General features: G+C 41.8%; 1 protein-coding gene and 1 long non-coding RNA gene across 3 annotated transcripts; one reads left to right on the plus strand and one right to left on the minus strand.

The window, feature by feature from the left end:
- Positions 1–46809: 46809 nt before the first annotated feature.
- Positions 46810–93748, minus strand: C22H12orf75 (chromosome 22 C12orf75 homolog). 2 transcript variants are annotated; one of them, XM_043882050.1, is made up of 6 exons: positions 93405–93748; positions 76698–76722; positions 56976–57011; positions 56085–56164; positions 55061–55095; positions 46810–46846 (listed from the first exon to the last, which is right to left on the minus strand). In XM_043882050.1, the coding sequence occupies exons 1-5, from the start codon at positions 93448–93450 to the stop codon at positions 55091–55093; spliced, it is 192 nt and encodes a 63-aa protein (XP_043737985.1). In that variant the 5' UTR covers positions 93451–93748; the 3' UTR covers positions 46810–46846; positions 55061–55090. The 2 variants fall into 2 exon arrangements, with proteins under 2 accessions (XP_043737985.1, XP_043737984.1); XM_043882049.1 differs by lacking the exon at positions 46810–46846 and adding an exon at positions 48944–49806 and having other exon boundaries at positions 93405–93738.
- A 47184-nt stretch (positions 93749–140932) lies between these two features.
- Positions 140933–143942, plus strand: LOC122680189. Its single transcript, XR_006336652.1, has 3 exons — positions 140933–140964; positions 141608–141761; positions 143890–143942. It is a non-coding gene; the product is annotated as an uncharacterized LOC122680189 (long non-coding RNA).
- Positions 143943–144179: the final 237 nt, after the last annotated feature.

The raw sequence follows: 144179 nt of genomic DNA on the forward strand, positions 1-144179 counted from the left end.
TTGCAAAGAGTTGGACACGACTGAGCGACTGAACGACAAGCCTGACCACCATGGGGCTGAGGTAGGACTGAAAGACAGCCACCCCTCAGCCGGTTCGCCCAACCCTCCCACCCCTTCCCCACCACCCTGGGTGAGGCTGTGCAGCCGAGATGGGATTTAAAGGTCACATGTCTCCTGACATAAAGTGTTTCAGTTGGAAGCCATAGGGAAGGGCAATTTCATGCTGAGCCCACAGTCAGCATGTTTTCCACGAGTCCACACTCCTGACTACAACACAGACAAATAAATGCTCATAACCACCTCACTCCTTCTAGGGCTGACTCTTGATGGAGCAAGCTTTGCACCTGGGAAGTGGTCACATTTGGGATAAATGAATAAATAAACCAAAGAAGGAATAAATGACAAAGTATCCCTAGATCCAGTTGGTTAGGAAATGAACTTCAACCAGTTATCATGGCCAAGTCTTAAGGAAATTCTACTGATATTTACAAAACGTTTGGTGTGAGGGAATCTCTTTTGAAAGCCAAGAGTTGGGGGAGAGTTGGGAGGGGGCTGTGTTTGGTCTCGTGGAGGTGACAAGTAAGAGAGAGACAGCCAATTTGGGTGCAAACCACAAGAGTTTATGTCCTCAAAACTGGTGAAAATCTTAATAAGAGCTGCCTATTCTCACAGATTGCTAAGGGGGCTGGGGCCAGGTAGGATGATGGGAATGGGGCAAGAGAGCAAGTGGCGAAATATAGTGCAAGCTCAGAGCAGCAAGAGGGCCTAGGCTACCTGGGACTCATCTTTCAGAAAAGCCATACTCTCCACAACTCCTTAGTTTCTCTGCAGCCTGACCTAGAAAAGCCGAATGGTCCCAAAGAGCTGGCGCCCAAGACCCTAGGAGAAGCAGGAACCAACCACCTGGCAGCTGACAAACAGGCTCAGCTGCTGGCAGAGGGCTAAGAGGGCCCCACTCTTCGGGAAGATGGCATGTACCGCGGGGGGCCGTTTAGTCTAGCGAGGCAGGACACGGGCAGTGATGTCAGGGAAACCCAGGGATCCTGGCAACAGTGGAGGTGCTTGGCACTCCAGTGGGTTGAAGTCATCGGGGTTTAAGACACTAGAGACAGCACTGGGACCATGCTTAGCCGAGGAGATGCTGAACCCTAGCTGTTCTAACCGGGGCACTTTTAACATGGGAAGTTCTTCCTGAGGCTTTGGAGGGACTGTGCTATGATAGTCAGTTTCCTAAGGAAGGCTATGAGACCCAGAGCAAGCCAGGAGTGGGTTGTTGATTATGTGACAGGTGGAGCAGATCCCAAGGGCTCAATCCCTGGTCGTGGGTTGGACCTCTCTAGTCAAACACTAGTCTACATGTTGCTGAAAAGGTATTTGCAGCTGTGATTAACACTTACAGTCAACTGACTTTAAGGACTTACCTTCGACGGTGTGGGTTCAGTTCAGTTCAGTCGCTCAGCTGTGTCCAACTCTATGCGACCCCATGGACTGCAGCACGCCAGGCGTCCCTGTCCATCACCAACTCCTAGAGCTTACTCAAAGTCATGTCCATCAAGTCGGTGATGCCATCCAACCATCTCATCCTCTGTAGTCCCCTTCTCCTCTGGCCTTCAATCTTTCCCAGCATCAGGGTCTTTTCAAATGAAGTTCTTCGCATCAGGTGACCAAAGTATTGGAGTTTCAGCTTCAGCATCAGTCCTTCCAATGAGTATTCAGGACTCATTTCCTTTAGGATGGACTGGTGTGGGCCTTGTCTAATCAGTTGAAGACTCAAGCACAAAAAATGAGGTTCCTTGAAAAAAAGAATTCTGCCTCAAGACTCTAACATAGAAATCCTGCCTGAGGTTCCAGCTTGCCAAGCTGCCCCATGGACTTCGGATTTGCCAATTTCACAAACATGTAAACAAATTCCTTAAAATAACCTTAAGATTCCTTTAAAAAATGTCTTAGCATACACAAACATATTTTCTGTTGATTCTCTTTCTCTGGAGAACCTTGTCTGATACACAGGATATTTGCCAACATCTAGGGTGTGAGGTGAGCAGAGCAGCAGGTGTCAGATAAAAGGGCACAGCCGAGAATATGATGCTGTCACACACGTGCCCTAGGTGCTGGGCTGGGGCTGGAATTAGCCCATTTTACAGATGCACAAACTGACACCTGTCAGCCATTTGTCCCAAATCTCACATCTTACTGATGGTAGAGCAGAAACCTAGATCCTAGTCTTCCTTCTCCCAATGCCTTGCGCTCTTCCTGCTACATCTCAGAACCACTAATAACCAGCTGTCTCTTAGTTCCACCCTCTCTATTCAGAGCATGCCCTCGAGCCCCCTTGCACAGTGGAACACATAGTCACAGGCACCCTCCATCAGCCACACTCCAGGGCTGGCTCTAGGTATAGCACTCACTCACCCTCTCCATGTTAATGTTATGTCAGCCCCTGTACTGAATCACAAGGATGCTAGGCCGTCTTTTACTGCATCTTTTTCTCAGTCCCTACATCCAATCGCTTCAGTTTTAGAGAATCAGCCTCCAAGCTGTCTCACAAATCTGCCCTCTTTTCGAATCTTCCCACTGGGACCATGGGCTTTCCAGGTGGTGCAGTGGTAAAGAATCTGCCTGACACTGCAGGAATTTTTACACAGGAGATGTGGGTTCGATCCCTGGATCGGGAAGATCCCCTGGAGGAGGAAATGGCAACTCACTCCAGCAGTCTTGCCTGAAAAATTCCACAGACGGAGGAGCCTGGCGGGTTACAGTCCTTGGGGTCGCAAAGAGTCAGACACGGCCGAGCAACTGAGCACGCTCACACAGACACACAGACCACACGTGCTCACGCCCCAGGCCGCTTCTCACCCAGGAGCTGAACAGTGAAAGCAGGTTTTGAGAACAACTGAGCTCTTATGGGATGGAAGAAACCAGTGGAAGAAATTCCAGATGGTGATTTTTGTGACCAAAATCTTGGACTCCTTGGACATCTTTAAACGTCTTTGTGCCAACAATTCTCTTTCTTACTGTGAAGCAACCCAAGGCCACTTATCTACTATGTTTTAGACCCTAGGTGGGCTTGCTAGACATTTCGTAATGGGGAGCATATCTCACTCCCTGGAGAGTATTTAGGGAATCTGTAGGGGCATTTTTTGGTCACAGTATTGGGATTTGAGGGAATTCGCTGCTGGAAATTAGCAGGTGGGGCATAGGACAGTGCTGCACCATAAAAAAGAAAAAAGTTCCCCATCCCACACATCTTTCAAACGTCCTGCTGGAAAAACATGTAGATAAAAAGCTTGTTCATAAAGTTCTGAGTATAATTTTGTCTCACATATAAATATCAAGGTACTTGTACACATCTTTAATATATATCCATTATATGTTGTACACAAGGAATGCAACAAGTCAAATGGAGATAGCATTTATTTGTTGTTTGTGGAAAATCACCGATGTCAACACACTCAGGAATAGCATGGGTCTCATCACACCTGCACGCCGGTCTGTACTTGTGGATATGAGGTGCACATCTGACCACTGTGTTGTGTATCTCTGCAGTCCAGCCTCAGTGTTACATTCTGAAACACTACAAACTACTTAATTGCAAGTTACTTGCCTATTTTTCCTCCTTTATGAAACAGTTATGCCAGAATGGGGGAGGGGAGGTGGTAAAATGGTGCCTGCTATGGAAAATGGTATGGAGGGTCCTCAGAACATTCAACATAGAATTACCAGTGATTCAGCAATTCCACTTCTAGGTAGACACCGCAAAGAACTGAAAGTGGGGACTCAACCAAGTACTTGCACATCTGTGTTCACTGCAGCATGATTAACAATAGCCGAATGGTGGGAGCAACCCAGGTGCCCATCGCAGATGAATGGATGAACAAAACGTTGTCTAGAAGACATGCCACAGGATATCATTTAGCCTTTAAAAGGAAGGAAATTATGGCGCTGGCTACAACATGCATAAAACTTGAAGACTTTATGCTCGGTGAACTAAGTCAGTCACAAAAGACAAATACTGAAAGATCCACTGACATGGGGTCTGTATGTGCGCGTGCTAAGTCACTTCAGTCGTGTCCGGCTCTTTGTGACCCCATGGACTGTAGCCCACCAGACTCCTCTGTCCGTGGGATTCTTCAGGCAAGAATATTGGAGTGGGTTGCCATGCCCTCCTCCAGGGGATGTTCCCGACCCAGGGATCAAACCCACATCTCTTACGTCTCCTGCACTGGCAAGCAGGTTCTTTGCCACTAGCGCCACCTGGGAAGCTCCATATGAAGTCACTAGAGGAGTCACATTCAGAGACAGAAAGCAGATGGTGGTTGCTGGGGGCTGGGGGGCAGAGAGAGCAGGGGGTTCCTGTTTAATGGGTACAGAGTCACAGTTTGGGGAGACAGAAAGGTCTGGAGCTGGATGATGCTGATGGCCATAGAACAATGTGAGTGCACTTAATGCCATTGAACTGGATACCTCAAAATGGTGAAAATGGTAACTTTTACACGATGTATGCTTTCCTACAACTTTTTTTAAAAAAGAGTTGTGCATTTTATTGGGGTTTTTTTGCCTGTATCAGCAGGATAGTCAAGAAGGCATTTCAAAATATTTGTTTTGAAAAGGAAACATTACATGGAAAACAAGGTGTCTAGAGTTTTATGCCCTTAGCGGTTTACAGCACATTTTATGTCGTCTGGAGACTTTCTGGCACCCCTTTGAAATCTGTGGAGACACCTAGGCATCGCTAATGAAGGGCTGGGGATTGTTGGAGCACAGTGTGGAAGACCCCAGGGGACTAAGAAAATATGTATTTGAGCTTATGAGAATTAGGGCTGAGAGAAGAGCTACTCAGTCCCTTTGAGCTGGGTGTGAGCTAGCATGTCTGGGACTACAAACATTTTATAATATATTTATGGAGCTTCTCACGCTTCATGACACAAAAGCTCTGTACATGTAGAGTTCATTAACAGAGGTAGCTATGGCAGAGTGTAAGTCGGGGCTGCCCTGGCCATGTTAGAACTGTCCGTGTGATTTAGGACAAATGTCTTAACTTCTTTGAGTCCCATTTGCCACAATCTGTAGGGCAGGAATAATATTTACCCAACTTCTTATGAATACCTCCTATTTATAGATACCTGCTATGGGTCAGGTTCTTGGCGGACGTTGCATCATGTCATCAGTAATCATTTAATCTTCACAGCTGCCCCATGAATTAACATAGGAAACCCAAGCAGATGCATTCAGTCTCCCAACCAGTTCCTCCTGGCTCATTGGAGGGCATCAATGTGGCTTCCTGTGTCTCTCTGGCTGCTTGAGTTTCCTCTGCCCAAATACAGGCTACCTGGAAGGCCCAGTGGAGCTGACACCCCAGGAGCAACCCTCAGTCAACAAGGGATGGGAGCCAGTGGACAAGCAGTCAGCACGTCACCCAGCGGCAGAACAATCCCGGGATGTTCCCCACGCAGTCTCCGGGAGGTCCCTGTAGGACCGAGTTCTGCTATTGGTTTTACTCACTCCTCACACTCACCAAGCTATGCTTCCTGGAACCAGATCCCAAGTAAACCACTTCACTCAAATACTTGTCTCAGGATCCGCTTGGGGGGTTACCCAAAGGAAGACAGCAAGGGAGATTCAGAGAGTGAAGTTCCTTGATGGAGATGCCAGTTAAAAAGCTCAGCTGAGCCCCACTCCTGAATACAAAGTCCATCTGCCTTCCACCATCCCTGAGTGTTGGGACTGAGTGAGATGAAGCCAATGAAGAAGAGACGTCAGTGCACAGTAAATGATTATCACATTTTCACCTGATCTTCATTCTAGCCCTAGGAGGTGGATCAGCAGGTTCGTTTTATGCCCACTTTACAGGAAACGGAGACTCATTGAACAAAGTGACTAGCTCTTCAATGACAAATGGCAAGGTGATTCTGTTCCTCCTGGCCTGTTTTCTCCGTTTCTCTGCCTCTCTCTGTGACCACACACTGGACTTCATCCTTCAGGCCCCTCAACCTCTGGCTTCCAGCTGGGGTCAGCCAAGAGAAGGCATGAGCAGCAAGAGAGAGAAGGGATGTGTGACCACCCCCCTCCCTGAGAGGGTATAATTTTAACAGTGGCTGCATTTCTCTGTTGGAGTCACAACTCCTTTCCAACCACTTTAATTAAAAAAAAAAAAAAAAAAAAACTTGGATTTTCCCAGCTTTTATTAAAAATTAGGATTCTGAGAAAGAGGGAAGGAAATGGTGAAAGTTTGCTAAGACCCCAGGACCCTTTCCAGTCTGCCCTGATCCTGTATCACAGCTATAGCACTCAAACCTTTGACTTGCCCATCAGCAAAGGCTGTGGCTTCTGGCTCTTGCTGATCCCAGGGCATTTCTCATCCCTGCCCACACCTCCATCAATCTCAGCGGGAGTCTCAAACCTCCAGGATCTAATGCCTGATGATCTGAGATGGAATTGATGTAATAATAATAGGAATAAAGTGTACAATAAATGTAACTGTGCTTGAATCATCTCAAAACCACCCCCCCTCCCCAGATCTGTGGAAAAATCTTCCATGCAACAAGTCTCTGGCTCTAGAATGGTTGGGGACCACTGCTATACGTCATCTTCATTACACCCTCTTCAATGAACCCCTTTGAGGTTCATTCTTTTCCTTGCTGGGACTTTAACCCAAAGGGTTTAGCAACCCATAAGGGGTAGGGCAGGGGGAGGGCCGAGAATAAAATCCTTATGGAGCAAATACCGTTTTCCAGGCCCAAATGACCCTTTTCATTCATGACCCTCATGAGAAGGCTGCTGGTGGGTAGAATTATGACTCCCATTTCGCAGATGAACAAACTAACTTTCAGTCATACTACATGGACCAAAATCCAGGTTAGTTAGAAGTGACAGCCCATGTTCTTTTCCCTTTCCCACAAAGACCACAGTGTTCTCTAGCCTGACTTGCCTTTACTGTAGATAACTGTTGGGACCACAGCCCTCCAACGTGGCCCTGGGCATGTCAGGAAACCCGGGACACCCTGCCTGTGGCTAGGGTGTAGCATCTTTGTGGCCAGTGAGCATTCCATGAATGGAAACAGCTTTCCCTTCTGTGAGGAAAGGCAGGATTTCATGTGAATGTGTGATGGCTGGCAGAGGGCCAAGAATAAGAGCAGGAAATGGAAGCCCTAGTGAGATAACTACCATGAACATTGAGGGGAGGGGGCAGGATAAACAGAGGACTTTCAATTTTGCAAAGCATTGGAGAGCTCGTTGGATTAAGGAACGACCCTTGGGGAGAACCCGGGGAATATTAGGAAAAGGGGGAGACAGCCTTGGCAGGCAGCAGAGACTCAGTACTGGTGGAGCGATTAAAGGGTGGGGTGAATGACTGGGAAACCACAGAATCATGCAAAACCCAAAAGCAGGCATCTGAAATGTGCAGAAGGAAAAAAAAAATCAATTATAAGGCAAAACATAACCAACCGGAGTTTATGCTTAGTAGCTGAAAATATTCAAAACAACATTTTGGAATGAGAAACACATGGAACAAAAAGCAACTGTCATTTGATTTAGCAGCTTGAGAAATGTGACTTCTTCCCACAAGGGTTTGGAAGAGGGACTAGTCAGAAAGACAGAATTCAGAACTCTAAATAAAGATGTGGAGCTGAATGGGTCCAGAGGGGTTGCCCAACACTTGACAATTATGAATAAAATCAGAAATACCAGATTTCACAAAGTTTATTAGAATATACAAATTTTCTTTCTCCCTACCTCTACAGCAGTCTGCAACATACCCATTATAAAATAATGTCCGGCTATTTAGCACCTATATTGCAGACACTTTACGTACATTATCCCTAATTCTCCCTACAACCCTACAAGTAATAGTATTGTCCCATTATACAGATTTGGGAACTGAGGCACAGAGTGTTTAAATAACTTGGACTAGGTCACATGAGAAGTTGCTGAGAGACTCAAGAAAGAAGAAAATCCAGATCATTTTCTCCGGGTACATTCCATTACCACATGGAGAATCCTGAAACCTAGGTTTTCTAGATGGTCCAAATCTCTGTTTGCAGAAGGAAAAATCAAGAAACAGAGAGGAGACAAACATATTTATGGAAACGGCAGCCCTAGAATTTGAGTGGAGATCTATGGGGTCTGGGAAGAGAAATCTTAAGATCACCGAGCCCAAAGCCTCTATTTGATGCCAAGGTGATCCCTCCCAGAGCTTGAAGCAGGGGCAAGAGGAAAGTTCATTTCTCACACACGGTAGTACGTCCTACTATCCATGTATTCATTCAACAAACATTTTCAAGTGGCAGCCAAGTATGTGCTATGAAAAATATGAAAATATTTTTCCGATAAGCAACTGGAAGGTGCTTGGTTTACATTTTCTTTTGATTTGATCTTTCTTTTCCATTTGAGCACATTTCCACTTCAGTCTCTGCATCAGTTCCTCAAATGCTCCTCCAAAAACTGTATTCAATGAACAATCAACAGACTGCTATCTTTAGAACATTTATCATCAAACAGCAGTCCTTGGTTTTTTTCCAGTCGTGACTGTGTTTTCTGTTCTGCAACACTGGCAGCTCTGAAAGCATGCTTTTTTCTTAGCATATATGAATGGTAAAGGCCTCTTCTATTCCCTTGTCTGAGCTGAGAAGGGTAATTGAAAGGGTGCTTTGTAAAGGCTCTGAAAAGCATATGGATTTGGCTAGAGTTTTATTAGGAATCTAGAAACCTGGGAAAGGGAAATAAAACCATATTTGTTTGCCAAATCCCAAAACATTTTCCCCATTTGGTCAGATCAAGTGCCAGGTTCCTGCTACCCTAGTCATCAGTAAATTTTTTGCTGTGTAACAAATGACCCCTACAACTTAATGCCTGCAAGTAATAAACACTTATCATTTTCCCTGATCCTGTGGGTCTGCTAGGTGGTTCATGTGGGCCTCTGGCCTGGCCTGGATGGGCTAGGATGTCACATGTCTGGGACTTACCCGGGTTGAATAGGGCCTCTCTCCTCTCAGTGGGGCTGGCCTGGGCTTCTCCATATGCCAGTAGAAGGGCCCCCAACAGCAAAAGAACAAGCCCCAGTGGGCAAGCACTTTTCAAGACTCTTGTATCACATGTGATTCTGGTTCCATTGGCCAAAGCTTGTCCTGAAGCCAAGCCAGATTCAAGGGGTGGAAAACAGACTCCACTTCCTAATGGACGTATCTATAAAAATATTGTGGCCATTTTTTTTCATATTCCCTCCACTGCTGGGCGTTTTGTTGGCCGAGGTTCCTCAACTATCAGCCCTCTCAGAAACTGTTCCTTTTTTCCCGAAGAAAACCATCTCACTGAAGGATGATGCTCATTCCCAGGGGCAGCAGCCTGCTGTGGTAACTGGTTGCTGTGGGAATACAAAGGTTTGGTCTCTTGCCCACATTTGAGACCCAAAGTCTGACCAGTCGTCCCAGCTTCTCAGGTTCTTCAATGGTCAGCTGAGGCCTTTGTTGGTGTTCAGTCACTAAGTCATGTCCAACACTTTGTGACCCCATGGACTGCAGCATGCCAGGCTTCCCTGTCCTTCACTGTCTCCCAGAGTTTGCTCAGACTCACGTCCATTTAGTCAGGGATGCCATCCAACCACTTCATCCTCTGTCGAACTCCCCTCTCTGCTCAGTCCTGCGCCTTCCTTTCCACCAGAGGTGTCCCTCTTGAGCGCATCCCCCAGTAGACCTAACACAACCTAATCTCTGTGCCACTAGCTGCCCGCTGTGGACAGATGCTGCCAGGAGTAATCTGAGAAAACAGATGCCAAAATGGACTCTAGGGCTGGATCACCTGCCAGCTGGCAGGGAATGAGAGCCCAATTACCATGTTGTGGTGGTGGTTCCTTAGTCTCCAAGTTGTGTCTGGCTCTTTGCGACCCCATGGACTGTAGCCCACCAGGCTCCTCTATCCACGGGATTTTCCAGGCAAGAATACTAGAGTGGGTTACCATTTTCTTCTCCAGGGGATCTTTCAGACACAGGGATCGAACATGTGTCTCCTGCATTGGTAGGCAGATTCTTTACCACCGAGCCACCTGGGGAGTCCTTTACTGTTGATACAGAGAGCTAATTCAGCCCTATATGCGACATGGTGGTGAAACTGGTCAAACTTCCACCAGTGGTGAAATAGAATGGGATACTGGTGGAAGAAATGGTCCTAGAGTGTGTGACGTATTGGGCTTTTGCCAAAGATGGAGGAAAAAGTCATTAGGGACAATGGAATTGAATGTCTGTTATTGGAGAACAATGTATGCTTTGGGGGAAAAAAAGATAGTGAAAGACTGCAATGACTATTAGTCAATAAAGAAAACCAAGTAGAAAAATACAAGGGCCTCCTTAGCCCCTCCTTAGCCCCATATAAAGGAATTCTCATCCCCTGCAACCAGAGACTAAATTCTCAGCCAAAACATGGAAGGAGCTGGGCTCCTAATGGCCTTGTGAAGCAGAGCCACTGTCATGAGCTCAGATGCTTCCATGAAAGAGAAATCAATGTCTACCTAATTTAATATATTATTATTTGGGGTCTATTTCATATCTAGTCCAAGTTATACCCTGCTATAGGCTCAAAACCTGTGTCCCCTAAAATTCACATGTTGAAGCCAAATCGCCAGTGTGATGGTATTAGAAGGTGGGACTTCGGAGAAGTGGTTAGACCATGAGGATGAAGCCCTCAGGAATGCGACTAGTGCCCTTAAAAGAAGCCCCAGAGAGCTCCTTCCTTCCTTTTAAAGGTTTTTTAATTAACATTTTTTAAGTCAGCATCCCCAGAGACCTCCTTCCTTCTTTCCACCTTGTAAGGACACAATGAGTCTGCAACTCTGAAGCAGGGCCTTCAGTGTTAATGTTCCATCAGCACATCCCCACTGGGAGGTTCTCCAAGGCATCCCAATTTCTTTAAGAAATAAAAGGGAAACTAGAAAAGGAGACAAAAATCTGCTGATTTTATCAACAAACCACAATATGTTAACCTTATTTGAATGTTGACTCAAAAACTGTTAATAAAAAAAAAAACACTTAAAACATGTGTGAGATGACTGGATTATTTGATGAGATAAAGAAATCATTGTTAATATATTTAAGCAAGTTAACAGGCTTGTGATTATGTTAAAAACAAACCTAATATTTCAGAGATGTGCACTGAACTATTTATAAATTCAGTGATAACGATCTGAAATTTGGTACAAAATAATATTGAGGCAGATTAGGTGGAAGTATAAATAAAACAAGCTTGGCCATGATTTAATCATTGATGAGACCAGGTGATGGGTAACATGAAGATTTATCATATGAGGCTGCATGTTTTTGTGAATGTCTGAAATTTTCTACAGTGAAAGTTAAGAGAAAAACATGCAAAGGGACCTGATTTGTCGGATGGGTAGGTGGATGGATGGATGTGTGGCAGCAGGGGAATCTGTGATTCAGAGCCTTATGTTTAAATTAGGACAGGATCTCAGCTTGTGGTCGGGGGCCCAGGGAATGGGGAGGAAGTGGTGGGATGATCTGGGTTATTAAAGTACCATCCCAAGAACCAAGCAGGAATATCATCAGAAAGACCAAGCGAGAAGTTGGGGTGGGGGTGGGGGGCGGGCAACCAGCCTGGTAGACACATGGACCTAGCTGCTTATCACTGCCAAATTAATTTCCAGATCCCACCCACTGGCAGACACAGGGCACTCAATGTACTGCCAACACCATGTAGATTGATTCCAGGGCTGGGCAAGCCTGGGCTTTCCAGTGAATGGCCCCAGCGCCTAAAGCCCAGATCAGCGGGAAAAAGGCATACAGTAATACCTACGGTGACTTAACCCTCCAGAGGGAACACTGAGGCAATTTTAGGACTAAAATGTGAGTGTATAACAGAAGGGTTTGATATCCTACCTTCCCTTTCTGGAAAACATTCTGTCTCTATGTGGTCTAGACTGCCATGTTGGAACCACATGACTCCACCCCTCTGGCCACAACTGACTGATCCAAGAATGCACACCTAACCCAAGGGGAAAATATCCATAGGCTAAGCGAGGTCCATCACATTTCTCCTCAAGAATGTGAACTAGTAAATCAAGAAACCAAGTTTAAGAACTGTAAACCACATCACCAAAGAGTGGAGGCACTGGATTTAGAAGGTCATTGTCATGAACTGAATTTTTGCATCGCCCCTCTCCCCCCAAAAAGTATGTATGTTGAAACGTAATCCCTAATGTGATGGTGTTTGGAGGTGGAGTCTCTGGGAGGTAATTAGGTCATGAGGGTGGAGCCCTCATGAATGTGATTAGTGCCTGATAAGAGATACCCCAGAGAGTTCCCTAACATCTTTCTGCCATATGAGGATGTGATGATAAGTTGGCCGTCTGCAATCTGGAACCTGACCGTCCTGGGGCCCTGATCTGACTTTCATCCCCTAAAACTGTGAGAAATAAACTGTTGTTTATAAGCCACCCAGTCAGTGGCAAGTTGACATATCAGCCCCAAGAGACTAAGACAGTCATGTATTCCCACAACATGCATGCGGATTTTTGACTCCAACTTACTTGTGTGTCTTGGGGTGAGTTACTTGTTCTCCTCAAACCTCACTTCCCTTATCTATAGTGGGGAGATAATAAAAGTATAAGTATATATAAAGTATAAATGAATAAATATATAATAAAAATAAGTATAAATAAAAAATAAAGGCAACTATTTCAATTTGATTTCTCAAATACAATGAAAATACATATGAAATACATAGTAAAAGTTCAATAACTATGAGCTAGTCTGATTATTATTAGCAGTGTTACTACTATCCTTGGCTGTTGTTAACATACCCTTGGCCACACAAGAGCGAAAGAACCCAGTCACAAGAGACAACCACACTAACCTAGGCTGAGCACTGCCCAGCACTGGGTGCTGTGCTAAGTATTTGACAAGTGATAACCTACTGAAACCTCCAATGCTCACTTCACCAGCAAGGAAACGGGCACGCACTGATTTGCTGAAAGTTTAGGAGGTAGCAATGGTAGGGATGAACATCCAGCTTCCGCTTGCTGACCTATCCCCTCAACCACTCTGGGATTCTTAGGCAGATGAGGAAAAAGAGGCTCAATGGAAATCAAGAAGCCTCAAGAAATTGGAGGAGAAGGGAACCCCTGCACTGAAAGCCTGAAAGAATGGCTTGTGGCCCACAAGTCTAGTGCCCAGGTCCTCTGAGGACCCAGTACCTTTGTTTTCCAGTGAAATAACAGTTGGAGCCCTTGAATGAGCCCCCTCATTTTTTCCCCATTAAGTAAAATCTACACTTTATTCCAACTTCCTTTGTTTTTAAGTAATACCCTTTTTCTGTTCCTGGATCCCATCCAGAAGACCGCATACTTTTCGTTGTCATGTCTCCTTAGTCTCCTCTTGGCTATGATGGTCTCTCAGACTTGTACTGATTTGGATCATCTTTACAATTATGAGTACTAACCAGGTATTTGCAGAATGCCTGTCCATTGGGATCTGTCTGGTGTTCTCTTGGTTAAACTGGAGTTATGGTGGGGAGAGATCACAAGATAAAGTGCCACTTCATCACATCATATCAAGGTTACATGCTATTGATGGGATCTATGATCATTGATGTTGACCTGGATATGCTGCTTTTACTTATTATTTAATGTTGTTCTAGGGGTTTCCCAGGTGTCCCAGTGGTAAAGAATCTGCCCACCAGTGCAGGACACACAGGAGACTCTGGTTCAATCCCTGGGTCAGGAAGATCCCCTGGAGGAGGAAATGGCAGCCCACTCCAGGATTCTTGCCTGGAGAATCCCATGGACAGAGGAGACTGGTGGGCTACAGTTCATGTGGTCACAAAGAGCCGGACAGGACTGAGCAACTGAGCACGCAAACAGTGTTGTTCTAACTAAAGCTGAAATTTTTAACTACTAGCATAAATTACATAGTTCCATCTTTATATTGTACAATAGGTTTTAACCGCAATATGAGAGCATTTGACTCACATGCAGAGTCAGCAGAACTGCATAACTCATACTTTGTAGCTCATGCATGCACATGTATTTACTTCTCACCAGAACAGTAGAAACGCTGCTCAAAACTGACTCAACTATTTATATTTTACTTCTTGGTACATGCACACTTGGACATTCTTCACATGTAGAATGGAACTGGAACTGTGGCTTGTTCTATCTTTCCATCTTTGTCATCACTTTCAACATTAAGTGGTTGGCAAATACAGGGAAAGAGCACATGTCAGAAAGGATATGATTGGCTTTCTAGGTGGTTTGTGTTTCTTGGAATGTGACGATGTGTTTGGAAGTTCTGAGTGGAACCTAAGGCTGGCCTCTCCTGAGCCCCCCTCATCTGAGCGAAGTTTTGTGTTCTTTGTTCTGACTAAAACAACGGGAATTTTGATGTCTTTCAGCCACAGTAGAATCCTCTGTACAAATCCACTGCTTAAGTGGTGTTGGTGCCAGGAAAAACATTGTGTTGTGGGTATGACCGCTCAAATGTCTGGTTATTCTAAAGGAAGTTCATTCCGTCCCTACCCCATCTAACTCCTGCTCCTACATGGCATCCCTGTTCACCAGAATAAACCTCTGCTGCCCCGGACAGAGAGGGCTTTGACGGAGAAAGGGGGTGGTGCAACATGTAGTCAGAACAAGATGTGGTGTGGAGAATTCTCTTTTGAGAACACATCCCCTCAGGCACGAGTCACAAAATAAACAGAGACAGAGCAAAACCACTAACAAGAGAGAATTTGGAAAGCCAGAACGTTGAGGACAGGGCAAAGAGCTCTTTTAATGAGACCAGACTCAAAAATAGAAAGACTTTCTCCTTTGCCCTGCCTGTTTTTCCACCCATCACCTCCAGCCCTCCAATTTTATAAAAGCCATTTAAAAAAAAAACTATAAAATTTTCCATCTGAGGCAAAAGTTATTAAAGGAAGAGAGAAAATAACAGCAGAGAATACCAGCTGTCAAATATCTGAAGCCGACGGGTAAAACAGCCATCTCCAGTTTCATCTGAAGAGAAGCTGCCAGCCCCACAGCCGTCCCCGAGAATCAGCAGTGGGGAAACTATATAATTGCCCATAAAACTTGAAAAGCCAACATGGATTTTTAAAGACAAAAGAAAAGTGGATGATCCTCTTTCAATAAGGCTAAGAGTAACAAAGGCAGGCTGGTTGTGTGTAGAGAGAGAAACCACAGAAACTCCAAAATGAGAGTGCTCTGGGGCCTTATCTGGGCACGGCCACCAAGCATCTAGCGACCTTGAGCACATCCTTAGCCACTCAGCACCTCGGCCTCTCCATCTGTGTAAGGAGGATCATAAACATAGACCCTACCACAAGAGACTATCTGGAGAAGGAACCAGGAACCCACTCCAGTGTTCTTGCCTGAAGAATCCCATGGACAGAGAAGCATGGTAGACTAGAGTCCGTGGGGTCACACAGAGTCGGCCACGACTGAGTAACTAACACTTCCACTTTCACTTTCAAGAGACTACTGTGAATATTCACACACAGTGCCATAGTGGACACACACCATAGATATCTGTTACAGTTCAGTTCAGTTCAGCCACTCAGTCGTGTCTGACTCTTTGCGACCCCATGAACCACAGCACGTCGGGCCTCCCTGCCCATCACCAACTCCTGGAGTCCACCCAAACCCATGTCCATCGAGTTAATGATACCATGCAACCATCTCATCCTCTGTCGTCCCCTTCTCCTCCTGCCCCCAATCCCTCCCAGCATCAGGGTCTTTTCCAATGAGTCAACTCTTCCCATCAGGTGGCCAAAGTACTGGAGTTTCAGCTTCAGCATCAGTCCTTCCAATGAACACCCAGGACTGATCTCCTTTAGGATGGACTGGTTGGATCTCCTTGCTGTCCAAGAGACTCTCAAGAGTCTTCTCCAACACCACAGTTCAAAAGCATCAATTCTTCGGTGCTCAGCTTTCCTTATAGTCCAACTCTCACATCCATACATGACCACTGGAAAAATCATAGCCCTGACTAGACAGACCTTTGTTGGGGAAGTAATGTCTCTGCTTTTTAATATGGTGTCTAGGTTGGTCATAACTTTTCTTCCAAGTAGTAAGTGTCTTTTAATTTCATGGCTGCAATCACCATCTGCAGTGATTTTGGAGCCCAGAAAAATAAAGTCTGTCACTGTTTCCACTGTTTCCCCATCTATCTGCCATGAAGTGATGGGACCGGATGCCGCGATCTTCGTTTTCTGAATGTTGAGCTTTAAGCCAACTTTTTCACTCTCCTCTTTCACTTTCATCAAGAGGCTCTTTAGTTCTTCTTCACTATCTGCTGTAAGGGTGGTGTCATCTGCCCCGTGTCCAAGATAAGAGAAACCCAGGTAAGACAGTAGGTACTGAGAGAGGGGATCAGAGGGCAGATAGACTGAAACTACAATCACAGACAACTGGCCAATCTGATCACAGGACCACAGTCGTGTCTAACTCAGTGAAATTAAGCCATGCCGTGTGGGACCACCCAAGACAGTCGGGTCATGGTGGAGAGGTCTGACATAATGTGGTCCACTGGAAAAGGGAATGGCAAACCACTTCAGTGTTCTTGCCTTGAGAACCCCATGAACAGTGTGAAAAGACAAAAAGATAGGACACTGAAAGATCTGCTATAGTAAGTGTAATTATAAAAAGAATGAAATAATGCCATTTGCAGCAACATGGATGGACCTAGAGATTATCATACTGAGTGAAGATTAAGTCAAAGACGAATATCATATGGTATCACTTATATGTGGAATCTTAAAAAATGATACAAATGAACTTATTTACAAAAATTAATTAGGCTCACAGACCTAGAAAACAAATTTATGGTTATCAAAGAGGATAGCAGGGGGAGGGATAAATTAGCAGTTTGGGATTAACAGATACACACTACTATATATAAAATCAACAACAAGGACCTACTGTATAGGACAGGAAACTATACTCAATATCTTGCAATAAACTATAATGGAAAAGAATCTGAAAAAAGAATATGTATATATCAAACCAGCCCTCAAGGAAATCAATCCTGAATATTCATTGGAAGGACTGACGCTGAAGCCGAAACTCTAATACTTTGGCCACCTGATGCAAAGAGCTGACTCGCTGGAAAAGACCCTGATGCTGGGAAAGACTGAAGGCAGGAGGAGAAGGAAGCAGCAAAGGATAAGATGGTTGGATGGCATCACCAACTCAATGGACATGAGTTTAAGCAAACTCCGGGAGATAGTGAAGGGCAGGGAAGCCTGGCGTGCTGCCTTCCATGGTGTCACAGAGTCAGACATGACTAAGTAACTGAAAATAACAAGAATATATATATATTTAAACTGAAAGTAACACATTGTAAGTCAACTATACTTCCATTTTTCAAAATGTATAATTATACCATTTTTGTGATGATTATGACATAATTATAAGTAAGGAAAACCAAAGTTATTTCCAAAGCTTATGCAGCATATGTGACCACAGGAAACCTGAAACTAAAACGAGGGTGACTCCCAGGTCCCCAAATTCCAGAATCGTGGGCATCATGAAGAGGAGGGTGTGGGGCCTCTGCTACAGCTTCTCTGGGTGCTGTGGCATGCACTCCACGTCAAGGGCACTGAATAGAAGGAAAGTGAAGGAGAGTTAGGATGGAGTGCAAGAGTTGAACTGGTCAAGCACTGCCTCTGGGCCAGGCACTGGACTGAGCTACACACACACAGTTCAGTTCAGTTTAGTAGCTCAGTCGTGTCTGACTCTTTGCGACCCCATGAACCGCAGCACGTCAGGCCTCCCTGTGCATCATCAACTCCCGGAGTTTACTCAAACTCATGCCCATCGAGTCGGTGATGCCATCCAGCCATCTCATCCTCTGTCGTCCCCTTCTCCTCCTGCCCCCAATCCCTCCCAGCATCAGGGTCTTTTCCAATGAGTCAACTCTTCCCATCAGGTGGCCAAAGTACTGGAGTTTCAGCTTCAGCATCAGTCCTTCCAATGAACACCCAGGACTGATCTCCTTTAGGATGGACTGGTTGGATCTCCTTGCAGTCCAAGGGACTCTCAAGAGTCTTCTCCAACACCACAGTTCAAAAGCATCAATTTTTCGGCACTCAGCTTTCTTTATAGTCCAACTCTCACATCCATACATGACCACTGGAAAAACCATAGCCTTGACCAGACGGACCTTTGTTGGCAAAGTAATGTGTCTGCTTTTTAATATTCTATCTAGGTTGGTCATAACTTTCCTTCCAAGGAGTAAGCGTCTTTTAATTTCATGGCTGCAATCACCATCTGCAGTGATTTTGGAGCCCAAAAAAATAAAGTCTGACACTGTTTCCACTGTCTCCCCATCTATTTCCCGTGAGGTGATGGGACCAGATGCCATGATCTTAGTTTTCTGAATGTTAAGCTTTAAGCCAACTTTTTCACTCTCATCTTTCACTTTCATCAAGAGGCTCTTTAGTTCCTCTTCACTCTCTGCCATAAGGGTGGTGTCATCTACATATCTGAGGTTATTGATATTTCTTCTGGCAATCTTGATTCCAGCTTGTGCTTCCTCCAGCCCAGGGTTTCTCATGATGTACTCTGTATATAAGTTAAATAAGCAGGGTGACAATATACAGCCTTGACGTACTCCTTTTCCTATTTGGAACCAGTCTATTGTTCTATGTCCAGTTCTAACTGTTGCTTCCTGACTTGCATATAGGTTTCTCAAGAGGCAGGTCAGGTGGTCTGGTATTCCCATCACTTTCAGAATTTTCCACAGTTTATTGTGATCCACACAGTCAAAGGCTTTGGCATAGTCAATAAAGCAGAAATAGATGTTTTTCTGGAACTCTCTTGCTTTTTCGATGATCCAGCGGATATTGGCAATTTGATCTTTGGTTCCTCTGCCTTCTCTAAAACCAGCTTGAACATCTGGAAGTTCTCAGTTCACGTATTGCTGAAGCCTGGCTTGGAGAATTTTGAGCATTACTTTACTAGCGTGTGAGATGAGTGCAATTGTGTGGTAGTTTGAGCATTCTTTGGGATTGCCTTTCTTAGGGATTGGAATGAAAACTGACCTTTTCCAGTCCTGTGGCCACTGCTGAGTTTTCCAAATTTGCTGGCATATTGAGTGAAGCACTTTCACAGCATCATCTTTCAGGATTTGAAATAGCTCAACTGGAATTCCATCACATCCACTAGCTTTGTTCGTAGTGATGTTTTCTAAGGCCCACTTGACTTCACATTCCAGGATGTCTGGCTCTAGGTCAGTGATCACACCATTGTGGTTATCTGGGTCATGAAGATCTTTTTTGTACAGTTCTTCTGTGTATTCTTGCCACCTCTTCTTAATATCTTCTGCTTCTGTTAGGTCCATACCATTTCTGCCCTTTATCAAACCCATCTTTGCCTGAAATGTTCCCTTGGTATCTCTAATCTTCTTGAAGAGATCTCTAGTCTTTCCCATTCTGTTGTTTTCCTCTATTTCTTTGCATTGATCTCTGAGGAAGGCTTTCTTATCTCTCCTGGCTATTCTTTGGAACTCTGCATTCAAATGGGGATATCTTTCCTTTTCTCCTTTGCTTTTCACTTCTCTTCTTTTCACAGCTATTTGTAAGGCCGCCTCAGACAACCATTTTGCCTTTTTGCATTTCTTTTCCATGGGGATGGTCTTGATCCCTGTCTCCTGTACAATATCAAGAACCTCCGTCCATAGTTCATCAGGCTCTCTGTCTATCAGATCTAGTCCCTTAAATCTATTTCTCACTTCCAGTGTATAGTCATAAGGGATTTGATTTAGGTCATACCTGAATGGTCTAAGTGGTTTTCCCTACTTTCTTCAGTTTAAGTCTGAATTTGGCAATAAGGTATTCATGATCTGAGCCACAGTCAGCTCCTGGTCTTGTTTTTGCTGAATGTATAGAGCTTCTCCATCTTTGGCTGCAAAGAATATAATCAATCTGATTTCGGTGTTGACTATCTGGTGATGTCCATGTGTAGAGTCTTCTCTTGTGTTGTTGAAAGAGGGTGTTTGCTATGACCAGTGTGTTCTCTTGGCAAAACTCTATTAGCCTTTGCCCTGCTTCATTCCGTACCCCAAGGCCAAATTTGCCTGTTACTCCAGGTGTTTCTTGACTTCCTACTTTTGCATTACACACACACACACACAGACACACGAAATCTTGTCTAATCCTCTCAGTGACTCCACAAGGAGGCAGGCACTACCATTTTACAGGAGAGGAAGTCAAGATTTAGAGACAGCCCATGACTTGCTCAGAGCGAGTACATGAAGGAATTGGGGTTTGAACCTGAGTCGCCTTCCTGACCACCCCGCACCGTCTTCCCGTAACAAACCACCATCTCTCTTCTCTGGGCCTCAGTCTTCCTTGTCTGTAAAATGGACTTTTCACCGCAGGCCTATGTAGCACTTATGTTCCATGGTTCTCAAGATTGTGAAACCCTCTTTCAGCCAGGATCACACTTTCCAGGAGGCGGGCAGGAGATGTTCCCTGGAATCTTCCACAGGCAAGATTTTGTCTCTCGGGCTCACTACAAGTGAAACTGAAGGGAGGATGACAATGTCGCCCGCACAATGCAGGGGCCCCACAAGGGGTCAAGTCGATATCACATACGGGGCTTCGGAAGCCGGGGGCTGAGTGGGGAGGGCGGGGTTCTCACCAGGAGGATGAAGGGATGTTGAGCATACTAAGTCCTTGTTGCTGAACAGACCCTGAAACCTGTGAACAAAGAAGAGGAGATCAAAGAGAGACACCTGTGAAACAGCACGTAAATCACTGACCAGCTTGATAGGTGGAATCTGAGAAAGCTGGTATAGGCAAACTTATTTACAGAGCAGAAATAGAGACACAGACATAGAGCACAAACGCATGGATACCAAAGGCGGAAGGGGGGGTATGGGATGAATTGGGAAATTGGGATTGACTTATGTACACTATTGATACTGTGCATAAAATAGATAACTAACGAGAACCTACTATATAGCACAGAGAACTCTACTCGACGTTCTGTGGTGAAGTAAAATGGGAAGGAAATTTTAAAAAGAGCAGATATATGTATATGTACAGCTGATTCATTCTGCCATGCAGTAGAAACTAACACAATTTTGTAAAGCAACTGTACTCCAATAAAAGCTTTTTTTTTTTCCCTTCTTCTTTTTTTTTTTATTTTTTTTTATTTTATTAAAAGCTTTTTTAATTGTAGAAAAGTAAAACTTTTTAAATTAAAAATAAAATACACATAACATAAAACAAAAACAGACTCACCAGCTTAAATGGGTCTGGCCTCCTTAAATAGGTGGATTGACCCTAAGTTATTTACAGGAACAGGACTGCACTCGTGACACAACCGGAGCCCAGATCTCCAGAACGGCTCAGAACCCAGAATCTTCAGTCTACGGAGTTCAAAAAATAGAAGTGCAGCCACTGAGCTCTTTGCTAAGCGAGGAGGGCTGCAATAAGGAAAATCTTGCCTCCCACAGCCCAGGGTAGCTAATACGGACTGACTGTGAGACGAGCTAATCAGTTGATTGGAGACTAGCCAATCAGCTTCCACGTTTGAAGTTTCCCAACCACTTTAAATTTTGCCCTTGACCCTGGATCAGAAAGATAGGTTTGTAAGCTTTGCCTCCTGTCTCTTTGTGAGCCCATCTCACAATACAGTTCTATCTTTTCTCGAAAGCCAGGGCCATACTGTCGGTTTCTCTGACTGTCAGGCTGTGTGCCCTTGCTGGGTAACACCCAGGCTCAACTGAAGCCCCAGCCTGTCCACAGCCTATGAAAACCAAGAGACCCAAGGAACCAGAGTTGCTGGAACATAGTCCCTCTGACTTCAAGATATGATAAAGAAATTAAGATGTTTGAATTCAGGAAATTTTAGCCTCTCTTTCCTAGATGATGCTATCTACTGGTGTTCATTTACATCATCTCAGTTACTCCTCCCTGCTAGCAACAGGGTACCATGATCTTCCTTTCAAAGATGGGGAAGCAAAAGTTCAAAGAGGTTAACCAACATGCCTGAGGACACACAGGGAGCAGGGAGTCAAGCCAAGAGAGCAGCCATGGGCAGCCTCGTCCATAGTCCCTTGCTGAGCACCACACCTTCCTGGCTTGGGAAGAGGGCTGTGCACACTCTCAAAAGGTTGGGTAGCTGCTAGAAGAGCTCAGAAGAGGCACAGATATGAGGGGGTCCCCCTCAACGCTTTAAGAGAGAATGCCCTGTGCTGTGGAGAGCACAGGTATTGGCAGCATCCAATGGGAGTGGCTGGAGTACCCAGGATACAGAGCACTGTCGCAGGTGGAAGAGGGTACCTGAATGTGGGGGGCAAGGCTGGGAGGGAGACGACGTGGCTGGGACACTGAGTCAAGGCCCCTTGCAGTCCAAGGGACTCTCAAGAGTCTTCTCCAACACCACAATTCAAAAGCATCAACTCTTCGGCGCTCAGCTTTCTTTATAGTCCAACTCTCACATCCATACATGACGACTGGAAAAATCATAGCCTTGACTAGACGGACCTTTGTTGGCAAAGTAATGTGTCTGCTTTTTAAGATGCTGTCTATGTTGGTCATAACTTTCCTTCCAAGGAGTAAGCGTCTTTTAATTTCATGACTACAATCACCATCTGCAGTGATTTTGGAGCCCAGAAAAACAGTCAGCCACTGTTTCCACTGTTTCCCCATCTATTTGCCATTAAGTGATGAGACCGAATGCCATGATAATAGTTTTCTGAATGTTGAGTTTTAAGCCAACTTTTTCACTCTCTTCCTTCACTTTCATCAAGAGGCTCTTTAGGTCTTCTTCACTTTCTGCCTTAAGGGTGGTATCATCTGCATATCTGAGGTTATTGATATTTCTCCTGGCAATCTTGATTCCAGCTTGTGCTTCCTCCAGCCCAGCATTTCTCATGTTGCATCTATTTGTATAAACAGCTAAGCTTTATTAATGCTTTGCACCTTGTACCTCATCACTTCCCAGCTCATGCTTCTAGTCCCTGGAGAGAACTCCCTGTCCTTGGCTTCTACAAAATGCCCCATTATCCCTCCAAATAAATTCATTTTTACAACTGGCTTAAGTTGGTTTCTGTAGGTTGTAACCATTTCAGAGGCTGACGGCCTCCTAACTGAGCCTTCCTTCTCACAATGAGAAATTTATATGTCCTTCAGTTAAAAAAGTAAAAATTTTTAAAAAAAAACAAAAACTCTCCTCTCTGTCACACTGCCTCCTTCCCAGTTCCATCTGGCTTCTTGCCTCCACCTGGAAGTATGCTGTTTGAAGTCAATTGGTTCCTTCTGCCGTCTTCCGTCTTTCTGGGCCTCCCAGGGGAAGTGATCAGTGCGAGCAGGAGCTGTCCTCTGAGGGCCAGGAGGCAGTCTGCAAAGCCAGCTAAGAACGCACGTATTTGAAAACCAGACATCAAAGTATCTGGATGGGGTACAGCGTTTCCTGCCTCTCCACGACCTCTTCCCAAAGAGAATCAAACTCTTAAGGAGGAGGGGGAAGTCACCTCACTTAGACCTTTAATTCCCCAAACTGCTATTGGACTTCTTCCTACAGAAGGGGACTCCTGGCACCCAAAGCGGGGGCTCTGGGACAACCTAGAAGGATCGGGTGGGGAGGGAGGTGGGATAGGGATTCAGGATGGGGGGGAATACATGTACACCTATGACCAATTCATGTTGATGTGTGTCAAAAACCATTACAATATTGTAATCATCCTCCAATTAAAATAAATTATTTTTTTTAAAAAAAAAGGTGCTCCTGAGAAGCTGACTTACTAAAATATTTTTCTGAAAATTGGTGAGATGGAGGGCAGCCCTAAAGCTAGACAAAGCGTACTAATGCCTGAGGCTTTCTCTCCTTGAGGTTTCCTCTTTCATTGTTCAGTTTTGCTTTTTAAATAGAAGCAATAGCTCCCATCTCCTGGACATTTGCATGTGTAAGACTCACATGATTATATTCTTGAACTCTCTCCAAGGCCTCATAAGGTAGGTTCTCTCTTTTTTCCCCCCTTGGAAGGGATTGCAATAGTCATAGATTCTTTTTTTTTAATTAAGTAATTAATTTTTAATTGAAGGATGATTGCTTTAAAATGCTGTATCAACTTTTGCCGTATATCAATATAGGTTCTCTTATTAGCCCCATTTTACATATGAGAAAACTGAGGCTCAAGGAGGTAAAATCAATTGCCCAAATCCACACATTTAGGAAGTAACTGAGCACAGATTTGAACCCAGGATTAGTCTGACTCAACTCTGTGCTCTCAACCACTGCTCCAAGAATCCTAAACCAGAATGTCTGAAAGTGCCAGGTGGGAGCAGAGAGGATGGTGTGGACCAGGGATAAGACATAGAGAGTGGCAGGCAGAATGCGGAGCCAGGGGGCCCCCATCAGAAGAAGACACCGCTTGGCAGTAACAGCCAGTCCTAGCCCTGTGGGAAAGTGGCCAGTGTGACCAGATTTTCCATTTTCTGAAAGACGCTTGAAATCTGGATTTTATATGAAATCTCCTGACTTTTATGGGAACTGATTCAAATATCTTTAGAAAAACATGATGCAGTCTGAAAATTGGCATCTACACTGTCAGGCAGGAACTCTTATCCCCTGCTCTTCATGTTTCCTGTTGGGGGAAGTTTAGCAAGACTACCCCCAACACCCGCCTCATTCTTCCCCTCTGATTGGTGAGTTTCCAGGAAGGAACTGGGCTTGCTCACCTAGTCTCCATCCTCCAAGGAGCCAGCCTGATCTGTGGAAAATCTTCAAAGAAAGGCTGGGGGGGAAAGTCCGTCTATTCAAGGATTTGTTTTGTTTAGTCACTAAGTCACATCCGACTGTTTTGTGACCCCATGGGGCACTCAGAAAGTGAGCAGAAAGTCATGTTCTCCAAACTGCTTTTGTGGTGTTTTCCTTTCCTGTGTCTGCCATAATGAAGTACCACAGACTGGTACTTACAACAACAGAAATGTACTCTCTCAGAGTCCTGGAGGCCAGAAGTCCAAAATCAAGGTGTCAGCAGGGACATACTTCCTCTGAAGTTTTCAGGGAAGGCTCTTTTCTTGCCCCTTCCAGCTTCTGGTGCCTCCTGGCAATCCTTGGGCTTCCATGACTCACAACTGCACCACTTCCATCTCTGCCTCTATCTTCACATGACATGCTCCCTCTTCATGCATCTGTTTTACCTTCTTATAAGGCATGAGACATACTGGATTTAGGGTTCATTTAATCTGGCATGGCCTCATCTAGACTAATTACATCTGCAAAAACCCTATTTCCAAATCAGGTCACATTCTGAGGTGGAGTGAGCATGAATTTTGGAAGAGGATATTACTCAACAGAATTTTTATTATTATTTATTTATTTGGCTACACCAGGTCTTAGTTGCAGCATGTGAGATTGTTATGCCCAATGTCCGAATCCCCAAGCAGGAAGAGAGAAGGCTTCCAAGACAATGCAACTCGCAAAAAAGGGAAGTTTATTGTTGACTCGAGTCAGGGCTCACTGCCGCAACCAACGCAGTGATGCAGGGTCAGAAAGCGCTGAGCCCGAGCTGCTACCCAATTTATAAGGTGTGCATAAGCAGTTGGTAGCTGGCTTAAGCGGATTGGTTACATGTTTGCAAAGTAATCTTATTGGCTCAAACCTTCACGGGCTTTTTTCAAACTTGGGCGTTCGCGGGCTTTTCAGCTTCCCCCTGATAGGTTCCCTTTTCCTTACTGGGCGCATATTGATTGGCTGGCTCCAGGTGGCCTGATAATCACGTTACCCTGGAAAACCAGGCCTACTCCTAATCTAGGCTGCCTGTCATGGCGCAGCCTCACATTCCCCCCTGTCTTGTTGTTTCTGTGGAAGGCCCAATCATGGGTCTTCTATATCATCTGTGGGGGCAATCGAATATTGAGATCTGAGTAACATTAGGTGGACGGACAGGCAGTGTGTTTTCCCTAACAACTCTCCCTTGAGAGACTTCATACTCAAGATGCTTTTTGGGAATTGGGGCGGAGGTCTCTTTCTTCTGTAACTTCTTCCTGCTGTGCCTGGGCGTAGGCCTGCCTAGCAGAGCAGAAGTCTCTCTATACCTGACCTAAGTTGGGTGTTTTATATCTGAAACCAGCTTTTACTCTTGTAATAACAGCAACTTAGTTTGAAACTGTTGGCACCTCTCAGAGATAAAATAGACAGGGGCCAAACAGGAGACCTAACAGGATGGTCATCACTGGTCCCCAGAAACAGGAGGCAACATTTGGGGTGATTGGCTGGTGGTCAAGCAACAGAGCTGTGTTCTAGGAATCTTGTGTTTAGTCTGAAGTTACCATCTTTCACCTGGGTGGGGGCTCCAGTTCTGTAGAAGAACTCAAAAGACATTGTTATGCATATTTCTTTGAGTAAGGACCAGGACCCGTCTCAAGGCTGTACCACCATTTGATTGTTTCCCCTCTGTTTCTGTATTTTTTCTCTTCCCTGATTAGCAATTGTTTGAATCTACCCTTTGGAACTCAGGGAAGGTCAAGGAGGCTGAATAAAGCCTATATTTTACAGTACAGCAGGTCTGTACTCCAGAGTCGCCACCCGACAGAGTCCTGCTCAGCTTTAATTTAGGGAACAGGGCAACTATGTCTGTGATAATCTCTTGTCAAAATGGGGCATAGGACTGCCTCAGCCTGGAGAAGAGACACTGAATTGGAAGTATTCCTGAGTTCCAAGTCCTAGATTTGAGCCTTGTATGATTAAAATCTCAATCCCTCGGTCTGCCATTTTGTTGTAACATACCCAGTTAGTAGTAGCTAGAGGAGGGATAACTGGAGTTTTAATAGACAAAATAAATCTCTTTCTTTTAGAAGAATAGGCCTGAAACCCAGTCTGGACCTGGCACTTCAGGGAGACTTGTAGCCAGGTGGCCAGTTGCCTAGTTTTATAAAAAGTAAGGTAGAAGTTACTAGCTTCCAGCAGACATTGTTTTGAGAATGGTGGCATCTAAGCCTGACACGACTCAGAAAACTCAAGTGTTTAGCAATACAATGTCTAATCTGAAATTACACCCATAGTAACACCTGGTTATTTCTCAGGATGTCTGAACCATAGCTGAGTACTCTATTTTGACTTTTAATTATAAAATTTTTCCTTAATAGCCAAAGCAGATGGCACCATTAATGATGTCAGTGTTTCTCTAGGTATGAGAAGATGCAAGAATTGGGACTCATAAAATCTCCTGAAAAGATCTAACTATCTGAAGGCCTGTTCTGCCAGTTTTTCCCAGAGCACAGAGTGCCTTATTCCTGATCTTCACCCTGAACTCCTTTCAGGGCCGTTGAAAGTCAGCAGTTGCAGTGGCCATGATATAATCTCTGTAGATGTAGATGGCAAGTGTCAATCTTCAGTTGGCAGAGCCCCTTTTTGCTCATAAACTTGACCATGATTTTGAGGGGGGCATTTCATGACCATTTTATCCCACGGTGCTGAGAATGTCCATTCTCAGGTTTGGCAAAAATTTTGTTGACAGGCCACTCAATGTGCTCTTACTGGACTAGGCCATAAAACAGTATCCAAAATTCTCTGGACCACCTGTCTCACTAGCCTCTTGGTCCAGGAAAACATTCCCTTTTGTTGCTTTTTCTCATATCTAGAGTTACACTGCCATCATCATTGATCTCATAGGGAACTATATATTATTTTATCAGAGGCCTCAGTCACACATTTGGCACTGTAAGAAATAGCAATTTTGTAAAACAGGTGAAATACAAAGAACATAGCCAGCAGTACTAGTAAAGTCACAAGTAAGACTTAAGAGCTTCCATTAGATGTAGCCCAGTATATCCCAGGTCGTCTGACTTAGTCTACTCTGTATGAATCTTTATCTTTCAGGGAAATTATACATTGGCACCACCATCTATAAGGCACATAGCCCAGTTTTCTAGTGTTACTAGACTGATTATCCTTAGCATGATATAATTGTTTTCAACACAGAGGAGACTTTAAACCTAAATTACCATAGCCTGCTGTTATCTATATAAATCCATCTTATAATTGTGGGAGATTTCTTTTTCCTTTGTTGAAACTTTTTTGTTGCTCTTATCGAGCTTGAGGAATAGAAAAAGGCTCAAATGTATGGCCAGAGTCAGAGTAGGCATTATTAATTGGCCCAGTGAGGGGATCTCGTCTGGTCTATAATTTTTTTTTAAGTAAATTTCCAAGGGCCAACCAGTTAGAGTCTTGTAGTGGAGAAATTTACCAAGGTAACCCAGAACTAGATACAGGTAATTGGCCACAAACCCAACAATTGGATTGATTTCTAAAACTAGCATAGTATCAGGCCTATGATAGAAAAGCATTTTATTTATATACAAAGGTCTAAGAAGTCAAGAGAACACTATAAACGATCATACGAATCAGGTCCAGTATCTTGGACAAGCTGTCTACCTCTGATGTCGTTGTCTTCTCATCCTGGTGTAAGTGTAGTTTCTCTTGTTTGAGCATCATTTTAAGGTGAGATCAGGTCAGCTGTCTTCTCTATAGACCAATCCAGTGTAGAGGCCTTTGGAAGTGGGAATTAATCTAAGTTAATTTCTCTTCAGTTTCATTGTGCATGAGCTAGTTAAGAGTACCTGATAAAAAGTCCTTCCATCCAGGTTGGAGACGTCTCTCAAATTATGCCTTTTTCCAGTCCTGGTTGCAGGTCATGAGGCATCTGATCTTCATCCAAAGATAGATTACTGAGATAAGCTTCAGAAACAAACTTTCACATTAGTATCACATAACAGCAAAGAACTATCTGAGAAATGAGTCTTACTACATGCAGACCTCCATTAACAAACTGGGATTTAATATTTTTTTGAAATATCTTTTTCTCCCTAAAGTTACCCTCATTTTTATCAAGTACAACCAAATTAAGGCTAGTTTGCTTGCAAAATAGGTCTGTTTTCACTAATTTTGGTCTGATGATTTATATAACCATAATTGATCATAGACTTTTTATTTTTCTGAAACACTTATTGGATCTCAGACTGAACTTTTCATATAAAACAGGGCTGGGAAACTCACACCAAAGGCTTATCACAGATTTTGCCTAACAAATCTAGGTGAACTCTTTTCTTTTTAAGGTCTCAAAAATTCCTTGAGATTTTTGTACCTGTTAGTGAGATAACCTTCTTAGCTCATTTGATAAACTTACTGGAAACCTAAGAGTTTCAAATTTCTGGAGGAGTCAGATAGAGAGAAAATATAATTGTTTTGTTTATAACATGTAATTTTACCAAATTATTTTTATAACTAGTTTGAGAGGAAGGTTTATCCTAGTCCCTGAAAACACACAATTTAAACCTGTAATTTCTCAGATAGAAACCATAAAAGTTATAAGCATATTCGCTGGTTTATTCAGTCCTTTGTTAACTTTTGTGAAGTCATCAGGTTTTTCATTAGAATACCAAGACGTATCAAAATGTTAAGAACTCCATATACTTTCTAGGATATCTGTATTAGTAATTTTTCGTACATTATAACATGAGCGGTTTTATTACTCATTTGATAATCTTTTTCATGTAATTTAACCAAACATTTAAACAGTTTAATATCCCTCTTTGGGATGTTTCAGGGGCCCTCTGAAATACCCCAAAGTTAGCTAGATGTCAAAGGAACTTCAAAAGAATTCGATTTAGGAAGTTTTATCGAAAATATCAATTAAAAGCTTTAGAACATTTGGTCAGATTTAGTCAATGTTGATGGGTGTATCATTTAGCTTGTTGATATGTCACAATGGGCGTAAATACCAAGGCTCAAGGTCTAGTGAAAGTCAGCTCAGCCATCTTGGACCTAATTGGCTCTAAGCAGTTTTCTTACAACCATGTCATTCCTAACAAAATCCACTTATCTAACTAATTGTAATACAATTTTAGAAAATCCTGATCATGCATAACTCTTTTTAGTATTTTTTTCATACTTTACTGAAAGCACACTTCCTGCTTTCCTTTAGCAATCAAGAGCTAACTTTTATATTAGCATTTTATAGATTGATGAGCATAAATACCAGTGATAATTTCTAAAACTCTTGCTTTCTTAAAACATTTTAGGATGGCATCGAACATTATTCATTTATAGTCCCAAATCTCTTTAGTTTTTCTGTAAAAGGAAATCAGTGTTTAGTAGTAAATGTTTCAAAATCTTATTTCATTTGGAAATGACCTAATTATTTAATAGACTTCCAATACTTAGTTTAGCACAACCCTTAGAAATTCAAGTTATGCCAATCTGGGGAGACCATTGTAGACAGATATTCTTAAAGAATAATTATTCTTAATAGAGTTTATATACAAACTCATACCTCATTTACATTTTTTAGAAGTTTTTTCACTCGAGGTAATTTCCTTGTTGACAAACTTGTAATAGGTATAATATTTAACTTATATTAAACCTAGGTACAACAAAAATATTCTACTTGATGTTAATTACTCTAAGACATGTCTATATTAGATAGGTCAACAAACAAACATTAATATCAGGTATTTAGTACTGAATATTTCCCAGTTCACCTAAACCTGGAATTTATTGTTTAATTTAGAATTATTTGATTTGTAAGCGCTTACCCCTTTTTTTTAAGCCAATTAAATAGAGCTCATTTACAAATTAACCTAAAAAATATTTTCCAGAGACAAAGATATACCAAAACATATTTTGACAGACACAGTGCAAGATCTAGCTTCATTTTCTAAGTTTGGTCATGAATTAGATATTACAATATAAAATTTACTAGTTTATAAAAAAAAGTTGAAATAAATAACATTTTTAAAGGCTTTTTTCCTTTTTCTCTCAGTCTCAGAAGCTAGAGATGGTCTAGATAAGTGTTCCTGAGAGCCATGGTCTCACGGCACAGGAAAAGAAAATCAAGTTCTAACAAAATGGCGGCAGGTCTAAATGGTGGCCAAACAAAGCAAAATGGCAGTCACAAATCACAACACAGAATAGAGTTCAAACACACACATATAAACCTGGCAGTCCTCATCAGACACTCCCTTAAGTACAAGAATACAGTCTCTCAGAAAACCTTCTATAGATACACAAAACTTCAGGTGTCTTCAAAGATTTCAAAAGGAGGAAAGGAAGCCAGGTTGAAAGAAGGAGGAGGAGGAGGCAGGAAAAGGGGGCAAAAAGGGTGGAGTTACAGACGTCTCCTGCCACCTACAGACACCCAGGCGTTACAGGACTTTTCCCTGGGCTTCCAGAAAAGGGAGACCAGAGACAATGCCGCACACACACAAACACGGAGAGCCGAAGACAAACACACGGACAGATAAACGTTGGCCAATGACACAGCGCTGGGTTTTCAGGTCCCCTGAATTTTCTTGCCCCCCAGTACAAGGTTTACCTTACCAAATGGCGTCCACTGCTCACCAGACTCGGGATCAGGAGAGGAACTCTCCTTCCCACAGAGCCGGCTGCCTTCCAGCGCGCTCGCTGGCCTCGGTCTTGCGCTGGCTGAAACGTCCAATCTGTTCCCCCTTTATAGAAAGCTTTCTCCTGCGCCAGATACCTTCCTGCTTCTCAGCAGGGCCTCGGATTTACACTGGACTTTCCTGAACTGCCTGAGCACTGGTGCTATTATTTATCCTTCCCCTCTGTCCTGAAAGTGTTCCCCTTCCCCGGTCAAGGGATCCCGGACGAGCCCCCAAATGTTATGCCCGATGTCCGAATCCCCAAGCAGGAAGAGAGAAGGCTTCCAAGACAGTGCAACTCGCAAAAAAGGGAAGTTTATTGCTGACTCGAGTCAGGGCTCACTGCCGCAACCAACGCAGTGGTGCAGGGTCAGAAAGCGCTGAGCCCGAGCTGCTACCCAATTTATAAGGTGTGCATAAGCCGTTGGTAGCTGGCTTAAGCGGATTGGTTACATGTTTGCAAAGTAATCTTATTGGCTCAAACCTTCATGGGCTTTTTTCAAACTTGGGCGTTCGCGGGCTTTTCAGCTTCCCCCTGATAGGTTCCCTTTTCCTTACTGGGCGCATATTGATTGGCTGGCTCCAGGTGGCCTGATAATCACGTTACCCTGGAAAACCAGGCCTACTCCTAATCTAGGCTGCCTGTCATGGCGCAGCCTCACATTCCCCCCTGTCTTGTTGTTTCTGTGGAAGGCCCAATCATGGGTCTTCTATATCATCTGTGGGGGCAATCGAATATTGAGATCTGAGTAACATTAGGTGGACGGACAGGCAGTGTGTTTTCCCTAACAACTCTCCCTTGAGAGACTTCATACTCAAGATGCTTTTTGGGAATTGGGGCGGAGGTCTCTTTCTTCTGTAACTTCTTCCTGCTGTGCCTGGGCGTAGGCCTGCCTAGCAGAGCAGAAGTCTCTCTATACCTGACCTAAGTTGGGTGTTTTATATCTGAAACCAGCTTTTACTCTTGTAATAACAGCAACTTAGTTTGAAACTGTTGGCACCTCTCAGAGATAAAATAGACAGGGGCCAAACAGGAGACCTAACAGGATGGTCATCACTGGTCCCCAGAAACAGGAGGCAACATTTGGGGTGATTGGCTGGTGGTCAAGCAACAGAGCTGTGTTCTAGGAATCTTGTGTTTAGTCTGAAGTTACCATCTTTCACCTGGGTGGGGGCTCCAGTTCTGTAGAAGAACTCAAAAGACATTGTTATGCATATTTCTTTGAGTAAGGACCAGGACCCGTCTCAAGGCTGTACCACCATTTGATTGTTTCCCCTCTGTTTCTGTATTTTTTCTCTTCCCTGATTAGCAATTGTTTGAATCTACCCTTTGGAACTCAGGGAAGGTCAAGGAGGCTGAATAAAGCCTATATTTTACAGTACAGCAGGTCTGTACTCCAGAGTCGCCACCCGACAGAGTCCTGCTCAGCTTTAATTTAGGGAACAGGGCAACTATGTCTGTGATAATCTCTTGTCAAAATGGGGCATAGGACTGCCTCAGCCTGGAGAAGAGACACTGAATTGGAAGTATTCCTGAGTTCCAAGTCCTAGATTTGAGCCTTGTATGATTAAAATCTCAATCCCTCGGTCTGCCATTTTGTTGTAACATACCCAGTTAGTAGTAGCTAGAGGAGGGATAACTGGAGTTTTAATAGACAAAATAAATCTCTTTCTTTTAGAAGAATAGGCCTGAAACCCAGTCTGGACCTGGCACTTCAGGGAGACTTGTAGCCAGGTGGCCAGTTGCCTAGTTTTATAAAAAGTAAGGTAGAAGTTACTAGCTTCCAGCAGACATTGTTTTGAGAATGGTGGCATCTAAGCCTGACACGACTCAGAAAACTCAAGTGTTTAGCAATACAATGTCTAATCTGAAATTACACCCATAGTAACACCTGGTTATTTCTCAGGATGTCTGAACCATAGCTGAGTACTCTATTTTGACTTTTAATTATAAAATTTTTCCTTAATAGCCAAAGCAGATGGCACCATTAATGATGTCAGTGTTTCTCTAGGTATGAGAAGATGCAAGAATTGGGACTCATAAAATCTCCTGAAAAGATCTAACTATCTGAAGGCCTGTTCTGCCAGTTTTTCCCAGAGCACAGAGTGCCTTATTCCTGATCTTCACCCTGAACTCCTTTCAGGGCCGTTGAAAGTCAGCAGTTGCAGTGGCCATGATATAATCTCTGTAGATGTAGATGGCAAGTGTCAATCTTCAGTTGGCAGAGCCCCTTTTTGCTCATAAACTTGACCATGATTTTGAGGGGGGCATTTCATGACCATTTTATCCCACGGTGCTGAGAATGTCCATTCTCAGGTTTGGCAAAAATTTTGTTGACAGGCCACTCAATGTGCTCTTACTGGACTAGGCCATAAAACAGTATCCAAAATTCTCTGGACCACCTGTCTCACTAGCCTCTTGGTCCAGGAAAACATTCCCTTTTGTTGCTTTTTCTCATATCTAGAGTTACACTGCCATCATCATTGATCTCATAGGGAACTATATATTATTTTATCAGAGGCCTCAGTCACACATTTGGCACTGTAAGAAATAGCAATTTTGTAAAACAGGTGAAATACAAAGAACATAGCCAGCAGTACTAGTAAAGTCACAAGTAAGACTTAAGAGCTTCCATTAGATGTAGCCCAGTATATCCCAGGTCATCTGACTTAGTCTACTCTGTATGAATCTTTATCTTTCAGGGAAATTATACATTGGCACCACCATCTATAAGGCACATAGCCCAGTTTTCTAGTGTTACTAGACTGATTATCCTTAGCATGATATAATTGTTTTCAACACAGAGGAGACTTTAAACCTAAATTACCATAGCCTGCTGTTATCTATATAAATCCATCTTATAATTGTGGGAGATTTCTTTTTCCTTTGTTGAAACTTTTTTGTTGCTCTTATCGAGCTTGAGGAATAGAAAAAGGCTCAAATGTATGGCCAGAGTCAGAGTAGGCATTATTAATTGGCCCAGTGAGGGGATCTCGTCTGGTCTATAATTTTTTTTTAAGTAAATTTCCAAGGGCCAACCAGTTAGAGTCTTGTAGTGGAGAAATTTACCAAGGTAACCCAGAACTAGATACAGGTAATTGGCCACAAACCCAACAATTGGATTGATTTCTAAAACTAGCATAGTATCAGGCCTATGATAGAAAAGCATTTTATTTATATACAAAGGTCTAAGAAGTCAAGAGAACACTATAAACGATCATACGAATCAGGTCCAGTATCTTGGACAAGCTGTCTACCTCTGATGTCGTTGTCTTCTCATCCTGGTGTAAGTGTAGTTTCTCTTGTTTGAGCATCATTTTAAGGTGAGATCAGGTCAGCTGTCTTCTCTATAGACCAATCCAGTGTAGAGGCCTTTGGAAGTGGGAATTAATCTAAGTTAATTTCTCTTCAGTTTCATTGTGCATGAGCTAGTTAAGAGTACCTGATAAAAAGTCCTTCCATCCAGGTTGGAGACGTCTCTCAAATTATGCCTTTTTCCAGTCCTGGTTGCAGGTCATGAGGCATCTGATCTTCATCCAAAGATAGATTACTGAGATAAGCTTCAGAAACAAACTTTCACATTAGTATCACATAACAGCAAAGAACTATCTGAGAAATGAGTCTTACTACATGCAGACCTCCATTAACAAACTGGGATTTAATATTTTTTTGAAATATCTTTTTCTCCCTAAAGTTACCCTCATTTTTATCAAGTACAACCAAATTAAGGCTAGTTTGCTTGCAAAATAGGTCTGTTTTCACTAATTTTGGTCTGATGATTTATATAACCATAATTGATCATAGACTTTTTATTTTTCTGAAACACTTATTGGATCTCAGACTGAACTTTTCATATAAAACAGGGCTGGGAAACTCACACCAAAGGCTTATCACAGATTTTGCCTAACAAATCTAGGTGAACTCTTTTCTTTTTAAGGTCTCAAAAATTCCTTGAGATTTTTGTACCTGTTAGTGAGATAACCTTCTTAGCTCATTTGATAAACTTACTGGAAACCTAAGAGTTTCAAATTTCTGGAGGAGTCAGATAGAGAGAAAATATAATTGTTTTGTTTATAACATGTAATTTTACCAAATTATTTTTATAACTAGTTTGAGAGGAAGGTTTTTCCTAGTCCCTGAAAACACACAATTTAAACCTGTAATTTCTCAGATAGAAACCATAAAAGTTATAAGCATATTCGCTGGTTTATTCAGTCCTTTGTTAACTTTTGTGAAGTCATCAGGTTTTTCATTAGAATACCAAGACGTATCAAAATGTTAAGAACTCCATATACTTTCTAGGATATCTGTATTAGTAATTTTTCGTACATTATAACATGAGCGGTTTTATTACTCATTTGATAATCTTTTTCATGTAATTTAACCAAACATTTAAACAGTTTAATATCCCTCTTTGGGATGTTTCAGGGGCCCTCTGAAATACCCCAAAGTTAGCTAGATGTCAAAGGAACTTCAAAAGAATTCGATTTAGGAAGTTTTATCGAAAATATCAATTAAAAGCTTTAGAACATTTGGTCAGATTTAGTCAATGTTGATGGGTGTATCATTTAGCTTGTTGATATGTCACAATGGGCGTAAATACCAAGGCTCAAGGTCTAGTGAAAGTCAGCTCAGCCATCTTGGACCTAATTGGCTCTAAGCAGTTTTCTTACAACCATGTCATTCCTAACAAAATCCACTTATCTAACTAATTGTAATACAATTTTAGAAAATCCTGATCATGCATAACTCTTTTTAGTATTTTTTTCATACTTTACTGAAAGCACACTTCCTGCTTTCCTTTAGCAATCAAGAGCTAACTTTTATATTAGCATTTTATAGATTGATGAGCATAAATACCAGTGATAATTTCTAAAACTCTTGCTTTCTTAAAACATTTTAGGATGGCATCGAACATTATTCATTTATAGTCCCAAATCTCTTTAGTTTTTCTGTAAAAGGAAATCAGTGTTTAGTAGTAAATGTTTCAAAATCTTATTTCATTTGGAAATGACCTAATTATTTAATAGACTTCCAATACTTAGTTTAGCACAACCCTTAGAAATTCAAGTTATGCCAATCTGGGGAGACCATTGTAGACAGATATTCTTAAAGAATAATTATTCTTAATAGAGTTTATATACAAACTCATACCTCATTTACATTTTTTAGAAGTTTTTTCACTCGAGGTAATTTCCTTGTTGACAAACTTGTAATAGGTATAATATTTAACTTATATTAAACCTAGGTACAACAAAAATATTCTACTTGATGTTAATTACTCTAAGACATGTCTATATTAGATAGGTCAACAAACAAACATTAATATCAGGTATTTAGTACTGAATATTTCCCAGTTCACCTAAACCTGGAATTTATTGTTTAATTTAGAATTATTTGATTTGTAAGCGCTTACCCCTTTTTTTTAAGCCAATTAAATAGAGCTCATTTACAAATTAACCTAAAAAATATTTTCCAGAGACAAAGATATACCAAAACATATTTTGACAGACACAGTGCAAGATCTAGCTTCATTTTCTAAGTTTGGTCATGAATTAGATATTACAATATAAAATTTACTAGTTTATAAAAAAAAGTTGAAATAAATAACATTTTTAAAGGCTTTTTTCCTTTTTCTCTCAGTCTCAGAAGCTAGAGATGGTCTAGATAAGTGTTCCTGAGAGCCATGGTCTCACGGCACAGGAAAAGAAAATCAAGTTCTAACAAAATGGCGGCAGGTCTAAATGGTGGCCAAACAAAGCAAAATGGCAGTCACAAATCACAACACAGAATAGAGTTCAAACACACACATATAAACCTGGCAGTCCTCATCAGACACTCCCTTAAGTACAAGAATACAGTCTCTCAGAAAACCTTCTATAGATACACAAAACTTCAGGTGTCTTCAAAGATTTCAAAAGGAGGAAAGGAAGCCAGGTTGAAAGAAGGAGGAGGAGGAGGCAGGAAAAGGGGGCAAAAAGGGTGGAGTTACAGACGTCTCCTGCCACCTACAGACACCCAGGCGTTACAGGACTTTTCCCTGGGCTTCCAGAAAAGGGAGACCAGAGACAATGCCGCACACACACAAACACGGAGAGCCGAAGACAAACACACGGACAGATAAACGTTGGCCAATGACACAGCGCTGGGTTTTCAGGTCCCCTGAATTTTCTTGCCCCCCAGTACAAGGTTTACCTTACCAAATGGCGTCCACTGCTCACCAGACTCGGGATCAGGAGAGGAACTCTCCTTCCCACAGAGCCGGCTGCCTTCCAGCGCGCTCGCTGGCCTCGGTCTTGCGCTGGCTGAAACGTCCAATCTGTTCCCCCTTTATAGAAAGCTTTCTCCTGCGCCAGATACCTTCCTGCTTCTCAGCAGGGCCTCGGATTTACACTGGACTTTCCTGAACTGCCTGAGCACTGGTGCTATTATTTATCCTTCCCCTCTGTCCTGAAAGTGTTCCCCTTCCCCGGTCAAGGGATCCCGGACGAGCCCCCAAATGTTATGCCCGATGTCCGAATCCCCAAGCAGGAAGAGAGAAGGCTTCCAAGACAGTGCAACTCGCAAAAAAGGGAAGTTTATTGCTGACTCGAGTCAGGGCTCACTGCCGCAACCAACGCAGTGGTGCAGGGTCAGAAAGCGCTGAGCCCGAGCTGCTACCCAATTTATAAGGTGTGCATAAGCCGTTGGTAGCTGGCTTAAGCGGATTGGTTACATGTTTGCAAAGTAATCTTATTGGCTCAAACCTTCATGGGCTTTTTTCAAACTTGGGCGTTCGCGGGCTTTTCAGCTTCCCCCTGATAGGTTCCCTTTTCCTTACTGGGCGCATATTGATTGGCTGGCTCCAGGTGGCCTGATAATCACGTTACCCTGGAAAACCAGGCCTACTCCTAATCTAGGCTGCCTGTCATGGCACAGCCTCACAAGATCATTGATCTTTGTTGCAGCATGCAGGATCTTTGGTTGAGGCAAGCAAATTCAGTTGCAGCATATGGGATCCAGTTCCCTTACCAGGGATCGAACCCAGGGCCCCTACATTGAGAGCACAACGTCTTAGCCACTGGACCATCAGGGAAATCCCCAGAATTTTTTTAAGAGTGATATTTTCATCTTCATCTGTCTGATTCCTGTGTTTATCTCTACACTGGTTCCTGTTGGGAGAGTTTATCTCCTAGAAGTTCAACAGTTAATGCTGCCTGTTTGCAACCTCTAAATCATACTGGAATGAGATCATTTCTCTCCTGCATACTTTTTTCTTCTTCCCTGGCATTTCCTCTTCTCTCTCCTTTTGCTTTTTAACTACTCTTTGGTAAGTTAAGCCTCTGACAAATGTTGCCATGCTATAGTGGAAAGGCTTTGAGATTCTACAAGCCTGGACTCAAGTCCCACCTTGGCATCGACCAGCCCTTAGGGCCTGACTCCTCTCAGATGTGCAGTTAATGTGTGAATGGAATGCGCCACCATAGAGGCTCAGACCGAGGCAAGTGCACGGCTCTGCTGTATCTCGGCTTCCTCATCAGAAACACAGAAGTGATCATAAACATCACAGAGAAACCCTGTGTTCCAGGAAAGAGACATTTCACCATGAAATAAATGGTTCTGCCAGAGAAGAATCAAGGAAACAGCAATGTTACTTGGTGAAGTTTTCTGAGAGTAAAGAGAGCACATAGTACTCACCATAATAAGTCAAGCGGCCCTAGAGACCTTCCAGGCTGAGTCTAACACCAGGAGCCACTCCTCAAGCCCACGGCAGAGTCTCTCTCTCTCCCCTTTTCCATTGCACAATTGGCAGGGCAGGACATACGTCAGAACTTTCCTGATGTGATGGGGAGGAGGGAATCCAAAGGTTTGAGGAGATAGGAATGCTGGTGTGAATTTCTCAAGTGTAAGCTGCTCCCCACCACAAAGGAGAGCCCCTTCCCCAAGGCACTGAGCAAATTGAGAAACACATAGTGAAGGGAGTGTCCAGGGGGATCATTCTCTGTAATGTTGTGACAGTGGGAGATGCTGCCCTTGAGATGGATTCTTTGTTTCCTTGGAGGAAGGGGGGAGTGAGACCCCAGAGAAGCAGAGGTCAGGAACTCAACCACCCAATCAAGAAGGAGGGAATATGTGTATACAGTGAGAGCCTTTTTGGTGGGGGGTGGGGGTGGGGCTCCAAAATCACTGCAGATGGTGACTGCAGCCATGAAATTAAAAGATCTTGCTCCTTAGAACAAAAGTTATGACCAACCTAAACAGCATATTAAAAAACAGAGACATTATTCTGCCAACAAAGGTCTGTCTAGTCAAGGCTATGGTTTTTCCAGTAGTCATGTATGGATGTGAGAGTTGGACTATAAAGAAAACTGAGTACCTAAGAAGTGATGTTTTTGAACTGTGGTGTTGGAGAAGACTTGAGAGTCCTTTGGACAGTGAGGAGATCCAACCAGTCCATCCTAAAGAAAATCAGTCCTGAATATTCATTGGAAGGACTGATGCTGAAGCTGAAACTCCAATATTTTGGCCACCTGTTGCGAAGAACTGACTCATTGGAAAAGACCCTGATGCTAGGAAAGATTAAACACAGGAGGAGAAGGGGGCGATAGAGGATGAGATGGTTGGATGGCATCACCGACTCGATGGACATGAGTTTGAGCAAGCTGTGGGAGTTGGTGAAGGACAGGGAAGCCTGGCGTGCTGCCGTTCTCGGGGTCACAAGGAGTCGGACACAACTGAGCAACTGCAGTGACTGACAGCTGATCCACGCTGATATACGGCAGAAACTACCACAACCCTATAAAGCATGTGTGCGGGCGTGCTCAGTCGCTCAGTCGTGTCTGACTCTGCAACCCCACGGGCTATAGCCGGCCAGGCTCCTCTGGAAAACACTTTAAAAAATTAACTTGCTATTAGAAGTTAATTCCACAAGAGGGCAGTAAATGCATGCATTACATAGGCATGCCCCTAGCCAATGGAGTTTGTCTTTTTTTTTTTTTCCCAAGATGTTAAACACTCAAAGTTATTACAGACTTTATGCAGACTGTTAAGAAGTCAACTCAAACTAGTTTCCTATTACCTTAAAGTACAGAAGATTTCTGTGAGAGTTAAATATAATACAGTCAAGTGTCTGGTAAAACTCAAGATCTGGTAAACTGATGAAAGGATTCCTCCATCAATATTCAATAAACCAGTTTTACTCACTCCTGTGAGCCTAACACTGCACTAATGCTCAGGGTCAGGGTGTTTCAGGCTTGAAGGTCACTGAACAATGAGAGAGACAAGGACCCACTCCATCACTGCACCACACCCCACTCACCCTTATTCTGTGTGTACATATACACCCGTACACACATATACAAAAATATCCGGGATAATTCTGTATGTAAATTTACGTTTGCTTTCTGAAACATACTGTGTACATTTCCCCATTAAATTACATATTCATCAAAAGCATAATTTTTCTGACTATATAATATTCCCATATAGCTGACTCATAAAACATTCCTTTATTGTTGAACGCAGCAAAGGAAACAATCAAGTGAAGAGAAACACAGAAAGTGTTCAACATGACTAATCATCAGGAAAATGCAAATCGAAAAACCACAGTGAAGCATCACCTCACACCTATTAAAATGGCCATCATCAAAAAGACAAGCAGTTAAGTGCTGAGAGGATGAGGGGAAAGGAGACACTTGTACTCTTGAGGGGAATGTAAATTGGTGCAGCTACTATGGAAAACAGTATGGAGGTTCCTCAAAAAGTTAGAAATAGAACTGCCACATGCTAGTTGCCCAGCTGTGTCTGACTCTCTACGACCCCGTGGACTGTAGCCCACCAGGCTCCTCTGTCCATCAGGACTCTCCAGGCAAGAATACTGGAGTGGGTAGCCATGCTTCCTCCAGGGGATCTTCCCGACCCAGGAATCGAACCCAGGTCTCCCGCGTTGTGAGCGGATACTTTACTGTCTGAGCCGCCAGAACTGCCATAGGCGCCAGCATTTCCCCTCCTCAGTATGTAGCTGAAGGAAATGAAATCACTGTCTCGAGAAAGATGTGGGGAAGAGGAAACCCTTTTACTCTGTTGGTGGGAATGGAAATTGGTGCAGCTACTATGGAAAACAGCATGGAAGTTCTGCAAAGAAAAATAGAACTACCATGGGATTCAGCAATCCTCCTTCTGGCTATGTCGCTGAAGGAAGTGAAATCACTACCTCAAAGAGATATCTGCCCGCCCCCCCCCCCCCCACCATGTTCCCTGCAGTATTACTGACACTGGTCAAGACACGCAAGCAATCTTGGTTTCTGCTGATGTCTATACAAATAGACAAAGAAAATGTGGTGTGTGTATATATTATATACACAATGGAAGATTAATCAACCATAAAAGAAGAAGGAAATCCTGCCATTTGAAAAATCATGGATGAACCTGGAGGACATATTCCAAGTAAAATAAGACAGACAAAGAGAAATATTGTCTGATCACACTTGTGAGTAAAAATTTTTTATAAAGAAATGAATTCATAGAAACAGAGAGTAGAATAGTGGGTACCAGGGTTTGGGAGAAGGAGAGAAATGAGGAGATGCTGGTCAGAGGGTAAAAAGTTGCAGTTATGTGGGATGAACAAGTCTAAAGAGCCAAGGCTCAGCATGATGGCTATAGTTAATAAGACTGTATTGAATAACCAAAATATGCTAAGAAAGTAGATCTCAACTGAACTCATCACAGACACATATGGGAAATAATGTGTTGGTTTGACTGTAGTAATCATTTCACTATGTATATCAAGTCATGTGGAACACAATAAATATATACAGTTTTTATTTTAAAATACATTTTAAAGAATTAAAAGTCTATAATGGTCCTGGTCTTTCTCCAAAATACCCCTCCCCAGCAACCTTCTAACCTCTCCAACAATCCTCCCATTTGCCATATCCTTTTCCAACCACATTGAATTCTTCACTCTTCTCTAAATATTCTAGACATACTTTTGCATGAGGCATTTTAGCTTGCCACTTCTTAAAATGTTCTGCTGGAACCCACATGGGTAGCTACTTCTCCTTCAGTTCTTTGCCTTCAAATGTCTTTTTAGTGAGTAATTCCCTGATCTTCCTATTCAAGATTAAAATTGCAAACCCACCTTCCCAACTAGCTCTCTATTCCCTCTTTTCTGGCTTAGTTTTCCCCATAGAACTTATTACTGTAACTACATATATAATATTTATTCTCTTAGTGCATCTCCCCACTGTAAAACATAAATCTGATATTAAGGACTTTTGTCTGATTGGCTCACTGTTGCATCTCCAATGCCTAAAACAATGCCAGGCCTCCAGCTAGTGATTGTTCTTATCAAAAGGGCAGTGGGACTTCCCTGGTGGTACAGTGGTTAAGAATCTGCCTTCCAGTGCAGGGGTTTGATCCCTGGTCAGGAAACTAAGATCCCACATGCTGTGGGGCAACAAAGCCCAAGCTCCACAACTAGAGAAAGCCCACACACTACAAGTCCCAGCATGGCCAGAAAAAAATTAATAAAAATTACAGAAATTCTAAAAAATAAAAATGTCCTAATGAATTAGATGAGATAGAGGTATCCTGGTAGCTCAGACAGTAAAGAGTCTGCCTGCAAATGTGGGAGACCCAGGTTCTATCTCTGGGTGGGGAAGATGCCCTGGAGAAGGAAATGGCAACCCACTCCAGTGTTCTTGCCTGGAAAATCTCATGGATGGAGGAGCCTGGTGGGCTACAGTCCATGGGGTCACAAAGAATCAGACACGACTGAGTGGCTAACACTTTCACACTTTGAGTAGGGACTTCCCTGGCAGTCCAGTGGTTATGAACCCATCTTCCAATTCAGGGGACACAGGTTCAATCCCTGGATGGGAAACTAAGATCCCACATGCCTTGGAGCAACTAAACCTGCTTGCTACAACTACAGAGTCCATGCGCTGTAACAAAAGATCCTGCTGGTCACAGTGAAGATCCCCAGTGCCACAACTAAGACCCAACACAGCCAGATACATTAATTTTTAAAAATACATATCCACAGGATGAGTAAAAAGATAAAGTTTGCTACATTTTTTTAAAATAAATGCCAGACCTAGAGTAGACTCTCAGGAAATAATTGTTGGATGAATGAATCAGTGAATTAATGAATCCTTCTAATAACAATCTTAGAAGAAAACGAGAATAGGTTTTGTCCTATTTACTGAAATTTTTCAAGGCACAGAAACAGCCAAACGATTTACCAAAGGCCTTAAATCAGTCCCAAAGATACTACTGCTCTAGAGAAAACACACCCTGTCTGAGAGTCACAAATTCTCTTGCTTTCATATCAATACAAAGTCATTTTTTTGCATATAGGTCCCTTAGACTCAATTCTAAGAAGAATGGAAAAGAATATACAAGATGCCTGCCTTCTAGGGAGTCTGCAGCACTTTAACATTAAATATTCATGGAATAAGCAAAATAGATAAAAGAAGTGCTAAATTATTATGTAACATGTGGTTACAGACTCTGTTGTTGTTGTTAAGTTGCTAAGTTGTATCTGACACTTTGCAACCTTCATAGACTGCAGCATACCAGGTTTCCTTGTCCTTCACTATCTCCCAGAGTTTGCTCAAACTCATGTCCATTGAGTCGGTGATGCTATCTAACCATCTCATCCTCTAGTGTTACAGACTCTACTGGTGGCGAAAGAAGTTTGTCTTCATTTAATGAATCGCTTTAGTGGAAAGAGAAGGGGAGAGGGATGTGAAGTAACAGGATGGCCTCAATATTATCAAAAACCCAATTCCTAAGCAGCTGGTTACACTTGGTGCTGGGGGAGGGGTGGCCCTGCCCCCTGGAATGTTTCTGACCTTCCTAGTAGAAGGTCTTGGTTGGAACATACACTTTTGTTTCTTTTCCTTAGCTCTCTGTGTCAGTTTTTGTGCATTAAACAGCCAACCACACCTCCTAGTCTTGAAGGAATGTCTTGTGTAGGAGATGGATGTTATTGTTTGTTTAACAAAGCTTACCACAAATTGCACTGTGTCTAAGAACTCCAAGTCTTTTGTATTATCCATTAAATGGGAAAGGCCCATCATCACAAACTGGAACTGCAAGTATTAGCCATGCCTCTTACAAAGAGACTCACAAACCAGGGGTTGGAAGAGAACACAAGACGAAGCCTTCTGATGGCCCGTAGGTGACAGTGATTGGGAGGACCCAGCAGGTAAACCCCACAATTGCTTCCCCCGACAGTGGCTTCCCACAATCTTCAGAAGCTTCACCTCACCCCATGAAGCTCCCAGTCACCCTGCCCACCTCTTCCCCCCAATTCCCACCACCCCCACCAGCCAGGATGAACTCCCAGCAGTTCCCAGGACACGCTGGGGGTCTTCAGGGTTCTGGGCTTGCGGTTCTCTACCCTTACTGGGCGTCTTCTGCCCGTATTTGGCTGCCTGGTGCTCCCCCTTCTGGCTCAGCCGGGAACTGCACTCTGGGAAGTCTATGCTAAGCCAGAAGTCTGACAGCGTGCGCCTGCACTGTGCGCCCAAAGCCGTCAGGCTCCCCTGGGCCTTGCTCTGCGCTTATTACAGGTTACCCAGCGCCCGCTCCCCCGCTATTCTAAAGAGCCCCGAATGCAGGGCTTGGGTCTTCCAGCAGTATCCTCTGTGGCTAGTGTCCCTGCGGGGCACAGCAAGAACTCAATTGGTAATGATCGATAAAACAACTAAGAATCAGAATGGGGCATCCGAAACCAATCTATGGGAAAGCGCATCATTTTGTTCAGCTTGGATTTATCATGTTCAATAAGTAAAAGCAAGCTAAGAAAATGTAAACTATCTTCCTGACAATGAGTTCCTTACATAACTTTTCACTCCTGAAATTCTTCACAACTTTCGGCACAGATATGATACGATTACATAAAGCTCCCATTTGCAAAACAGAACCTTCTTCTCTTCCTCTTCAAGCTCTCCCCAATTGGAAAGCCCCGTGAGATAACCTCCCAGTTGTACTAACTTGTGCTTGCTAAGTCGCTTCCGTCGTGTCCGACTCTTTGTGACCCGATGGACTGTAGCCCGCCAGTCTCCTCTGTCCATGGGGATTCTCCAGGCAAGTACTAACTTAGCCTCTTCTATCATTGTGTTCCTCTCCCTAGAGCCTCCTCCAGATCACTTCTGAGAATTCAGTTCAAGGCAGTCACTCTGCCATACAACCCCAGAAGTTAGTTGTACTTGCCAAAACCAGATATCTACATTCCAGAGATTGAAACAGTTCTTCCAAAACTAACATCAAGCAGTCTCCTAAAACCAAGTCTAGAAATAAATGTCTCCTAGCATAGAAGGTTTCTTAAGAAATCTTTTCCAATCAAAATAATTTTATTAGTCAGAAATTCTCTGAAACTCATCTCTTCAGTATATGTTACATTTCAGTAAGTCTTACAAAGAACCAGAATACATTGTTTGAAAAGTTTTTAACTCAAATTTTGGGCACAGTCCTGAATATTCATTGGAAGGACTGATGCTGAAGCTGAAACCCCAATACTTTGGCCACCTGATGTGAAGAACTGACTCATTTGAAAAGATCCTGATGCTGGGAATGATTGAAGGCGGGAGGAGAAGGCGAAGACAGAGGATGAGATGGTTGGATGGCATCACTGACTCAATGGATATGAGTTTGAGTAGGCTCCGGGAGTTGGTGATGGACAGGGAAGCCTGGCATACTGCAGTCCACGGGGTTGCAAAGACTCAGACACTACTGAGCAACTGAACTGAACTGAACTGAAAGGTTTCTCCAATCTCTCACTTTAGAAAGCTCTTAAAAAGCTCTTAACATTAGTAATTACTCTTTAAGACTTTCACTCAAGATCCTTGCAATACTTACTAAAAATGGTAATCATTAGGCTTAAGACACAGGTAAGTGGGTGGTGTTATTAACCTGTAAGAATCACAAGGTTCTAAATTTAAATAATGTCTAGTTGAAGGAAAATGACAAGACTTGTCATAATATGGAAAATACTGTTCATTTATAATAAAATTTGATGGAGTTTTAGGAATGTGTTTAAACTAACTTTTGAATTGGATTTTTGTTCTTGCTTGCTAATAAAAGTCAACCTAAGAAGAACAAAGGATGGGGTTTTTCAAGAACTAACATGAAAAAACAACCAATGAGCAAAACTTGAACAACGTGAGCAATAAAATAGGTATCATTATAGTGCCAGACTATAACCTAAAGAAGAAAATAGTATCCATGAGTCCTATGGATATAAATAAATGATTGAATAAAACACAAATGGGGGTGCTCAGTCACGTCCAACTCTTCGTGACCCCATGGACTGTAGCCTGCCACGCTCTTCTGTCCATGGGATTTCCCAGCAGGGATACTGGAGTGGATTGCCATTTCCTCCTCCGGGGGATCTTCCTGACCCAGGGATCAAACCCAATGCCTCTCCTGCATTGCAGATGGATTCTTTAACCACTGAGCCACCTGGGAAGGCAAATGTGGGAGAAGAGACAAGTATTCTTCAGAGAAGGATTCCAAGTAACACATGTGAAGGAATAAGGGAAGTAGAACATGAGCACTGGAACGCCACAGTATATGCTGCCAGCAAGGTCCAGGGATGAATGTTAAAATTAGTGGGCAAACCTTTAAAAACGGGACATGTTCAGAGTCTCAAAGTATCTCCCCTAAAATACTTAATAATTACTGTGGTTTTTCCCTTTCCTTTCCCTTTTGCTTTATATTTTAATTGAAGTATACTTGACCTCTTTTGTAAACTCTGGTGCACAACATAATGACTTGATATGTCTATACATTTCAAAATGATCACCATGTAACTCTGGTTACATCTATCACCATACAAAGATGCTACGTTATTATGGACTACATTCCCCACACTGTACATTTTATCCCCATGACTCATTTATTTTGTAACTGGAAGTTTATATCTCTTAATCTCCTTCACCTATTCATTCCGTCCCCCCTCCTCCCCTCTGGCAAACAGCTGTTTGCATGACTGTTTCTGTTAGTTATTCGTTTGGTTTTTCAGATTCCACATATAAGTGAAATCATCAGTATTTGTCTTCCTCTGTCTGACTTATTTCATTTAATATAAATAAGTTCATCCATGTTGTCACAAATGGCAAGATTTCATTTTTTTATGGCAAGTAATACAGAATGCTTCTTAAAAATTCCTTGACACTCTTTACTCCAGGAGGTTGAGCTTAATTCCCCTCTCCTTTGAGTGTGGTCAAACTTCCCTGGCGGCTCAGACCGTAAAGCATCTGCCTACAATGTGGGAGACCCGGGTTTCATCCCTGGGTCGGGAAGATCCTCTGGAGAAGGAAATGGCAAGCCACTCCAGCGTTCTTGCCTGGAAAATCCCATGGACGGAGGAGGCTGGTAGTCTACAGTCCATGAGGTCACAAAGAGTCAGACACGACTGAGTGACTAAACTTTCACTTTCTTCTATTGAGTGTGGTCTAAACGTCTGACTTACTTATAAGGAACAGAGCATGGAAACAGAACACAAGACACCTCACAGAGGAGGAACCTGACAGATGCTGCTATCCAGGTGATCATAGTTAATATCACCAATAACAAATTATGTTAGAATCATAAGATATTACGATATGATGTGATGAAGGGGGCTCTTCATCTCTGTGGTATTCCCCTCAAACTTATAACCCCCATCCATAAGAAAACACCAGAGAAATCCAGACTGAGGAAAATACTATAAAATACATAGGTTTCAAAAGTCTCAAGTCATGAAAAATAAGGAAATTATGAGAAAACGCCAGGAAGAGGAGACTCAGGATGACAAATACAACAGAACGCAGTAGAATTTTGGGACCCTGGTGTTCTGGTGGCTAAAACTCCATGCTTCCAATGCAGGGGGCCTGGGTTCCATTCCTGGTCAGGGAACTAGATCCCACATGCCACAACCTAGACCTGGTGTGACCAAACAAATAATGAAAAAAAAAAAAAAAAGAATGCAGTGGAATTTCAGGTTGGATCCTGAACAGAAAAAGGATGCTAACAGAACAGCTAATGGAATCCAATGAGAGCCTGTAGTTTAGTTTATAGCATTATACCAATGTTTAATTTCTCAGTTTTGACAAATATACTATGTTTATGTAAGATGTTAACATTAAGGAAAGCTGGAGAACAGCATTTAAGAATGCTCTGTACCATCCTTACACTCCTCTTTAAATATAAACTTATTTCAAAATTAAAAGTTTTCAAAAGTTAATCTATCTGTTATCTCTATGGGATAAACATGACATTTCACCTAAATGCCATTATGGACGTATGGATATGGGACAGGAGTACATGTATCATAATATTTCTCAGTGATTCTAATCTTCAGTTTGTTTGTTTTTCTCAAATCCATTTGAAGTCCCTATGATAGTTGTATGGAATACATAAGGTAATGATTTTCTTCTTGTGAAAGACTTTGTTCTTTTCATAGCAATCCATTTATACATTATTATTTTTATACTGATGTATTGCATCTACATATCACAACATGTGACTTCACAACATGTGAAAGTGTTCTTCTGAAAAATAATGAAGAAATCCAGGTAAAGAGGGATAAAAATGTTTTAATTGTTGAAATACAATTGAGTGATTTACACTTCAGTACAAGGTCGTTATCAAATTAAGAACTTTCCAAATATCCCACTAACCATCAGTGACAAGTCCTCGAAAGTAGTACAGAATTAACATGATAAGATGCTATGATCACACACAGGTAGAATGGGAGACTTGATGGCTATGAAGTACTTGTAGTTACACAAGCCTTTAACTAAAACAAAGAGGAATTTAATCAAAATGTACATACAGCATGCAATGCAAACCTCAGCAGCTGAAGTATTGCCATGTAATGCGTTGTTCCCAATAAAGAAACTCCTTAGACATTTAAATAAAGCTGAAAACCAATAGTAAAAAAGGGAAAGAGATAGCAGGAAGTATCAATTTAATCAATTTTACAGCTAAAAATCAACATGAAGTAGAAATAGTGAAAAATAACACACAAATATATTACTTTGGGTAACTCGTTGATAGTGCCTTATTATTTTAAGTTATAAATAGATGAAGGATTTTGATTTATAAAAACTATCAAAAAAAGCATCAGTGAAAAGACATGATCTTCATGAGCTGTGGGGATGTTCAGGTGAGACCCCAGTGGGGACACGGGACCGGCTGGGCAAGAAGCCTTCATAAGTTTGCCTTCTGCAGACGGATCATAGAAAGCTCCATATCCAAGCATGTTGTTTAACCAATTCCTTTCTAGTACCACAACATTCAGTATGTACCCATGGTTTTAACTATCAACTAAGAATTTCGGGGGAGGCGTGGAGACTGTTTAGAATTTCCTTGGAAATGTCTGTGCATGTTACAAAATCCCATGAAGGAAAAATTTCATCCAGATCTTGATGAACAGGCTATGAGGGTGAGAATAAAAGGGGAAAGGGTTATTAGGAAGCACGAAAGGCAACACTTGGATAAAATACATCAGCTTGTTAAGCCTGCAAATTTTTTACTGATTTTCTTTTTGGTAAAACACACATTCAACATCCGTTTAACATCGAGCTGAGAATGAAAATGCTGCCAGCGGTGGGTGAAGCACTGATGACATTTACATAAAGAGACAAAGGTGGATGGAGAAAGAGACTCTCAGCTTATAATTAAACTATGGGTTGGTCAAAAAGTTCGTTTGAGTTTTTCCACAACATCTTATGAATTGAACTGTTTTGGCCAACCCAATACACCAATGGGATGATGCCCAAATCTAGCTACCCATCCACAGCACAAGATACAGATTGTTCAGTCACAACCCCACGCCTTCCCTGCTCAGTCAGACCTTCCTGGGAGGGGGCGAGCCATCCCCATCCTCCCTGGGGATCTGACGTAGCAAGCCCATCCACGGGCATTTGAGAAGCATTACTGCTCTGGCAGCACCCCATACATCTCGACAGGCAAAACTTCCACCCTTGGGTCATCTGCAGAAGAAACTACACATCTGGAGACATAGCCAATTTTAAGAGATTCTGAAAGCGAAAGTGTCAGCCACTCAGTTGTGTCCAAATCTCTTTTCAACCCCATGGACTGTAGCCCGCCAGGCTCCTCTGCTCTTGAAATTCTCTAGGGAAGAATACTGGAGTGGGTTGGGTTGCCAGTTCCTTCTCCAGGGGAATCTTCCCAACCGAGGGATTAAACCTGGGTCTCCTGCATTGCAGGCAAACTCTTTACCATTTGAGCCAATAGCTTCAAAAAGTAACCAATTCAACCGTGAACTTGGGTCACTAAGATTTTACACATCTGTTGTTCAGTCGCTCAGTTGTGTCCGTCTGTGGTGGTCACATGGTCTGCAGCACGCCAGGCTTCCCTGTCCTTCACCATCTTCATCTTCACCACGCTCAAACTCATGTCCATTGAGTCGGTGATGCCATCCAACCATCTCATCCTCTGTTGTCCCCTTCTCCTCCTGCTTCAATCTTTCCCAGCATCAGAGTCTTTTCCAATGAGTCAGCTCTTAACATCAGGTGGCCAAAGTATTGGAGTTTCAGCTTCAGCATTAGTCCTTCTAGTGAATAGTCAGGACTGATTTCATTTAGGATGGCCTGGTATGACGTCCCTGCAGTCCAAGGGACTCTAAAGAGTCTTCTCCAAAACCATAGTTCAAAAGCACCAATTCTTCGGCGCTCAGCTTTTTTTATAGTCCAAATCTCACATCCATACGTGACTACTGGAAAAACCATAGCTTTGATTATATGATCCTTTGTCAGCAAAATAATGTCTCTGCTTTTTAATATGCTGTCTAGTTTGGTCATAGCTTTTCTTCCAAAAGCACCTTTTAATTTTGTGGCTGCAGTCACCATCTGCAGTGATTTTGGAGCCCAAAAAATAAAATGTGTTGCTGTTTCCATTGTTTCCCTATCTATTTGCCATAAAGTGATGGGACTGGATGCCATGATCGCTGTTTTTTGAACGCCGTTTTAAGCCAGCTTTTTCACTCTCCTCTTTCACTTTCATCAAGAGGCTTTTAGTTCCTCTTCACTTTGTGCCATAAGGGTGGTGTCATCTACATATCTGAGGTTATTGATATTTCTCTCGGCAATCTTGATTCCAGTGTGTGCTTCATCCAGCTCAGCGTTTCTCATGATGTACTCTGCATAGTAATGCTCAAAATTCTCCAAGCCAGGCTTCAACAGTATGTGAACCGTGAACTTCCAGATGTTCAAGCTGGTTTTAGAGAAGGCAGAGGAACCAGAGATCAAATTGCCAGCATCCGCTGGATCATCAAAAATGCAAGAGAGTTCCAGAAAACATCTATTTCTGCTTTATTGACTACGCCAAAGCCTTTGACTGTGTGGATCACAACAAACTGTGGAAAATTCTTAAAGAGACGGAAATTCCAGACCACCTGACCTATCTCCTGACAAATCTGTATGCAGGTCAGAAAGCAACAGTTAGAACTGGACATGGAACAACAGACTGGTTTCAAATAGGGAAAGGAGTACATCAAGGCTATATATTGTCACTCTGCTTATTTAACTTACATGCAGAGTACATCATGAGAAATGCTGAGCTAGATGAAGCACAGGCTGGAATCAAGATTGCCGGGAGAAATATCAATAACCTCAGATATGCAGATGACACCACCCTTATGGCAGAAAGCGAAGAACTAAAGAGCCTCTTGATGAAAGTGAAAGAGGAGAGTGAAAAAGTTGGCTTAAAGCTCAACATTCAGAAAACTAAGATCATGGCATCCGGTCCCATCACTTCTTGGCAAATAGATGGGGAAACACTGGGAAACAGTGACAGACTTAATTTTGGGGGGCTCCAAAATCACTGCAGATGGTGACTACAGCCATGAAATTAAAAGATACTTACTCCTTGGAAGAAAAGTTATGACCAACCTAGACAGCATATTAAAAAGCAGAGACATTACTTTGCCAACAAAGGTCCGTCTAGTCAAGGCTATGGTTTTTCCAGTGGTCATACATGGATGTGAGAGTTGGACTATAAAGAAAGCTCAGCACCAAAGAATTGATGCTTTTGAACTGTGATGTTGGAGAAGACTCTTGAAAGTCCCTTGGACTGCAAGGAGATCCAACCAGTCCATCCTAAAGGAAATCAGTCCTGAATATTCATTGGAGGGACTGATGCTGAAGCTGAAACTCCAATACTTTGGCCACATGATGCAAAGAACTGACTCATTTGAAAAGACTCTGATCCTGGGAAAGAGTGAAGGCAGGAGGAGAAGAGGACGACAGGGGATGAGATGGTTGGATGGCATCACCAACTCAATGGACATGAGTTTGAGTAAACCCTGGGAGTTGGTGATGGACAGGGAGTCCTGGCGTGCGAAGTCCATGGGGTTGCAAACAGTCAGACATGACTGAGCAACTGAACTGAACTCTGTATAGACATTAAATAAGCAGGATGATAGTATACAGCCTGACGTACTCCTTTCCCAATTTGGAACCAGTTCTTTGTTCCATGTCTGGTTCTAACTGTTGCTTCTTGATCTGCATACAGGTTTCTCAGAGGCAGGTAAGGTGGTCTATTGACTACTTTTAAGAATTTTCCACATTTGTTGTGATCCACACAGTCAAAGGCTAAAGTGTAGTCAAGGAAGCAGAAGTAGATGTTTTTCTGGAATTCTCTTGCTTTTTCTGTGATCCAATGGATGTTGGCAACTTGATCTCTGGTTTAGGTCAAAAAACACAAGAATCTCCAATCTCTTCCATAAAACGTCTCTTATCATCAGCATTCCTGCCCAATAATTTAAGCTCAGACACCACATGTTCTGACACCTCACAGATAAGTACCACCTAGGATGCTTAACTATTGAGTAAATGGACAGCCTTTCAATGTAGAAAACTTCTCAGATAATTCAAAAGATGTAAATTGATTGTTCAGCAGTAGAGTTAAAGAATGGGGAAATATGAGAAGAGAGAGGGATGGTAATAAAATAGTGTCTGTTTTCATACTGACAGCCATGAGCAGTAGGGAAATATTCGAGCTCACCATCTAACATTATGTGGGTTGATTCACCAGCAGTGTGGTTCCACTGTTATCAGGAAATTTCAGATCCTTATATAAAGGTTCCACAACCATCTTGTCTAACTCTCTCATGTGAAAATTGAAATTGGGTGAAGCTGGGACAAAGTGAGGGATGCATCTAAGCTCCTGCGTTAAAACAGACCTGCTGAGTCTCCTGATCTCTGTCTACACAGCACTGCTTCCCACTCTGTTCAGATGCTTTCTGAAATATACCCTGTTTTCGGAGGGTAAACACTAATGTATGCTTATTTTCAAACAGATTATCTTTTCTATTTGATTCAGATAATAAAAAAAATACAGTCACATCAGAAAAAAACAGCAGGGAACTTAGAAATTCACATGAGATTTAGAACTCTTAAAAATACTAGAAATAGAAAATCTCCAGCAACTTAAAGAGAAACTCAACACCCGAACATGGATATGAGCACTAGGCAATAATGCTCCATAATGTTGTAGCCTTGATGAGAAAGTCTTTGAAGAAGTGGCTGCCTAATACTGTTGTATTTCTTTTCCCAAAGAAACCAGTTAAAGCTTCCATGTCCCTTTCCTCCAACTGGACGGTTTATTTGTCTCCATTTGTGAGTTTATTTTGCAGCCCATATCAACCCAGACACAGTACCCATACTGGTTCTGAGCAAGAAGTCGGTTCAACATCAAATCAGTCTTGCTTCTGGTCTACCAATGGCTGGATTCTGGTTACAAAAAAGGATGATGGTACAATGATGATGATGGTGATGATGACAATGACAACTCCAGCAGAAGGTATCATTAACTTCATATTTAATCCTAACAAGACCCCATCAAGATAAATGTCGGGGGAAGTAACTTGCCAGGCTAGTAACAGAAAGAGCCTGAACTCAAAACCAAGGTTGTCTGACTCCCAAAAGAGAACGGGCTATCTCAGGAGACAGAGCATTCCTGATCATTGGATGTTTGGCAAGACGGAAAGACAGGCAAGCTCTAAGCATTGCATGCATTGTGGACCAGGTGAACTGAAACTCTTTGGCGCTAGGGTTGCTCAGTATCTTTTAGAGTGTCTGGTACCCAGAGGGTAGCTAATGAAAGCAACTTTTCTTGTATCTTTGTTCCTGTTCATTGTATCAATATAATTCTAACTCCACACTCTTCATCAGGTCAACAGTGCTTCATCTTTTCAACTTGGTCTATAATTTTACTATTCCTTCCTGCAAAACTGCATCTTTGCACATTTATGACTACCTATCTCTATTGGAGTTTTGGTACTGATAAATCTTCTATCAACTACCCCCGGCTATTGCCAAACATTTAATATGGAGCCAAATCTAACTCCCAGCCTCTCTAGTCTTTCCTTGTCTATCATTTTCAAGGTCATAGCCCCTCAAAGAATTTGGCAATGAAGAGTGAAACCTCGGTAAGTCTAAGCAAACACATAGCTTGTTCTTACTTAATGAATTAAGTTGCAGTTGAAAAAAACTAAGTTAACTGCAGAGAAAATCAATCTAATCATTAAAGACTTCTTTACAATAAAACATATTGGATTCCACAGATTTAACTGAAAGATGAGATCCCTCCTAATCTTATACAGAGCATCTATAGATCATTGATCAAGGTTAAATATACAGAATTATTTAGAAAAATGTACAGTACCTCTTGATTATTGAGTCATGATATTTTCTTCTAATCTTAAAAAAGAAAATTAAGAAAAGTTAAATATTCAGTTATAAAAACATATTCCAGTTTCCCATAGAACTACAAATAGCTAGGATATATACATATTTGCTAGTCTAAATCATCAAGTAGATAAAAAGCAATGAGGAACAAATAACCATGGTATGTTAAAAATAATATAATATTTTTATTATATTTGTGTACAAATTAAATTACATGTTACATCTATATAATTATATGTGTACATAGCAATAGTTCTTAAAAAGATCACATATCAGACAACTGTATAGTGATTAGTAAATCAGTGTTCTTTACAAGCCACATTAAAACTTCACTTAAGTAAGAAGCTATCTATCTACAAGGCTGCAATCATACCTATTATCAGAAGGACTTCATTAGCCCCACAATTACTTCCTACTAAAACTCAGAAAAAGGAGCCTCTACTTCATTTCATTATACAAAAGGCAGTTAATTTTCTTCTAATCACCAGGCTACTTACCAGTTACATTTATAATATATAACAGGAATTTACCTTTATGTTCTACAAAAATTCCATAAATTTACTGAAACATTTGCTTTCACACTGATCATTACTGAAATTAATATGAAATTTAAAATATCCATGGATCAACCACAGACAGAAGCTAACTGTTGTTCTGGAATTATTCTCATCACGTGGGTGGCAGTTTCAACAAATGATTACAGTGAGCACATACGGGTTTTTGCTGTTACTGTTGTTGTTTGTTTCTGTTTCAGGCCATGCCTGGTGGCGTGTGGGATCTTAGTTCCATAACTAGGGATTGAACCCATGCCCTCTGCAGTAGAAGCTTGAAGTCTCCACCCTGAACTGCTAAGGAAGTCCCAAATATGGTTCTTATACATGGTTCACTGAAACTCAGTAATATTTAGGGTGAGCCAGGCAAGTGGAAATACCAGTTTCACATTTGTTTTCACAAAACAAAAAAGCATGTAGAAACAGTAAATATCACGGAGTTTTACTTACTTTTCTGCACAGTCTTTGTCTGATTGGACACCATATTGACAGCTTCAGATGGCAGACCAACATACACTCCTCCATAGTTTCTTGATGAAAAAGAAGCAGAGACAGAAAAATCAGACCAAACTACATGGTTACTATACATGTGCAGAAAGTGATGATATCAGGGGAACTATCAAACAACTACAGAATTATTAAACTAATTCACGACTTTTCAAAAGTAGAATCCAGAATATTATTGTCCTTGGAAGATCATTGTTTTTCTATGTTTAAAGAAAAGCTACACATAAAAAAAGAAAGTTGTAGAGTAGTTTTTAGATATTTTACTTGCAATGAGACAGAAGGAGTTGGGATTTTTTTAGAATTCAGTGGAGCAATAAATATCAGTAGCGTGACACGTTACAGTTAATCGGTCAATATTTATCAAGAATTTGACTAATGTGGTAGTAGGTGCTATGAACACACAGAAACACTTTACGTGTAGGTAGATATAAAGTGAGGAGAAAGAGAGAGGTAAGGAGTAATGAGAATGAAGTGCAGCTAGTCACAGGATGGAAGGATGGAGAAGGCAGAGGAAACGAAGAGATGTCATCCAATTTGAGAGAACAGCTCCTCCAAAGCCCACAAGTGGAAACCAGCACAGGCTGCGTGCACAGGGCCAACCACACTTGTTTGGAAGAAGCAAAGATAAAGAAGAACTCTGGGCAAGGCCTTTATCACACTGCATGCTCCCACCTGTGTCTGCGCCAGAAGTTTTCCTGGAGGAATCTGTATTATCGGCAATGTGCTACCCAGGGGTCAATTAAATTTGTGAGTTAAATTAATCCGTGACAAATTAAATCCATGAGGTGTGGCCAAAATTATTCAAATTAAAGGCAGCTTCAACACCAAACATACCTCCTCTTGTCATCTTCTGTTATCGACTCTTCTGTTCTAAGAGATCAAAAACATTTGATATGAGCCATTTGGTTACACAGAGACTTCATTTTTGGTTCTGAGCAAAAGGGGATTGACGAGTTAAAGACAGTTTTGTTTCTTTCAAGTTCTTCCATTGAGTATTTCAGTAACACAGTATACTGTCTCTACCTCTACAGAGAAAGGAAGTGGAGATTTGGAATTTATCTGCTGAACACTGGCCATACACACAGAAAATACTCCCAAAGAGGGTAAAAACCACCCTGTGATCTAATTTGTCCAAATTGAGCCCATAATCTGAATTCACCAGCTAATGATCAACCTCATTTACCTCTTGATAAAGTTGGATCATTTTTTAATTCAAAGGTGTCAAAGTCATACTGTAGTAGACCCACTGCTATGCTTATTGAAGTGGTATAACACTTTTAGGTGCTATTTACAACTTTTAATTAAAATGGATTTATAACCCGTCAGTACAGATACTAGGAAAATGATGGTGACAAACTTGTTCAAGATTATCAGAACCATCTACTCTGGTTCTGAATGGCCAGAGTTATTGTGAAATTGTTTTTGAAGCTGTAACTGGCAGATGTGGACATACAGAATGCCTCATTTCTTGCTACAGATATTCTTTTCCTATCCAGTGACATATCTGTGTATTTTAAGTCTTTCCCCTTTTGTGTGATTCAGCTCAAGGATATATTCAATGTTTTAAAATATATTTCACTTCCCCAAATGTAAGAAAATAGTGAATTATTTTTAATCCATTACCTCATAAATTATTCAATGCCCTAAAACCCAACTTGCACTCTCTGTATAAAATTAATCAATATCTTATGCATCTAATTTGCAGGAAATGACAATATAGCTGCCATATTTATTGGGTAATAAATTAAGCTTCAGATATATTACTAAATGTTTAAAAATACACTTTATAAAGACTTATCAGATGGCCATTTTCTAAACCTTCAATTAAGTTATAATGCCTGCCTTTACTACATGCTCCCTTCATCCCACAAATGATTATTCTATGATACAAAGACTGGAGACTAAAGACTACACGGGTAAAAACAGCATTATCATTGAGTCCTTCCCATGTGTCAGATTCCACATGCCAGACATTCCACATGCACCAGTGCGATTTCTCCCAACAGTTCTAAGGAAATAGCTTCAGAGAGACAGGTAGTGAACAAATATGCAAGTCCAACAAGTGAGACCAACATTGAAATCCCACCCATCTGACACCAAAACCACATTGCACATCCCAATTCACCGCTCTGCCTCTCAAATAGGAAGACGTTAAAGTGAAAAACACTTCCTGTGACAAACCTACGTGGTGGCTTCCCCTGGAGCGGGCGCTGCCTCCACACCACTCTTGGCAAAAGCTTTGAGCCTCATCCCCGTCTCACAACCTGCCTATGTAACTGCCCCAGGCATTTGCTCCTGCAAGTCTACTATTTCCTTTAATCCTCGTCACAATCCTGAAAAACGGGGATTTGTTGCTGCTGCTGTTGTGTAGTCGATCAGTCATTTTCAACTCTTTACGACCCCATGGACAGTAGCCCACCAGGCTCCTCTGTCCACAGGATCTCCCAGGCAAGGATCCAAGAGTGGATTGCCATTTCCTTCTCCAGGGAATCTTCCCGACCCTGGGATCGAACTCACCTTTGCTGCATTGGCAGGCAGATTCTTTACTACTGAGCCACCCAGGAAGCCCAAAATGAGGATTAGTCACATTTAAAAATGAAAAACTGAGACTCTGAAAGGTGGAGTACTGCACCCCAGGTTACACGGCCAAGTTTAGAGCCAGAATTCAAACCAAAGGCTGCTGAACAATAGAAACTAATTTAATACTGCAAAGCAACCATGTTGTTCTGCTGTTGTTGTTGTTGTCACCCAGTCGTGTCTGACTCTTTGCGACCCCATGGACTGCAGCACGCCAGACCTCCCTGTCCCTCACCATCTCCCAAAGTTTGCCCAAGTTCATGTCCATTGCCTCAGTGATGCCATCTAGTCATCTCATCCTCTGACGCCCTCTTCTCCTTCTGTCCTCAATCTTTCCCAGCATCAGAGACTTTTCCAGAGTCAGCTGTTTGCATCAGATGACCAAAATACTGGAATTTCAGCTCAAGCATCAATCCTTCCAACAAGTATTCAGGGTTGATTTCCCTTAAGATTCACTGGGTTGATACTCCAATAAAAATCTGTATGTGTGTGTGATTTTTTGTGTGTGTAATTCCAGCTCCTGCTTCATAAACTGTGGGCCCATGCTAATTTGTATCAGAGAAACACCTCTATCTCCCAAGCTGGATCTCTCTGATTTTATCATCCCATTTATAAGAGGGAACCAAGGTGGCAGAGGGGTCTTAGTCAATGTTTCATTTGCATTAGACCTAAGCCTCTATGCTGTCAGGGGCATGCAATCTTTTACAACTTGTTAAATGGCTACATAGTTATGTATTGACGTTTTCTCGGCAGAAAACCTCTCCAGATCAGCAGTTATATTAGACTGTATTCATCTGAACAACCAGGTCCAAATCAAAGTTAAATCAAAAAATAGTGGCTGGTCTAAACCAAATCTCCTTGTGGACAGAGAGGGCTAAGCCACTCTGGCTGCCTGAGAGCCAAGTGCTGCCCTGTCCTGTTCGAGAGGACGGCAACCTCTCAGCTGTGGTGATGTGGTCCTGCCCCGACTGCACTGGCTGTTGCCTTCAGAAAAAGAAATGGTTCATCAAGCAGCAATAAACATTCCTGGGAAGAGGAAGATCTAGAGATGTTAAGCATCTAAAAAAAATACCCCTTTGGTGTGAAGACCAGCTTCTTTTGAAAGAGCATTTCTTATTGATGAAAAGGGGACATTATCTCAGGGCAGTTCAAAACAACTGGGGTGATAAATTTATCTGACAGCTAAGCAACTTAGCAAGAAACTTCAGCCTTCAGAATTCTAATACCTGGGAAGACTCACAAGTCTGGGATAACGCCTTGGCTGTCCGAACACCTGGGCTGCCCCGCCCGTGCACCATCTTAAAGGATCACTGTACTTGTTTCCCCTCACAGAGTGTGTTTTGAAAGATCCTGTTGTCAACCGGCCTTAGTAACTCACTTACTGACAATTTTCCTAGACATACAAGTGCCGAAGACATACAAAGCCTCTGAAGCATGGGATGATTCCCACAGGGAATGTGTAGAATGTGAATCAAAGGCAAATAAACCTTACGTTTTGCTAACCTACAGCCTGTGCAGCCTCATTGTAGGCACATGCAATGCAGATTTCTGTTCAGTTTCTAAACTGATGAAAATAGCCTGTGGTCAGACCAGGGCACCCCCTTACCACGGAGCCCTTGAAGGAGGGCTGATCTTCATGGAGGACTTGATCATTTTTCTTTCCTGGTCACTATAGCTTTAGGGCAAGGGCAGTGACTATTGTGCAGCTGTGATTGCTGACGGATCACAAGATTTGTTCCCAAAAGCAGGGAAGGATGTGGGCAGGGAGAGCAGGACAGAAAGCCATGTAAACCCTGGCTTGGCGAGAAAGCAGCCACTGGCGGAGCCTAGAAAGCCCTTGGTCGTGGCCATCACGGCTCTATTTTCTGCCGGCACTAAAGACAAAGAATGAGATGATTTCACCCTGGAGTCTTTGTTTAGAAAAGAGAGACTGAAGATTGAATTAGTCCATGCTGGGAACGACAAAGTAAAAAGGAAGCCGATTCACAGGAGATGAGCCGGAAGAGGCCAAACCACTCTGCCTCTTCTGACAGTACTGCTCAGGAGTTCACTGGTCCAAATATCTCCACACATTTGGCCCATAATCCTGCTACCCTAGACAAGGGGCAAGTCAACATACATTGACCAGCAGAAATCTCCTAGGGAGTAATGGAAATAAAAACAAAAATAAACAAGTGGGACCTAATTAAACTTAAAAGCTTTTGCACAGCAAAGGAAACTACAAACAAGGTGAAAAGATAACCCTCAGAATGGGAGAAAATGGTAGCAAAGGAAACAACTGACAAAGAATTAATTTCCAAAATATACAAGCAGCTCATACAAATCAATACCACAGAAACAAACAACCCAATCAGAAAGTGGGAGAAAGACCTAAACGGACATTTCTCCAAAGAAGACATACAGATGGCTAACAAACACATGAAAAGATGCTCAACATTGCTCATTATTAGAGAAATGCAAGTCAAAATTACAATGAGACACCACTTCACACCAGTCAGAATGGCCATCATCAAAAAGTCTACAGACAATAAACGCTGGAGAGGATGTGAAGAAAAGGGAACCCTCTTGCATTGCTGGTGGGAATGTAAATTGATACAGCCGCTATGGAAGACTGTTTGGAGATTCCTTTAAAAAACTAGGAATAAATCCACCATATGACCCAGCAATCCCACTACTACCCTAAAGAAACCAAAATTGAAAAAGACACATGTACCCCAATGTTCACTGCAGCGCTATTTACAATAGCTAGAACATGGAAGCAAACTAAATGTCCATTAAGATGAATGGATAAAGAAGCTGTGGTACATATATTCAATGGAATATTACTCAGTCATAAAAAGGAACACATTTGAGTCAGTTCTAATGAGGTGGACGAAACTAGAGCCTATTATACAGAGTGAAATAAGTCAGAAAGAGAAATATAAATATCACATACTAATGCACATATACAGAATCTAGAAAGATGGCACTGATGAATTTATCTGCAGGGCAGCAATGGAGAAACAGACATAGAGAACAGCCCTATGGACGTGGAGGGAGAGAAGGAGGGAGAAGGTGAGATGTATAAAGAGAGCAACATGAAAATTTACAATACCATATGTGAAACAGACAGCCAATGGGAATTTGCTATATGACTCAGGGAACCCAGACAGGAGCTATGTAACAATCTGGAAGGGTGGGATGGGGAGGGAGATGGGAGGGAGCCTCGGGAGGGAGGCGACATGGGTGTACTGTGAATCAGCTGATTCTTGTTGATGTCTGACAGAAAACAACAAAATTCTGTAAAGCAAAATTATCCTTCAATTAAAAAATAAATTAATTAAAAAAAGAAAAAGAAACTGGAAGTTTCAGGGTAGTGGTCCACTTCTAAATAACAGTTCTGAGACATAGTTCAGGAGTCAACGCCCAGGTGCCTACAAGCAGAGACACTGAAGACGGGAAATGTGAATGAAGGCCTTCCGGGACAAGAATCCCCCTGAATTTACCACAAAGGGGAATAAACCTTGAGAATAAGGCTTCTACCAAGAGAACCAAAACACACGGGTATAGGAGGGAAGGGACCACGTACCATAAATCAAACTGCCTAAAAAACAAAAAGGGGAAGGCAACTTTCACCAATTTCCCTCCCTTTTTCTCCTGCCCCAGCCCCAATTTCACCAGGATGGAGGCTGACGTCAATAAGGGGGAAGGAAAACCCGCACAAATTATTACCACCAAGCGGTCGACAGCTGGAACAACTGTGTGGCCTATCCAGACAAAATCTGCTCTTGCGGGGAAGCTGTGCGGGACCCCCCCTCCCCACACACTGCAAGGACTCGGAGCAACAGCCTCCTTTGCCACCTGGCTCCCCGTTCGGTTCCACCAAAGGGGATGCTCGAGAGACACAAAATGCAGGAAAGGGGAAAGGACTGCCCTTTCTGGCTCCGCGCGCTGCTCCTGCCTGCAGCAGCCCAGGAGCTGGCTGATGGGACCAGCCTTGTTAACACTCTTTTTCTGGTCATCACAGCTCAAGTGGGCAGGCCACGGATACTATGTGGCCTCCAGCTGTGGTTCCTGCTGGATTACAAAATTCAGATGTGACACCGGCCTGGCAGCGCCCTCTCCCCAGAAGTTAGCATCCCAAGCCCAGAGAACCCCTCTCCTCTTCCAGCTCTTAGATTCTGGCAACCCCAACCTTTTTCCTTTGTCACCCCTTCCCTAGGAGTCGCAGCCACTTCCTGATATGATGCTCCCTATTATCTCAGTCTTCCTTTCTCACATCCTCAATCCTCCATGACCTGCTTAATCAATTCCTAATGGTAAATTCTCAGCTAATGTAGTTTCCCTTACCCTAAGTTGACACTAACTGATACATTACTTGGTAGCAAGACTGAGGTTTATCTTGCACCCCCTGGACTGAATGTGTCTCACTGAAGTATTTAAAGGATGTGTTATTTCCTGTTTATCAGGTCTAATCTCTATAATGTCATCAATGTACTGGACCAGTATGATGTGCTATAAGGTGTCAATAACATCAAGATATTGCAGAATACAGAATGAGCAGCAAGACTACAATGGTATACTGTTGACCTTACCAGGTAAAAGCAAACTGCTTCTTGTAATCCTTGCAAACTGGTTCAGAGATAAAGCATTTGACAAACGTTGCATAACAGAAGCTAGGGGCTATGTTGATTGTTTTCAGTAAAGATACCATACGTTGAACAGCAGCTGAAGTTGGAATCATCATTTCATTAAACTTACAAGAATCCAAAGTCACTCTCTAAAATAAATCTGCCTTCTGCACAGGCCAAACAGACAAGTTAAAAGGAGATATGAGAAGTGTCTTCATGTTTTCATTTTTCCACATCTTTGGTAGGGGCACTAATTCCTGCAACCCCAGGAATTCAGTGTTCCTGTTTGTATATTATTCTGGTACGAAGGGAAATTCCATGGGCTTCTACTTGATCCTTCCTACCATGACAGCCAATGTGGGAATTCTTTCAGTTTCCAAATACATCTACTCTGATTATGAACTCACAAACAAAGGAAATGACCAGAGCCCGGGATCTGCAGACTATTGGACTCACCACAGTTTTCAGGTTAGCCAAAATTCCATTGCTTCCCTGACCACTATAAGCCCACACATGGACTGATGGCCCAGAGTGGCATTTTGCATCCTCAGGCATTAATATCAACCAGAGCCAGTGCCTAGAAATCTCGAGAAGGTCCAGGTACTTCCTTCTGTCCTGGGCACAGGTGCTCTAATGAATGAACACACTCTGAGAAGACATGAAAGAATCTCTACCATGAATGTATGTAGCCATGTTTAAAATTCCCTCAAGGAAATGCGGCCTTGATCACTTTGAATCTGACTTGAGTCTGGAAACTGGGTTAAGAAGCCATGCCTTTCCATTGTGATGATCTCAGTTCAAGTTTCTGGCTCACACACCAGAAGTCTTCCTCTTACAAAACATAAAGGGAGAAAAGGAACCTTGAGGCTATGCTTCTCATTTATCCCCAGGGAAGTGTGATCAACCAGCTATTCTCAAAATTCCTTCCAAGATGAAACAATGTGCCTCTTCATCCTACTGCCCATGATGGTGAGTATGCCTATCTTGTCTTGGGTGATTGAGTTCTTGATTTTTTTTTCATTGGAGTATAGTTGCTTTGGGGCTTCCCAGGTGGCTCAGGGGTAAAGAATCTGCCTGCCGATGCCAGAGTCGCAAGAGACGTGGATTTGATCCCTGGGTTGGAAAGATCCCCTGGAAGAGGAAATGGTAACCCAATCCAGTCTTCTTGCCTGGGAAATCCCACGGACAGAGAAGCCTGGTGGGCTACAAAGAGTCGGACACGACTGAGCAACTGCGTATGCATGCACACATAGTTGCTTTACAATGCTGTCCTAGTTTCTGCTGTATACTGATGTGAATCAGCTGTGAGTACACATATATCCCCTCCCTCTTGACTGGGTGGTTGAGTTCCTGACCTCTGCTTCTCTGGGATCCCGTCCCCTTAAGGAAACAAAGAACCCGTCTTGAGGGCAGCATCTCCCACTGTCACAGCCACGTTACAGAGAATGACCCCCCTGGATACTCCCTTCACTATGTGTTTCTCAATTTGCTCAGTGCCTTGGGGAAGGGGGTCTCCTCTGCAGTGGGGAGCAGCTCACACTTGAAAAATCCATACCAGCATTCCTATCTCTGCAAACCTTTGTATTCCCTCCTCCCCATCACACCAGGAAAGTTCTGACATACTCCTCCCCTGGTGAGAGTGTAAACTCCTTCAGTTCATCAACCAAGTTGACTAAACTGTTAAGAGTCCCAGCCATGCAACTGAATTATTAAGTCTAGAATCTGTTAAATAATAAATTCAGTCTCCTTATACACTCCTTCCTCCTTGGTCTCACACCCTTAGAAGCCATTTCCACACATGTTCCCAAGGATTGTAGTAAAAGAAACTTACAAAATCCTGCAATTACTTAGCAGTATAAGCTCTTTCCTCCCAGGCCAGATTTTGTGCCTGTCTGTGGGAGCACCCTGAGATCTCATCTACTATTGGGCCCAATAACAATAAGGGTTGGTTGCAGCAGGTCCTGAGGAAGACAACTACCCCCTAACAAGGCAACCACCCAGGCGAGGGGACCCAACTCCATGCCTCCTACCTAGCTGGTCTACCCTATTCTCAAAGGCCCTGCTAGGAAAATAGAAAGTTTCTGTCTGGCAAAGATTGGGAGAGCAAGTCAGTTCTTCATTAGCTCCACCTTAATTCTAATGTACGCCAGTCTACTGCTCGAGAGAGAGGAAATGGGAAATAGAAGAGGCTACAACAGCTGTCTCTAATCTAACCAGGGACTAAATGCCCACAGACTCCTCCCGGAAATGTGGAACTGAAGCTAAAACAGCTAACAGAAAGCCCTGCCAACTAACACAGTTCTAATGCCTTAATATCATGACAAATGCAGCAAGTTGAGAAAGTCACACACACACCCCTGATTTCTGACCGCCACAACTAAGTGAAGAAGAGGAGTGAGTACGGAGAAGCAGGTGGGCTGGCATTTTTATTCAGTGGTGTAGGCAACCATATATTTGAATAATTTTAAGGGTCTGGAAAGGCCATGATTTAAATATAGTTTGATTTTACCTGGTGGCAAAAGTTACAAATTCAAATTCTCTATTATTTGTCAGGTGTGCCTCAGTGTCAATGACGGGAAAGGCATATGAGAAAGGGGGCCAGGCCCCAAGGAAGGGGCTGGAACTAAGAGCTGGGTTGCACTGTCCATTTTAGAGTCATGCCCAGGATGCATATTCGAAGAAGACATACTTCTCAGGTCCAAAGAGTAAAGGAACAAAATGGTACTAAAGGACTTAGATTAATTGTAGCAAGTAGTTTCCTCCATTTTCAAATCCCATGAACCAATACGCTACAGAATAAACTTATGTGATAAACCTGCTTTTTCCAGAAGCATGACTAAAAGCCTATTGTTATATTGCTTTCTCTGGTTTCAAGACAGTGTCTTATTTCTGAGCATATACAGTATTTGAAGTGGGCTGCCCTAGTAGCTCAGATGGTAAAGAATCTGTCAGTAATGCAGGATACCTGGGTTCGATCCCTGGGTTGGGAAGATCCCCTGGAGAAGGGAATGGCTACTCACTCCAGTAATCTTGCCTGGAGAACCCCATGGACAGAGCCTTGACGGGCTACAGTCCGTGGAGTGGCAAAGAGTTGGACATGACTGAGCGACTAACACACACCCAGCATTTGAAAATTTGTGGAAAGTGACATCATATTTGAGAAAAAAATGTAGCAGCACAATATTACTTAAACAAAAGGTCACATCCCATCTTAAGGGGAAAAAAAAACTTTTAAACCATAAGAAACACTTCCTAAGAACCATGGAACACATATTAATCATTCTGGACTAGGTTTATAAAAATACACTGGGCATTTAATTATCACTGGGTCTCTTTTTGTTAGCAAAGACTTAGTTTCTTTTATCAAAGGACAGGTGTACAAGGAGAAAGAAAAGGTTAAAGTCACCCACTGAGTTTCACCATAAGCTCCTGCAGTTAGGTCACCCGCGCCCAAGCTCTGACTCAGATTCTCAGCCACTGCATCAATAAAAACGTTTGGAGAGTCAAGCATGACTGAGGGTAGACCACTAGTCTATCATCTCCCCTACTCTGGGGATTGCTGAAAAGCTAAATTCACAGTTGATAGTTTAAAAATGACACACCCTTGCAGAGTGGTACAGTGTTTAGTGATTTCTGTCTCACCAAAGTTGCCCTGATTTGAGGCCATGTGAGAAAAAGGAAAAAAAAAAAAAGCAACCGTTAGTTTCAAAACTACTTTCTTACATCTAAGTTTCCACCAAATACTTCTAGCCCACTTCCAGTGAAACCAGCATGGTTCTTTCCTAACCCTTCTCAGATTGACTGTCTATACTGATCCAGATTTGCTAGTCACTACACACCCATCTGCTTCCTACTAGCTTTGCACACCTTCTCAAAATGAACCAGAGACACTGACTTTCTCTCTAACTATAAATAAGCTCGGACTGCTTTTAAGTCAAGGTTCCAGAAGGTGAGCTGCCTTCCAGCCAGCTCCATGTCTGTGGTTGCTCTTCGGGGTTGGCTGGTTTTCCTCTGCCTGTTCTTTCTTCATTAATGTATTTTGTGCATTGTTGTTTAGTCACTAAGTCATGTCTGACTATTTGTGACCCCGTGGACTATAGCCCACCAGGCTCCTCTGTCCATGGGATTTCTCAGGCAAGAATACTGGAGTGGGTTGCCATCCCCTCCTTCAGGGGAATCTTCCCCACGTCCCAACCCAGGGATGTTCGAACCTGCATCTTCTGCATTGACAGGCAGATTCTTTATCACTGAACCTCCAGGGAAGCCCATTTTGTGCATATACCTATATAAAACTAAATAGCCACACCAAACACCTAAAGCCTTTCATCAATTTATACCACCATGTGAAGTCACTCAGTCATGTATGACTCTTTTCGACCCCATGAACTGTAGCCTGCCAGGCTCCTCCATCCATGGGATTTTCCAGGCAGGAATATTGGAGTGGGTTGCCATTTCCTTCTCCAGGGGATTGAACCCAAGTTGCCCACACTGCAAGCAGACTCTTTACTGTCTGAGGCACCAGAGAAGCCCCTTCTTATTCCACTATGATGTCCATTTATCAACGATCATGTAGAGACCTTATTCTGAGTTACTACGGCAAATACAAACCACTACTTTTTTTTCTTTCTCAGTAGCACTTGGTAATAAAAATATTTTCGTCACTATATTTGCTTAGTTTCTGGGTTGCATAAAATAGCTGTCCTGAGGGACCAACAGAAGGGTTTCAGAGGTAAAATAATGAACCCACGGCATGGATACATTAGGCGCATTCGCCAGAACAAACACAGATGATAAATATCAGGCAGCCGCCAGCCACTCCAATTAATATCTCCTCAAGCATGGTGGCTACAGTTACCTTAAAATTCAGAAAGTTCTCATTTGCCAAGCTTTCCAGAACAACATAGTTCCATGGCAAAGAAATTATTTATTTTTCATTTATTCATCAAGAAAAGTGTTCTAAATATAGCATTATTCTTATTAACGATGATCTAAGAAGTAGAAAACAGTCTGCAGTCTTTTCTTTTTCCCTATTTGCAGTGTAACAAAAGAGGCCAAGCTTGTGATTTGTAAACAGTACAATTTGAATATGAAAACCTCCGGGGATCATTTGTGTAGTTCCAATGATCTAGTTTTAGTTACCATTCATGATTGACTTTTGGAATAAGCTTATTAATTGACAGTGTTTCCTTCTACCCACTCTACAGTCCTCCAAATAAAGTGCAATCATTTAATTTTCTCTGTAAGAGGTTTTTACGATGACTCTTACTTTTCAGGGAAATTCAAATCAATTCCACCAAGCATTCAATTACATATGATTTTGGACAGAATTAATGTTTTATCACTGACTGTTTGGGCCTATGTGTAATCTCATTCATGTCTTCACAATCTCAAAACTCCTTAGGACAGTAGTTAGCTTTCAGTCTCTCTCCTGGGTTGGACCCTTTAGCCAATGTTGGTCCCTTTCTGTCTTCCAGAATGCATAATATTACCGGAGAACTTCAGTAACATTCGCTCTTCGAATGGGGTTTAATGGGTCAAAAATTAAATTGCAATTTCCCTACCCCTCTCCTGCTCTCCTTTTAAGAAGCACACAGTGTTGGATTATTTCAATATTGGCTGTAGAAGTATCCTTTGCTACAAGGCAGGCAGGAATGTTCTCTCCTCCTTAAGGAACCTTGTTTTCCCTGATGTATCACTTTTCTCAAAACCTAGGGAATAAGCAGCTAGTTTTCCCTTGTCCCAGTGTCTCCAAACAGGAGATGGAGCCAGAATACTTCCAACTTCCAAAGCACTGTTTCAGCTGAGATCAATTTTATTTTCACTCCAAAATTCTCCTCTTGGCATCAGAACCTTGCCATAACAGACCCCGGATGCACTGAAGATTTTGGCCTGGGCTCAAAGGTTTTCTTTCTCACCATCATTATCTTGGACAATTTTAAATCCCATGAAAACCATTCAGTCGACCTCTTGCTTCACATTTTGCTAACTTCCTCTACCCCAGAAATTTTTACTGCTCTTCTAATAACTTACTCCCATGGGTGCTCCATGGAGCTTAGTTCCTGCAACTATTTCACCTCTCATATTTTAGAGCAGACAACTCCACTCCCTGGGGGGAAAACAATCTTCCTCTGATCTCCCATCCCCCCCAACCAATCCCAAAGAAGCCTCCAGTCCACCCACCGTCTCGGCTCTACCCTTTCTCAGCCCCTTGGTGCGTCCCCTCCCCCTCTCTCTAGCAAGTGCCTTGTAGTCAAACATTTCGGCAACACTTGCTGGTCACCAATCCCTCTCTATCCCTGAATGAACACGCCCAATTGCTTCTCTGCCTGTTGCTACTCCACAGAGTCCTACCGAGGAAAATCTACTCATGTGTTGATGACCAACCAATGGGAATGTGAGATTTCTAACCACAGCGAGGCCCTTGATGCACTTTTCCCATCAGTGATTCATGATAGAGGCACTGCCAAATCTTTTCAACAACCCTTAAACCACCTAGTAATTCTAGCTACAATTTATGAGGGAGGGGACAACACATAATACCAAGTATTATGCTAGGATACTAAGTATACTGTCAATAACCATCGTAACCCTTAAGAGGTTACTTAACTTCTCTGTGTCCCATCTCCCCATTTGTAAAATGAAAAAGCACTACTGTCTTCATCACATTATCAGGGGTAGTGAGTGAGATGATGTACTTCAAGTACTAGAATTCACTCTATGGTATGCAGTTCTCAATAAAGATAAGCTATTAAAATGATTTTAATATTTAATTTTGAGAATGATGATGATAATGATGAAGGTGGCTACTCTGAACAGTTAATATTATCCCAATGTTATGATGGCTCTACTGGTAACAAATCCACCTGCCAATGCAGGATTCACAGTTTCAATCCCTGGGTCGGGAAGATCCCCTGGAGAAGGAAATGACAACCTGCTCCAGTATTCTTACCTGGAGAATTCCATGGACAAAGGAGCCAGTCGATGGGGTCGCCAAGAGTCAGACACACCTGAGCACGCATGCACAGTAAAGGGTGGACAGAAGTTTAAACTCAGGTCTCTGTTTCCAAAATGCAGGTTTTTTCAATGCTAAATACGCTCCTACCCCCAGAAAATGGGTAACATTTTTGAGTAGTAAGTAAGCTACCTCACCCTCAGAAAACAGCCTTGCATGTCACTTCACAAAGGAGAAACAAGGTTATCAGATACACTCAGATCTTTAATCAGGAAAGGGCTCAGCTGACACAGATAGACATGGGAAATTTATAAAGGATTCCAAGGAAACTCAAGACCAGAGATATGTAATTTAAGCTTTTTAAAAAGGCAGAGGTTTGATGCGTTTTATGGTAACTTATTCCAAGATATTTTTCTCTATAGCTGTTACCTTCCATAACAATAAAACTGCTTTGTCAGAAAAATCTTAATGAAATATCACTTTACAAGTTTTAAATGAAAGAAGTATTTGAAAAACCTTGTTTAAATTGAGAGGCTATGATCTTTTATTTTCAAAGGCAAACATTAAATTTGATTCAACTTGTTTAATACTGTTTCTTATCCAAATATATTTGTAAAACATATATATACACACACACACTGAAAATTAAGGGGTGGGATGAATTGAGAGACTGGGATCGACATATATACCCTACCATGTATAAAATAGATAACTTACTTGCTTGCTAAGTCACTTCAGTCGTGTCCGACCCTGTGCGACCCCATAGACGGCAGCCCACCAGGCTCCCCCGTCCCTGGGATTCTCAAGGCAAGAACACTGGAGTGGGCTGCCATTTCCTTCTCCAATGTGTGAAAGTGAAAAGTGAAAGGGAAGTCGCTCAGTCGTCTCTGACTCGTAGTGACCCGATGGACTGCAGCCTACCAGGCTCCTCCGTCCGTGGGTTTTTCCAGGCAAGAGTACTGGAGTGGGGTGCCATTGCCTTCTCCGAAAATGGATAACTACCAAGAACCTATTACATAGCACAGAGAACTCGACTTGATGCGCTGTGGTAACCTAAATGGGAAGGAAATCCTAAAAAGAGGGGATATATGTATGCATATGGCTGATTCACTTTGCTATCCAGCAGAAAGTGACAGAGCAGTATAAAGCAACTATACTTCAATAAAAATTAAATCAAAAGATTATTTTGAAATAATATGAAAGTTGACCTACATGGAGCACCTGCTTTTTCTCTGCCTGCCCTGTTATAATTCTCTCCCATTTTGGTAACAACATCCCAATTTTTCTTTGGTGTGGGAAGCACGGCTCTCCCACTATTTAAGGTTAGGAGAGGCTAACGACACTGATTGGCTCCAGCAGTCGGCACGTGACCCAAGCCTGGCCAATGAGAAACCCACGTGTCCCTGGCCCACGGACTGGTTCAGAGAGAGGCACCTGACCCCATGTCCTGGCCAGGGAGAGCCTAGCGCTATGACTTGATCAAACTTCAGGGAAAGACAAGCTCTTTTTTCATGGGAATTAAGCCAATGAGATAAAAACTGGCCATCTCCATCACCACTGAGGAAAAGCTGCCTCAGGATGGAGCCAAACACAGGAAAGCAAAGATGAAAGAGTTTCTTCCTGTCATTTGATCACCTGGATCAAGCTGTGACTAAGGCTGAACCCCTGGAGCTTTTCCGTTACACGTGCCAATAAATTCCTTTATGTTTGTTTGTTTAGGCCAGTTTAAGCTGGGCTTCTGCCATTTCCAACCAAAAATATCCCAACACAACCTATCTGTGCCAAATAGCTAAGATAATTCGCTGAAATAAAATAAAAGCATGGTTGATTTTGCAGGTTTGTGAAAACAGTCAAATGTCATCAAGTTGAATTCACTTCTATTTTGTTCTGCATGTGAGTGTTCTGTGGCTTAATTTTGACAAGAGGGAGTGAGAAAAACAAAGTCTCACTCCCTGATATACATGTAGGTCTGTCTTATGATGATTAAATTTCTATATATCTTCACTCATGCTTTCTTCCTTATCTCAAGTTGGTAAGGTGAACCTTCTATGTTTTTAATCCTTCTTGCATGTTCTAGAATCTACATCCATCAATTATTCTCTCCCTCACACAGATAACCCCTCCCCAAACCACCCTCAGCTTTTCTCACTCTACTGGTTCCTATACGTTCACCTATTGGTGCACCCTCTGTCTCTTCTGTAAAAATAAATAGAGAAATAAAATCAGACTTCAGTATATAAAATCACCCATACACACAATCAAGCAGAAAAAAATCACAAAGAAATGGAAGGAAATAATGTAAAATATTAATGCTGATTGTCGCTTGTCTCTCATGGTAGGATAATAGCTGATTTTTTTTTCTTTTTTCTTTTTTAAAATGCTTTTCTGTGGTTTACAAATCTCCTTAGTATTTATTTTATAACAGAAATATATTTCTTAAAATATGTTTCCTCTTTAAGCTACCACATTTTTCCATCCCTTACTGCCTAATATTGTAAAACAAAAAACCAGGCATCACTTCCTCACTCCTAGTTCACGGCCATCTGACTCTACTGGTACTCACTCCACTCAACTGAAACCACATCCCCCAGTGACCAGCATAGCCATCACGTTGCATCCATTGGCTTCTCTTCTCTCTTTAGCTCATGTGACCTCCTTGGGTCATCAGCCATTCCTTCCCTTGGCTCGAGTTTGAAACCGCAGAGCTATCATTTCACCTCAGGTTTTCCTTTCCTTTTCTTCCCTATTCAGTCGTTCAGCAGGTCTTATCAATGACATTTCCAGGTGCGCCCTGAATGCATCGTCACCTGTGCTCCTGTCTGCTGCCTGACCCTCTCGGGGCCTCAGCCCCCCACTGCTGTGCCCCCACCCCTCCCCATCTCACACAGCCCACCGCCCTGGGAGTCATCACCCTAAAGCCCAAACACAGTCATGGAAGTCCCCACCTTAAAATTCTGAATGGCTCTCGAATGCATATAAAAATCAAGTGCCATGACCAGCTTGCCACCAAAGGCCTTCCACGAGCTGGTTCCGGCCCACCAGCCTCATCTTCCACTTGTCTGAGCCTGCGCCACAGGCTCCGGAACACTGGCCGACTTTCCAGAAGAGCATGAGGCTCTCTGGCACCCATGGGCCTCTTTTTGTGTTCTCTCCCCTGCCCTGCCACTCTTCCCCTCCTCACACGGACTCCTGTTCACCCTTCAGGACCCAGACTAGCATTACATTTTGATTATTTTAATAATTAGCACTTGTTACACTGTAGTTTAGTCCCCAGTAGGCACTGACCTGCTCTAGGGCAAAAATATCATTTTATTTATTATATCCTGGTTTCTTGCCTATAGAAAGCAGGCAAATAATAGTAAAAGGGAGATACTGTAAAAATCCCAAACCGTCCCTAGAGCATTGATTATATATTAAAGGAGCAATTATAATGATTCTGACTTATAAAAACAATCACAACCCCCCTCAAAAGACTTTTATGTGGTCTCTATAATATACTGGGTGCTCTATTTGAAGTTCTGTACTCTCAGCATCCATGACATGGGTCTGGCCACTTCTTTTAATTTGGGATCAGTCTCTTTAGATGACAAACAAAAACAAAAAATTTAAATTTTCATACTAAAAGTTTAAATTGTCTTAATTTCTTGGTTTCCTCCGTCATTCATGACACCCTCTAATGTTACAGTCAAGATTTATAAATCTACAGCTTCTGCTTTTAAAAAAATGGTTTGAATATACCTTTTGTGCAAGGAAAAAAATACTATACTTTCTTTAACTTTTTCCAATTAAATCTACCAATTTATTTTTAAAGGGTCACTTATTGAATAAAATTATATCTTTTTAGTTACAGAAGTTATGAGGTACACAAAGTCACAGGACATTTACATCTAGTGAATTCAAGATTTTAAAAAGTAGGTAAGGGACTTTCCTGGTGGCTCAGTGGTAAAGAATCTGTCTGCCACTGCAGGAGACACGTGTTTGATCCCTGATCTGGGAAGATCCCACATGCCACAGGACAGCTAAGCCCGTGGACCACGACTGTTCAGCCTGTGCTCCAGAGCCTGGGAGCTGCAACTACTGAGCCCATGTGTTGCAAGTACTAAAGCCCACATGCCCTAGAGCCTGTACTCCGCAACAAGAGAAGCCACCACAAAGAGAAGCCCGCGCACCGCGACTAGAGAGTAGGCCCCGCTTGCCACATCTAGAGAAAAGCCGCAGCATCAGCGCGAAGACCTGGCACAGTCAAAAAGAAAAAATAAATTAACAATTTAAAAGTAGTTATAGTTAAATGGCATGTCTTGTCCTGGAGAAGTTAATGTTGACAAGAACATCCACAAAGCCATCACTAAATCTTCTTAGAAATTTCCATACCTTTAAAAGAAAGAAGAAGTCACAACATCAATCTCTCCTTAAAGAAAAATGAGATTCATTCGTTACACACTAGCTATGTCCCCAACATGATACTATGAACGAGAGGGGACTTCTCTCAATTCCCAATGGAAAAAAATCCAAACTGCTATAAGAGTTCAGAAGAGGGAGATACCACAACTAACAGAGAGATCAGGGATGTTCTTCTCATAAAGGATAAGATATAGGCCAAGAAGAATAGACAGGATGTTTACAGACAGAATTCACCATTCCAGGCAGAGGGAAGAGCAAAAGAAAATCAAGGGGCCAAGACGGAAATCAGGAAGTCGGTCTGAGACCCTGAGCGTGGTCTCAGAGCGCCCAGCTCCCCGCTGGGTCCTTGACCTTGTCACTCCCTGACTGCAGGGCTGCCTTCTCCTAAAGGCTGGAACCTAAAGGGCCTTTTCCTCTTTGCAAAGGATTCTGGACTCAATCCCATGGGCAATGGAGACTAATCTAAAATTGGGAGCAGAGATCCTAAAAGGGCAGGGAATTAACCTGGCAACAACGTACAGAAAAGGAAGGGAGAGACTGAAGGAGAGATGGAGGCACTGCCATAGCAGGAACACGTAAGGATGCTGAACGCACTGTTGCTAGACGCTTTGGTAATAAACCCAACCACTGCAGCCAGGAGACTGAAGTGTTCTACACTGCTTCCTTTGTACCTCAAGTTCCATATGAAAAGCTTATTTAATCCCCCCAAAACTTTACAGCCCTAATCTAATCTTCTCTGGATTCCTTTTTGGTTATATATATATATATAAATGCCAGACTCTGCTTGTGACAAAAGCTTTCAAGTCCCACTGATCCTTTTGCCCCACAACTGTGCAAGCCTAAAAAAAAACCTGTGAACTCCTTCAAGGGTGCCAAGAGGGAGGAGACAGCCAGGCACTCCTCTGCCCACCGCCCCCACCCACCCCCAGCACCACTCATAATAAGAAAGAAAGCCACTTACCCCGTCCTTCATGCAAACCGAATGGACCAGTTTAAGAGACCGCCTTGAGCTCTCTAGAAAGCCCCGTTATGTGAGTAACACATCTTCTCCTGCCCTCTTGGTCTGTGTGTGTGGCACCAGCAGTTGTGACCTCCAAACCGACTGCAGTGGCTTGGACAGAGGCTGGTCCCACAACCCATGGAGTGACCACAAACACTCTTTTTTCTACTTTTGTCCTTGGGGGCTCTTCATTCCCACCTTCTCCCTTCCCTACTCCACCCTCACTACCCAGCTCCCTAAATGACACTTTTTTTCCCAGAACATATGCATTTATCTCTTTTTTAATTGAACTATAGTTGATTTACAATGTTGTGTTAGTTTCTGGTGTATAATACAGCAAAGTGACTCAGTTATGTGTATATACTCAGTCTTATATATATATTCTTTTTCATATTCTTTTCTGTTATGGTTTATTACAGAATATTGAATATAGTTCCCAGTGCCACAAACACTCTTAAATAGTGAACTACTGCAGTGTCCTGTCTATACCTAGAATCAAGGTAGGAAGATGCAAAGAAGATGCATGATGGAAACCCTCAAACTCAATCCTGATGACCCTGAATGGACATACACATTCACTCAAATGTCTATTTATTCAACTTCAAAGCGATTTAGTGTGTCTTTGGTAAATGCTTGGCTCCCACCCTTCCCAAAGGCTAAACTCTAAGATGTTGCATAGTCATAGAAGCTAGGTGCTTAATTCTGCCATAATCACAGGCTTGCGATTAGAAGAAATCTCTACACAAGCTAGGATGGAAACACAATTAAACATTTCCCTTGCATAAACTTCTGGGTTAAAGTGCTAGGGCAACGGAAAGGCTAAAATAAAAAGCCACAAATAATCCCTTTATTCAAATAGCACTTTAGTTACAAATCAAATGAAAGCCTTGATTTGTGTTCAGTACAGAAAGTACTTCCATGTCTTTTCAGCCAAACCTACGTATCTAAAGGTCATGATCATGAAAACAGTGTCTTCCTCAGAAACAGTTTAGAAAATCATAATATTAAGTACTTACACGTCTTTAGCTGCTCCTCCAGGGCCTGGGAAAAAATAGAAAAAGATATTTTCTCATTATCTTGGTAACACCAGTACAAAAATCTTAAGCCCAATATTCAACTAAAATAACTTTTTCAAGAGATGAGTTGAGAATATGATTTTTTGAAAGATCATCTCACAAAAGAAGAAAAAGGAGAACAGGAAAATCATAAAAAGCCAAATCTTAGGTTTAGAATTTATTCTCTCCATTTCTAACAATTCCTATAAATTATAAAGTGCTAATTCTGAAAGGAACTTTACAAGACAGCCCAATCTAATCTGCTAATTTTACAGATACAGTAACAAATTTGAGAAATATTTTCTTTTCTAAGCCACACGACTTCTAAGCTGGTACCTACATGGAACTGTTATGTTACACTATGCACTAATCAAAAAGTAAAGCAAAGTCACATGACAAAAATGGAGATGACATCCTAAATGAATTGGGAAGTCTCAAAGATGCCAGCCCAGCTCCAAAAGGAGTAACAATCATTTCCAACTCTTATCCTATTTGCTACTGAACCCTCTCATTTCTGCTTCCCACCCACATGCCAAAAACAACCCATCTCTTTTGGACCCCAGTCCTCTCACTTATCACAGATTCTCCGCCCACAACACAGTTCCATCTGCACTTCTGCCCCCTAATATCCTTACCTAAACAAATAGAACTTAGTTCCAACTTTGAAAGCTACATGGAATTAAGTATCATTTAACCTCTTATAACTTCACTTCCCTCGTGTCAAATGAGGAAAATAAGAATATCTTTCTCAAAAGTTACCGTGAAGTTCTTTAAAATCTATGTATCTCTATCAAAATACCAGACATTTTTCAAGAAAATAAAACAAATAATACTAAAATGTCTATGGAACCACAACAGACCCCAAATTGCCAAAGCGTCTTGAGAAAGAACAAATCTGGAGGCATCATGCTCCTTATTTCAAACTACGTGACAAAGCTATAGTAATCAGAACAGTATGTTTCAGCAAAAAACAGACACACAGATCAATGCAGCAGAATAGAGAACCCAGAAATAAACCCATGCATACATGCTCACTTAATTTACAACAAATGAAGCAAGAATATGAAACATGGAAAGAATAGTCTTTTCAATAAACTGTCTTGGGAAAACTAGACAGTCGTATGCAAAAAAATGAAACTAAACAACTATCTCACATCATACACAAAAATTAACTCAAAATGAATTAAAGTCTTAAATGTAAGATCTGATACCATAAAACTCCGAGAGGAAAATATAGGCAGTAAGTGACCTGACACTGATCTTAGAAATTAATGTTTGGATCTAATTCAAAAAGCAAAGGCAACAAAAGCAAAAATAAACAAGTGGGACTGCATCAAATTTTCAAAATTCCTGCACAGAAAAGGAAACTATCAACAAAATGAAAAAGCAACCTACTAAATGGAAGAAAATACTTCTAAATTACATATCTGATATAAGAGGTTAATATTATAAATATATAAAGAACTCATAAAACTCAACAGCGAGCGAGAAAGAGAGGTTGAGAGAAAGAGAGAAACCAGCTTTATTTTAAAATGGGCAAATAATCTGAATAGACATTCTTCCAAAGAAGACATACAGATAGCCAATGAGTACATGAAAAGATGCTCAACACTACTAATCATCAGAGAAATGCAAATCAAAACCACAAGATATCACCTCATACCTGTTAGAATGTTTATTATCAAAAAGACAACAAATAACAGGTGTTGGCAAGTGATGTGGAAAAAGGACACCAGTTGCGCTGTTGGTGGGAATGTAAACTGGTGCAGCCACTACAGAAAACAGTACAGAAGTTCCTCACAAAAATTAAAAATAGAACTACCATATGATCCAGCAATTCCACTCCTGGGCATTTATCCAAAGAAAACAAAAACACTAATTCGAAAAGATATATACACCCCTGTGTTCATCACAGCTTTTTTCACAATAGCCAAGATTGGAAACAACCTAACTCCAGCGATGGATGAATGGATAAAGAAGATGTGAGATACAGATACAGGAGGCTAGAATAATAGAATAGAATTCTACTCAGCGGGCTTCCCAGGTGGTGTTAGTTAAAGAACCCACCGTTCAATGCAGGAGACGTTAAGAGACCCAGGTTCAATCCCTGGACTGGGAAGATCCCCTGGAGGAGGGTATGGCTACCCACTCTAGTATTCTTACCTGGAGAATCCCAGGGATGGGTTACAGTCTGTGGGGTCACAAACAGCTGAACGTGACTGAAGTGCCTTAGCATGCACTCACGCACATAAAGAAAAAGGAAAGAAATCTTGCCATTTGCAACAACATGGATGGACCTTGAGAGAATTATGCTAAGCAAGATAAATCAGAGAAAGACAAATACCATGTGATTTCTCTTATGTGTGGAATCTCAAAAACAAAACAAGTAGAAAAAAAAATCATAGATACAGAGAAAGGAATGGTGGTTGCCACAGGGTAGGCAAGTCGGGGAATGGGCAAAACAAGTGAAGCAAGTCAAGACATACAAACTTCCAGTTCTAAAATAAATAAGCCATGGGGATGTCATGTCCAGCACACCGACTACAGTCGATAATACTATACAGCATACTTGAAAGTTGCCAAGACAATAAATCCTAAAAGTTAACTACCTATAGTGACAGATGGTAACTAGACTTATTGTGGTGATTTCACTACATATATAAACATGGAATCATCTCATTGCATACCTGAAACCAATATAATGTTATATGTCAACTGCACCTCAATAAAAAAAAAAAAAAAAAGAAAATTAATACATTTTAAAAATTGAGACTTCCTTGGTGGTCCAGTAGTTCAGACTCCACGGTCCCACTGCAGAGGACACAGGTTGATCCCTGGCAGATGAACTAAGATCCCACAGGCCATAGGGCATTGCCAAAAAAAATTTTTTTTAATTATAAAAAGATGTAAACAGAACCAAGTCTGGCACATAAAAATAGCTCACTGTTTTTGGTGGTGGTGGTTTAGTCACTAAGTCGTGTCCGACTCTTGCGACCCTGTGGACTGTAGCCTGCCACGCGCCTCCGTCCATGAGATTTTCCAGGTGAGAATACTGGAGTGGGTTGTCATTTCCTTCTCCTGAGGATCTTCCCAACCCAGGGATTGAACCTGGATCTCCTGCACTGCATCACTGTTATTAGCAGTCACATTTTCTTTAGTATCTCAATCTTCCTATCTATGAAGTGGGAGTTAACTCCTGCACAAGTCACAGAGGTGTGAAGATAAAGGAAAACATGCTACAAAATAAAAACAAATCTGCAGGAAGAGTTATTGCCAAAATTGTAAGAACTTCACCCGAGAGATATTAATCTAGGACCTATAATACTGCAAATTCAAAGTAAAGAATAAAGATGATCAAGACTATGTCTCAGGCTTCCCTGATGGCTCAGTGGTAAAGAATCTGCTTGCCAGTGCAATAGACGTGAGTTCAATCCCTGACCTGGGAAGATCTCACATGCCGTGGAACATCTGAGCCTGTGGGCCACAACTACCGAGGCTGTGAGCCAGAGCCCTGAAGCCACAACTACTGAAAACCAGGGGCCCTAGAGCCCTTGCTCCACAAGAAGAGAAGCCACTGCAACGAGAAGCCTGTGCCCCACAGCTAGAGAGAAGCCCCTGCTCTCCATAACTAGAGAAAAGGCCTGAGCAGCAATGAAGACCCAGCACAGCCAAAAAATAAATTATTTAAAAATGCATTTAAAAAAGACTATGTCTCAAATAAATTCTTTAAAGGTTTTGACCAAACCTGAACTTTGTAACAAACTTAAAGAGTCTTTACTCAGGGGAGAGTAATATTTCTGTTTCACAACTCTCACTAAGATTACATAAATAAAAACGGCTCTGGAATCTGAGATTATAAAACCAAAAAAAAAAATCTTAAAATTTTAAAAAATCTTAAACATAATAACAGTGGAGAGTCCGACAGGAAAAAATAAACAAAAGATGAGTGCCACCAAAAACCCATAAAAATGGACATTTTATTTCAGAATCAAAACAAGCATGAGAATCTGGGAGAAAGTCTAAAAAGAAAATAAATATCCTCGTTTTCTTAGTTTCATTTTCATGGAAAAAGACGGGGAATGATTGGGGGTTGCAGCACTCAGGGGAGCAGAGAGCAGAAGGCATCAGGACGGATTCCGGGACGTCACACAGAAAGAAGACAGCGGTCGTGATGTGAGGGCCCCGAGTGCTGAGCTGTTGGAGGTGAAGGGAGGGCAGAGCGGACAGAAGCCACCCCGCTGCCTCTGAGGGGCGGCAGCGGGGTGGTAGGGAAACAGCAGCACGGAACTGGAAGGCAGAAGACCCAGGAAAAATTCCTGCCCCAGTATTTTATTTGACAGTCCCTAGATCCCCCTGCTTCAGCTTCTAATCCTGGGCCGACAAAGGCACCGGAAAAGACAAACCACAATAAGTGTGTGTGTGAAATTCATTTCAAAACAGTCACACATCATCTCCTCAGTACCTGTTTTCATCAGTCACCAGAAACCCTGCATCCGCTTCACCTTGACTCCGGGCACCCCCACGGCCTCTTTCCTGCTGGGTTCGCCATCTAACTTCCCAGCAGGCCCAAGGCAGATGCCAGGTGTTACCTTCCAGAAGGAAATCAGCAAGCCATTTCTTCTGTTCGCAAATGTACCTCTCTTAAAGGGCACCATCTATTTAACTGCAGTGGGGACGGAGGCCAAGAAGTCAGAAACACTGACTTGATGTATACACATCAAGCCTGTAGATATGATTATAATGTATATTCATCTGTCTAAAAGGGAAGACAGCGTATACCTTCACAGGAGCAAGGGATTAATGATAAGCTTATAATCAGGAAAGGTAGAACATGACTCCCTGACATACAACTCCTCAGAGAAAAAGAAAAACAAAATCTGTAATTGTTGAAACTCCCAGCAAAAATATCAGAATTTCTAGGTACATAAAATATGAAATAGCTTTGTTTTGCAAAAGTATAAAATCATAAAATTACTAGAAAGAGAAGAAAAATTCTGATTACCCTCAGGATAACATTTTAATCATACTTCATCTATATATTGATTACAGTTAACCAGATGGAGAGTTCTTCTCTAGATAATTTATGCAAAAGATACTATGACTAGAACAATTCAAATAGTGGCAAAATCCCATTTGCTTTAAGCTGTGTTTATGATTCATGAGATTCATCATTTATTAAACAAATATTTATAGTGGTGTAGTTACTTCTTTCAAGGCCCCTGGGGTAGAACATTTTTCCCTGTTACTACCACTTTATTTCCTGCCAAAATGCTTCTCTACTGTTTAAACATAGCTATGGTACATTAATACAAGGGAAGGCAGGTAACCATGTTTCTTGTGGGCTAGAAGCAACACAAAATATATAGACCTAAATTAGAATTTTCGTGAGTCAAAAGATTTAATGACTATTTTCCAAAATTGTATTATTGATCATTATAATTTTAAATATCTTCCTAAAAAATGGAAGTGGGAGGGGAAGGTTTGCTCTCAGAAAAGTATCATATTCAGCTCCAGTGACAAAAAATGTAAGTGGTTATGGTATGTAAAGAACACTTCCTTCTGAATCCAGCTGTTTAACACTTAGAAGACTGTTGTTCACAATATTGCCTCATTTCACCGTGACTGTGTACACATATATATTTTTTTGGTGGGAAGCACCTGCACTGTAGGGCAGGCAGGATTCCCCAGCCACGGATCGACCCCACGCCCCCTGCAGTGCAAGCGTGGACTCAACCACTGGACTGCCACCGAAGTCTATACCTTGTACTTTCATCAAAAGATTTTAAAATTGTATGCATGAGTCCCAAAGTCAAGAGTCTCAGTCACTTAAAAATGCACAGCAAATGCAATTTATTCAAACATTTTTTAAAAATTAATCTGATACTGAGGAATCACAGAAAGATATTTGGTCTCCATTCCCTCTTCCTGGCACAGAGCTTTTAAAACCCTTGGAACTTTCTAAGATAAGGGTGATAGGAGCCTGTTTCTTCCAATGAGGTGACTCTTGGCAGGACCCCAGATAGCTTCAGGATGGGAGCTGGTCACCAGAAAAGCCAAGGCTTGATTAGAAGCTTGGAACTTTCGACCCCACTCCCTGTCCTCTTAGAAAAAGAGAGGGGCTGGAGATCAAGTTAATCGCCAATGGCCAATGATTTGATCAATCAGGCCTATGTAATGAAACGTCCACGCTGCTGCTGCTAAGTCACTTCAGTCGTGTCCGACTCTGTGCGACCCCATAGACAGCAGACCACCAGGCTCCTCTGTCCCTGGGATTCTCCAGGCAAGAAATAAAACCACTAAAAGGACAGGGTTCAGAAAGTTTCTGAGTTGAACATCCATGTGCCAGGAGGGGGCGCGCCCTAACTCTATGGGGACAGAGACCCCTTTGCCTGAGTCTCTTAACATGACCTCTGTACCGCTCCATCTGGCTGTTCATTTGTGTCCTTTATATACAGAGTCATACTAACAAACAGTCAGATCTGAGGAGGGGGGATGTGAGAACCCCCAAATTTGCTGTCAAGTCAGACAGCAGTGCAAGTAAGCTGGGGACCCAATACTTGCTACTGGTGTCTGAAGTGAGGCCATCTCAGGCGACTCAGCCCTCAAACCTACGGTGATAGACACTAACTCCACATATGAGCATCAGAATTGAACTGGACGGTGTCAGAGAATTGGAAAGGCAGATGGCATCCAGGAAGGAAAAACGTCTCAGATAACCTTCACATTTTATAGAAACTGGGCACCCCCCCTAAATAACTGAGGCTCTGAACAGCCTTGAAATTCTGTATGAATCACACCAAGATTGAACGGTGCTGAATCTGCTTCAGCAGATGATTACTCACACTACAGGTATTGTTTGTAAACTCTTCATGTTCTGATTTTCTGATTTTATCCCATTCCAGGAACAAGTACAAAAAAGTTTTCTGTGTTAGTTCCGCAGGAATGCTGTAACAAATCACCACAAGCTAAATGTCTTAAGACAACAGAGACCCGTGCTCTCAGAGTTCTGGAGGCCAGAAGTACAAAATCAAGGTGTCAGGAGGTCCCGACGCCCCGCAGCGGCTGCGGGAAGAACACGGGCCAGGCCTCTTAGCATCAGGGGACAGTGGGTCCTCCTTGGCACTCTGCGGCTGGTGGCCAGACAGTGCCTTCTCTGTTCTACCCCTGTCCTCACGTCACCTCCTCTCCGTATCTGTCTTTTCCTTGTCTGCCTCTTCCAAAGACGCTTCATCATCCAGGATTTAGAGCCTATCCAGATAATCTAAGACGGTGTCCTCATCTCAAAATCCTTAATTATACCGGCAAAGACTCTTTTTCTGAACAAGACAATATTCCAAATTAGGATAAGAACGTATCTTTTTTAGAGGTCACCACTCAACCCAATACACTTCTCATCCCTGTGCTCCTCCACCTCTCCAAAAGCAGAAATTCCCTTTTGAAAAGAAATACATAGCAAAATTAATATTGAAGAAAAATTAAATTTAATATGACATGCCACTTATTCTGCAAACACAGACAAAATTTTACTCGTAGTGCATGATAAAGCTAGCTGCAATATACATCAGTTCAGTGATAATAAGCAGATATTTGTAACATCTTGGTTCCTATAGACAGATGTTTCTTGGCAATCTAATAAGTCTTATAAGTTTAAAAGACTGCCCTGTACTGCCCAGTACATTTTCAATATGGTTCAGAGTCATATATTTATTTTTATGAGTTTCCATACACATGCCAAATTTTAACAAAAATAAAATATTTATCTCTCTTAAAAGAAAGGTCACAGACATATGTACATTTGAAAAAACACTCTATTAATGCCTTTTTCATCCCTGTTCTCTATGCACTTCATAGCACTGATGTAATATACCGGAACTGTTCACAAACAAATGAATCGCTAAATTACATAGTAAATCGTATCTCTTTGTTCAGACTGAGTAGTGATAACTTAAAACACATACACCAGAAAATAAAATTATGCACATGAAGAATTTCTAAAAGGCACTAAAGATGCACAAATCATTCTTCTTTTAATCAGAAATATAAATGATTATGGCTCTTATGGGAACTAATAAAAATATGCAGGAACGTTTTACTCTTTATTTGTTTTATGAAAGAAAAACGTCTCTCTGAGAATTGTATAAACATAACTGTAGAAAAAAAAACAAAGCTCCCTTTAATTTTGACAGCTTGCTATGTCTCCTCTGACCCATAATAGTTCTAAAACTATGTCATCAGCTCAATTTGGCCAAAAGAAGTAGAACAACAGCTCTTTAGTTCAACTACAGCAATGTCTATTTTTCAATAAGCCAATAAGAGACACAGAATCATAAGTTATTTCTTCAATAGTGGAGAAAAAATTTCAGATCAATGTATCCTAAAAATGTAAATTTTTTAAAGTATAGTTGACTTATGATGCTATGTTAATTTCAGGTACAACATAAGATTCAACATTTTTATAGATTATGCACCAAAGTTATTAAAACATTATTGACTATTCTCCTTATGCTGACTTACTTACTTATTGTATAATTGGTAGCTTATACCTCTTAATAATGGAGCTTTCCCTGTGGCTCAGCGATAAAGAACCTGTCTGCAATGCAAAAGCCGTAGGGGAGACAGGTTCGATCCCTGGGTCAGGAAGATCCCCCAGAGGAGAACATGGTAACCCACTCCAGTATTCTTGCCTGGAGAATTCCATGGACAAAGGAGCCTGGCGGGCTACAGTCTATAGGGTCGCAAAGAGTTGGACACGACTGAAGCGACTTGGCACACACACCTCTTAATACCTTCACCTATTTCACCCACAAGCCCCCCTCACTACCTGGCAACCACTGGTTTGCTCTCTGTACCTGTGAGTCTGTTTTTGTTTCGTTATAGTGATTTGTTTGTGTCCTTTTTTAGATTCCACATATAAGTGAAAACACACAGTATTTGTCTTTTTCTGTCTGACTTATTTCACTTAGCTTAATATCCTCTAGGTCCAACCCATGTTGTCACAAATAAAATTATGTTAATGAACGTGGATGTTCTTAAGAGGAAATCTCTTTGCTTACAGGTTGCCCTTGCTGAATATTTTGCTTTCAGTAGAGAAAAATTAATAAACACAGCTATATAAGTACAGACATAAGGCAACGCATTGACATTTAGCTGCTATAATTTAAGCTATGTCTCTATTGAGCTGTAAGTGGCTCATGGCAGAATTGAATAACTCTCTTGGGTCACCTTCATAAACCAGCCACGTGGTTGCAACATCGATCCTGCGGGTCTGAAACAAGTGAATTTCCTAATCCTTTCGCGCCAGGGATAACTGTCTGCACAGAGGTGTTTCCACACATCTTGTCATTAACATCACGTCAAATGCAGTCCATCCAGGAAGATAATGGGTCACCTGCATCCTCCTACCTTCCCTTTAGAGGGAGTAGCAGCTCCTTCCAGCCTCCTGCTTCTGTGCTAAGCTGCTTCAGTTGTGTCCGACTCTGCAACCCCATGGACTGGAGCCTACTAGGCTCCTATGTCCACGGGATTCTCCAGGCAAGAGTACTGGAGTGGGTTGCCATGCCCTCTTACAGGGGATCTTCCCAACCCAGGAATCGAACCCAGGTCTCCCGAATTGTGGGCAGATTCTTTCCCACTAGCGCCACCTGTCTCCTAGGCTTTAACAGTTTGGGTTCATTTTCATTTCTCCCTCCCGCTACCTCCCTCGGGCTTCCCTGGTGGCTCAGACGGTAAAGCATCTGCCCGCAATTCGGGAGAACTGGGTTTGATCCCTGGGTTGGGAAGATCCCCTGGGGAAGGAAATGGCAACCCACTCCAGTACTCTTGCCTGGAAAATTCCATGGACGGAGGAGCATGATAGGCTACAGCCCAAGGGGTCACAGAGTCAGACACAACTGAGCAGCTTCACTTCCACTTCCTACCTCCCTCACATGTAGCCGGTCCTCAGCCTAACTGGCTTGCAGGGGTCCTTGATGTCAATGCCTCCACCATTCACCAACAACCCTCTCACTTAAGGACTCCTGACAACAGCCTGAAATCACATCACTCTACTGCTGGCTCCGTCCTTCTGTACCAGGTATGACAGTCTTTCCCGGTATTAATAATAGCATACTAAGTGCTTAGACAATAAGGCACTGCTCTAAGCACGGATATATATTAACTCATTTAATCTTGAGTAGGTTCTATAACTACTCTCCCATTCTACAGCTGAGGAAACCAAGATACAGACAGTTTCAGCAAGTTGTCCAGGTTATGCAGCTGATAAATGATGCGAGCAGGATTTGAACTGGGGTCTTTTGGCTCCAGAGCCTCCTCTCAGTTCTGAGGCCTTCTCGCCTCTCTGTCCTTCCCAGCTCCCATCCTGACGGCTCTTACTTCCAACACTCTGCAACCAGTGTGAGCTACTGCCCTGAAATGCACCGAGCCCGTTTCTGTCCCTGCGTTTTCTTACTGCTCTAAAAGTGCCCTCCCTTCCATTCTCTGCTTATCCAAATCCTACCTATTCTTCAAAGTCAAATCAAGTCCCGCCTCTTCCAAGCAGGCTTCCCGGGTTGCTTAAGGTTTTATTTCATTGCTCTAGTGCTATATCAGTCACAGAGTGCCTATACAAGTTAGGACTTAATTTTATACCTTTTTTGTTTCCCCAGTATATTTATCCATTCAAGAAAAAAAATTTTTAAGACCCAAAAAATTTCACTGGAAGACTGAATATTGGTCTTGAGGCCGAGTGTCTAGCTGTGAACAAGATGTACAAGACTCTCATGAAGCTTACCTTTGGGGAAGGGAAACAAAAATGACAATAAATAAACAAAATATCAGCTCTCCAGGAAAGAGTATTTCAAATAGCCAGATAACAAGAATGAGTGGAGCATGTTTAAAGAATAGAAAGACAGATTGGTGGGGGGTGAGGGGGCCCTAAGTGAGCTGGGGGGGAAGTAGCACATAAGATATTAATGACTTCTTTGATGATATCAGCAAAATTTTATATTATTACCACTACACAGCCTGGACTAATGCTGAGCACAGTGGCTGAATTTCAGAACTACCAAACCATTCCAGTAGTCATGTATGGATGTGAGAATTGGACTATAAAGAAAGCTGAGTGCCGAAGAATTGAAGCTTTTGAACTGTGGTGTTGGAGAAGACTCTTGAGAGTCCCTAGGACTACAAGGAGATCAAACCAGTCCCTCCTAAAGGAAATCAGTCCTGAATATTCATTGGAAGGACTGATGCTAAAGCTGAAGCTACAATACTTTGGCCACCTGATGAGAAGAACTGATTCACTGGAAAAGACCCTGATGCTGGGAAAGATTGAAGGCAGGAGGAGAAAAGGACAACAGAGGATCAGATGGTTGGATGGTATCATCAACTCAATGGACATAAGTTTGAAACTCCGGGGGTTGGTGATGGACAGGGAAGCCTGGCGTGCTGCAATTCATGGGGTCACAAAGAGTCGGACATGACTGAGTGACCGAATTAAACTGACTGAAACCATCTACAGATGTAGATGAAGGCTGGACTACATAGTTACAGCAACGGAAGAGAATGTGATTATGTATCTAATAGAGGATAAGGTGGTAACTAACCTAAGTAACTGGACCCAAAAGAATCATAGTAACTCCCTGGGTACAATGATAAAATAGAATAAAATTCTTCTTCCCCACCTCCTTAGACTATTAGTATATAAATAACAGAAGAACCACTATAGAAAGAGTCTAGTAATAAACTAAGTTATGGTCAGAGAGCTGCCACTTACACATCTCTGGTAGAAAAAGCAACTCAACAATTCAATCAAGGAGCAGAATACTTCTGAAATGACTCTGCTGATGCAAATATTTTTCACAGCCTGCAAAATAGTCTACACTGAAATAGGCTCTTGTACACATTTGGAACTATCCAAACTTTGAAGAGATTTTTCTGGTTCACATAAAATAGGATTTCCTGGTTTACATTACAGACTCAGGCAACAATCTACATGCATGACTATACACAGGAAATGACTGACCTGCTATGGTTCATCAGCTCAAATGCAGGGGTGTTCATGTCTCCGCCTAATTAAGGAATATATTCAAGGAAAAACAAGGGAATAGAGAATCTGGCTGCTGAGCGAGAGAGTGGTGGAGATAGACAGCAAAGAAAAACACAGAGAAAGCAACAGTTCCCTGCCCTGTAGCAAATGAAACCCTTTCAAAATTGACTCTTTATCTATCAAAGTAAGATAGATACTATACGATATCACTGTGGAATCTAAAATATGACACAAATGAACGTATCTGCAGAACAGAAACAGACTCACAGACATAGAGAACAGACCTGTGGTTGCCAGGGGGTAGGGGATGAGGGAGAGATGGACTGCGGGTCTGGGGTTAGCAGATGCAAACTATTACACATAGGATGGAAAAAGAACAAGATTTGACTACATAGCACAGGGAACTATATTCAATATCCTAAGATAAACCACAGTGGAAAAGAATATTTTAAAAACTATATATAACAATCTCTTTGCTATATAGCAGAAATTAACACAACGCTGTAAATCAACAACACTTCAATTTTTAAAAGATGGGCTCTTAAACTCAGACATTCCTCTAAAGTTTAGAGTCTAGACTCTACGCTATGCAGGGAAAGTGTACTGAATTGTCACTGAATGGAAAATACAAGTCCTGTATAGTTCTAGGTTGGGAAAAATCAAATTCCTATATTGAGACAGTGATGGTCCTAAAACATCAGAATGGGGACCGCGCTCGTATAATCAAAGTGGTTCTCGTGACCCCTTCTACCCTGATAGCACGGATACTCTGACTCCTCCCTGAAGACTTCTGTGAATAAACTATCATTTATTCCACATCTCTTGGGCATTTGGATGCTCAGTGTATATTTGACTACGCTTTGCTTTGCAGGAGTTCTCAAATGGTGAATCTTCCTGCCTCAACAACCAGTTTCTCAAGAGGGGGAAAGCTTGATTTCATTCTACAGTCATCCCTTGCTGGCTGCCCCTACCCTTGCCCTAAAATTGCCTAACAAAGTACAAAACTTTGCACACAGAGGTGGACCATGTACTAACTTACACTTAGAAATCTACTGTAAAGGAAATCTACCCTAAATTATCTAGGGCCTGTATGAGCTGATTCCTTCTGGCTGTTTGATCACTGCACTGCATTTTAGTTTCTCCATGTATTGGACATACAGAATCAAATTTACTGAAGCACACTACTAAATATCCATTTGTCATATAAACCAATTTCACCAGACAAAAGCCAAGAAAAGCTGTTGTCCAGATAGTCCAGGGAAAAGAAACAATTATCTGGTTTTACCTGAATTACTTAGAGAGTAAGACAGGGCTTACAATGGCGATTTCACGTTGGGGGTCCTTGTTATAAAGTGCTAATGTATCTTCTGAAAGCAGATTTGCTGTGTTCTTATAGAAAAATATTCGGGGAACACCATTTCACCTTCAACGTGGTATTACTCCACTTCTATATAGTAATTACAGTAGGGTGCTATCCTGTTGCTCAAAAAAATAAAGTGAAATGCCCACAGTGACAGCCAGCACAGTGCCAAAGTCAAGCTTGAGCTTCACTCTCCACATTCAAGTTCAGCACCTGCCCATCATCTTTCTGGTTTTTTTTTTTTTTTCCGCTAAAAAGCTTAAAAATGACTATTGAAGTGTAAGACTCCTGGGACATTTCAGAAGTTTCGCACTGTAATTACTGGAGGGTGGAGATAACACCAATTTAATGCATTTCATTTTACTTGAGTTCAGTGACATGCATTTGCAGCTTGGGCAATAGCGTATTTAATGCTGATGCCAAAGTTCACAATTGAAAGAAACCTTTGCACTGTGGTTTAGTTCTCTTACCCTTCCATCTCTCCTCTTGATGCATTTCCTTTCTGAACCTAAGGTGCCACCACCAACTGACAGAAAATTTCAAAATAACAATGGCCAACGCCCGAGGCTAGGCACCCGGACTCACCAGCAGAGAAATGTTTGGGGGATGACTTCTCAGAGACAAGGGCAGAGTCATCAAAGAGGTGATGCAGTAACTTCCAACTCATAATGTTTTCTTCTCCTTCGTGTTTTACAGTCTGCCCTCGCTATTTTCCTCTTCTCTGAACATACAGTAATTTTTAGCAAAGAGCGAGCTTGAGGAGAGAACAGCACGCTCTTACAGGAGCTGTCCTTCGTGAACAAAAGTGAGGCTACTCATCACGAAGACGTGTGCTCGGAGTGGTTTCTTTCAATATAACTGTATCTCCCTTTACATAAAAAGGAATGTGCTCACTGGGGGAATAAAGGTCAACCAAATATTTGTAAAGAGAATCATGTTTTCTCTATTTCTTACATCACCATTGCAGAGCTCACTTATCATCATCCTGGTTTAGCAATGGAAAACCTCCCTCTATCTCCAAACCTGACAAGCAGTTCATTAATAAACAAAAACATAAATGAAGTAAGCTGGTAGTGGTGGTTTAATCACTAAGTTGAGTCCAACTCTTGGGACCCCATGGACTGTAGCCTGCCAGGCTTCTCTGTCCAAGGGATTTTCCAGGCAAGAATACTGGAGTGGGTTGTCATTTCCTTCTCCAGAGGATCTTCCCCACCCAAGGATCGAACCCAGATCTCCTGCATTGCAAGCAGAATCTTTACCTACTGAGCTACCAGGGAAACCCTCCTCATTAGAATAGTGGTGAGTATCCCTGCCTCTCACTCAGGAAACTAGGGTTCGATTCCCTGACAGGGAGGCAACATGCCCTGAAGTAAGCTAGCTCTACTTTAAAGCAAATGGGTTATAAATCCTTCCTACAACTTCTTTTCTTTGTTTCTTTTTATGATAACATGGAAAACCTACCAAACCAAAGGTAATGGTTTTTAACCTTTTTAAAAGTAAGGTGCACATGCAGTGGAAGGCGTAGGGCCACAGTGCATGTTAGGTTGAGAGATATACATTTGACCCTTGAATAACACGGAGGTTAGGGGCGCCAACTCTCCACAGAGTGGAAAATCTGAGTATAATTCATGGTCAGCCCTCCATATCCACAGTCCCACAGCCTTGGATTCAACTGACTGAAGAGCATGTCCTACTACAGCATTTACTGTTGAAAAAAATCCATGTATAAGTGGACCCACACAGTGCAACCTCAGTTGTTAAAGAGTAAACTGTAATTACTGGTGCAGGATGCGGTCTTGACATGGTTCCAGGTTTCCACACAGAGCTCTCTGGCCACTCTCAAGTGAGACTCCTGTCCATATGCTAAGGCACTAACTAAACTAACTACCTTTGATGCTGTTACAAGAATTGAAAGGGTTTGTTCCCCAGGAGTTCTCTGCCTGTCACAAGATTGGGAATTTAATTCGAGATGGTAAAGATGACCTCTATGAGATAAACTTTTCAATGAATCATTACCTGGCTTCATTCACAGCTTTGGGACTAGAATCGCACATATTTTAGTGCCTTCTCCTAAAATATTTCTTATGTGTGGTCACTGACAGCCAGAGAGGAACAACAAACTTCGCCAATTAAATGAGCAGATTCCCATATCTGATCCCACAGGTGAACAACAAAATAAACTTTAAAATAAATAAACTGGAAAGGCTTGAATTTTAAACTACATCTTCCAGGAGGTCTGGATCAAGGGAAGTGACAGGCCCAAGGTCACAAAGTCATTGACCAGGCATCCGCTCCGGCCTTGGAAACACTGCAGCATCAGAGCGCTGCTCCCATTTGCTGGTTGGGATGAGATGTGGCGTCTGATTGATCTCAATTGGAGGAGATATGAGTTCTTCATCCAAAAGACACCAAAATAGGTCAGCAGATACTGTATTACTCAAAACAGACCCAGACTCTTAAATCTGTAGACACTAGCTGAGTCAAAGAGAACCGTTGAGTTTTGGAATAAGTCACTTGATACAACGCCTGGCTGACGGGGGAATCTAGACGACTTCCCCGGCCAATCAACACAATGAAGAAGTGTAAAAAGAAGTTTCAATATTTTTTTTTAATGAAAAATATATGAACAGATCACTGCTAATATTAAAGCTCTGCCACACATATTCTAAAGCATCCTCGATACTGCAGCTTCTCAGAGGAATCTTAACAGCCCAGCCAGTCTTAAACATCAAGACAGACTCAGATGAATTTTTAGTGCCCTGTTTGCAGTTCTCAACCCACTAGCACCTTCCCTTCCCCTAAAGAAAGTCCTGAATCTTTCTGCTGCACTTTTCCAGGTGCAGACTCTGGGTTGCGAGGGGCTGGGGCCCGAGGCCTGCGGAAGCGAGTGCGAGAAAGGAGGGAGCAGACGCTGGCCACGACTAGGAAACCTCCCTCCTAGGAGAGTGCCGGGACTACCCGCTGCAGGGGAGCCCCGCCACAAGGGCTCCCCGCGCTCCCTGCGCAGGATCGCCCTGCAGGTTCTCCTCATCCAGGCGTGACCGCCCCCGCACAGGGAGGGGAAATGCCCTGTTTTCAGGCTGTCCTAACCCGGACGGTCGGCTCCTGCCCCGAAATCGGGGACGAGGAGAGGGGGCTGCACGCCCTCCCTGCCCCGGGTCCCCGCACCCGTCCTTCTCGCCGCCTCTCTCCTGGCCTCTCCCGCAGAGGCGGTCAGCCCTGCAGAGCTCCCCACCGCCCCCGAGTCGCGGTCCCCGCGCCCGCAGCCGCCCGCCGCGCTCACCTTGGCCCGCGCCCGCGCTGGTGGCGGTGGAGTTCCCGCAGCCCATCGCGCCGCCGGCCGGGGAAGCCACGCTCGGGAGCTGGCAGCCGCAGATCCTGGGGGCGGAGACGAAGGCGGAGGGCGGCGCGCCCCGAGCCGGAGGCCGGCGGGGGACTTACGGGTCCGAGGGGCTCGCGGGGACCACCCCCTCTGGGTACCCAGGAGGGCAAACCTGGGCGTTGTAGGCCTGGGCCAGCTGGGGCGGAAACTGCCGGGCAATCCTCGCCCCCGCCCCGCCCGGCTCTGGGACCCCGCCGGACCCACCCGTCACCTCGGCAACCGCGGCGCCGGCCAATCCTCAGCCTCCTGAGGGCTCCCCGGCCGGACATTGGTCGTCGTTAAGAGGGGGCGGGAGTTTAAAGTGGGTTTGGGGGTGAGGGCGGGGCTGAGGGGTGTGGCCGGCGCGGGCTGGAGGGTGAGGCAGGGCTGTGGAGGATGCCCACCTGGCGGCCCTTCACATCCTCTTCGCCTTTTCTTCTCTTTCCCCACTTCCCCTCCCTACTTCAGAATGTGTGTTTGGGGGCGGGGGGGCGGGAGACGGGAGGGGGTCTGTGGAGGAAGTGGCGGGGAACACCTGTTTTGAGCAAATGGGCGCTCCCCTCCCCCAAATATATTATATTTCTATAAACGGAAATCCTTCTGCTTTTACAGAAAGCCAGTACAACTCTGCTCCCCCATCCACACTGGCCAGTAACAGGAACATAAAGTCTTCCCTATGATGGTCTTATTAACCTACTAGACTTTAAGTATCTGCTGCAATTTTGAAAAACCTAGATCCAGAACCTTGATGCAAGAGATAAACGGACCTCAAGCTGAGCAGCTGACATCTGTCCCCTGTGGGCAGATGCTCCAAGATGAAGATAATGACAGGAGCCCGGTCCTGCTTGGATAGAAGATAAAGAGACTACATACATATTTCTCATTTTTGAGATCAAGAAGATCCCCCAAACTGCACATACACAGAAAGGTTCCTCAGAAGTCAGAGAGGGGAGGAAGTGCTGGACTATAATATACTCCATCAGCTTCCCAGAACCCTTGCACTGGACTCCATCTTGGCCAAAAGATGCTTGCATACAAGACAGGCAGGGCCCTAAATTGTACCAAATACGCATTCAGAGCCAGGCAAAGCAAGGTGATTGACCAGAGGAAACTCACAAGAACTGCCCCAAATAAGTGACCAAAGCTACCGCAAAGGCTTCCATGGTAGCTCAGACAGTAAAGAATCCGCCTGCAATGCAGGAGACCTGGGTTCAATCCCTGGGTCAGGATGATCCCCTGGAGAAGGGAATGGCAACCCACTCCAGTAGTCTTGCCTGGAGAATCCCATGGACAGAGGAGCCTGGCGGGCTACAGTTCGTGGGGTCTCAAAGGGCTGGACACGACTGAGCCACTAAGCCTGCCCACAAAGGCACATGACTCTCTCTGAGCCCACCTGTGTATATCTACCCACAATATACTTTTTTCCTCCTAAAAAAACACTTGTTTTGCTACTTCCAGCTTTTTGTTGAAATTCAGAAGAACCAGGACCTAGCCACTGGTCCTCTTGGTCTCGTGACTAAGATTCTGCACTCTCACTGCCTCCACCTGGCTTCAATCTCTGGTCAAAGAACTGAGATCCTATTTCAAGCTATCGCAAGCCCAGGCCCCCCCAGATCAACTTGAACACTGATTTAATGACAGAACTGTGAATTTATGTGGCATCTTTCAGCCTAGTAGTTGGGAAAGTATTACAGGAGTCAGGCTTTTGTTCACTCACTAAGTCAATGTTCAACTCAACCCCATGGACTGCAGCACACCAGGCTCCTCTGTCCTCCACTCTCTCCTAGAGTCAGCTCAAATTCATGTTCTAACCATCTCATCCTCTGTCGCCCTCTTCTCCTTTTGCTCCAATACTTTGGCCACCTGACTCATTGGAAAAGACTCTGATGCTGGCAAGGATTGAAGGCAAAAGAAACCAGACTATCTGAGTTAAAATCCTTGCTCTGCCACTTAGTAGCTGTGTGACTTCAGCAAAATCACTTAACCCACAACTTATCGGTTGTTTTACCAGTAAAACAGCAATAATTATTCAAACACATGTGAAGCACCTAACATAGTACCCGACACTAAATAAATGACAGGTCTTCTTTTTCTTAAATCTATTATAAGTGAGTGCTAATTCCCTGAAAGTAAGGACATCTGATTTATCAAAATGTCTTCCTGGCTTATAGGACAGACTCAATAAATGTTGTGTGAGATGAATTCAAGCCAGGAATTAAATCTCCATTTTAAATCCATTTAATATTTATAGAGAATCTAACCTGTGCCAAGTCCCTTGTTAAAATTAAGGTCAAGGGTTACAAACATATGGGAGAAAGTTTAACCAGGCAGATAGATTATAAGCAACATAATTACAAAATATCAGGGATGCTAACAGAGGAATACAGGAAACCCAGAGGGTGCTGGGATACTGGTAAAAGACCTTCCTAAAAACCATACAGTTGTGTTTTGAGGAAACCTTGAACTCGAACCAGGGCCCTAGTAGATGGTTGTACAGGATCTTTGGAACAATAGTGAAGACTGGGTAGTCCTATCGTTCAGGTTACAAAAGATACACCATGCCCCCTTTAAAATTAGGTATACTTGGGCTCATGCTGAGATGATAATAAACTCTTGAGCAAATGGTGCATTTTTGAGTTGTTTGGCATTTAGAAGCACTGCTCTTCTAACTTGGCCTGCACCATCTTGATTCAGTGGTTACTTCCATATAAATACAGAACTGATGAGGAAGGAAGGTGGGGGATTATCAAACAGCCAAAAGAAACACTTTTACTGATTTCTTCACCATATGATGCTGGAGCCCTAGAACACTCATCAGAAAGAGGAAGACAGACCCTGACATCCAGTAAATGATCTGACATTCACGGCTAGGTCTTCACATCCTCTGATTAAAGACAGTTGCATAGAAACCAATATCAGTGATGTGTGCTCGATAACTATGAGGAAGTAAGACCAAAAAGACCACTCAGTAATCTTGTCTAAATATAACAAAAACAAATTCACTGGCAAACCACAAAAACACCACCCAAACCTGACTAATACAAATGACTGTTACTTTTTTTAAAATTATTATTACCAGTTATAGTTTTAGCACCATTCTGGTCTTCTTGCCTTGTAGGTGACATTCATTAAGAATATCCCATCATAGACTTGTCCATACTTCCTGACAATATCCAATCCAGGAAAAAATCCTGCTTCCTTAAACCCCAACCAAAATCACCTAACTTGAACCCAGATCTTTTAAATCTTTTCCTAACACTCTGTTCCCCATGATGTGCATTCTCTGTCACTGTGATGAATGATAAACTCAACTTGTTCAACTGCCAGGATGTTCCTAGTGGTCTTTGGCTGGAGGACATTGGCCCTTGTTAATCATATGTGCTCTGCTTTATAAGGCTATAGAGTATGCTGTCTATTCTTTCAGCAAACACTATCGAGTGCCTCATTAGTGCCAGCCACTCTTCTAAATGCTTGAGATACAACAGTGAACAAGATACAGAGGAAAAAATCTAATTAAAGGAGGCAGATCAAAATCAAATAAAAGGTAATTTCAGATGCTCTGAGTGCAGTGGGGAAAAATCAAGCAGGAAACTGAAATAGACGCCTGAGGGGAGGGCTGTGTTAGGTGCATGATCAAGGAAGGGCCCTCTGTTGTTGTGGTTGTCATCTAGTAGCTCAACCATGTCTGATTCTTTTCCAGCCCCATGGACTATGGCCTGCCAGGCTCCTCTGTCAATGATTTCCCAGGCAAGACTACTGGAGTGGGGTTGCCATTTCCTTCTCTAGGGGATCTTCCCAACCCAGGGATCAAACCCACATCTTCTGCATTGGCAGGTGGATTCTTTAGCACTGAGCTACCAGGGAAGCCCAAAGCCCTCTGAAGAAAGGCTATTTTAGCTGAGGTCTAATTGATGAGAAGAAGTCAGATTTGTGAAGATAAAGGAAAGAACATTCCAGGCAGAGGGAATGAGATGTGCAGGAGTCCTGAGGCAAGAACAAGCTGGTATACTTCATAAACAACAACGACAAAAGGCCAGGACAGCTAAGCTAGAGATGAGATGGAGGTAGTCAGCTGAAGAGGTAGGCCACATCACACTAGGTAGGTGGGCTTAGGAAGAAGTTATGATTTTATTCGAAGGGCAATGGAAAATCATTTGGTGATACAATACAGGAAAATTTCCTAACAAAATGTCAGGCATACAGTAAGTGCCCCATAAAAGTCAGTCCTCTCCCTAACGTGAAGTGAAAGAGTAAGTCTAGTGTCTCCTTTATCCTTTTTAGGAATTTATTTTATTTCCTGGACAATGGCTAACCACATTTGGATATTTTCAAAAAGCAATGAGTCAAAAGAAAATCATTAATGCATGCCTCATTTCCTGACTGGTCAATTTTAGCTTCTTTCTCTGTGCCAGTTTTAAATCACACCATTTAGCTATTGTTTTCATTCTTTAAACAAGAACTGATGTGGTGAGAAGAAGAGAAAAAAGGTGTGTGACTGAAATGGATCTGACAAGAAAGAGAAAATAAGGTGAACACAGGGCTCAGTCAGTCTCAGTTTTCATGATTTGTCGTCCACAAAGAGTTGGACACCTGAGTTTCCTTTATTTTTGCTTTCTTTCTTTTTCCCTATTGACCAACTGCAAGATGGCCGCCTCAGCTCTGAGTAGCTCAGCCATATACAGAAATACTCGACAACAAAGAGGGGCTTTGTCGTACCCTCAGCAAAGAGGGCTTTCCCCTCTTTGCATCCCTTTTTAAAGCCAGGAGGTACCCAGAGCACTTTCACTCCCATTTCACTGGCCAGGATCAGTCACACGTCCCTTTCCTGATCCAACCCCTAAGAAGATAAATAGGACATTAATCACTGGCTCTGGTAAGTCACAGTTGGTCCCTGAGTTATGACAGAAAGTGCAGGATAGACCCCTGAACACAACTGGGGCTCTGCTGGCAAAAAAGGGAGGGGTAATTAATAGCTGCTTAATCAGTAGTTGTCATAGATGTTACAAATGTGCTACAATATCTAGTTGTCTTCTGGATTAGATGCCCTACACCCTTGAAGATGGGATTAGACATGTGATTAGCTTTGGCCAATGAAATGTGAGTACAAGTCATACAAAATATGACTTAGAGACTCTATGAATTCTGGTCTCCTGGGAGTTAGGAATGCAAGAGATTTATTGCAGGAAACACCTGAAAGATATAGGGAAGAAGGATCAGAAGTAGGCAGGGAAAGCCTTTCAGGCTGCATTCTCAGCTCTGTCATCCATGGGGAGAATAAGAAGAGAGGTCTCTAAGGAGGACTGGGCAGGAAGAAGCTCAGACTGGTGCAGCTCTGAGAAAGTCTTAGCCAAGGCAACAGAACTTCAAGTGCAGACTGGCTGAGAGGGTAGGCCTTTGCTGGGCAGAGACAGCCAAGCCCTAGGATCCCAGCTGGGCTGGAAGCTGTCCAGAGAGATCTTGACCTCAGCTTGACCACAGCAGCAGATCTGGAAGATGGCAAGAGCCGGAGACTGTCAACCAACTTCAACCCTCATAGCAAGTTCTCTCTTGAAGGGAAATCTGAGTAGCCCATCTCCAAGCCAGCCGCACATGAAGAAACTCTTAATTGCAAGTGCTAGATTCTCCAGCTGTGAGGACCCTAGAGGTACATGTAGAGGAGTTTCATCCTCCATCAGCCTCAATCTCGAAATCACTGCATCAGGCAGGTCCCCACCCACACGCACAGTGGACCTACAGCATGAGCAAGAAAGAAACTTCTGTTCTGTTTAAGTCACTGAGATGTTAGGGTTATCACCACATACCAATAGGTATATCATACCATACCATATCATATCAAAACAGAGTGTAGCATTTTATAACATATCATAACATGGATACAGCAACCAAACCTGTGTTTGGTACAGTATACATTTTCAAATGCATGGGTGTAAAATTGACCACAGTATTTTTCTTGTGATTTTGATCTCTTTTATATCTGTGGATGTGCTCCCTCTTACTGTCTCACTTTTGCTGTTTATTTGCACTTTTTCTTTCTTTCTTGATTGGTCTTGCTATAGATTTGTGCATTTTATTGGAGTTTTAGAGTCCATTGTTCATTTTTTTACCACCTCTTTTTTTTGTTTTGTTTTTTTAAATTTATATCTAGCCTTTATTATTTTTTTCTTTCTAATCTTTTTTGAGTTTGCTTTGCTATTTTTACAACTTCTTGAGTTAGTCATTGTTTTTCCAGCACTTCAATCAGTCTTTGGACCTAAGCAGGGACTCAGGAATATATGTAAACATTCATCCACACCACTGTGAGGTTGACCTAGAGAAGGAGACAGTTTGGGGGAAAAAAAAAGCAATAACAGCAAAAATCCACAAATAAATGCCCTCAAATCACTAGTTGGGGTAAGTGCAAGGAAGGGATTCAGTCATGCAACAGGCTGAGATTAAATATACAAGTGGAGGCGCTTCATAGACGCTGATGGTGACATTTAAGGTAACCCCTGAGGATAGGATTGGGCTTCCCTGACAGGTCAGTTGGTAAAGAATCTGCCTGCAATGCAGGAGACCCAGGTTCAATTCCTGGATTGGGAAGATCCCCTGGAGAATGGATAGGCTACCCACTCCAGTATTCTTGGGCTTCCCTTGTGACTCAGCTGGTTAAGAATCCATCCACAACCAGGGAAAGGTTACCCAGCCACTCCAGCATTCTGGCCTAGGAAGGAGCTAGGCTTTTAAAGCTTCTTGGCTTTGTGTTTTAATCAGCTATGACCTCCTCAGGACTCCAAAACTCAGGACTTAGAATCAAGGAGCAGGTGGGACACCACTAGAAAATGTGTGAGAAAAATGTGTTGAGCAAATTTCATGAGATTTCAGAGTAAGAAAGGATCCCAGGAAATATGGTCCAATGTTTTGCCATCACGTATCTCGGGGTGGGTGTCCCCATTTTATAGCTCACATGATGTGTCTGCTTCCTTCTCTCCAGGTGATGTCTAATTACTTGGCTGTTTTTAAAGGAAGAGGCTGGGGCAAAGAGCAAAAACAGGCATGTGACTTCAATCTCCCTGTAAATACCATTTCCCTCACCAAGTATCACTGCCAGTGCTCCCAATTTGACATTACTACATTTTTTTAATGGACATACAATTCACATAACATAAATAAAGCATTTTAAACTATACAATTTAGTGGCATTTAATCTTCATAGTGGTGTGCAGCCATCACCACTATCTAGATCCAAACACTTCTCATCATCTCAGAAGGAAACCTTGCCCCCGTTAAGCGGTTACTCCCCATCCACCACCTTTATTCCTAGCCCCTGACAACCACTCCTCTGCTTTCCATCTCTGTGGATTTGCCTATTCTGAGCACTTCATATAAATGGAGATGTTATTACAGTTTACATTTAGGGTTATTCCATAGTATTTTTTACATTATTAAAGCTTGTATATTGTTTGATGTGCCCATGAATTTACAGACTAAATAGGCCCAAGTGAGATCTAGAATAAAATGTTCTGTCTGGAGTCAATAGTTTTTTATAACAATGAGAAGATCCTGGGGAAAATTTGCAGGAGCTAAGTGGCAATCCTGCTTCTTGAGGCCTGGTTGGCAGCATGATGAAAATTTAATGCACATGTAAAATAAAAAATGTCATGTCCTTTTCTCTGAAGCATTTTCTCATTTCCTAAAGGGAACTGTGAGCATTTTCCTTGGGCAGCTAAACATTCAGGATGTAAAAGCAGCTATTAACCTGTAGAGAGTGGATGAGCTTGCCCTGATGAACTGAAGAGACATCAAGCTAGAATTCAAGAGCAGGAAGTAATTTGCCTGAATTTTTTTTAATGAATTTTTTTACATACTATTTTTGAAGATTTGAAACATGGTTGAATAATCTCTGATGGCTTGAAAAGCATGCAGTAAGACTCTTCCAATGTTATATATTCATTGACAATGTTAAACTTGTAAATATCCTTCCACTTGAATTACAGTTACGATCACATATTTTAAATTATACAACACCATCAAACCTTAGAGAACCTTGTCACTTAGAGTGACAGTTTAGATGCATTTATGTGAAGTTTTCATTACCGTGGACTGTCATTTATAAGTTTGGTATTTGAAAATACGTAACAGTTACGTATTTGTTTCTCTACACAAGAAAATAAAAGGAAGCTTGATATTGAAATTCTCACATCCACATTTCTCCTGAAAAGTCCTTTTCTTCCAAAGGAATTTCCTCCCCTCTGTATTATTTTTTCACCGACTACCTTAAATGAAACCAAATGAGCTGCATTGTCACCTCTTATGTTTTCCTTACAAATGCATTTGAAAGACAAAGCAATACCAATCTAGCCTGCTAAAGAAACTTTTCCATTCGGTTTTAGCGTCATCGTTTCCAAGGGTATCGGCCATCCATGTAGATCACTCAAACCTTATGTTAGAAATTTTGGCTAATACAGCCAGACTGTCAATATTGTATCTAAATTTAGTTGCTAACTGGCTTATCAAAGGACCTGGTTGCCATGACTAACTAAACAATATATATGAATGGCTAAGATTAAATTGCTTGGAAAAGGGGGAAGGAACTGAAGGGTGAAGGGGAGATATTTAATCATTAGCTAAAGCACATGAAAACTGAACTGTGTTTGGACACAAAAGGATTTCTAAAGAAAATGATTTCCAATTTCAGGCTTCTTTAGTAAAGAAAATCTTTCAGGATTCAGAGAGATTACGAGTACATCATTTTCTGATTTTAAGTGCTTCAACAAAGGACCCCTCCCCCCCACACACACACAAGATCTATTAAGCTACTAGATGTTTCCTAGCTTGAAGGTCTTAAAATCTGATTTCGGATACAGTATCTCAGTCTAGAAACTTCCTAGACTGAAGCAATTCTGACTTCCAATTTCTCATAGACACTCAATCCACCCACCCTGAGTTTCTCTAGTCTCCCCTACTTCTAAACCCTCTAGGAATCAGACTTCTCCCTATCATGCTTTGTTTAACTCTGCAGAAATTCAGTCTTCTGAATGTCCTAATGATAACCCTGGTGAACACTCATATTATGTTTAATATAAAACAGAGCAGGAATCTGAAGTCTTAGGACTTTGGAGCCAGATGGACATGGGGTTAGTTCTTTGTCCTGACATTTATAACTGAATAACCTAAACCCTCCTAACTGCTTTAGACCTATCATATGGATGTGGCACATGGGACCTTAATTCCCCAGCCAGGGATTGAATCCACACCCCCTGCAGTGTAAGTGTGTAGTCTTAACTGCTGAACTGCCAGGGAAGTCCTGGACATAATCTAAACAACGGAAAGCTCACAGATTCTTAGAGCCAGACTGCTTGAGCCCAAACCCTAATTCACCACTGACTAGCAAGTTACTTCATCACACTCTGTCTCAGCTTCCTTATTTGTAAAAAAAAAAAAAAGGCGGGGTGGTGTGGGGAATAGCACCTAGACCAGCAGGTTGCCATGAGAATTGAGTTAATGTATGCAAATCACTTCAGTGTCTGGCACATAGTAAGAGTCATGTAAGAAATTTCAGTAGTGGTAATAGTAGTCGTAGTAGAAGAAAAAGAAACATTATTCTCACTATTGCAAATAGTTTTGTGTGAGAATTAAGTGAGATCACAATTATCTCACAAAGAGTAAGCATTCAGTTGATAGTACTTTTTATGTATAACCAGCTTCAGCAAATATAAAGACAGTGGATGCTTATGCTCATTCATTCAACAACAAAATTTTTAGTGAGCAATTAGGAAATGCTGCAGACGGTACCAGGTTCTGACCACACAGAGATGCCAGGATAGGAGGCCAATCCTCACAACCCTCAGGTTAACCAGGAAAGAAATGTGTCACTGGGTGTGTGGGTGCTATGAAACACATTTTATAGGATTCCATGGTGTTCCAGATGGAGGAGATCAGAGAAGGCTCTGAAGGAGGTGACACCTGAGCTGAACCTTTAAATATGAATGGTCCGGCCAGATGGAGAAGACAAGGGGTCATCCCAGGAGAGAAAGCAGCCACCCTCACTGCTGCCAAGGCTGCCTTCTGTGCAAACACACTTGATCATATCATTCCCCTCCTTTACACCCCACGTTGACTCCTCACCGCCGATAAGACAGAGGCCAAGCTCTCTGGGTGACAATTAGAGCCTTTGTATCACCTGATTCTTCCACCTTTGTAGCTCCATCTCCTTTTCCTGACCACTGTGTTCTGAGCACTCCAAACAGGCTGTCACCACCACACCTTCGCTCACACAGGTGCCCTGGCCCAGCGTACCTTCCTCCCTCTCCTCGATTCTCTGACATCTTCATATTCAATCCTCAAGGCCCATCAAGTGTTATCTTCTCAGCAAGTCTTCTCCTATTTTCCCAGGAGGAAATAATTCCTCCTGCCTCTATACCATGGACTTCTCTGGTGGCTCAGAGGGTAAAGAATCTGCCTACAATGTAGGAGACCTGGGTTCGATCCCTGGGTTGGGAAGATCCCCTAGAGAACGGAATGGCTACCCACTTCAGTGTTCTTGTCTGGATAATTCCATGGATAGGGGAGTCTGGCAGGCTATAGTCCATGGGGTCACAAAGAGTCAGACATGACTGAGCGACTTTCACTTTCACTATACCACAGACACATTCCTAACCGTACTATATCATTAGGTCTTGTTTATCCAACCGCCCCAACCAACTCTAAAATACAAATTCCACAAGGTCAAGATTCTATTCAACTTTCCATTTTCAGAGCATAACTAAACACATGGCAAACTCTCAGTAATCTTAAGCTATTATTTCTCTGATGAATGCTAGACAAATATTCACTAAGTCATGGAGTCAGTCAAGGAGAACTTGTTAAAGAAAGAGCCACTCAACCCGACCAGAGATTGTCCACAGTAATTTCATGCAAAAAAAAATCAAGCTGCTTTTCCTTACTTTCTTACTCCTTAGTCTCTGGAGCACTTGCTTTTGAAATGTACATCCAATAAGAGAAAAGTCACTGGAAGAAACTATCCTTCGGAGTCCCACATCCTATCAAATCCAGTCCTGGAATTTGAGTTCCTTGTGTTATCCAGTGAGCTCTTATCAACCATTACAGACCATGACCTAAATTCCCCTAAGCAATAAATCAGAAATAGTTCCCACCTATTGGCACAGAATGAAATTCTTATCCTCCATAGCTGGCCAAGGCCATACATGAGGCCAATTCAGGCTCTGCCAATAGATGTGGGGACCTGACCCGCAGGTCCCCTAAGTGAAGGGTGCTGAAAAGTACTTCACCAACATCACTGAGAATGAACTATATCTAATAGGAGAAAGCCTATGGCAGCAAAAGCAGGATAAGGGCATTTAAAATCAGCAATAAATCACCCAATCAAAAAATGGGCCAAAGAACTAAACAGACATTTCTCTGAAGAAGACATACAGATGGCTAACAAACACATGAAAAGATGCTCAACATCACTCATTATCAGAGAAATGCAAATCAAAACCACAATGAGGTACCATTACACGCCAGTCAGGATGGCTGCTATCCAAAAGTCTACAAGCAATAAATGCTGGAGAGGGTGTGGAGAAAAGGGAACCCTCTTACACTGTTGGTGGGAATGCAAACTAGTACAGCCACTATGGAAAACAGTGTGGAGATTCCTTAAAAAACTGGAAAGAGAACTGCCATATGACCCAGCAATCCCACTTCTGGGCATACACACTGAGGAAACCAGATCTGAAAGAGACACGTGCACCCCAGTGTTCATCGCAGCACTGTTTATAATAGCCAGGACATGGAAGCAACCTAGATGCCCATCAGCAGGTGAATGGATAAGGAAGCTGTGGTACATATACACCATGGAATGTTACTCAGCCATTAAAAAGAATTCATTTGAATCAGTTCTAATGAGATGGATGAAACTGGAGCCCATTATACAGAGTGAAGTAAGCCAGAAAGATAAAGAACGTTACAGCATACTAACACATATATATGGAATTTAGAAAGATGGTAACGATAACCCTATATGCAAAACAGAAAAAGAGACACAGATGTACAGAACAGACTTTTGGACTCTGTGGGAGAAGGCGAGGGTGGGATGTTTCGAAAGAACAGCATGTATATTATCTATAGTGAAACAGATCACCAGCCCAGGTGGGATGCATCAGACAGGTGCTCGGGCCAGGTGCACTGGGAAGACCCAGAGGAATCGGGTGGAGAGGGAGGTGGGAGGGGGATTGGGATGGGGAACACATGTAACTCCATGGCTGATTCATGTCAATGTATGACAAAACCCACTTCAATATTGTAAAATAATTAGCCTCTAACTAATAAAAAATAAATAAATAAATAAACGAAAACATAAAAAATAAAATAAATAAATAAATAAAATCAGCGACCTTTTTTCTCTTTCATTTGCCTTGTTATCAGAGTTGGGCTGCTACAGTAGTCATTGTATGTGGTCACACACATCAGAAATTAAGATGAGCATTATCCATTCCTCAACGCTTGTGAAAAAAGCTCCCATATGTACTTTTTCTGCAAGTAGGTCACCTTCCACCTGTGCCTTGGACTCCACCCCCATTATATCAAAAAATGCATCTCACATTTATCATGCTCCTCTTTTACACAGAGAGCATCAGTTTTTACCTTTTCTCTGACTTTCAGAGTGAGAATATCTTCCTCCATTGTAGAAATAAATTCTGTTGTTTGATTCTATCCCCCTACTACCCTTTCTAACTTCCCTCATTTATGGCACACCTCCTGTCTTTCTAGAACTCCCTGTCTACTCATTATGAGTATTTGTCGAGTATCTTCTGGGACCTCTGGACTTCTTCCAAGGTGGTGAGACCATAAAACTTCTACTTTTCACAAAACTGTTAGATAGTCCTTCTTGCCACTGAAATCATCTTAATTAATATACTTGACAGCCGTGGCTGCTCTAGGTTTTTTTTGTTTTTTTTTGTTTGTTTGTTTTTTCTTTTTTTTTTGGAGTATAGCTGATTTACAATGTTGTGTTTGTTTCACTGTACAGCAAAGTGAATCAGTTATACATACACAAGTATCCCTCCTTTTTTAGATTCTTTCCCATATAGTTTATTACAGAGTATTGAGAAGAATTCCCTTTGCTATACAGTAGGTCCTTATTAGTTATGTAGTCTATACGTAGTAGAGTATATATGTCAATCCCGGGTTTCCCTGCTGGCTCAGATGGTAAAGAATCTGCTTTCAGTGTGGGAGACCTGGGTTCCATCCCTGGGATGGGAAGATCCCCTGGAGGAGGGTATGACAACACACCCCAGTATTCTTGCCTGGAGAATCCCATGGACAGAGGAGCCTGGTGGACTACAGTCCATGCAATCACAGTCAGACACGACTGAGCGACTAAGCACACAGCACATATGTCAATCCCAATCTCCCAGTTATCTCCCAGTTTAGGTTGCTCTAGTTGTGACCTACCAAGTACGTCTTTTCCCTTCTTACCACAAGAACCCATTGGGTAACTCCTCATCTCCCATTCAACATGGTTCTGATGGGACTGTGGGCCACAACAGCTCATGAAGTAGAAGACTTGGTTGAGAAATGGGCTGTGATCCAACCTAGGCCAATCCAATCCTTCCACCAGAATCTGAATCTTGAGCAGTGACACCAGCATGGAAGGCAGTTGGGGCTGAGTCATCCTGATGGCAATGCCCCCAAAGAGCCTGTTTGTGGAATCTTCATCTCTTCCCTGGATCCCTTTTCCCGAGGCCTGCTGTTAACTAAAATAGCTAAGGCAATTTACCAGAACCCAAATTCGAGGTAACTATGATGTTGATAGAAGGAAATACTCTTGGCTTTAAAAACATTTTCTTAATTTAATTTAACTACTTTACCATTATTTATCTATGACAAATTCCTCCTGTGATTCTCTAAAGCAGTGTGATTTCCTTCTAATATATTCTATTTTTTTAAGTGAACCTAACTTGGCATCCCAGGTAGCACTAGTGGTAAAGAACCTGCCTGCCAATTAAGGAGACATAAGAGACATGGGTTCGATGCCTGGGCAGAGAAGATCCTCTGGAGGAGGACATGGCAACCCACTCCAGTATTCTTGCCTGGAGAATCCCCACGGACAGAAGAGCCTGGCAGGTTACAGTCCATAGTGTTGCAAAAGAGTCAGACACGACTGAAGTGACTTAGCAACCAAACTTGGTTTCTAACTATAACCAAAGCAATGTAGAGTGACTAATAAATACCTAAATCAATGAATACTTCTTCAGAAACCAACCTAGAAATACAAATATGCAACTTTTCCATAGTTATCATAATTATGATATGCAGTCTCATGCAGTTTGAATTCTTAAAGTGGTAATTTCCAAAATGGGAGAGTCCCATGGCTGATTAAATCCAAACTGAAATCTCTAAGAATGTGTTTTGAAAGTGCTCAGCTTCTATTCCAGTTGCCTCTATAGATGTTTGGGGGGAAAAAATTGAGCTTAAAAGATCTTTTGAGTTCTGTTTAATATTTTTTTCATTTTGGAAACTGTGATGTGGTTAAAATAAAGCTTGATTTTCAGGCCTTGGGAACTTACCGCATCGAGCACTTGCCACAAGCTGGGAGATGTTCTGCTTGGAGGGGCAGGTCCTTTCTTCTAAACTAAGGAATTTAATGGACCCTGTATTCTCAAGTCCCCACCCCCACACCATTCATAATCTTTCCTAAGGGATAAATGAACTCCAACTTCCATTACTCTAATTAGTGTTCTTATCAAGTCTGAACTTGACCCGCCAAGATTCACCCTGCAGAACAGCACATTTCCCTGCTGCTCCATGACAAGCTACTCAGGCAGGGAGCCCCAGAGAAGTTCCTTGGCAGGCCTTTTGACTTCTAGTCGTTTCCTAGAAGACTATTCAAAACCTCCACCCACAACTTTGGATAGTGTTTTTCAAAAATTAAATCCTTATCCCTGGGCAGGAAACATTAGTCAAGGCAATTCACCAGAACCCAAGTTCAAAGCAAAGATGATTTTGATAGAAGGAAAATACTCTTTGCTTTAAAAGGGGAGGGGCAGTAGTTAATTTTAACTGCTTGGCCACTGTCCATCCATTTATCTATGACTCTCAGTTGTTTATTCCTGGCTGTGCATGCAGACCTGTAAGTACCTTGTTTAGACTACTTTAGTCTGACATTCTCAGGAGAAATGTTGCCTTGTTCTTACAATAAATTCCACCCATTATCTTCCATACTTGCAATCAGTTGCCAAGGAAACTTTTCTTCCTTGTATATATAGGAGAATTTTTGTCTTTAAAAAACATCTCTTAGGGGACAGTTGTATATTGCATTCTCATTCTTATCAGGAAGTAGAAAGGAAAACATCATTTCTAACCTTGATGTAAAGAAGTTTCAGCCAAACGTGGAAGATAACATATCTTAAAACATGTTTTGCCACATGAACTAAAACAGTGGTTTCTAAATGCTAGTTCATGGATTAGTTTGTATCAGAAATAATACAGCAGCTTCTCAGAGAAGCACAAATCCTTCCCCTGATTGAATGAATCAGAATCATTTTAATGAAAAACATATCCATTTAAGACACTGAAGTGGAACTACACATATTATATAAAAAAGGTGTCCAGGAAACAGTGGACAGGAAAAGCAAATTACAGAATGGTGGATATAGAATGGTCACATTTGTGTGGGGAAAAAAAGATATAAATATGCATATGGTTGTATTGGAGAAGGAAATGACAACCCGCTCCAGTATTCTTGCCTAGAGAATCTCATGATAGAGGGGCCTGGCAGGCTACAGTCCATGGGGTCGCAAGAGTCAGACACAACTTAGCAATGCTAGCCATGTCTGACTTCTGCCACTGAACCACCACCAGCACCATGGTTGTATTAGGACTTCCCCGGTGCCTCAGACAGTAAAGAATCTGCCTGCAGTGCAGGAGACTGGGGCTTGATCCCTGGGTTGGGAAGAGACCCTGGAGAAGGGAATGGCTACCCACTCCAGTATTCTTGCCTAGAGAATTCTATCAATGAAGGAGCCTGGCAGCTACAGTCCATGGGGTCGCAAAGAGTCGTACACAACTGAGTGACTAACACTTTCACTTTTTTTCACTTTTCACGGTTGCATTAAGTACCAAAGTTTTTGAAAGGCAATACACAATAATATATTACCAATAGGAGTATTCTAAGAAGTTCAAAGTGGAGAAGAGGGGATTTACTTTTCACTTTTTACCTTTCTGCACTTTTTGAACGGTTTTTTAAAAAGTACATGCTACATTTGAACTTGAAATTAATTAATTAGCAGTGAAAAATATGCTAAAAATTTCCCAGGGCTTTCTAATCATCAACTGGTTTTAGGGACCATTGCACCAGGAAAATGAGATAAAAGTCCATTAGTATAATTTCTCATTTAAAGGAATTGCACTTTCTCTCAAGATGCAAGTTCTCCTAATTATGCCACAAGTACAAGGACTCAAAGCAGCATTGACACTTTCTAGCACTGGGTTCACAGAAAATAATAAAGGAAAATACATAATGGGAGAATAAACAACATTACATTGAAATTTGGAAGTGGAAACAATATAGCCCAAGGAGGGAAAAAAAAAAGTCTTAAAACTACTGCAGGGATGGAGAATGGGAAAGTAAATTCCCATCCACCATCTTATATACCACATACATAAAACTGCTTTCTCTCTTCCTTTAATGAAGGATCCATAAATCAAGCTATAATTTTTACTGTTTTAGTTCCCTACTGAAAGGTCTGATTTTCAACAGCCAACATGTGCCGTACTTAGTTGTTCAGTCATGTCCAACTCTTTGTGACCCCATGGACTGCAGCCCACCAGGCTCCTCTGTCCATGGGGATTCTCCAGGTAAGAATACTGGACTGGGTTGCCATGCCCTCCTCCAGGGGATCTTCCCAAGCCAGGGATCGAACCCAGGTTTCCTGCATTGCAGGAGCATTCCTTAACATCTGAGCCACCAGGGAAACAGCCAACATATTGAGTGTTATTATTAAGAACTATAATCGTTTATCACTTTGATAGGTCCTAATGAAACAGGCTGAAACAACCCCAAATGGAATATTTTTTAGTATACCTCAAAGGTAAAATTCCACTGCTGTTAGCCAAAGAACAAGAATCTTCTCCTCTTTAGCTTACAGCTTTGAGACACTAGCTTTAACACATTTTTTCTTTCCTTTTCCCTCTTCCATGCTGGACTCTTGGCTTAACACTCTGCCACAGCCATTTAGAGATCAAAGCCATTTTACCAGCTTGCCGCAGAAATCTCAGGACAGAAATTCCTGCAGGTAGGAATTGAGAAAAATATAAATGATTGTCAAGTCAGGCGCTTGTAAAATTTTGAGAAACCTCAATTAAAATAAGAGTTGGGAGGCCAGAAGGGGGAGCTCTTATGCCCGACCAGGTAATAGAGCCTAACAGGAAGTAGAAAGACTTCTTTCTTGGAAATAGCTCAGCCACTGAGAGAATGTCATAACTCAGCCAATGAAAAGCACTATACTTCAAACTATCAGTTCCTCCAATCAATTCTTTGTTTTCTCTAGCCCTCCCCCCTTTCCTTTTCCCCTCTTTAAAAGAGTTCTCCTCTTCTTGTTACGTGAGGACTCACACATGGTTCACCATGGTTGCAGGTCTGTATTGCAATTCTTTGGTGATGCCCGCCCCCCCAAAAAAAAATTTCTGCCAGAAAAATAACTGGCACACTATTTTATGTCAGTACCCTCCATTAGAAAAACAGGTGGTACCAGTTCAACATTCAGATTCCCAGTGGCCATACCTAGAATTTTGATTTAGTAAATTGGGTACTGGGTTCAGAAATCTGACTTTTAGCTAGTGAACAAGCAATTTTGATGCTCCTCATATGGGAACAGTTGGAGACAATTTGGAGCCACAGTACCATCTTTGCATGGCTTCCCCCTAGACATGAGATAAATAAACTGATGTGCTTAAGCTACAAAATAGAGGTTTCTGTTGTTTGTGGAAATCAATAGAATGTATTTCTTAGTAAGCCAATGTGGCACCCTGTGATATGATGATTTATAAGAAAAATATGTATATACATTCAGGTGACAAATATAATTCTCATGAATATTTGGTCTCCCTCCATGGTTTCCAAAATTTGGGCCTTCCTAAGAATTGGAAGTGATAAGGGTATCCTTTGTTATGTGAAAGAGGTGACTTTTGGAAAGCACCCAAAAATAGGGGCTGGTTTGCCATTGGAGCCAACTGTGTGAAAAGAGTGTTGGGATTTTCAATCCTACCCTCCAACCTCCAGGGAGAGGAGAGCAGCTCAAGGTTGAATCAGTGACCAGTGAACAATGATTTAATGAACCATGCCCAGGTAATGAAACTTCATAAACACTCTTTGGAGAACTCCCAAGTTGGAGGGGCTGAGAGAGGGGAGTGCCTGGAGAGGGCATGGAAACTGGATGCACACCTCGCTCTATACATCTCTTCATCTAGCTGTTCCTGAGCTATATCCTTTTACCATAAACCAGTCATTTAGGAATTAACATGTTTTTCTAAGTGCTCTGAGCCACTCTAGCAAGTTAACCAATCCTGAGATAGGAGTCATGAGAACTTCTGACTTATAGCCAATTGGTCAGAAGTCAAGGTAACAACCCTGAAGATGGAGGGGATATGGACAGTCTTGTAGGACTGAAACTTTAGTTGATCTGGTGATTTCTCCAGGTGGATAGTGCCAGAACTGAGTTTCACTGCAGGAAACCAACTGGTTTCTGGAGAATTCCTTGGTGCCATAAGGGAAAGCCCTACCCATACATTGGAAATCAAGTCTCAGAACCCAGTTTGATTCCTCACCCTCATTTAAGTGTCATGCCTGCTGATCATCAGTTTCTCTAAAAACCTTCCTTTTCTTTTTTTCCAACCTTGTTTCCAAAGACTCTTCATGTTTCACACCTTTTTTTTTGGCCACACCATGTGGCTGTGGGATCCTAGTTCCCCAACCAGGAATCAAACCCATACCACTTGCATTTGAAGTGCAGAGTCCCAGCCATGGGACCTCCAGGGAAGACCCACATTTCACACTCTTAACTTTGGAAAGCTTCTCTCTCTAGTCCAAGAAGTTTTTCCTGTCTTTTGGTCACTAGTATCTTTAAAATGTGAATATGAGATGCCTACTTACAGGTGGCTTTACTATAAAACAAAGACGGTGAAAGACAGGGAAGCCTGGTGTGCTACAGCCCGTGGAGCTGCAAAGAGTTGGAGATGGCTGAGTGAGTGAACAACAGCAGTAACATAATTCACCATAAATTGAAAAGAGATTTTTACAGACAGTTTCAAAATTGTTAAGCTTTTAGCAGTCATCAGTTTGTTCACTCATTAAGCAAATGCTGGTTGCATATGTATTATATGCCAGAATGATAGGCAAAGCACTGAAGGATATTCAAAGAAAATAAAATCCACCTTCTTCCCTGGAGTTAGAGGATAAAAGATATATAAACCCAAAACAGTTATGAGAAGATAGCAGGTGATCAAGTGGTATATAAAAAGAGAGAGATTTTACTAAAAATTTTTTATCATTTAGAGAGAATGGACTAAAGGCCTAAATGTAAGATCATATACTATAAGACTCTTAGAGGAAAACACAAGCAGAATACTCTTTGACATAAATTGCAGCAATACTTTTGGGAATGCAACTCCTAGAGTAATGGAAATAAAAACAAAAATAAACAAATGGGACCTAATTAAACTTAAAAGCATTTGCACAGCAAAGGAAACCATAAACAAAACAAAAAAGACAACCTACGGACTGGGAAAACATATTTGCAAGTGATGCTACCGACAAGGGATTAATTTCCAAAATACACAAATGGTTCAAACAGCTTAATACCAAAAAAGCAAACAACCCAATCAAAAAATGGGCAAAAGGCATAATTTGACATTTTTCCTAAGAAGATATACAGATGGCCAAGAGTCACATGAAAAGATGCTCAATGGTGCTAATTATTAGAGAAATGCAAATCAGCACCACAGTGAGGTATGACATCACACCAGTCAGAATGGCCATCGTTTAGAGGTCTACATGTAATGAGTGTTGGAGAGGGTGTGGAGGAGAGAACCATCCTACCCTGTTGGTGCGAATATAAAGTGGTACAACCACTAGGGAGAATAGTATGAAGGGTCCTTAAAAAAACAAGGGAACTAACATATGATCCTGCAATCCCACTCCTGGGCATATATCTGGAGAAAACTTTAATTTGAAAAAATACAAGCACCCCAATGTTCATTGCAGCACTATTTACAATAGCCAATACTTGGCAGCAATCTAATGCTCCTTTGACAGAGAAAAGGACAAAGAGGATGTAGTACATATACATAATGGAATATTACTCAGCCACTAAAAAAGAATAAAATAATGCCATTGCAGCAACATAAATCGACCTGGAAATCATCATATTAAATGAAGTCATACAGAGAAAGACAAATAGTATATAATATCACTTGTATGTGGAATCTAAAGCAAGATACACATGAACTCGTTCACAAAACAGAAATAGACTCACACAGAAAACAAACTTAGGTTACCAAAGGGAACATGAAGGCTGGTGGGGAGAGAGAAATTAGGAGTTTGGCATTAACATACACACACTACTATATATAATGTAGAGGACTTCCCAGGTGGTGTAGGGGTGAAGAATCCACCAATGCAGGAGAAGTGAGAGACTTGGGTTTGATCCTTGGGTCAGGAAGATCCCCTGGAGTAGGAAATGGCAACCCACTCCAGTAATTTTGCCTGGAAAATTCCATGGACAGAGGAGCCTGGTGGGCTAGTTCATGGGGTCATGAAGAGTTGGACACAAGTAAGCACACACATATATAAAAGAGGTAAACAGGGATCCACTGTATAGCACAGGGGACTATACTCAATAGCTTGTAATAACGTATAATGGAAAAGACTCTGAAAGAGAATACATACATATCCATATATCCAAATAACTTTGCCGTATACCTGAAATTAACACAACATTTGAAATTAACTATACTTTGATTTTTAAAAATCATTTTAAAAAAGGGAAGAAAAAATTAAAATATAGATGGAAATTGCACTGGCAGGAACAATTTTCTAGACAATTTTTAAAAATAAAATATTTGCTTTTTTGTCAAGTTTTGCAGACAAATTTTTTTTTGCAGGCAAATTTTTTTTTGCAGGCAAATTTTTTTCAAGGGCAAATAGTCTATTTTGGAACAAGGAGGGTTATTTATAAAAAAAGAGAAGGAATAAAAGTATTTGCAGAAGAAAGTAAATGTTTCCATGCCCATCCATCAGTTCCCAATGTCTCTTTATTGGTTTTCTCAAGGGACCCATTAAGTGCTCAAGTAAATAGGAAGCGCAATTTTAACTCATCCCTGTAAGCTAGAATTCCAAAATGGTGATGGGAATGACCTCCTTATTATACCCTGTCCATGTGTTGACTGTGTACCCTCATCAATGAGAATGTGATTGCATTGGAATGCAAAGATGGGTGCTTCCTCCATCAAGTTCCCACTGTGTAAGTTTGGTGCCTCCTTCAATATGTACCAAGAGAAACCCTTTTGAATAATTTAATTGGTTTCTTGGTAATTTAACCAAGAAACAAAGTATTTGAAAGCAAAAAAAAAGCAGGAAATTAATATAGAAATAAAGCTGTGCAATTATTATCAAATAAAAATGGAAAAAGAACCCAAGAAAAATTTTTCATGCTCTGTTTCACTATACATTCATGTATTCCCTTTATTATGTCAGGCAACCACACCTAGAAGCTATAGGTTTAGAGTAACAGAAATGTGAGACAATCAAGGATCCAAGAGCTCTGCTTTGCAAAAGGTCACTTTGCTGAAGCAATAGAAAGCATATGGTCTTTTGTTAAATAAATATTTTTTAAATGGCTGTATCAAATGCACTGCATCACTTATCAGCCATACTTCTCCCATTGTAAAATAATTTCATTTGTCCATGAAAGAAATTAAAATATCAAATTTAGAGTTGAAATTGACAACTTCACAAATTTCTTCATTTCTTCCACAAATTCCAATAATAAATACCCTTGAGTACAAGAAGGAAATGGTGCTGTATAGATTTCTTAACCATGTCTCCTGGACTTCTCAGAACATCCTAATGTCAAGTATTTTTTACCACACCTCATCCATATTCCTGAACTAGTCTAACCAAGCATCTTTGTAATGGACATCCACTGTTTTTTTTCTACTTAGTCCTCCTGCTTTGCAAGAACTTCTACCCCCTTTCCAACCAGGTATCTTTGTTAGTGGTTTCCAACTAGAATAACAGGAATAGGCACATGACCCTTAAAAACATCAAAGATGATTATGTCCTCTTGATTTATCAACCTCTATAGTATTACAAAATTAACTTTATCTATCCTGGTAATACAATCTTTGCTCAGAAATCTACTTGGTGGGGAATCCTTAACAATAAACTGATATAAAGTTTTGCACATCAGAGTTTTTCTGACTTAAGGATTTCAGGATTTGGGGGGAGAATAATGTTCAAAACAAACATTAGATCTTTTTCCTTCCCTATCCTAAAGTTGTGGTCAATATCAAAAGGCATTTTTGTGAAAAAATGGCCATGGGTATTTTCTCTGGCTGTCATTTTCCCTCACTGAGAGGTGTAAGGCTTAAATCTTTCAGATGATCATAATTTCTCAGGGCCTCACCATATGTGGTCATTAAATATTTGGAAGGCTTTTTATCTGAATCTTGGCTACATTCCAATGGTGAATTATACTCTGCTTCTTGAAATATTAAAAAAAAAAAACCCTCTACTTTTGTAAAAATTTTGGTAAAACACACATAAAATGTACTACCATAACAATTTTTAATGGTACAGTTGAGTTGTCGTTGTTGTTTAGTCATGAAACTGTGTCTGACTGTTTGCGACCCCATGGACTGTAGTCTGCCAGGCTCCTCTGTCCATGGGATTTCCCAGGAAAGAATACTGAAGTGGGTTGCCATTTTCTTCTCCAGGGGATCTTCCCAACCCAGGGATCAAACCTGCATTGCAGGCAGATCTCTTACCACTGACCCACCTGGGAAGCCCATACCAAACTGAGTAGTGTTAAGTACATTCCCATTGTTATGAAATCAATCTCCAGAACTTTTTCATCTTATAAAACTATACCCATTAGACAACAGCTCCCTATTTCCCCCTCTCAAGCCCCTGGCAACCAGCACTCTGCTTTCTGCCTCTGTGAGTTCTCTTTCCCTTTAGTTTTCAAACCACATTTTACCTCGTCAATATCAAAGTAATACATTTTCTATAAAAATTCAGACATTTTGGAAATGTATAAAAGTATAAAATGGATTTGGAAATGTATAAAAGTAGAAAATCAAGTTGTTCCCATTCCCAATCCTGTAACCCAGAGATAACAACTAGTAACAGCTCTGTGTAGACGGAGTTGTGCTTTAACTTTATACCTGTATTTAGGAAAGGATGGAGATGCTAGGTGTTTGCAGGAAGCTGGGTAAAGTGTACAAAGGAACTCTGTGCCATTTCTTCCAGCTTTTTATGATTCATAAATAAGTTCAAAATGTAAAGTTACTTTTAAGAAGAAATTGATCCATGTACACACACAAGCACTGATACATATATATATGTGAATGCATAAAAGCCATACACAACCAACTGAAAACACAGATTGACTCTGAGAAAGGGTTAAGTTTCTAGGGAACAAAGGAAGACTTCTCTCTGTATATCTTTTTGTTCTTTGACATTAAAATACAAAAAATACACCTTTTGGGTTTCCCTGGTGGCCCACTGGTTAAGAACTTGCCTTGCAATGCAAGGAACACAGATTCAATCCCCGGTCTGGGAAGACTCCACATGCCTCAGATACAACTAAGGCCGTGCACCAAACTCTGAGCTCACGCTCTAGAGATTGTGTTCCACAACAAGAGAAGCCACTGCAAGGAAAAGCCCGCACAACGCAACTAGAGAAAGCCTACATCAACAATGAAGACCCACCACAGCCAAAAATTAAATAAATAAATATTTTTTAAAAAATACACCTTTCAAATAAGGTTTGAGCAGTGAAGATACATGATGAAAATGAAGGAAGAAAAGTGAAATATCACAAATGAAGAAAAGTTTCATCTCTGGGTTTTTCAGAATGTGATTACCAGCAATGAAAGCAGTGCTTCTTCCCTTTAGAGTTCAGAAAAGAAACACCTACCTTCTCTAGTGTTTGCTTTGCTGTTTCTTTTCAACTTATTTGCTGAAACCAGCATTTTTATAGCAACAGAGTAAAAAGGAATACCTAGAACCAGGTAGATGTTAAAGAAATTTACAGTCAATATCATCAGCAAGATCTAAAACTAAATTTTTCTCCTTTCTAGGGATACTGAGAATTGTTTAACTTTTTTCTCTAGATTTCATTACATTAGTTCAGGGTAGGCATTGACGACTGTTCTGAAATTGTTTTCTAGCTTTTTAAGCATAGTAGATTCATATTCATCTCCTTTATTACATAGACTGAAAATGAAAGTGTTAGTCACTCAGTCCTATCTGACTCTTTTTGACCCATGGACTATAACCCACCATCCTCTGTCCATGGAATTCTCCAGGCAAGAATACTGGAGTGGGTGGCCATTCCCTTCTCCAGGGGATAGACTAGTATGTTTCAAAAGCAAGAAATCTGTAGTATTTAGAAGTAGAAGATACTTTTGAAATTGACAGTAATCTCAAGAATTGAGGGGGAGGGTAATGAACATATTTTTCAAATTAAAACTTATCATAGAGACTAATATTTCCTTTTTCTGGCTGAACTTTTAAAAATTAACTTTTCTTTCATTTCTTACCTACCTTTAATAGGTTGTTTACAGTAGGTCATCCTGGAGCAGTTCCCATCACTGAGTCTATAGATTGAAATTAATTCATTCCCACAACTGAAAGCAGCATATTTTCAGTTCAGCACAACTGAAAATAGCAGTTGCTATTTTCTAAAGAAAATTAAAAGAAAGCTGCTGGCAGCAGAGAGTATTTCTTAATAAATAAGTAACAACATCTCAAGGAGTCAGAAGAAGTGGTGCAGCCTAGTAGATTTGAGAGTTAGTTTTTGTCTTTTTACATCTTAAAGACCTGCATGCATGCTAAGTCGCTTCAGTTGTATCCAACTCTTTGTCACCCTATGGACCGGAAATTGCCAGGCTCCTCTGTCCATGGGATTCTCCAGGCAAGAATATTAGAGTGGGTTAAAACCCAGGAGTAAAGGTCTGGACACTTACATGGGTTTCTTGTAAAGTTAGTCTATGTTAGTTAATGAGCAAGTGCCTTCACCCATCTGAAAGGAAGGGTTTCTTTGGTTTACAGAGGTTCCCAAGAGCCCTAGACAGATGTTGAGTTGAGGAATACATTCACCCCTTCCAACCCTCAGCCTAACAACTTTTACTATTGGCAGCTACATCTATCCAGCTTGTATCAGCCTTGACTCCACTTGCCATTTCCTCACTGCTAACATTAGCTTCCCCTGGAGAAGGAAATGGCAACCCACTCCAGTATTCTTGCCTGGAGAATCCCATGGACTGTAGCCTGTCAGGCTCCTCTGTCCGTGGGGTCACAAGATTTGGACACGACTTAGTGACTAAATCACCAACAACAACATTAGCTTCTTCAAATCTCTATTGCCTCATTTGTAACATGGACTCATTATATCTACCTAATGGACTCCAGGGAGATCAAACCAGTCAGTCCTAAAGGAACTCAACCCTGAATATTCTTTGGAAGGAAAGATGCTGAAGCTCCAATACTTTGGCTACTTGATGCAAAGAGCCATCTCATTGGAAAAACCCTGATGCTGGGAAAGATTAAGAGGCAGGAGGAGAAGGAGGCGACAGAGGATGAGGTGGTTAGATAGCATTACCAACTCAATGGACATGAATTTGAGCAAACTCTGGGAAATATTGGAGGACAGAGGAGGCTGGGGTGCTATAGTCCATGGGGTTGTAAAGAGTTGGACTTGGCGACTGAACAACAAAAACAATAGAATTGTAGGGTTTGAATGAAATGATGTGTATGAAGCACTAAATGCATAGTTAATGCTGAGAAAGCAGCCTTTGACATCCCCTGCACTGCTGGTGTGATGTTCCCAGACAGGCCATGTGGTTCTCCGGCTGGACACAAACCATCTCACAGGACACTGACATCAGACAAGGCCACTCTGAGACCATGATGACACAAGAGAGAAGAAGGTTGTGTGCAGCCCACAAAATAGCACACATGCCTCTCTCTGCTAAAGTGAGTGACTACTACTTCCTTACCAATTATTGCATCATCCCTGACTCAGGGCTGCCCTCCCTAGAGATAAGATTTATTGAAATGCCCAATCACGGTATTGCCGCTGCTTCCTGATAAGGCCCTTGCTTCATTAGCCTCTCCCCAAGATTCCTCAACCAAAACCTAAATCCTATCATAGGTTCTATCTACCACCACTTACTGAAATACCCACAGTTCCCCTGGTGTGCGCAGTCCTGGCCGCACTGAACTATAAGCTCAGCCTGTTCAACCACAGGTGTGTTCCTGGTGAACTGAACAAGCTCTTTTGGCTAAAGGATGCTTACAGTGCTCAATTAATGACTGTTACTACTTTGGGAGTCAGTTTATTTTCCTCTTCTGATGTGCAAAAGGTAAATATTGTGTTTCTCACTGCTGTTAGACTGGGAAATCCTAGCTTCATGGTTCTGAAAGTCTGTGATTCTGAACTTGATGCTACCAAAGATAGAATTCATTTATTCTAGTTATTCATTTACAAATATATAAAAAACAAACCTCATTGATAGGCTCACGTATAGCACTGGTGGGAAAGATTGAAGGCAGGAGGAGAAGGGAACGACAGAGGATGAGATGGTGGGATGACATCACCAACTCGATGGACATAAGTTTGAGTAAGCTCCAGGAGTTGGTGATGGACAGGGAGGCCTGGCGTGCTGCAGTCCGTGGGGTCACAAAGAGTCGGACACGACTGAGCGACTGAACTAAACTGAACAGCACTGTTCTTAGATTTTGCTGTAGTAAAAAGTCAGTTTCAGGAGAATGGCCAGAGTCATGTGTTCTCTGTTAAACTGATGACATTGTGGGTTAGTTTCATGAAAAAAAACAAAAAAAAAAATCTTGGTGGTATTTTTAATCTCTTCTGGGATCACTGAGTGCTGGCTAAAAAGGAATCTCAAGGTATCGCAGAGTATCTTCTCTTTATCTAGAATTCCCTGCACGGCAAGTGCCAGATTGTTATTTGGCTTATAATCACTCTGCCCTTGTTAGCGCAGTGTGTCCCAGATCTGAAAAGATACAAAGTGTTAACCTTGTTTGTGCAAAGGCCTGTTCTTGATCCAAATTCAGTAAAAGCCTCTTAGGACTGTAGGGACATGTTAGTCCCTTAGATTAGGGAGGGAGCCAGTGACCTTGGCATTGTGAAGGGACATCTGAAATAACGGTTGATAGATGGCTACCACTCCCTCTTTAGTTTTCCTTTTATCAAATCCACTAGGAGATGGTTATTCAATCACTCAGTTATGTTTGACTCTTTGTGACCCCATGGACTGCAGCACGCCAGGCTTTCCTATCCTTCACCACCTCCTAGAGTTTGCTCAGTCCTTTTAATTCTAAAATTCTATCAGCCTAATATACTTTAAGATCCTTGCTCTAAATGGCTGTCATTCTATTCTTCTCCACCCTATGGTTGGTGGTTGAGTCACTAAGTCATGTCTGACTCTTGCAACCCCATGGACTGTAGCCCACCAGGCTCCCCTGTCCATGGATGTCCCAGGCAGGAATATTCGAATGGGTTGTCATTTCCTTCTCCAGGGGATCTTCCCAACCCATGGATCAAACCTGTGTCTCCTGCATTGCAAGTAGATTCTTTACCAACTGAGCCACTTCCATCTTATAATATGGCATAAATTCAGTAAACATTTTCTGAACACCTATGATACGCAAGGCACAATGTTAGACATCATGGAGACCATAAAGATGAATAAGACATATCCTCACTCCAAAAGCTCCAGAGAGTGGGTGGATGGGAAGATGACACAAGGATACAGATGAACAGGTTCATGTAGAATGTAAAAAATGAGTCTGTGACCTCCTGTAGGGAGACACCTGGTTAGAAGGAACTTGAGAGAGAGAAGTTGCCATGTAAGAGCTGCCAGCTGCTTTCCAAATGGAAATAGTAAATTATCTTGGTGCAGAGTTTCTCCGCTCTGGGAGGAATCATGTAGGTGGTTTCTCCTAGTGGTGTGAAGGTAAGGAAAATTGCTACCTATTGTACTGGAGGAGGATGTAACAGGACTCTGATATGACAAAAGCTACCCTTGGGAGGATCTAGGATATTAAAAGCTGTTAAAAAATTAAAAGTTTTTTAAAGATGGTGTTATCATGATTCTTGTATGTGCATGCATGCTCAGTCACCAAGCTGTGTCCAACTATTTGTGACCCCATGGAGCCTGCCAGGCTCCTCTGCCCATGGGATTTCTGAGGCAAGAATCCTGGACTAGGTTGTCATTTCCTTATCCAGGGGATCTTTCTGATTTAGGGACCCCCTCAGCTTCAGCATGGGCAGGTGATTCTTTACCATTGAACCACCTGGGAAGCCCAATCATGACCCTTATACAAATGCAAGTTGAACACTCATCGAAGACTTTGTTTAACTCATTAATTAATGAAGTAGCCATAAGCACTTACAATCAGTTCAATGGAGAATCCATATTGCCACACTTATGTAAGTCAATCATGAGTGCTAAAATAAATTTAGAAACAGGTGCAAAACTGGCTTCTTTGGTTGAAGAGTGGGAAACAGTTGTCCTTATAGTGGAGAGAATTTGCTTTTATCCATGGAAAAGTATTGACATTGCTATGAGCTGTCTCAAAACAATAGTTATAAAATCCCTTTAAGACGGCAAAACGCACAGGGCCCCATCCAACAGGTAATCCAGAATGATGTGCCAGAAAACACCTCGTTTTTCACTAAAGACAAATGGTACTCTTTGAGTTCATCTTAAGGACTTTGACAATTTTCCCTACAAAATTCTCTAGGACACTGAGAATGTTCCACTTGAAGCCCATTGAGAGAGAAGGACAGCAAAGGCCCAAGGAGGAACTCTCTAGATGGAAGGGGAGACAGACTCAATAGCGAGGTCTAGGGTGTTGGTCCCAGCATGTGGCAAAGTGGTCCTTTGCTCCAGAGCCCTCAGGCATAGTGGTCCTGATGCAGGAAAGGAGACAGAGTATGTGGATGTGAGTCTGGGACCTGGAATGTTGGAGACCATGAAAGAAGCCTATACAGGTACTTTGGACAACAGAGGTGTCCTACAATAAGAACTCTGTGCCCCAGGTGGGCTGTCAGTGGTGGTACTGATAATGCTGAAAAGTGAATCCCAAATAGACTGATTAGATTTTCTAGTTCTTCAGCTTCGTGAGGCATTTGGAAATAGTCCCCTGGAGTCTGAATTGAAGGAGGCAAAATTCTGAGAAACTGCAACTTTTAAAGAATAAGCAAAGAATTGAGGTCACACATTTCTTAGGTAAAACTTCAAGGAGAGTGACAGATGTAGATGCCAGATTGTAAATGGTTGAGAAGTGAATGGGAGGTTAAAAAGTGTTGACAATGAATCGTAGTGATAATAGGAATAATAATAACATAGGAGATACCATTTTCTATCTATATAAAGCAATTAAGACTGGTTATTGTTTAGTCAGGAAAATATCTAAAGCATGGAATCATAAACATAGTCCATGGATACCTTGGGCATTATTTGAATTTAAAACACATAATTGTATATACAGTTGCCAATCAACTGATATACTATAGCCACAATTTTCACTTGAGTAAAGGTCTGATATTAGAGTTCTACATCATGTTTCTTCACTAAACCACACTTGTAAACTATTTGGTGAGCAGAATCCTTCTTGAACTTTACTACCTTCCTCAATCTTTTACACTAGTTTTGCTCATCTTTAATTTCATAGTAATTCTTTTTAGTAATTTACTTCTATCAAATCTTTCTAGAAAATTCATAAAGCATTCGAAAGACATTTCACAGAAATACCTCTCTTTTTGCACTTCTAGGACATTGGTTTAGCAATATTTATGTTAAAATAATAAGAAGCACAAGTGGGATATACATGTTTGGGAACAATCGCAACTCAAAAGGTGGGAATAGAAGTGTCCAGACATTCAGCAAGCCATAGATGCGTTCTAGGTGTCTATCTGTGCATTTTAAGAATAGAGAGAAGTTTAAGCAGGTGGATGAGGTTAACAGAGCTTCTGTGAAATATAACATTGATTGAGTTCTTACTAGGTCCAAACATCTCAGTGTTGCTTTAGTCTTATTTAATGTCAGCAACTAATGAAGTTTAAAGAGGTTAGGTCATTGTCCAGCAACATACCAAGTTAGTAAGTGGCAGTAACAAAATTTAAACACAGAATGTCTTATTCCAAAGCTGGCATTCTAACTCTTTCTTCATAATATTTCCTTTGAAGAGTGAAGATTTCCTTTGGAGAGCTTTAGGAGTGAACCCGAGGAGAAAGGGCAGAGGCAGCTTCAAGGATACTGCTCCTATTGTTTAGTCACTAAGTCGTGTCTGACTTTTCTGTGACCACGTGGACTGTAGCCCACCAGTTCCCTCTGTCCATGGTATTCCCCAGGCAAGAATACTGGAGTGGTTTGCCATTTCCCTTTTCCAGGATATATTCCTGACCCAGGGATTGAACCTGCGTCTCCTGCACTAGCAGGCAGATTCTTTATGCCTGAGCCGCCTGGGCAGCCCACAGCCTCAGAGATACAACATATATCAGTTGTTTTGCCTCTCGGGAAGAGCACCCTGACTCTCTTTTCAGTTAACACTCCTTCCTTGCTCTCAGGTCCACATACAGCATATAGGATTTACCTCCTGGCTCTGGCTCTAGTAATAAACACATGGCCCAGAAATGGCCAATGAAAATACTTCATTCCTCTGACCACAGTGATTGGCTAAAATATGGACACATGACTCAAGTCAGGCTAGTGAGGGTCATGCTTAGGACCATTTCTAGTAATACTGAAAAAGTAGAGTACTTCTCCACCCTTTAATTCTCCACTCCCAGGATCACTAGTGAAGAACCATGGAAGCAACAGGCATCACTGATGTTGGCAAAATCCTGTCTGATTATGAAACCAACATAGGAAAGCAGAGTGATGAAAATAAAGAGACCAGTGAGTAATCAATCAGTTTTTAAGCTTCTGGATCCAGCCATACCTGAACTCCACCAGAGCCGAGACTAATGATGTACAAAACCCAGTGTAAATTCCAGTTTCTATCTTCAAGGAGCTGCTTGTTGAACTTAGATCCCAAGGATATGTTAATCTATGTCAAACAAAAAATAAATTTAAAATATTCTTATCTAATCAAGTGTGTCTTTATCTACTTGTCTGTCTTTATTTACCTCCCTTTTTTCCTTACTCTTCTCATCATTTCTCCATTACCTTTCTGACCTACTAAAAATGACTAATTGTAATTTTTTCTTGTCTGGAAATATATTTCCTGTCTCAGTCTACAGAAAGACATGCATGTACAAAAGCACAAATATTTTGGCTGTGCAACCTCTTTTCAAATGAAATCTTATCTGGAATTTCAGGATATAAAATTGTAGCTCTTTGGTTTGAATGAGGTAGGTACAGGTGACCCGAGGAGCACAGACAACCCCTGCTATGACAATGCTTCTATCTGACAGGTCTCTGATTTATAATAAATGATGGTGGATCTTGACAAAGTACAGAATAGAATTTTGATAAACCTAACAGTTTTTGAAAGCTCTGTCGAATCTTGTCAAATACTACAAAGATCCATCAAAATGACAGTCTGCACACTCTGCCAATATCGTTTCTTTAAAACAAGCAGAAAATTCATTAAATTAAAAGAAAAAAGAAAATGTAGAAATAGTTGTCTCGTATCATCATTTCTTTTTGTTTTAACAAGTAGCTTATAAAACAGGAGTTAGATATGGAACCAACAAGGTAATTTGACCAGGGAAACAGTTTCAAACAGATTATATTAGAAAATAGAGAAAGGAGTATCTTTGGAGAGTTCAAGTCTGTATTTTAAGTGCCCGTGGCTGCAGCAAACAACAGCAACTCTGAAAAGAAAAATGTAAGAGTAAACAATTTTAAGCAGTAAATCAACAAAATCATCATCATTACCACCAGCACCAGTGTCATGATCATTATCACATTCATTACCATTATCAATATCATCACCTTCACCATCCTCCTCATCATTACTCTCAACACAACCACCACCAGCACCATCACCATCTTCATCCCCATCTCTAATGTTTTGATCACTGATCCTGAATTGGACACTATGCAAAGTGGGCCATGTGTAACATTTTGTTTCATCTTTAGCATGGCCCTCTGAGGGAAGTATACCCATTTGAATGTAGAGTTTCAAAGAATAGCAAGGAGAGATAAGAAAACCTTCCTCAGTGATCAATGCAAAGAAATAGAGGAGAACAATAGAATGGGAAAGACTAGAGATCTCTTCAAGAAAATCAGAGAAACCAAAGGAATCTTACATGCAAAATGGGCACAATAAAGGACAGAAATGGTATGGACCTAACAGAAGCCAAAGATATTAAGAAGAGGTGGCAAGAATACACAGAAGAACTATACAAAAAAGATCTTCACTACCCTGATAGCCACGATGGTGTGATCACCCACCTAGAGCCAGATATCCTGGAATGCGAAGTCAAGTGGGCCTTAGGAAGCATCACCACAAAGCAAAGCTGTTGTTTGCTTTTAGGAATTCAAATCCTAAAAGATGATGCTGTTAAAGTGCACTCTATATGCCAGCAAATGTGGAAAACTCAGCAAAGGCCACAGGACTGGAAAAGGTCAGTTTTCATTCCAATCTCAAAGGAAGGCAATGCCAAAGAATGTTCCAACTACCACACGATTGCACTCATCTCACACGCTAGCAAAGTACTGCTCAAAATTTTCCAAGCCAGGCTTCAACAGTACGTGAACCATGAACTTCCAGATGTTCAAGCTGAATTTAGAAAAGGCAGAGGAACCAGAGATCAAATTGACAACATCTGTTGGATCATAGAAAAAGCAAGAGAATTCCAGAAAAACATATACTTCTGCTTTAGTGATTACACCAAAGCCTTTGACTGTGTAGATCACAACAAACTGTCGAAAATTCTTCAAGAGATGGGAATACCAGACCACCTGACCTGCCTCCTGAGAAATCTGTATGCAGGTAAAGAAGCAACAGTTAGAACTGGATTTGTAAGAACAGACAGGTTCCAAATCGGGAAAGGAGTACGTCAAGGCTGTATATTGTCACCCTGCTTATTTAACTTACATGCAGAGTACATCATGTGAAATGCCGAGCTGAATGAAGCACAAGATGGAATCAAGATTGCGGGGAGAAATATCAATAATCTCAGATATGCAGATGATATCACCATTATGGCAGAAAGTGAAGAGGAACTAAAGAGCCTCTTGATGAAGGTGAAAGAAGACAGTGAAAAAGCTGGCTTAAAACTAAACATTCAAAAAATGAAGATCATGGCATATGATCCCATCACTTCATGGCAAATAGATGGAGAAACAATGGAAACAGTGACAGACTTTATTTTCTTGGGCTCCAATATCACTGCAGATGGTGATAGCAGCTATGAAATTAAAAGACACTTGATCCTTGGAAGAAAAGCTATGACCAACCTAGACAGCATATTAAAAAGCAGAGATACTACTTTGCTGACAAAGCTATGGTTTTTTGACTAGCTTTGCTAGTTAAAGCTATGGTTTTTCCACCAAGAGTTTAAGAGAATTCCCTTTTCTCAACACCCAGGAGAGGGAGATTTTTGAACTAATGGAAATAGACAGTAGAATGGTGGCTGCCAGGGGCCGAGGGAGGGGGAAATGGGGAGATGTTGGGGAAGGGGTTAAAATCTCCAGTTAAAAGATGAAGAAATTCTGGGGATCTAATGTTCAGCATGGTGATGATGGTTAACAAAACTATTATATAATTGAAAGTTCCTAAGAGAGTAGATCTTAAATGTAATCATCACATATACTCACACACACAAAAGTTAACTATGTGAGGTGATGGAAGGGTTAACTAACCTTATTATGTCAGTCATTTTATAATATATACATATATCAAATGATCAAGTCCTATACCTTAAACTTACACAATATTACATTCAACTATAGCCCAATAAAAGCAAAGGAAAAAGAGGAGAGGTAGGTTTTATTATTACTTACATCTATTCTAAAGAAGAAAATACAGACCCAAAAGATTGTGAAATTTTCCAGGGTTATAATAGGAATCCTTACTAGTAACAGTAATCTCTCTGTAATAAACCACTGAATTTCATGCTAGAAAGGACTTTGGGCCTGAACCCTGATCTTTCTAGCTCCCAATATTTGTAATCTGGGGTCTAAAGGGTGCCTTAAGAACATGATCATAATAGCTAATATTTGTTTAGCTTTTACAAGGTGCTTTATATATATCACTTATATCTCATAGCAACCCTTTGGAGTAAGCACTATTATTTCCCCCATATTAGAAAAAAGGAAATAGAGGTTTAGAAAGGTTTGGAAACTTGCTCAAGATGACAAACCCAGGTGGAGGCAAAGTCAACCTTTAGATTTCAGTTCATTCTACTTCCAATCCATTTTTAACCTGGTACAAATCAGCATGTCCAATGTACAAAGGGATTGTGTTCTAATCTGTTTGTTCAGAATTGGTACCTGTTTTCTCACAGAAACAATTTCTAAAGGGTAGGGCTCCCAGATCAACCCCCAGAGGCTTATTTATGCCTTGATGTTGTTCAGTTTTATCTATTTGCAGGAAAAAATGCAGGAACAAGATGTTTCAATGGTGGTAATGAAAGTAAATACAAAAGTAGATGCAGTGAATGAAGAACGCTTTTTAAATCTTAAACATCTGTCTTGGGGAACTCAAAATTGACTAAAAGAGGTAAAGGAGGTAAGTGAAAAGTTTTGTTAAGATTACAAACATTTCTCCCAACCAATTTTGAACACTTCAGAGGTGATTACTAACTGGCTGTTTGTTGTGAATTTCCCATTCCTTGGTCCTGATGCATCAGCAACATTCATTGTATGAGTATCAAAAAAGATAAAAGGTTCTTTTTTTCAGTTTTGCACCGAACAAAGAGGCGTTTGATATAAAATAAAATGCTAGAACTTTGGAACCATACGGACAAGGATTAAAAATCAAAGCTCTGCCAAACAGAGAAGCAATTAAGAAATCTCAGTTCCACTTTAGCAGGGCTTAAGTGAGTTTGTAAGTGGAAAGCATTAACTTTTGGGGTTTCTGGTCATTTCTCTAAAGAGAATAGGATATGAGATCTTGGGCATTATATATATTATGTAGTTTGAGTAATTGAGTGACTAAGAAGAAAGGCTGAAATTAAAACAGGTGAAAATTTATTATGAGAAACCAAAAAAAAAAAAAAAAAGATATCTAAATGAGCAGAAATTAGCATGTAAAAAGCATCAACTCTGATTCCAGCCTTGAAAAAAATCAGTCTGTGAACAAAATGGTACTACTAATGACTGTGAAAAGAAGAGGCATTGAACTGGTAATCTTCCAAGATGTTCTTCTCTGCAGTCAAGCCATAAAACAAAAAAGATAAGAGATGGTGAAAATGGAACCAGTTACATTTTTTTTGTTCTTGCTCAAACTGCTTCTACATAAAACCAGAAAGCAAATCTTGATCCATTGTTTAAAAATACCCAGAAAGTACTGCAAATCTTTTCTCAAGAATAATTGTTAGGGGACTTCCCCGGCAGTGCAGTGGTTAAGACTTCACCTTCCAGTGCAGGGTGTGTGGGTTGGATCCCACACGCATCCTGGCCAAAAATCCAAAACATAAACAACAGAAGCAATACTGTAACAAATCCAACAGACTTTTAAAGTGATCCACATCAAAAAAAAAATTATTTAAAAAGAACAATTGTTAGAAATTGACATTCTCTTGAAAACTCGATAATCATCTATTTTTATTAAATATTTTGCCTCCTTTCAATTTGTACTCTTGCAAAGAAGCTCTTCAATAATGTTGACTGGGAGACTAATAGCTTTAAAATCCAAATCAAACTCTCACCCTGATATTTAAGAACCAACTGAATGCAGCTATTTACAGTTCTTTTTTAAGACAAAAATAACTTTAAATACAACAGGTCTTTTCTCAGACTGTCAATGATACAGTAAAGAAAGATTTTTTTAAGCCTGTAAAATGTCAGTAAGTATCTTTTGTATGAAAGGTAATTTCTAAAAAGGTATTTATTTCCCCAATTTGAAAAATAAGCATGCAGATAAATCAACAGTTTCTGTTGGGTTCCTTTTAGAGTTTTGTAAAACCAAGAAGAGTTTTATCTTTTGACAGCATTCTTCTTTACATAAAAGAAATAATGTTTAGGAGCACATTTCATTATTTACAAATGGAGTGACCATGGCCACAAACAGAAAAGAACATGGAGGTCTGTTAGGCATCTTGAGAGGAATGGTTCCTTTGGAAGCTGACAACACCCCCTGTTTCCTCACATCTACTGCCAAGGGGAGTACCCACATCCCCTGGGTAAAAGGGTTGATCTGGGGCTTGCATTTGGGACTAAACCACAGACTGAGGGCAGAGGGAGCCACGAAGCCATCTGCTGGGCCCCAGGAGTTCTATTGTGTTACTTCTTCAAAAATTGTTTAAACCTCTGGGCATAGCAATCTAGATCTTATTTGTATAATACATACTTAATAATGGGGTGATTATCTGACATGCAAATGGGCCGTTTCTCTCCTGCTGTAGTTGGTAATATGTTACATTCCCAGATCAAAGTAAGCATGATTAAAAAAAAAAAGTAAGCCCTGTTAAAGCTACATTCAATAAGAGAGCAGTTGGCCTGGTCTCAGGACCCCAAGTACTTCATATATATGTAAAATTTGTTGAAGAGTTACTGTGTGCCAGGGTTTGCTTGACATACATTTTCTGCATTAATGCTCACAGCGACCTGATAAGGCTGGTATTAATCTTTAGGCTTAAATGCTGAGACGAAAGAAGGTTAAAATTTTGCCAGGGATCTTCCAGCTAGTCATGGTGTTCAGAGTAGCTCACACCGACTACAGTGGTTAATGATGCAGCCACCACCAACATCCCCCTGACAGCCCTCGCTGACTGTGTGTGCTCCGGCTGATGCGGCTCTGAGCATGGGCATCTTGGGACCTAGAGGGCTGTTTGTGGAAACCCGTAAAGCACTTTCAATGACATATGTTTGCAGCAGGCTGGAAGCACCAGGAAATTATTGCAGCTTTGCCTCACTCCAATAACCCTCCTGCTCCATCTACCCCAAGCCCTTGTCCCTCAGGTAGGATTATTATGAGATGTGTGTTTCATACTGTTTCCCAGAATTTCCCTATAGTGTTACATTTCAGTTGCCCACTGAGGCCACTGGTTTTATAACACCCTCTTTACTGGCTTCATCCGATCCCTGTAGCACTTGTCCACCCTCCTAACAATGTCCCTTGCACTTGCCAATAAGCAACTTAACATTCAAATCCTTGCCTAAGGGTTTGGTTTGGGAAGAAACTCTAAGACAGTCATGTAACCCAGCTCAGATATATAACTAGTCTTCAGATCCATAACTAGTCCTTAGGAGTACTTCTTTTTAGGTTTCTACAAAGACCACAAATGAAGAGTGTAATGGAACACAATATAGAAGGAGAATTGTATGCATTTTATTATTCAGTTAAAAATAATGGTATTGATTAAGGTAACGACAGAATATAAGGACAGAATTGGATGATCAAATAGTTAGCTTAGAAACCCTTAGAGTATTGTTGATAGAGAACTTTAGAGGAATTTGGGAGACCACAGTAAGACTAATGATCACTCAAGAAAATAATGGGAAAATTCTGAAACAATGTGATCCTGCTTGACTCATAAAGCAAAACAAGTCACTCTGCATCAAAGCCAGACAGGCTTGCCTAATGATGAAATCAAGCTAGCTTGCTTAGCAACAAAGCCATGCAACAGAAATAGGAGACATGCCCCCAAACAATAGAACATTGGTGGCATGAGACCTACATCCTGCCCAGTGAGCTGAGTGAATTAGTAACCGCAAAGCATGTTCTTTGGTCCCTGAGACACGTTCTTTGTACCATGCCCCCCAAAACAATAAAACAATAGTAGAAAATAAGGCCTACAAACTACCCAATGAAATCATCAAGTTAATGACTTCCAAAACAGGTTCTGTACATACACACACACACACACACACACACACACACACACACACACACACACACAAAACAGTCATTTATGGGAAGGTGACTTTTCAAAATGAAAGAACCTCATTGTACTGACACCTGAAAATATTTTTCCAAAGTGTTACAACAGTCCTGGCCTGACTGTATAGGGAGGGATACGTAAACCTCCCTGCCCTACCTGGGGGAGGAACTGATGATGGAAACATGATGTCTACTCAAGAAAGACAAAGAAGATAAGCTCCCCCCATTTCTTTCTCTAATTATAAAAACACAACCCACTGAGCAACCAGGGCAGCGAGCAAAATGCTTGCCTGTCAGCTTGTGACCCTTACAAGCGTCCTATTCTAATAAATCACTTCTTATCTATCACTTTGCCTCTCGCTGAATTCCTTTCTGCGTTGAGACGTAAAGGATTAAGGAGCCAGAGCTCTTCAGACACCTATAACACCTAACAGCTTCAGTATCAGCCACTGCCAAGCAGTAGTCTGAAGCCATTCCTTCTGCTGATGTTCCGTGTGCACGGTTCTGGCAGGATGCAATCTCTGCTAATGGACTTTTTCAGGCATTAACTTACATACCATTTTCAATCAATTGCTCCCCTGTGGAGGGGCAGGGATCCAATTCCATTACTCCTGATGGACGGTGCAACTTCTTGGATGCAGTTCAGGAAAGATTCTTCCCCGGGACCTGATGGTAGGCAACATCATCAGCTATAATTTGGGGCCACAGCAGTTACTGCTCAAGGCGGCTTTCTTCTCCATTTCATTTTCAATCCTTTTCTTGCTCAGTATGCTATGAAGGCCAGTGGTTCCCAGGCTCACTTATCTAGTGTCATTTGAGAGATGACGGGAGTTTTCTAATGATTTACACTTATGGTTTTTTGAATTTGAGAAGATTCCTGTTATCCTTCTAGTAACTGGGTTTTCACTTTGTTTTCCAAAGTGCTTTCTCTAGTAAGAAAGAAAGGAATGGAATTGAAGCTAAACCCCAGGGACCTGGAGATGGAAATTTCCTCAGCACACGGGAGTGGCATGGGGAGGACTGGGAACTCCTGGGACAGCAGGCTCCGGTCACATGAGGCAGTGCTCAGCATTTGGGAAAGCTGACATGAAGTTGGGGCGGGAGGAGGCTAGGGAATCAGAGACTTGACGTTTTACCAAACAACAACACAGTGATTTATTATGGGCCTGTCATTATTTAAAGAGCTTTATATGCATTATCTCATTTAATACTCAAACAATAAGAAGCATTTTTACTATCACACTCATTTTTTTTCCCCAGAGAGTTAGAGAACCTACGACAAGTCACAGAGCAGCAGGGTGGGAACTGAACTTGGCAAGTCTGACTCCAGATTCTGTGGTCCTCAATAAACTACATCACTTTGATGTTGAGACTCATCTCAGAGTTTCTTTGTGTTAATTCCCCCATCCCCAAAAACCACCCCTTCTGTTAATTACATGAAATTAAAATGGAGAAGAGGGCAGGCTTCTCTGCTACCATCTTCACTCATTCATTTGCTTATCCATATATTAAATTGACAACTTTATTGAGCACCAACTATGTGCTAGGTGCTCTGCTCCCTACTTTAGGATACAGCAGGAAACAAGGCAGAAAAGATCCCTCCCCGCTCAGGGGAATTATACCCTTTAGGCTTGAAATTGACAATAAACATATAACAAATAAGAAAACTGAGACTGTGATAAGTTCCCAGGATATTATAAATGATGGAGAGTGTCTAAGGGACAATTTTAGATTCAGTCAGCAATGACATCAGGGCTGAGACCTGAGTCACAAGAAAAGTCTTAATGACAACATCTGAGTAAGAGAGCCCCAGTCAGAAGATAAAAGAACCAACTTGATGTCTTTGAAAGCAGATGAAAGGGCAGCATTCTTGGAGTGAAGCAAGTGGGGGTGGGGACCAGGGAGCATAGGTAGGCAGGGACCAGATTAGGTAGAACCTCGCAAACCATGGAGAAGACTTTAGATTTTACAGTAATTTGATGAGGAAACATTGGAGAGCTTGAACTGGGGAGTTAGATGACCTGCTTCACATTTTGAATGCTTTTCATTCCCCCGTGTCACTGCTTGTAGAAGGCAAAGTTCCCACGTGATTGATAGACACATATCTTTGCCAGTGTTGATCCTCAAACAGGTAGCTGCCACTAAGTTCCTTTCCTGATTTCTGTAATTCTGTTGCATGTGTGCGTGTTCAGTAGTATCTGACTCTTTGCAAACCCATGGACTGTTTAGTCCACCAGGCTCCTCTGTCCATGGAATTTTCCAGGCAAGAACACTGGAATGGGTTGCCACTTCCTACTCCAGGGGATATTCCCCACCCAGGGATCAAACCTGTGTCTTTTGCATCTCCTACAGGTAGATTCTTTACCACTGCACCACCAGAGGTAATCTAGTGGTACAACTCCCCAGGCTGTGACTTACTCTTACAGACCATGATTAGGCTACAGTATCATCAGCCAGCCCCTGAGGTAGTGCCCGAACTGTCTGGCCTGTGTGCACCTCAGTGTGTGGAGAGCCTCCTGGGCATCCTCTAGCTTCCCAAAGAGATCCCTAAGCCATGCCCGCTAAGTTGTACCCTAATCTTTGTGACCCCATGGATCATAGCCCACCAGGCTCCTCTGTCCATGGGATTCTCCAGGCAAGAATACTGGAGTGGGTTGCCATGCCCTCTTCCAGAGGATCTTCCCAACCCAGGGATCAAATGCAAATTTCTTATGTCTCCTGCATTGGCAGGTGGGTTCTTTACCACTAGCGCCACCTTGGAAGCCTGGAAACATTAAATTCACAGCTCATCTGCATGACAAATATGTGGTATGTGTGGGAGAATCCCTGAAAAATGACTCTGTTTGAAAAAATTAATAATATTTGAAAAGGTAATATTGGGCAGATACATATTAAAAAAGTTTGCACAATGTGAGAGTTGCAAGTGAAGCTTTCTTTGGGGCAAAATGAGGACTGCTGCCTGGGAGACAGCTCTGAGAAACTGCTCTGAAGAGGCAAAGGGAGGAGCTGGAATGTATAGGAGTTTTGCATCAAAGCGTATCCATCTCTCTTTACATTTTGTGGTTGAGAAAACTGAGGCCCGTGAGGGTTGTATGCTTTGCCAAGGTTACACATTTAGAACGTGGCAATGTTGGGCTTTTAACCAAGATCTTTTGACTTCAATAGCTGGATTCTCCACTTCAGGACACGTTATATTAAAGAAAATGTTAAAGAAGCATTTGCTTCACCTAGATGTCCATCAGCAGATGAATGGATAAGAGAGCTGTGGTACATATACACAACAGAATATTACTCAGCCATTTAAAAAAATGTATTTGAATCAGTTCTAATGAGGTGGATGAAACTGGAGCCTATTATACAGAGTGAAGTAAGTCAGAAAGAAAAACACCAATACAGTATACTAATGCATATATATGAAATTTAGAAAGATGGTAATGATGACCCTGTATGTGAGACAGCAAAAGAGACACAAATGTATAGAACAGTCTTTTGGGCTCTGGGAGAAGGCAAGGGTGGGATGATTTGAGAGAATAGCATTGAAACATGTATATTATCATATGTGAAACAGATCGCCAGTCCAGGTTGGATGCATGAGACAGGGTGCTCAGGGCTGGTGCACTGGGATGACCCAGAGGGATGGGATGGGGAGGGAGGTGGGAGGGGGTTCAGGATGGGGAACACATGTACACCCATGGCTGATTCATGTCAATGTATGGCAAAAACCACTACAATATTGTAAAGTAATTAGCCTCCAATTAAAATAAATAAATTAATTTTTTTTAAAAAGAAGCATTTGCTTCAGACATAAATATATTTTTGGGAACACAATAATGCTATTAAGTAACATTTCTTTGAGCACTCATTATGCACTGGGCACTCAATCCTTGCAGCAACTTATGATGTAGGCAACTGAGACACAGAGAGGTTAAACAACCTGTCTAAAGTCACACAGCTAGAAAGTGGCAGGGCTAGTATTCAAACCCTTGGTTCGCTTGCTTACTAGCACACAGCCCCTCTGGCAACTGAGTCTACCACCTTGCAACCTCTTGTGCTGGAAACCTAGGTGTGGCTCAGCTAGAGGAAGACCCTGGCCAAGAGGTTGGTGGGTTCTTAACAGTCAAAAACAAAAATCCTCGGACTTCCCTGGCAGTCCAGTAATTAAGACTGCCCTTCCACTGTAGAGGGCATGAGTTTGATCCCTGCTCAGGAAGCTAAGATTCTACATGCCATCCGGAGTGGCCAAAAATGAAAACAAATCACAGAAGTTCCCAAGACAGGAAAGTAAAAAAAAAGAAATGAGAGCAAAATTGTATCTGACTTAGGAAATGGTAATCCTTCTCAAAAAACTGCAAAAGCAGAAGCTAATTAAAAGTAACTTAAAAGATAGAGAAAGAAAATAAGACCATCTTGAATACAAATCCAGTGGGCAACAAGAAGTTTTATAAATTAATAGTGACATTTATTGTTTGGGAAACTTTTATTGCATTTCCTCGAAATTACATAGTGAAATTATTTCAAAATGGGCCATTTACATTGATTAGCACTGAAAATCCCTCCCTAGCATGAAACAAAAGAGTCTAACACAATTGCTACTTTTATTTTACTTCATCCTTATTTTTTTCTGCTGAAAGCAGCATATTTTGCATACAGACTTTGTATCTTTCTCTTAAATAGACTCTAGGCTTCTCAAAGTCTCCCATCCCAACTGCAGGAAGGTTTATGTCACACTTAGCAGTGCCTCAGATGGCTGAATACTTTTTCTTCCCCAGATTCTGATGAACTGAAGTCCTTCTGTGCTCTTTTAGAAAGAAGTTCTTAAAATTATCTTGAATCCAGTTTTGACATGTGATGGCTTTTATGTTTATCGTGACAGTTTTGTAGCATCACAGTCTACAGTGTTTAATTTTTTATTCAGATGCATGATAAAGCTTTATTAAGACATTTTTCACAATCGACTATAGGTATTTTCAAATTGTACATGTGAGTTTATGTTAGAATGTATGCATGCTAGAACAGAATAGAAAACAAATTGGAATTTGTAACATTACATGTGTTAAACAGAATTTGAGAAACAGAGACCTGATTGAAATAAAAAGATGTTTATTTGGGGTTTGTTGGGACTGTAACTCGGGAGATACAGATTCAAGAGGCACTTGAATTGCTTTCTGCCAGACTGCAAAATGGAGCAGACCTATATAGGCAAAATCTCAAGCTTACAATTGGTTACATGAGTTATTTATCAAGAATTATAGTTGGATCTGCAAGGAGATCAAACTGGTCAATCCTAAATGAAATCAATCCAGAATATTCATTGGAAGGACTGATGCTGAAGCTGAAGCTCTGATACTTTGGCCACCTGATGGGAAGAACTGACTCATTAGAAAAGACCTTTATGCTGGGAAAGATTGAAGGCAGGAGGAGAAGGGGACCATGAGGATAGGATGATTGGATGACATCACCAATTCAATGGATACGAGTTTGAGCAGACTCCAGGAGATGGTGAAGTACAGGTAAGCCTGGCGTGCTGCAGTCCATTGGGTCGCAAAGAGTCGGACACAACTGAGCAACTGAACAATAGTTGGATCTGGCAAGAAGTAAAGGTGTTGTTAAGTAAAGATTGGTTGTGATCCAAAATGGTTGCATAGATACAAGGGGAGACCTTGAGATCATAAGGTTGTAGCTGGCAAGTTATGTTCTGATTATGGTTGGTGATGTCCTTGGATCTGGTACAGTACACAGAAAGTTAGTTCTCGACGGTGCAGAGATGTGTCTGAGACCAGATCCTCAATGTACACCTCAATGTACACCCAGTTCCACGTTTATTTGCCTGAACTGTACTCCATTATTATTTCAATTTATCATCACTTGTACTCAATATAGAAAATTCCACATCCACGTTCAAAAGAGGCTTAGTAACGGAGGGAACCCGACATTGCCAGGAATGAGAAAATCTGAGTTCCTTCCATAATAAAGCCCAGTGATTTGGGAAAGCTTGTTAACTTTATAAATTCATTTCCCCATTTGTAATCATAAACTGATATTGATTTTATTGCTATCACTGAAGATTTTCCCCCAGAGCTTTGATTACTTTCTCAATGAGATTATTTTCTATATTTTAGCAGAAATTCCACATCATATAAACTTCAGCTAAGTCTGACATTTAGTACTGTTAATCTGTTTCTAAAAAGAATCTTTCTGCCCCGTATCAGTTCAGTTCAGTCACTCAGTTGTGTCTGACTCTTTGCGACCCCATGGACTGCAGTATGCCAGGCTTCCCTATCCATCACCAACTCCCGGAGCTTGCTCAAACTCATGTCCATCAAGTCCATCTCATCCTCTGTCATTCCCTTCTCCTCCTGCCTTCAATCCTTCCCTGTATCAGGGTCTTTTCCAAGGAGTCAGTTCTTCACATCAGGTAGCCAAAGTATTAAAGTTTCAGTTTCAGCATCAGTCCTTCCAATGAATATTCAGGACTGATTCCTTTAGGATTGACTGGTTTGATCTCCTTGCAGTCCAAGGGACTCTCAGGAGTCTTCTCCAACATCAGAGTTCGAAGGCATCAATTCTTTGGCCCTCAGCTTTCTTTATAATCCAACTCTCACATCCATACATGACTACTGGAAAAACCATAGTTCAACTGACTAGATGGACCTTTGTCGGCAAAGTAATGTCTCTGCTTTTTAATATGCCATCTACGTTGGTCATAGCTTTTCTTCCAAGGAGAAAGTGTCTTTTAATTTCATGGCTGCAGTCACCATCTGCAGTGATTTTGGAGCCCAAGAAAATAAAGTCAACCACTGTTTCCATCGTTTCCCCATCTATTTGCCATGAAGTGATGGGACCAGTTGCCATGATCTTTGTTTTTTGAATGTTGAGTTTTAAGCCAGCTTTTTCACTCTCCTCTTCACTGCCCCATATACAGTATGCTAAATTAGCTCTTTGTGAAAAGTACTCAATATTTCAGGGGAAAAAAATTAGGCTAAGACTATAAGTTGTCCAGCCAAGTTTCATCACTGAAAGTAAAAAATGATCATTGCTTTACATTCTTTTCTTCTCCCTCTGCATTCCATTTCTAACTTTTTGCTTGAATCCACTTACTTAAGCCGAGCATCCCTTTCCTATAGTGGAGAATGTTCCCAGCAGTTGGCTTTGGGCTCAATTCTGCTCATTTCTAAGAAGCTTCTCTTTATCTATGAAGGTCCCAAACAAAAATTATTTTCCATGAGGCCTCCTCAGGCCATCCCCTGTAACCTTCTCCCCCAGAAAGTTTAATCATTCCTTCCTCCATATCCAGTAATACTTTGTAACCACCGCTGGTACAGCACATAAAACATTGTACTATTTTTATTTGGGGAGGAACTGTTCCTTACTTATCTTTGTACCCTCAGTGCCTAGATTTATGGCATGTATATCAGTGCCAAGCATAATGCTAGGCTTTATTACTGAATTTATTGAAAAAATGCAGTAAAGTTTTAGGGACCTCACTTAAGATCCTTGATTATGATGAATATCATGAGGAGAAGGATGGGTTTTTATGGCAGAGACTGTTTACACTCTTCATTTTCCATTTCCTCCGTTATAATAGGACCACTGATTTTTGGTTGAGCATATGGCAATACCGAATAAAGGCTGAATTTCTCAGCCTCCTTTGCTGTTGGATAAGGCCACGTGACTCAGTTCTGGCCAATGGATTCTAAGCAGAAGTGTCATGTGACAGCTTCCAGGAATCCTCCTAAAAGGAGGGCAAGTTTATACCATCTGTTCTTTCCTGTGTTTACTTCCTCCTGCCTTGAATTAAATTTGATGGATGGAGTTGAGCAGCCCTCTTGGGTCATGAAGTGACTCAAGGGGTCGATGTATGATGAAGAATCAAGACAGAGAGAGGAACAACCTAAGTGTCTGTGGATGGATGAATGGGTAAAGAAATAGATAAATATACATTATTCCCTTAAAAAAGAATGAAATCCTGCCATTTGTGACAACATGGATGAAACTGGAGGGCTTTACACTAAGTAAAATAAGCCAGACAAGGACAAATATGGTATGCTTCATTCGTACGTGGAATTAAAAAAAAAGTCAAATCATAAAAACATAATTGAAAGGTGGTTGTCAAGGGCTGAGGATGTGGAAAATGGGGAGATGTTGGTCCAAGGGTATAAACTTAGCCATAAGATAAATATGTTCTGAGGATCTAATGTATATCATAGTGACTGTAGTTAATAATAATGTACTGTGTACTTGAAATAGGCTAAGAAAATGCATCTCACGCATTTTCATAAAAAAGTAACTATGTAACATGATGAATGTGTTCACTGACTTGATTGTGGTACTCATTTCACAAAGTACACATGTATTAAAGCATCAAGTTGTACACTTTAAATATATATACTTTTGTTAATTATACTTCAATAAAGTTGGAGGTGGGAGGGGATTAGAGACAGCCTAGATCTCTGAGGACCTCAGAAAGTGTCATCCTGACACTAGACTGCCAATTCTGGGCTTTTATGTACAAGAGAAATTTCTATGTTGTAGAAGCCACAGTTATTTGAGGTCTCTGTTACTGCTGAACCTGATCTTGATATTGTATTGCATTTTGTTGCTTCCTTGTTGGTATATTTTGTAATATCTTATATCCCAAAACCTTGCCCCAGAGGTTTAGATGAATCATATCTGAAATCCCTAGACTAGAAAACTAAATTTATTGTGTCATCAATTACACACACACATGCATTAGGGGCATCAATTAGCTTTTGTTATTGACTGCTTAGTGTAGGCCAGATTTGATGTTATACTTTATGTGCATGACTTTATTTAATTATTATAAAAAAACGTATGATGTCAGGACTTTTATTATCTTCTCCTTATCAGTGAGGAAGCTGTAGATCAAGAAGCTAAGTAAACGGCTGGCTGGTAACCAAAGCAGGGCAGTCTTCCCTCTAAGCCCATGTATTCACTGGACACTTGCTACTGGAGGTCTCAGGAGAGACCCTTCCTCTGTCTACCCGTCAGAGAGCTTTACTTGCAAATCCATTGACTGCCAACGCTGCAGATGAACTCCAGGAGTGAAATTCTGCTATTGGCCAGGTAACCTGATACCCTCCAGGGAGAGATCCAGAAAACCGAAGAGTAAGGAAGGAATCCCTCTGCTGACCTCTCTAGAGAAAGCCAGAGCCCAGAGGAACTCACCTTGTGGTGAGTAAATTGGTGGGGGTAGTGGGAGGTGAGAGTGGGATTCACAGCACAAGCAGAGCTAAGAAAATGAAATCTGAAATCAGAATGACACAGTCACACAGCAGCTATCAAATCAGATTCATGTCTGAAGATTTAGAGCGTCAAGGACCTGAAACTCACATTCACAAGAGAGGCATTCAGGAAAAAAAAAAAAATGATTTATACGTTTTGCCACCCTGACCACAATGATAACGCCCCAAACATGCTGAAAGGAGTTCGGGGTGGAGACTAGGAATAAAGTACCCTGTGCTCTGGGAAAAACTGGCAGAACAGGCTTTCAGAGACTTAAATATTTTCAGGAGGAGGTTTTATGAGCTCGAATTCTTGCATCTTGTCATATCTACAAGAGCACTAAAATCATTAACAGTGACATCTGCTCCTCATGACTAGCAACAACTCTCTGCCAAAACGTGTGTCTGACTGCACGTACCCCCCTGTCCACTAAACCCATCTGTAACACTGACCTTGCCTCCGCTTCTTTGAAGCAGTTCCTCAGAGCTATCTGAGAAGCTGTCGCCCCCTGGGGTATATTCTCATTTTGCCTCCAAAGAACTTAACTCACAGCTCTCATGTTGTGCTTTATTTATTAATTTTTTTTTTTCAGACAACAGTGATTATGTTCCCTTCATCATCCAAGGCATAAACACTCATTCATTCAAGAAATATGTACTGAGGGGCTACAACATGCAGTGGCTTTGCTAAGCAGAGACTGGGTCACACCAGGAAAGGAAGGAGCCCTCCAAGGATGGTGGCATCAGGTAGGAGACTCAGCTGTAAGCAGATCTTTATATTGCAGGGCGCCATCCACCTTTATGGAGGCAGATACAGTGAGAAGCCATCTTCAGCTCATTGAGTGTCCAAGATGATGGGGCAGGAGGAACATCTAGGAAACAGTGGCAAGAAAGGGAGCGAATGCTCCTTAGAAAGGGAGGTGCAAGTGCCAAGGCTCCAGAGAACCTGTTGCCTTCCAGAAAGTGTGTTTTCTTAGAAAGGCTGGAGCCCAGGTGTAAGGACAGAGAGTAGTTCTTAAAGTGGTCAACTTCATGAAATGCTGCAACAAATTTACATTTTTCATAGCTCTTGCCTTCACTTTTCATGGTGTTTGAAAAACATGATGGTTTCAGACTCCTCTCCTCCGAGAACAATGCAGTAAATCACTGTAACCTGGAAGGGTTAATTTTCACTCCATGCTGGACCTGTTTCTATGACTTTAACCTTCGTTTTTGTTATCATATTCATACATAAACCTAGACAGTGTATTAAAAAGCAGGCACATCACTTTGCCTACAAAGTTCCGTATAGTTGAAGGCATGGTTTTTCCAGTAGTCATGTATGGATGTGAGAGAAGGCCATAAAGAAGGCTGAGTGCTGAAGAATTTATGTTTTCGAACTGTGGTGCTGGAGAAGACTCTTGAGAGTCCTTTGGACAACAAGGAGATCAAATCAGTCAATCCTAAATGAAATCCACCCTGAATATTCATTGTAAGGACTGATGCTGAAGGACTAAAGCTCCAATACTTTGGTCACCTGATGGGAAGAACTGACTCATTGGAAAAGACCCTGATTCTGGAAAAGATTGAGGGCAAGAGGAGAAGGGGTTGACAGAGGATGAAATGGTTGGATGGCATCACTGACTCAATGGACATGAATTTGAGCAAATTCCAAGAGATAGTGAGGGACATAGAAGCCTGGCATGCTGCCATTCATAAGGTTGCAAAGAGTCAACCCACTGCCACTTCCAATGTGCCAGAGCTCAGCTAGGGTCATCATTTAAATGCAAAAAGTGTAGCGAGAGACTGAGGCAGTAGATGTGGTCAGTCTGGACTCTAATAGGCCCTGGAGGGACCCAAACTGTTCGACAGTGACAAGCACTTAACAGATGTGTGTGGAAATTATGACCTCTGCAGACTAAGAAGTCCAAGATCAAAGTGCTGGCCAATTCCCAGTGAGAACCCTCTTCTTGACTTGCAGACAATCGTCTTCTCACTGTGTCCTCACATGGTGGGGGAGGGAATGACCTCTCTTTCTTCTTCTTGTAAAGCCAGTAACCCCATCATGAGGGCCCCACCCCATCTCATCCAAGTCTAATTACCTCCCAAAGGCTCCATCTCCAAATACCATCACATTGAGGGGTCACATCACATCACAGCCTTGTAGGGTTTCAACATATAAATGAGTTGTTGTAGTTCACTTGCTAAATCGTGTCTGACTTTTTTGTGACCCCTATGGACTGTAGCCCACCAGGCTCTTCTGTTTATGGGATTTTCCAGGCAAGAATATTGAAGTGCATCGCCATTTCCTTCTCCAGGGGATCTTCCTGATCCAGGGATCAAACCCGTGTCTCCTGCATTGCAGGCAGATTCTTTGCCACTGAGCCATCTTGGAAGCCCATATGAATGGGGGGAGTGCATAATTGGGTCCATAGTATGCCCCAAATGAGACTTCATCTCTTAAACATTTCTACAATTCTCTAAGTCATAAATAACTCCTGAAAGTGAGACTGGTCCGACTTCCCAAAGTATTTGTGTTTTTTTAGCCATGATTAAGTGTGAAACATTTTATCTCAGCTGGGAGAACATCAGGGAAAAATCAGTTCTGTTATGAGTCAAAGTTCTTGAATACAGAGGCTTTGTGACATTCCTCTTTCCTAAAGAACACTTAGAAATTACACGAGGGCAGAAGGTCACAGAGAAGTGAAGGGAGGATGGAAAATAGGCCTATGTCACCCAGAACTCAAGCGTCCAAACAGTTCTGTTCTCTTGCTTGTTAGCCTGAGCTCAGCTCTGGAACCAATTGCACAGCAAATGAGACACACACAGTTTTGATTACCAGACATAATATGTGTTACAAGGAAATACCTCTAATTTGTTTATCTTGGCTGTGCAGCATGCAGGATCTTGGCTCCCTGACCAGGGATAGAACCCATGCCCCCTGCAGTGGAAGAACGGAGTCTTAACCACTGGACCACCAGGCAAGTCCCATAAATCTCTAGTTTGTGAGATAGAAACAATTGGCAGGGGCGGGGGGTGGGGGGAAGAGATTAAAAACAGTAGTCAGCATTGAGTGATTTTCTTGAGCTAGGAGGAATTATCTCTGGAATAATTTAATGAGATGGCCTGAGCTGGTGCAGAGGCCAAAAGGCTGATTTCATGTTCATTCCACATTGATCTCTGCAG

This window comes from Cervus elaphus, chromosome 22 (assembly GCF_910594005.1).
Source record: "Cervus elaphus chromosome 22, mCerEla1.1, whole genome shotgun sequence".
Classification (NCBI taxonomy): Eukaryota; Metazoa; Chordata; class Mammalia; order Artiodactyla; family Cervidae; genus Cervus; species Cervus elaphus.

Bases quoted from the DNA above. Each gene is read 5' to 3' on its own strand.
- C22H12orf75 (XM_043882050.1), bottom strand. From the start codon at position 93,450: ATGGGCTGCGGGAACTCCACCGCCACCAGCGCGGGCGCGGGCCAAG. The intron at 76,723-93,404 runs GTGAGCGCGGCG...ATTTTTTCCCAG, and splicing joins CAGCGCGGGCGCGGGCCAAG to GCCCTGGAGGAGCAGCTAAA. The intron at 56,165-56,975 runs GTATGTTTGGTG...TTTTTCATCAAG, and splicing joins ACAGAAGATGACAAGAGGAG to AAACTATGGAGGAGTGTATG.